The sequence below is a fragment of the Gracilinanus agilis genome, chromosome 2 (assembly GCF_016433145.1).
Source record: "Gracilinanus agilis isolate LMUSP501 chromosome 2, AgileGrace, whole genome shotgun sequence".
Classification (NCBI taxonomy): domain Eukaryota; kingdom Metazoa; phylum Chordata; class Mammalia; order Didelphimorphia; family Didelphidae; genus Gracilinanus; species Gracilinanus agilis.
Genome location: NC_058131.1, coordinates 131712957 through 131836996, shown reverse-complemented (window position 1 = coordinate 131836996; position 124040 = coordinate 131712957). Strand labels below are relative to the sequence as shown.

Here is a 124040-nt window from a genome sequence, read left to right as displayed (position 1 = left end):
TATATATATATATATATATATATATATATATATATATTAAAACAGAGGTCAGAGGAAGAATAGGTAGGATCTAATGGACTAAAATTCTGCAAAGGAAGGCAGCCCAGGATGAATGGGAAATTTAAGAATGAAAATCTGAGGACACAAAGGAAAATAATCTTAGTAAAAAGGAAAAACAAAAAACAGGAGTTATCTGATAAGATCCTAGTAGATACACAGAGAGGGAATTCAATAACTAACTTAAAATTTTAAAAGATAAGTACAGAAGAGAGGGTGAAAATGATTATGGCTCAGATATTGGCTAGCTGTGTAACCCTGGGTAAGTCATTTGACTCCTGCTTTGATTTTCTTATCTGTCAAATGAGCTAGAGAAGAAAATGGTAAACCGCTCCAGTATCTTTACAAAGAAAACCCCAAATGGGATTATGAAGAGTCAGTCACAACTGAAATGACTCAACAAAATATGATTCTCAAACCATCCTGTAAAAAGGTGTCGAGGGTACTAACATGCAAGATGAACTGAAGTTAAAGGGAAGCTAAGGAAAATAAAAAGGAGGGCTTGGGATTTTCTTTTTTAATTTTTAGCTCCATTTTGGGAAAGAGAAATCTCAATGAAGATATTTCACCCTTGCTTGAGCTGAGTAGGAGAATGATTACCAAGAGAGAAGAGCTATTATTTTCTCTGCCAAGAAGAATATTTGCACTGGAAATGACTGAACAAAAAATGGCTAATGGGAAGATGATAAGCAACTTTAATAAGAAGATAGTAATAGAATATCTATTGTCCTGTTTTAGGTAACTTGGAATTGAAAACTTTTTAGTATGGTGATTCCAAGTGAACTTTAAGACCTTAGAAACATATACTCTAAAAAATGTAAGCTCCTAAGCAGAAAAAACTGTCTCATTTTATGTGTGTATCCTTAGTACTTAGCACCTTACCAAGGCCCATACTCTTGATTTATTGATTAATTGATGAATTCAAGTTACCAGGCATGGCTGAACTATATATCCTTTGATACTGAAAGAACTGATGGATATGATAGCTGAGCTACCGGTTATGATCTTTGAAAAATCAAGACTGTGGAAAAGGACTGGAGAATGGGAAGTATCTTAACTTTCAAATAATAATAATAGCTAACATTTACATATGAATACTGCCTCATTTGGTCCTCACAATGATTTTTTTTGAGAGATTTTATAGTTGAGGAAACTGAGAGACAGAGGTTAAGTGACTTGTCCAGGGTGAGACAGCTAGTTATAGTGTTTAAGAAATGATTTGAACTCAGTTTCTGACTACTGGTCCAGTGTTCTATTCACTGTTAACACTTTAAAAATAAAAATGGAAGAGAACAGGGTCTGCAAACTAGAGCCAGTAAGACTAATTCAATTCCTGGAGAAATTCTAGAATGGATAATTAAAGAGATGGTTAATAAGAAAGAAATGTTTTGTATGTTAGTTTAAAATCTGGTACTATAAAACTTCCTTCCTTTACATCTTTTTCATTAACTTATTTTATTTTTTTTTACCTTTTGTTTTATTATTATTTTTCTAGTTCAGTGAAATTTTTTTGGTATTTTAATTGAGATGGCATAGAGTAAATAGATTAGTTTATGTGAGATTGTCATTTTAATTATATTAGCTCTGTCCACCCATGAACAGTTAGTATTTCTCCAAATAAGTGGCATATTATTATGATGTTTTGTAAGAAATGACAAACAGGTTAATTTTGGAAAAACATGGAAAGTTAGAATGAATTTATGAAGAATGAAATGAGAACCAAAAGAACATTATCTATAGAAAAAGAAATTTGAAGAATGATTTGTGTAAATCAACCTCCAGAGAAAGAACTGATAAACAGACATAATTAAGACATAGTTTTATACATAAATATATTTTTTGGTCAAATGATGCTTATCTAATGGGGTGAAGGGAAGGCAGGAAGGGAGTTAGCTGGATATTTTAATGTAATAAACAAAACAAATAAAAAATAAAAATTAGAAGTAGCAATTATAACAAACAGTTACCATGGCTTCAAAAATGTTTTATTTTTTATAAATATGCATATATATAGATATAGGTACTAAAATTGTTAGAATAAGAGAATCATTTAACTACAATTTACATAGATTGTAGAAAAGTATGAAATGATAAATAATATTATAATATTATTGTGGAAAAGGTAGGGAATTAATGGGTAGTAGTAGTAGTAATACAATGAGGATTCGAAAGTGGTTGTGAATAGTCAGATTCAAGAAGAAGCATAGCTATTAGGTGTGAGATGTCAACTTGGCCACAGATCTCTGGTGAGGGTCTTGGGGGTCTGTTCTTTAGGTCAACTAGCATTTTCATCAATGACTTGGATAACAGCATAAATGACACATCATCAAATCTGCAAATGACATAAAGCTTAGAGGGATGATTAAGATACTAAATGACAGAACCAGGATCTTTGAAGATCTTAATAGGGCAGTGCATTGGATTGAATATAATTAGAAGAAATTCAATAGAGATAAATATAAACGCTTACCCTTGGGTTCAAAATAAACAAATAAATAAATAAAAATAAAACATCAATAGACAGTATTTGTTCTGAAACCAGACAAGAGATTCTGGTGTCCTATATACTCAATATGAATCATCAGTATAACATGGCAGTCCAAAAAAATGAATACAAACTCAGCCTCCATCAAAAGAGTATAGCTTGTAAGAACAAAGTAATACAATCACTGTTGTCCATCCTGATGAGAATACACTCAGAGCAGCTAGGTGGCCCAAAGAACTCTTCCTGAATTTATATCTGGCTTCCAGGTTGACTTGTTTGTCTCAGTTTCCTCATCTGTCAAATAAAATGGAGAAGGAGATGGCAAATCGCGCCAGTATCTTTGCCAAGAAAACCCCAAATGGGGTCTTGAAGAGTTGGACATGACTAAAAACACAGCTGAATAACAACAACAAAATTCAATTTGGCAAATTACAAAGCTAGAAAGGATACCAAAAATGGCACCCAAGCTAATGAAGGGTCTTGAGCCCCTGTCATATTATCTTGGAAAAGAGAAAACTGATGGGCAGATTGTAGCTGTCTTCAATTGTTGAAGAGACTACCATGAGGAAGAGGGTTTCTGTTTATTCTCTTTGGATCCAAAGAGACCAGAAGTAATTATAAGTTTCAAAGAGACAAATTGAGAATTAAATTAAGGAAAACAAAACAAACAAAACTTTCCTAACATAGTAGAATGAACGGGCTGCCTTAACAGCTAGTGGGACCCTCATCATCAGCAATCTCAAAGAAGAATTTAGTTGATCATGTCAGATCAATTTTGTGGCTTTTCTTTCAGGGTATGGATTAGATTACATGGTTACTACTGATGTATCTTCCAAATATAAATTCTCTGATTCTGATCACATTAGTAACTAGTTCTTTCTTTCTCCTCCATCATGAGTCGATGTCTTCTGCTTCTATGTTATATCCTGCCTGTGCGATCCATATTGCTGAGAGGGGTTCAAGCTGCAAAGATGGGTACAAGCTGCAACACAGAATTCCATAGTGCCCCCGGACTCACATGCCTCCTGCCCTAAAATGTAAGCTACTTGAAGGATGAGACTTTTTTTTTCAGTTTGTCTTTGCTTCCCCAACCCCTGGCTCCAGTCCTTGCCCATAGTAAGTGCTTACTAAATGCTTTGTCCCATTGGATTTCCAAAGGAGAATTCATTGCTGTTTAATCCCTCTAAAATCACTAGTGTGTGTCATTTCTTTTAATGCAAATACCTCTTCTTTGTTAGCACAGAGTGTGACATGGTTCAGAGACTATTCTAGTACAGGGCCTGGCACATAATAAGTGTTTATCAATCCAATGATTAATCCTGCCTCTGTCCCAGAGTCATCATGCAAAATCTAAAGTTTCAAGATCTCCGCTATAAAATGGGCATGCTGAGCCCTGTCCTACCAAACTCACAGTGGCAAGTGAGGGTCTAGCAAGAGAGTGCCGCAAATGTGCCTTTAAAAGGACAAAGGCTAGAGGGGTGCAAAGGGCATGAGAGTCAATTAACTCTGCATACCCACAGTCTCAGCATCACAAATTCAGCTAGAAAATTGGAGCATCTGTATAGCTATCACCATAAAAACTGAGGAAGAAGGGGGGAAATCGTGTGTAGTTAACCACGCACGCACAAGCTTCAGATCTGACACCTTTCCCGATGATTAGCCTGGATCCTTGCAGAGCCAGACAACTCGCTGACTTCAGAGCTTCCTGTCTTAGTTAAAAAGATACAAATTGCTTCCCTAGTGCATCCTCTCAGGGGAGCAGCACAGGATAAATCAGCCAGATTTGCATGAGTTCGTCCTTCAGCATAAACCTCAGGAAGATCCTATTATTTTTTAATCTCGTTTCAATAGTCTTGCTTTTTAAAGGCAGCTACATGTTTGTGTTTGGGGCTGCTCAGTGTATTGTATTTGCTTCCTGGATGGCACTTATGACTGAAGAACATGAAGAAGGGGAGCGAAGAATGAGGGACCAAGTTAATGAGGATTTCTGCCGGAGTCGTTTGTCATCCCCGGGAGGCCTTTTCCTTTGGGTGGCATTCACAATTTCTGATGGCAATATGCCTTGAGGGAACGTAAGGTAGAGGAGAGAGGGCTATCCTTGGAGTTAGGAAGACTTGGCTTTTGGCTTTTTGGCCTCACCTAACTCAATTTTCCTGGGGCCCCAAGGCAACTCTCTTAAGATGGCAAGCTGTAGTGAGCTCACTGAGAACAGGGAAGGTCTTCTGCCATTGTTTTTTGTTTTTGTATCCTTTTTTTGCTTCAACCACTGTACATTAATGAAGACCTGACACATCCCAAATCAGACTCTGTCAGTAGTGGCAACGGGATTCTACAAATCTCTCGACTCTCAGTTTGACCCTCTTTTCTTCAGTGCCTTCGTTAAGTGACCCCCTGTAACCTCTGGTGCTAATATCTCTTCTTTGGGCATTTAATTTGTTGTGTTGCCACAAGATAAGACATTGGAAAGGGCCCTGAATAATAATTCATGGGATCAAGGTGCTTAGTCCTAATTTCTTTCCTCACTGTGGGATCTCCACTTCTCAGATCCTTTTCTATAAAGTGGACATACTAAAATCTCCCCTCCCTAAGGAATCACAGGGATTTAAGGTTAGCAAGGTCATCAGAGGTCATTCAGTCCAACATTTTAATTTTTCAGATGAGTAAACTGAGACCCAGGTAGAATAAATGACTTGTTCATAGATACTCAATTGGTCAGCATCAGTCATAGGTCTTCTGACTCCAGTATTAGTAAAGTTCTTGCCTTCTCAAAGAGGAGACTGCAGCAGTAACATTTATTTATGTAATGGACTTGCAAACTATAAATGAAAATGTTAAGAATTCCTTAGATTTCATACACAATATGAACAAATACTTAAATTGAGGATATCTTCAAAATTAAGATAATTTATTGCACAAAATAGGACATATTTTCATAGGCACCCAAAAAATGGTATGCCCCAATAAATGTGCATATGTCTTGATAGGCCTTCCAGAAAAGGCCTGCCACAACACATATATCAATGTAATGAAATCACTTGTTATCTCTGTTAGGAAACCTGGTCAAATTATTTTTAAATCTATTTTTAAAAATTCATGTTCTGTTCGGTTAAGTTTGGATTTGTAACAAGGAAAGCAGAATAATCCATTGTGTCACTGTGTATAATTCTGCTGGCTGTTTGGCAGTTGGGCCAGGAGGAAATTCTAGTCTAGTTCCGAGACTATGTATGGAGCATGACCAACAGAGAACAGCCAGCCTGATCTCACTTGGACTATTTGCCATCTGAATAAGAGTGAAGTTGTTGAAACAGGCATTTGGTTTGTCAAGGCATCTATGCCAGTTTCTCTGGGCAGACACGGGTCAGAGACATGAGGTGTATTCTGTGTTCAAAATAGTTGGAAAACACAGAAAAATAGAAAGGACAAGACAGAAAAGCATGGCCAGAACTTAGGCAAGAATTCCCCAAACAGAATGTGTCTAAAACGGGTTCAGCTTGTACACAAAATATGTTTTTCATTTTGACTTTATGTAGTGGATTTTTAAATCTTCTATCATAGATTTAGAACTGGAATAGACCATTGAAGCGGTCTACCCCAATTATTTCATTTTACAGGTAAATAATCTGGGGAATTTACAAAGAAAAAAACCCGACATGCCCAGAGTCATATACTAGTAAACAAGAGAGTAAAAATTCAAACCGAGGTCCTCTGACTCCCAAATGATGTAGTGGTTATTTGTTCCTCTGTGCCATTTTGTCTCATATATATATGTATATATACACACATGTACACATACATATGTGTATATGAATATAATTAATAACACCCAAACACAAAAAAAAAAACAAGAAAGAGGTATATAAAAGAAACTATAAACATACTGTATAAACTTTGTTTTCTAAGAAGTATTTATGGATAGATATAGTGTTTGTATTGTCTTCTTCACTTTTTTCTCCTGTGCATTAAAAATTGTTTTGGTGATGATCTCTTTTTTTGCATATCACTCATTATAACTAACCTACCACTTCCACTCTCCTTTAGTAGATCATCACCCCCATAAAAATATTTATAGCTTAGCAAAAATAATCAATACCTTGGTCTGAGAATACTTATATCATTCTGCATCTCAAATCTATCACCTAACAAGTAAGAGATTGTGTTTCATCCTGATCTCTGTGAAGTTACTATTGTTCATTACTTTGATCAAAGTTCTTAGGTCTTTGTACTTGTTTTTCTGAATATTTTGGTCTTATGACACATAAATTGTTTTTCTGGTCCTGTATACTTCATTCTGCAGCAAATTATATGTCTTTCCATATTTCTCTGGAACCACTGATATTCATCATTTCATATGGCACAATATTCCATTATATTCATATACTATGATTTGTCTGGCCATTCCCCTTTTCATGGGCACTTTTTTTTAAATAGGAGTGTTGCTATAAATATTCTTATACAGTTGAGTCATTAACTTCCATCATTAATTTCCTTGTGATATATAACCAGTAGTAGTACTATTTGGTTTAAAGACATGTATAAAATAAGAACTTCCTGGATATTATTTCAAATTGTTTCCCTTAATGCTTGAACCATCCACAGCTCCACCAGCAGAACATCAGTGAACCTTTTCTACTACAAACTCTTCAACAATTGTGACATTCCTCTTTTTATCATCTTTGACCATCTGTGCTGAAATCTCAGTTGTTTCAATTTGCATTTCTATATTACTGATTTGGAAAATATTAATATGGTTAACAGTTTATATTTCCTAATTTCAGAACTACCTATTATTATGGGGAAAACCAGGGGAGTTAACTTAAATATTATTTTTGGGTTCAGTGGGGTGGATAGGAGACAGGAAGGGACAATGGGTAAGACTTTACAAGCCAGGGAACCAGGTTTAACTATAAGGGGAATGACTGTTGACAGAAATGGCAGTTAAGCCTGACTAACTGTCACTCTGCCCCACCCAGCCTGGAATAACTTCAGAGTATTAAATACACACACAATGAGGAATTTAAATTACTAGAAAATTCACAGGGAAACAGTTTAATTATAATATGAGGGGACAGGAAAGGGGGTTAGGTGAAGCTATGACTAACTACCCAGGAATGGAGTCAAAGGGGTAAGTTCCTTAGCCAACCTGGCTTCTGCCAGGTTTTGACAGCTTGGCTAAGGACATGAGGAAGAGGACTTGAATTTGGGGTCTCACAACTGTTCCAGAGATGTTTTCAGGATGCCAGGGACCAACTCCTCCACAGCCGATGCCCCAAAGTAACCAGGCAGGGAGAGATGTCTGCAAACTGTCCACCAGATCACAGAGTTGTCTTGCAAGATTGATGCCTTCTGCCTTTTCAACCTTCATCACTCTCCAAGATCCCAGGGAATCAGGGACTGCAGATTGCACTTCTGCCCTGAACCCCTCACAGCACAGCAGTCTGTCAGTTGCCCAGCACTCTCCTCCCTACCCCTTGCATTCCATTCAGAATGTCCATGACTTCCAGCAAAGGCTTTTCCTAACATGCTTATACAAATCTACTTTTAAACTTTTAAAGCCTATAACTATTACACTATTTATGAGGGATGACACTTGTTCTTATATACTTTTATCAGTTCTTTATATATCTTGAATTAATTATAACATTAGCAGAGAAACTTGCTCTGAAGATTTCTTCCAATTATTTTCTTCTTCATTATTACTGCATGTATTGATTGTGTAAAAGTTTTTTTTTAATTTTATGTCATTTAAATTGTCCACTTAATTTTTCATGATTGCTCCTATCCATTGTTTAGGTTAAGAACTCATTCCTGTGCAGTTGTTAAAATAATTCTTTTTTCTTCTCTTTTGTACGATATAACCTTTTATGCTTAGGGCATGTGTCCAATTGGCATTTATCATTGTATATTGTGCTTCTTGTTAATGATCTTCAATACTTAATTTTAAGGCCTACCTCCTAGATAAGCTTCATTTATGAATGCCTCCACACCACTACTAGAATTTCCCAGAGAAAACAGCCATGTTTACAAAATGATGAGCACATGGTTGCAGAAAATGACACTATTATAAAATTCAAAAGAACAAAAGGTTAAATTTATTTTTCTAAAATAATTTTGCTTTATTTTCAGTTCTAAATTCTCTCCTTCCCTTCACTCTTCTCCTACCCACTGTGAAGGAAACATGATACCCATTATACATATGAATTCATACAAAACATATTTCCAAATTACTCAAGTTCTGAGAGGGGAAAAAAAACAAGAAAAATAAAGAATAAAAATAAATTCTTCAATCTTTGCTAATTCCATTAGTTCTCTGATTAGAGTTGTATAACACTTTTTTAAAATCATAATTCCTCTGGAGTTATGGTAGATCATTGCATTGGTCAGAGTTACTAAGTCTGTCACAATTGATTATCTTTGCAATATTGTTACTATATAGATTATTTTCATTCTGCTCACTTCACTTTGCCTCAGTTTATATGTCTTTCCAGCTTCAGGTTCTTCTGAAACCATCTCCTTCATCATTTCTTACAGCATAATAGTATTCCATCACATTCATGTACAAAAATATTATTCAACCATGTCCCCAATTAATGGGCATCTTCTTCATTTCTAAATCTTTGCCACCATTTGTACATACCAGTTCTTTAATTTTCCCCTTAATTTCTTTGGGGAATCACCACAGTAACATTATTGCTGAGTCAAAGGGTGTGCATAGTTTTATAGCCCTTTTTGCATAGTTCCAAGTTGTTCTCCAGAATGACTAGAGTAGTTCACACCTCTACTGAGAGTGCATTAGTTTCCGTATTTTCCCACATTCCTTTCAGCATTTACTTTTCACTTTTTTGTCATCTTTTAAAAAATATTTTTAAATTTTTTCCCTCAATTACATGTAAAAACAATTTCAAATATTTTAAAAAGAATTTTTAGTCCTGAATTCTCTCCCTCTCTCCCTCTCCACCTCCCAAAATGGTAAGCAATCTCCTATAGATTTCACAAGTACAATCATATAAAATATTTTTCCATATTAATCCTTTTGTGGAAGGAAACTTGAACAAAAAAAAATTAAGAAAGAAAATGAAAAAAGTTTGCTTTGCTCTGGATACATACCCTATCAGTTATTTGGAAGCAGATAGCATTTTTTTTTATCATGAGTCCTTTGGATTGTTTTGGATTATTGTATTGTTAAGAATAGCTAAATTATTCCCAGTGTGTGACTGTGAACAATGTTCTCCTGCTTCTGCTTATTTCATTCTGCTTCAGTTCCTGTAAGTCTTCCCAGGTTTTTCTGAGTTTCTCCTGCTGGTCATTTCTTATATGACAATAGTATACCATTACAATTATATACATATACTTACTCCACCATTCCCAAATTGAGGGATATTCCCTCACTTTCCAATTCTTTGCCCTTACAAAAAAGCTTCTTTAAATATTTTTGTACATAAAGGTCATTTGCCTTTTCACTTTTTATCTCTTTAGAATACAAACTAGTAATGGTATTGCTGGGTCAAAGGATATGTATTTTTATATTTTTAAAATTTTAATAACAAATTTATACAAAAGTTTCCCAGTTATATGATCCATATTATCTGGATGACACATGTATTATCATGCAAAACATATCTCCATGTTATTCATTTTTGTAAGCAGTCTTATAAAACCAAAACCCCAAAACATATGCCCAAATAAACAAGTGATAAATCGTATGTTTTCATATGCATTTCTACTCCAAAAGTTCTTTCTCTGGAGGTGGATAGTATTCTTTTTCATAAGTCGCTCAAAATTGTCCTGCATCATTGTATTGCTGAGAGTAGCAAAGTCTTATCTCAATTGATTGTTCCACAATATTGCAATTATTGTGCATAATGATTAGCTGGTTCTGCTTATTTCACTGCATCAGTTGACATAGATCTTTCCAGCTCTTTCTGAAATCATCCTGTTCATCATTCCTTACAGCACAATAGTATTCCTTTACCATCATATATTACAATTTGTTCAGCTATTCCTCAATTAAGGGACATCCCTTTAGTCTACAATTATCTGCCACCACAAAAAGAGCAACTATAAATATTTTTGTACAAACAAGTCCTTTCCCATCTCTTTTTATCTCTTTGGGATACAGGCCCAGTATTGGTATTACTGTATCAAAAAGTATGCATTCTTTTATATCTCTTTGGGCATAATTCCAAATTGCCCTACAGAATGGTTGGATCAGTTCATAGCTTCACTAGCAATGCATTAGGGTCCCAATTTTGCCAAGTTCCCTCCAACATTTATCATTTTCCTTTACTATCATATTAACCAATCCATTTAGTGTGAGGTGGTTCCTCAGAGGTGTTTTTAATCTGCATTTCTCTAATCAAGAGTTATTTAAAAGATTTTTTCATATGATTATTGATAGTTTTGATTTCTTCATCTGAAAACTACCTATTCATATCCTTTGACCATTTGTCAATTGAGGAATGACTTGGATTCTTAAAAATTTGACTTAGTTTTCATAGATTTGAGAAATGAGACCTTTATTGGAGAAATTTGTTATAAAATTTATATATTTATAAAAATTTTTTCCCAGTTTGTTGTTCCCCTTCCAATTTTGGTTGCATTGATTTTGTTTGTGTAAAACCTTTTTTAATTTAATATAACCAAAATTATTCATTTTGCATCTTGTAATGTTCTCCATCTCCTGTTTGATCATACATTTTTCCCTTCTCTGTAGATCTGACAGGTAAACTATTCTATGTTGCCCTAATATACCTATAATATCACTGTGTTTAAATCATATACTCATTTTGACCTTAACTTGGTTTAGGGTGTGAAATATTGATCTAGATCTAATTTTCCTATACTGTTTTCCAATTTCCCCAGCAGTTTTTTGTCAAATATTGAGTTCTTATCCCCAAAGCTGGGACCTTTGGGTTTATAAACCCTCAATTTCTAAGGTCATTTACCTCTAGTCTATTCGATTGATCTACCATTCTATTTCTTAGCCAATACCAGATTGTTTTGATAATTACTTCTCTTTAGTACAGTTTAAGACCTGGTACTACTAGACTACCATCCATCACATTTTTTTATTAGTTCCCCTGATATTCTTGACTTTTGTTCTTCTAGATGAACTTTATTATTTTTTTTCCTAGTTCCATAAGATAGTTTTTTGGTAGTTTGATTGGTATGGCACTGAATAAGCAAATTAATTTAGTTGGGTTGGCATTTTTATTATATTAGCTTGGCCTATCCATGAGCAATTAATGTTTTTTCCAATTGTTTAGATCTAATTTTGTGTGAAAAATGTTTTTGTAATTATGTTCATATAATTCCTATTTTGTCTTGGCAAATAGATTCCTAAGTATTTTATATAGTTTAGAGTTCATTTAAATGGAGTTTCTTTTTCTAACTCTTGTATGTACTGTTTAATAGCCCTTTGGGCATAGATCCAAATTGTTTTCCATAATGGTTGAATCAGTTTACAACTCCCCTAACAGTGCATTAATATCTCATTTTCCCACATCCCCTCCAAATTTTGTCATTTTCCTTTTCTGTCATAATAGTCAATCTTTTAGTTGTGGGGTAGTACCTCAGAGTTGTTTTAATTTACTTTTCTCTAACTGGTAGTGATTCAGAGAACTTTTTTATTATGACTATAGAAAGCTCTAATTGCTTTGTCAAAGAACTTCCTCATTCTGTTTAGTTTCTGACCTCTACCACTCCCAACTTGCCCTCTTTTCTATCAGCCTCATCCCCTTCTCTTATCCCCTTCCCCTCCTACTTTCCAGTAGGGTAAGATAGCTTTCTATACCCTATTGATTGCACATGTTCTTCTCTCATTAAGCCAATTTTTAAGAAAGTGAGGTTCACATCCTCCCATCTCTACCTCTCTTGTCTTCCCCTCCTTTGTAAAAGCCCTTTCATGTCTCTATTTTGTACAATAATTTACCCTAATCTATTTTCCCCTTCTCCCTTCTCCTGTCATACCTTAACTTTTCTTTAAGATATCATGCCAACATTTTCAATGCACACCTTGTCCTCTATGTATGCTCCTTCTAACTGTTCTATTAATGATATACTTCTTAGGAGTTACAAGAATCATCTTCCCATGTAGGTATATAAACAGTTTAACCTTATTTTATTTTTTTTTGGTTTGTCTTTCCTGTCCACCTTTTTATGCTGAGTTTTGCATTTGAGTCAGATTTTTCATTCATTTCTGGTCTTTTCATTGGGAATGTTACAATGTCCTCTGTTTCATTAAATACTTCTTTTTTTATCCCTATAATATTATGCTCAGTTTTGCTGGGTAAGCAATTCTTGGTTGAATTCTTAGCTCCTTTGCCCTCTGGAGTATCATATTACAGGCCCTCTCATCCTTTAATGTAGAAGCTATTGAATCTTGCATTACACTGACTATGACTCTACAATATTTGAATTGTTTCTTTTGTCTGCTTGTAATATTTTCTCCTTCATCTGGGAGTTCTGGAATGTGGCTATACTATTACAGGGAGTTATAACCTTTGGAGATCTCTTTCAGGAAGTGACCAATGGATTCTTTCATTTTCTATTTTACCCACTGGTTCTAAAATATCAGGGAAGTTTTCTGTGATAATTTCTTGAAAGATGATGTCTAAGCACTTTTTATAAACCATGGCTTTCAAGTAGTCCCATAATTCTTAGATTATCTCTCCTGGATTTATTTTCCAGGTCAGTTATTTTTCCAATGAGATATTTCACTTTTTCTTCTATTTTTTTCATTCTTTTTTTTTTAAACCCTTGTACTTCGGTGTATTGTCTCATAGGTGGAAGATTTGTAAGGGTGGGCAATGGGGGTCAAGTGACTTGCCCAGGGTCACACAGCTGGGAAGTGGCTGAGGCCGGGTTTGAACCTAGGACCTCCTGTCTCTAGGCCTGACTCTCAATCCACTGAACTACCCAGCTGCCCCTTTTTTCATTCTTTTGACTCTGTTTGATTGTTTCTTGATGTCTCATAGAGTCATTAACTTCCATTTGCCCAATTTTAATTTTTAGAACATGATTTTCCCAAGTGAACTTTTACACTTCTTTTTCCATTTAGCCAATTCTACTTTTTGCATCTTTTTCCATATGGTTAATTCTGACTTTTAATAAGTTCTTTGCTTTGGTGCATTTTTTAAATATTTTTTTTTACCTTTGGCAAATTCTGCTTTTCAAAAAGTTCTTCTCTTCAGTGGATTTTTGTGCCTCTTTTAGCAATTGTCCTATTTTGCTTTTTTTTTAAGACATTAATTTCTTCAATTTTTTTGTGCTACCTTTATCAAGCTGTTGACTCTTTTTTCATGATTTTCCTGTATAATCCTCATTTCTTTTCCCATTTTTCTTCTAGTTCTCTTATTTTATTTTAAAGATCCTTTTTGAGCTCCTCTATTATTTTGGGGGATTTCAGATCAATTCATATTTTTTCTTGGAAGTTTTGGATGCAGCATCATTAACTTTTGTTGTCTTCTTCTGAGTTTGTATTTTGTTCTTTCCTATCACCAAAATAACTTTCTATGTTGAGTTTTTGTTGTTGTGTTGTTGTTTATTCATTTCCCAGCCTTTTTGTTTTCTTTTAAATTTAAAAAAATGTTAAAGTTGGGCTCTGTAACTATTTTGAAGGGAATGCTGTTTCATGTTTCATTCAACTTTGTACAGCAGTCTTTAGAACTAGCTCTGAGGATCTATCTGCTCTTCTAGGGTGGCATAATGTAAGAAGAGGTGTATTTAATACTCTCTTGGACTGTGCTCTGGTCTGTGAGTAACCATGAGCACTCTTTCATGCCTTGGAACTGCTCCCCTGTACCTGCAAGTCCTGGTTTGTGCTAGTGTTCTTCCTCATCCTGTGATAGCAATCCAGGACTATGACTTGGATCTGAGCATGAGCAATGCAACTAGAACTTTACTCATAGCCAGCAAAGGATCCCCTGTAATCTTCTTCTGAGCAGTTGTCTGACTCCCACCCTCCCCTAATCATCTGTGGCAGAGAGCTCCAGAAGTCTTGGCTGCAGAGTCATCTTCAAGGTCTGTTGCTATGGCAGGGCCTGCCTTGGCATGTTCTTTATACTCCATTTCCATCCTGATTCAACTGATCTTTACTCTTGGCCTTCTAAGTTGTGTTGGGCTGAAAAAATATTTCACCCCTTTTTTTGTAGGTTATATGCTGTTTCAGAATTTTTTGAGGCATTATAGGTTTTTTGCAGGATAATTTGGTAGAGATCAGGTAAATCTGCATACCTTTTCTGCCATCTTGACAAAAGGTTTAATTTCAAAGGGAAAAGGCTAACTTCAAAAGAAAAGGACAAATTCTTTTCTGCATGTGAAAAAAATATTATTGGCCCTAGAGTCTGTAAATCAGGGTTTGATCAGGGTTTGATCTCTATTTCAAATACATACTAACGAGGTAAGCCACTTGAATATTTTTAAGTCTCAATGTCTTTGCCTATAAAATGAGGATAATGATAATAATTGCAAAAATAATAATTGTACCTATTGAACCTATATCACAGGGATTATAAGAGGAAAGCTTGGGGCATTATAGAAATGTAAGCAAGTACTAATTTGATTGAAAGGAAAGATAAATCTCAGTTTGATTTTAGTAAACATCACTTTAACACCACTCCCTTTTTATGCTATCACAAGACAATCATATGGAACATTTAACCCCAAAATAACTAGCTTAGTGTACTGGTATTGGTATACTGTGTGTGTGTGTGTGTGTGTGTGTTGTTTTTTTTGGTTTTGTTTTTGGATTAGCTTATGAGTGGCTTTGTTTCATTAGATTGAATATAAAGGCTTGGAGAGAAGCTACCTGCAAGAGCTTTTAATGAAAAGTTAGTCAGAAGTAGTAAAGTTATAAAAGTATAATCCAAGAAAAGTTTAACTAACAATTTAATTAAGAAGCAAGAAATTTAGGCTAAATTAAAAGAACTATTTTATTCACAACTGGAGAAAGTCAAGGTCAGAGTAAGCAATAAAAAGAACAGTTAAAATTAGTAAATGAGGTGGATAGTTTCAACTATCTACTTATATTGAAGAGGCTGAGGAAGACTTCTTTTTGTAGAAGATGGGATTTTAACTGAGACCTGAAGGAAATCAGAATAAATAAAAGGGTAAGAAGGGAGAGAATTCAATGTCCTGTATTCGGAAGGAGGCTAGTGTTTCTAGTAAAAGAGGACATGGAGGAGAGTAAAGCATGAGAAAACTAGAAGGAACGTCAAAAAGATTGTTTATATTTGATCCTATAGGTAATAAAATTTGTTTTGTTTTGTTTTGTTTTTAATAGAGGAGTGGGATGGTCAGACCTACACGGTGTATATATTTTTCTTGAAACTTAACTACAAAATATATAATATCCTGAAAATATCTCAAATCCAATATTTTCAATACCAATTTCATTATCTGTCCCCTAAAACTCTCCCTTCTTCCAGACTTCTGTTTCTGTCAAAGGCATTACCCTTCTTCCAAGTTTCCTGGTTTTGTAACTTTGATATTATCCTTGGCGATCACAAAGTCAACTTGTTGCTGGATCTTGTTGTTTATAGTCTCTCCCAATTGACCCCTTTTCTCTATTCACACAAACACCACTTTCCTTCAAGGCTACAACCCCTTTCACCTCCCTTACTGCAGGTCTCCAAGTTGACTCTGTAGTCAGTCCCCCCCACCCCCTTCCCACCAATCTAACTTTCATATAGACTCCAAAGTGAATTTCCTTACATTCTCTCTAGCCATGTGATTCTTCAAATCAATAAATGCACACACACACAAAAAAAAATGTCTTTTGTCTCTAGGATCAAATATAAACTCCTCTATTTAGCTTTTAAAGCCTGTCAGGACCTGCTTCCAGCCTCACTAAACATTTCTGTGTGTGTATGTTCTAGCCAATAAAACATTAGATTTCTTATCTGCATACCTGTCTGGAATGCACTCCCTCCTCTACAACACAGAAGGAATTCTCTTCCGGTTCTGGATAAACACTACTTTCTATTTGGAGATTTCTCCAATTCAGCTGCTAATGCAATTCCTCCCTAACTACTTTGCATCTCTGTACTTTGCATTTTGGGAGCAGCTAGGTGGAATGGTGGAGTCCTGGGCTTTTAATCAGGAAGATCCATCTTCATGAGTTCAAATCCGGAGGCCTCAAATTTTTTTACTGGCTGTGAGACTGTGGACAAGTCATTTAACCTGATTTGTCTCAGTATATAAAATGAGCTACAGAAGGAAGTACCAAATCTCTCCAGTATCTTTACCAAGAAAACCCCAAATAAGATCATAAGAGTCAGGCACAACTAAACATCACCACCTTATATGTTATTCTATGCATTCTCTGTTTGGCTTTCATTTTCATTTTTTCACTTTCACTTTGTAAATTTATTTTATTTTATTTTTTTATTGAAGGGCTGGAGTGGGAAGAGAGAGCACCTATATTTGGGGTCAGCAGGTATTTGTTTATTTCCACAGTTTCAGCCACCTCTGGTAGGTCTTACAACATATTCCCTGAAGACACCAGGGCTCTACTATATATACTTATATGTGGATACATTATCTCTTCCATTAGAATGTAAACTCCTTCAGGGTAAGGATTGTTTCAATCTTTGGATCTCTTGGACTTGGCACCAATGATAACTAATAAATGCCAGATTCTGATTCTCGTATATTTTAAATAAATAATTATGCTAAGCAAATTGTGACTTTAGATCTTTAAGGGCAGTTTTCTTTCCATGGTATCTGATCAGCAATTAGAACATACTGCCACTAGCTGAACAATGGTGCCATGACTATGACCGTGTAGTCTGAATAACTGGATTCCTATGCCAATCATGTGATTAACTAAGATGAGCATTTTAGCATTCTTTTCTACTAAATTATAACTTTTCCCAAAAGTAAGCATTTTATTTAAACAAGAAACATTGATATAAAGCATAATATTTAAAATACAAATTAATAATTTATAACAATATTCAAAATCATTGGTACTTACTTATTGTGAAGACCACATTCATCTGTATCAAAAGGCAGATTGTTTTCTGGGAATCTTGTGCCAACAATGAATGTAAAATAAATTATATTCTGCTTGGAACATGGCTTTTGTGTGTGTGTGTATGAACTAGTGGAGTGTGACAGTGAGACCAATGCTAAGAATTTAAAGAATAATTTTCCATGTCCAGACACTGCAAACCACCTCTAAACTATCTGTCCCCCTCATATAATATGTTGTTGTTTTATCTCATATTCTGTCAATTAAGCTACTTTTTTATTTAAAAAGGGAAATTTAAAGTACATGATTTCCTGTGTAAGAATGTTATCCTCTACCCCAAATAATGTTATCTAACAAGATGTTATAGTTTGTTATTTTTATCAGGTGAGAATACTTATTTGCATTACAGAATTGAAAAATATAAAATAGGTGTAAAAAATTGTTGATATCTCATTTCAATCAATAGATTAGTCAGAGGAATAAAATGAGAGCCAACAACCTAGTAACTTAAGTTGGAAACAAATGTTTCCAGCAATTGGATAAGATGAGAAGTCAAGATGGGTAAAATAGGATTAGTAGAAAGAATTAAAAATATCCTTGGGTCTACATGTATCAAAAAAGGAGATTCTGGTAAGAGTAAAGCCACTGCTTTAGGAATCAAGTTTTGGGAGTACTTTAAGACACATTTCGTGTCTGTACCATAAGCCAGGGAGAATGGGAAAGAGAAAAAGTGAGCCCAGAGGAAGGATCACACTCTTTCCCCATAACCTCTACCAACCATGTTATCGGAGAAACTAAACCAGTAAAGAGAGGACAAATTAAACACTCTGAGGAAGACAGCTCATGATTTCTTCATGGCGGAGACAAGGGCAGCTCCAGTACTCTACCAAAGCCCAGATATGACATCCCTCAAGGGGAAATTCATGAATACTCCAGGAGGAGAAAAAGAAAAAAAAGAAGAAGAAGCAGTGAATTACAAGCACAAGAGTTCTCTAATCTTGAGTTTGCTTACTTAGGAACTTGGTATTTATTTCCAAATGGGTCCAGAATTTTTGAAAGAATGTTTTCTCACAACTTATCTTGTTATACCATCTTATTAAATATCTCTAACTAAAAGCAAATTAATTCTAGTTGGCTAAGTCATATCCTCTAGAAAACTGTCAGGGAACACACTAGTAGGGGCTCATATACTATTAGAAACCTCAGCCCCATGGGATAACCTCTAGAATCTCAAGGGAGATATAGTTAGTCACTTTCTGGTGACCCAAACTTCTAGTCCATCCCAGGTTGGAAGAGTTATCCCAGAGGGGTCCTGCACTTGTATCATAGAATTGGGAAGCTATTCTATCATTTTAGTTTTGAAAACTGAATTGTGGACATTCTTATGTAAATACGTGGATTAATCTTAAATGATTGGTTTTTATGTTTTTTAATGTTTGGCTACTTTTCCTTCCTCATTATGTGCAAATATTTCCACTGTTAACTAAAAAATGAAAATATTTCCGTGAAGAAAATTGAAAAGATGACATTAGTTTAAGACAGCCATTTGGGGTTAGTACAAAATGACAGGACAGCAGGAAGTAGTTAAAAAGCCTCCCCTTGACAATCAAGGCCCAGCAATTTTGATGCCTCTTCCCAAACAAGCACTTGACTGACAAAGAACTTGTTTAGATAATGACCTCTGAAAGACTTTTCATTTTGGTCTACCAAGTAATTTGCTTTTTTAACCAGAGCATATCTACACAGGTTCAGAATGTGTCACCTGAACAATCATCAGTTGCCCAACAAATGGAAGATAAATTGGATTATTTGGATTTCAACTTAAGTTGAAAAAAAGAAATCTTTTCTCTCATCCTTTCAAAAACTCTGTGGCACTGCTCCCCTCCATTCATATTCATGCTGGAAGTTGTTGCTAAAATATTCCTGCAAAATATGGGACCCCAGATTTAAAGGCTTCCCCAAAATTTCATTTGGGTAACAGAATCGTGTTACATAAACCTCTTTTATGAATTTGCTTCAAAATTGTGGTCCAGCTTATTAAAAGTTCATTATTTCGTGTCCCACTCCAACATAAATACCTATAAGGGACCCAGGGAAGTAGACACAAGCTTAGAGAACATATAGGAATATAACTCCCAGCTCTGGATGGAATGGAAGTCCTTTTTCTCTTCTTGGTATCTTCAGGAATTTCCCCCTGGGTATGTTTACTTCTCAGCTAGACCTCAAAAGTCTGGGCCAGGTAAAGTCCCAAAGCCTTTTGTCTCTATCCTAAAGAAGTCATGCCCTCCAAAACTGTCTAATTTGTCCTGAATCAGGGGGTCTGGCCCTTTTGACGATAAGCACAGTAGGGATTCTGGGAGAAAGAGTGTGACTCTTACTCTGCCTCATAACCAGGGATCAATTTATGAGCCAAAGACTCAATTACAAACACTTTACATGAGAATACTGGGGCATTGGCAGGATGGAGCCTCATTATTTCCTATCTGAATTTTATCTTTTCAGGGAAAACAAAAAAAAAAATAAAGTAAGTTTAAAAAATAATTTAAAGTAGATTTGGAACCTAGTCTATTCTTTGATGGCTGATGTCACGAACACCCTAAGGTCAGGATTTGTCAGATGTTGCCTTAAGGAGATACTAACAAAATGTGTATTTAAAAATGTGCATCATTTGTTTTTTTAATCAATAAGTTGTCATTTTGAACATGGTGATGGTCATCCTAATTAATTAGCTTTTCTCTTTGGTTCATTCCAAATGCAATGTGAAAAGAAGCATGTGAAGATAAGGAGTCAGAACTCTTAATATGTTGTAGCTTGAAGAATGAATTGAAGTTGACCAGCACTCTAATACAGAACTGCTTTCTGTGTTACAAGATGGTAAATAACTACTTATTTGGAGAGCGGACAGGAAGAATTAGTCATTGTTATTTTAGCTATTAAGTCTTTGGCCAGAAAGCTCTTTTATTAGTGCCTAACAGTAACCTGTTAGAATGCAATAGGATGGGTTTCAATTCAACAAATATTTAAAAGCATATTATATTCAAAGAAGTACATCGAGTGCCAGAGACAGAAAAATGAAAAAACGCCAGGGTTCCTGCCCTCAAGGAGGTTAAAATTAAATTGGGGGAGGGACATAACATGTGTACAAATATATACCTGTAGTAGGATGGGATAGAGGCAAAGGAGGAATCCATATACATTGTTTGAGGAAAACTTAATGGTGAGATTATTTTTACACTGTGGGGAGGGGAAAGAGGTCTGGAAATGCTTCTGGGATATGGTGCCTAAATTGGCTTTAAAAAGGATAAGGATTTCAGTGGTCAAGAGTAGGAGGGTATGGGTTCTAGAATGAGGGGAGACCAGTTCTAAAATATGCAAACAGAAGAAAGATTGCAGGTGTAAAAATTAAAATTAATATATAACTTTAAAGATTATATTTTTATAAGATTTATTAATAATCACTAGAAGCAAAGGAACAAAAAGGTAACAAAATGAAACCACGTGCCAACCTAATCTACCTGTTCAAAAGTCCCACGTTCACAGCTGACCTCACTCCAAGAGAAGAGGCCTAGACAAGGAAACCCACCAAATTAATCTCTTGTCTATGTCAGCCCCTAAGGACAGGAAGTCGGTTGGCTCCTGGGTAATGTAGTTTTAAAGGTACAAGATTTCCAATTACACACAGGATGAGTGTGGTGAACAGTTTGCAGTTCCGTTTGGCTGGAAGAATTGTGTGAAATAAGGCTAGCTAAGTAAATTAGAGCCAAATTGGGCAGGGCCTTAAATGCCAGGCAAATGAATTTTAGGCAATGGGGGATGCTTCTAGGTTTTTGAGTGGAAGTAAAATGATCAGAGGTATCAGAGGTACGCATCTGGAAACACATTCACTCCAGGGAATGGGGAGAAATGAGGCAGCGATTCCGATAGTGCCATAGAAAGGTGAGAAGGGCAGCGCTCTGTTGGGGAGGATCTTCTCTAAGGGGATTTCAGAGAAAGCTCTATTCCTGGAAATAATGCTGTGATGTGGGCAGAGGGAGAGGGGTCCTGCAGGCAGAAGGGGTAGGCAGGGAGGGAACGTTTTTATCTGCTTCTGAGAAAGGGAGATACCTTAAGGGATTGGGGTGCGACTATGACAGACAGGGTTATTCTGGGGATCATAGAATACTTGCCTAAACAGAATCAACTGAATTTAGAGGTAGAAAGAGACCTCACAGGGCTATCTCGCTCGAGCCATGCACAAAAGGAATCTCCTCACTGGAACACATCGGAGAACACATAGTGCGTTATGGTCCAGGCGTTAAAACGCTCACCCGCCAGGGCCAGGGTTCCACTTTTGGGCGGCTGTTAGAGCGGTGGAAATTGCTCTGAAAACAGGCCCCCATGAAATCTGTCTCTGGGCCTGTGCAAAGGTAGAAACTCGAGAAACGTCTATTCTTTTCATTTGCAAAATGCGCCACGCCTCTCCAGAGTGGGGCTTCATCCCTCTGCACTCACGCACACACTGGGCTGGAGGAGTCCCTGCGCATTCTCAGAGACAAAGTATTCTAGGGGGTCAGCCACAGCTCGTCCACCCTGGAAAGAACCGCTCCCGGAGCTCACAGGAGAGATTCCATGGAAGCTGATGGAGAACCTTAAAACCTACTGAAGGAGGGGCTCCTCTTGGACAGGTGGGGCCAACGCCAAATGTGCTAAGACTCCCGGAACAAGTCACATCCTCTCCCATGTGGGCTGGCTCTCAGATTTGTGGTGGTTGAGTCATTTTTAGTTATGTCCGACTCTTCAGGCCCCGTTTGGGATTTTCTTGGCACGGATACAGGAACAGTTTGTCATTTCCTTCTCCAGATCATTTGACAGATGAAGAAACTGAGGCAAACAGGGTGAAGTGACTTGCCTGGGGCCCTACAGTAAGCGCTCCAGTCCAGATTTGAACTCAAGAAGAAGAGGAGGCTTTCTGACTTCAGGCTTGCCCCCACCAGGTGCTTCCTTGTATCTACTCTTATTTTTGCATTAAGTAAGAAAGAGAATCCCATAAATCACTCCGGGAGAATCCTCTTTTCACCTCATGAAAAGGGCAGAGGATTGAGACTGGAGTCAGGAAGACCCGAGTTCAACTAGACATTTGCTGGCACAATAGGACTCTGCAGAAGTGGCTTTGCTTCTTTTTACCTTAGGCTTCTCAGCTGTAAAATGGGAAAAATAAGAGCACCTACCCACCTCCCAGAGCGGCTGGCAAGATCAAATGAAAGGGACTGGCACTGTGCCTGGCACATATTGGGCTCTCTATAAATGCTAGCAGTAATAGATGTAGATGTAGTAGTAGTAGTAGTAATAGTAGTGGATATAGTAGTAGTCATAATAGTAGTAGTAGTAGAAGTAATAGCAGTAGTAGCAATAATAGTAGTTGTAGTGATAGTGGTGGTGGTGGTGGTGGTGGTGGTGGTGGTGGTGGTGGTGGTGGTGGTGGTGGTAGTAGTAGTAGTAGTATAGTAGTAACAATTTTTCTAATTTTACTTTGCCAAAAATGTCCTACCTGGTTTTTGCTTTAATCTATCACCTTAGGCTAACATCCAGGACAATTCTGAAGTACTTATGAGAAAGAACACTATCCACATCCAGAGAAAGAACTGAGGGTGCAGAAACACAAAAGAAAAACAACTGCTTCATCACATGGGTCAATGGGAATATGATTGGGGACTCTTAAGCAATCACCCTATTGCAATTATCAATATTATAGAAATAGGTCTTGATCCATGATACATGTAAAACCCAGTGGGATTGCTCATTGGCTATGGGAGGGGGCTGGAAGGAGGGGAGGGAAAGAACATAAATCATGAAACCATGGAAAAATATTCTAAATTCATTAATTAAATATTAACTTAATTAAAAAAATGTTAGGCTAGGGGCAGCTAGGTGGCTCAATGGATAGATTCAGGCCTGGAGGAAGGGGAACAGGAGAATGATTGGATAATCTAAAGTGGAAAAAGCCCTTAGAAACCAGATTGCCTACATCCTTCATTTGATAAATGAGGAAGCTTTGGCTCAGAGAAGTGTGCTGGCTTGCCTTGGGGAGTTGGGGGGCACAGCGGATGGAGTATCAGGCCTGAGGTCTGAAAGATTCATCTTCCTTAGTTCAACTCTAATCTCAGACATTTACTAGCTGTGTAACCCTAGGCCAGTGATGGTGAACCTTTTAGAGCCTTTTAGGTGCCATATGCCATGTCCCTTCCCCATCTCTGCCTTTCCCCAGACAGGGGTTGGAGAGGCCCAAGTGCTCTACTCAGGGGAGGGAGGAAGCACTTCCATTGGGTCTCTGGGCAGAGGGGCAGAGAGGCGTGCTAGGGAGAAGGAGGGGAGCAGCTCCGACCAAGTCCCTCTGCCTTTCTGGTAAGTAATTCTGGCAGGATCTACAGGCCCTCTTTGGCACATGTGCCCAAAGTTCACCATCATGGCCCTAAGCCATGTCACTGTTTCTTCTCAGTTTCCTCCTTTATAAAATGAGCTGTAGAAGGAAATGGCAGACCACTCCAGTATCCTTGCCAAGAAGACCCCAAAGCGGGGCATGAAGAGTCAAACACAACTGAAATGGCAACGAAAAGGCTTCAGAAGCAGCAGAAAGTAAAGGACCATCCGGGTAGGGTCATCTCTGTTCGGTGCTCCTTCCTCTCAACCTCACCTGTCTTCTGGTGTGGGATATGCATTGACTCGTAATCCAGCTATGAATTTCCCACACAGAAAGCTATTTTTCATTTCCTAAACATATACACTTTCTTGAAGTTGAAACACCATGTAGCTCTAAAATAAATGTGCTCAAATAAATGAAGCTATGTTGTTTCTTATTTTGTCTATACCGAGTCAAAGAAATTGGGAAAAGAAATTTAAACACTTGAAAACTTGATGTCCTTATCCAATAATCCTGTGTACTGGGCTTGTGTCGGTGTTTTATCCTCAACTGGATTATACACTCCACAAAGGCATGAATTGGAAGTCTTAACTAAATTATTTATCTTTCTCAGTACCTACCAGTGCTCTTCACATAAGAGATCCTTAAAAATGTTTGAGAAATAAATCAATCTCATTTCTCACAAAATAACAGAAAGCTATCTCTAGCATCCTCAAAAGAGATGGCATTTGTTAAGTCCTTAGTACAATGCCTGGCACACAGTAGGTGCTAAATAAATGCTTGTTCCCTTCCCTCTTTCTTCTCTAAAGAAAGTGGCATCCCAGATAGTAGTTTTTTTCAGACAGACTAGGGTTTATACTGTTAGCTACAATGAACATTAATATTAATACTTCAATAGCAAGTATCAAAATACCTTAATTTGGCAGCCCAAATATTTTCAGAACTTAATTTTTTTCTGAAAATGAGTAGCCTTCATCTATTATGCTTTTAAATACTACATTAATCAAGGCTCAAGGATAATACTAGTTTAAATGCCATTTGAAAGGGTATATAACTGACTTTTAGCTAAGGTAGTTGGTGAGAAGGGGATTGCCCAGTTCTCACCTACCAACTGAATTAAAAGCATGAAATTTGCTTAAGACCAATTAATGATCAAGAAATCTACTCAGAAACAATGGTGATTATTTCCATGATAGAATTGGACAGAATCTTATCCAGAAGCCCATGGTCCATAAGGCGACAAGCAAATCTAGCATCAGCAAAGGCAGCATATCCTGAAAGACCTACATGGCTTCAGAAAGCCTCACAGTTGTCAGAAATTGAGAGGGGGTTGGGGGAGAGTGAGGACTTCAGAAATCCAGGGGAGTAGCTCTGACCATTTTGTTAAGGTAGTGCTCAGACCAGAGTAGTTCAAGTGACCAGGAGCTCTAAGGTCCCTAGCACTAGGTCCTAAGAGGTGAAGTAATGTTGTAAAATTTAAATAGAAACTCTGTAGTGCCACATAATAACTTAGTTTTAAAATGCAATATTATCTCTTTTATTATATTTTTATTTTTGTGTTAAATATTTCTCAATTAAATTTTAGTCTGCTTTGGGCTATATTTTAACACCTTTGTTGGAGAGGCCCCTAAAGAACCAATGGTTTAAGGTTGAGAGCCCTCAGGGATACAGGTAACCTGGGATGAGAACAAATAGGGCAGATGACTCTACCTGCATGAGGTAGGTGGAGCCCTGCCCTGAACACAAGACCACAATTCAAGAACTAATAATAGAAAGGTAAGTAATACTTTCTCCACCCAAGACTGATCACTACAAAAAAAAAAAAAAAATTATAGATCTTGAAGTACTCAAAAGTCCAGTCAAATCTAAAGAAATTCCATAATGGCCATAAACAGACTCAAAGAAAAAAAAAGACTTCACAAAGAATACATGAATATTTAGAATAAATGGAGCATGAGATAAGCCAGGAAATAAAAGCTCTTGAGCAAAGAATTTAAAGAATAGTTTGAAAAAGAATAAGCTGTAAACCTTAGAGAACTTATAATGAATTTCCTGAAAATCAAACCAAAGAGAAATCAATGACTCCATGAGAAAGCAAGAACTATTAAATAAAATCAAGAGACTGAAAAAAAAATGGAAAACATCTGATATTAAAAGCATTTGACCTGGAAAACAGGCAAAATATAGATAATTTAAGTATCATTGGATTTGTTGAAAACCATTGTTTAAAAAAAAAGTTTCGGATACTACATTTCAAGATGTGTGTAAAGAAGGATTTGGGAACTAATTCCCAAGTGGAGTGGCACGGCCAGGCCTTGTTGTCAAGAGCAGGGCTGAGAAAACTTGCAGCTGGATAGTGTCAGTGAAAGATCCACTGACAACAGAGCTCAGCACGTGGTCTGTTCCTCCTTCACAGCAAACCAATAAGGAAGTAAAGGATCTTTCCTGTTGGTGGAGTAAAAACCTGTTTCTTTGGCTGTTATGATTATAGAAATTTAAAATGATGGAGATTATTCTTATCTGACTGATATGATAGTTATTAATATTGATACAAATGATAGAGAACTGATATTCACTCCAATATAGCTTCTTAGTAGAAGCAGGGCTTCGAAGGTCACCTTCTCCCTCAAAGAATCTTAGCAGCTATTCAGGTCAGTAACAGATCTCACTTTTGAAAACTCTTATCTTCAGTAGGTTTAGAAGATATTCACAGAAACTGCAAGGCTGGTTGTGGTCAGCCTTGGTCTGGCCACCAGGCCAAACTCAAGCTGCTAGATGGTTTAGCTATGGCTAAGTTGGCTTAGTTTTGTTGACTTAATCTTCAGTAATAATCTTCTTGATGGAATTGAGAAGCTAATAGATCAATGATGATATATTGATTGTAGATGCTAATATAACTGGATGCACCTGGATAACTGTCTCTACAAAGTGACAGCTAACGCTGGCCTATGAAATAGCTGAGACAAGTTGAAGAGCCTATGCCTTCACCTCCCACCTTACCTCACAACTGAGACCCTGAGGTTAGGATTCAGCTCCTATTTATAGGGGTGCCCCAACAGTCTTTTCAGTCTCATGCCAGCTCATGCCAACTCCTGAAATTCTAAAATCTGAGCTAACAAATGGCAACTCACAGCCCAAGATGCCTTCTTGCAAACATTACTTACATATGATAAAGGAAAATTGACTATATCTATTAGATTCAGAAGTCTCAGTGTAAGACTTCCAAAAAAGAAAAATCTCAGGAATGTCATAGTGAAAATCCAGAGCTCTCACATCAAATGAAAAATAATACAAGCAACCAGAAAAAAGCAGTTTACATAGCCAGGTACCAAAGTCTAGATCACACAAGACCTAGAAGCTTCTACTAAAAGCAAGACATCTTTGAATACAGATTCCAAAAGTCAAAGTAGTTAAGACTTAAAATCAAAAATAACACCCTCCAAAACTGATTATGATTCTATAAAGAGGAAAATGGATCTTTAATGGAATAAAGGACTTCCAAGAAATTCTGATTAAGGCCAGAATTGGGTAGGAAATTTGAAATACTAACATAAATCAAGAAAAATCTAGTTAAGTACATTTATTTGATCAACTGAAGGGGACTAGCATTAGCAATAATAATAGAAGAAATTGGCTCTTCAGACACTTAATGTCTTAAAAAGGGTATTGAGAGAGTTATATGAGGGGGGAAAAAGGAGCTGGGACTAGACTGATTCTGTTGTGAGGGTTCAAGACATGAGGACAAAAGAAATATACTAGTGTAGAAGGAAGAAGAGTTGGATTTTATTTCTCATAATTAGGGTTAATGAGAAGAGTAAATAAAGAGGGAGAATGAGTGGGAAAACAGGCAGCAAATGAACTTCATTCTTATCTGAACCAGATGGACATAAGCACACAGTTTGGTGGAGAAATATCTCAAATTCAACAGGGAAACAAGTGGGTGGTGGGTTTTGAGAAGGAGGATAACAGGAGGGAGACAATAGCACAAGTAAAATAAACTGATGGGTGATTAAAAGGAAAAAGAAAAAAGAAAACTAAAATATGAGATTTGTCTTTCATTTGGGAATGGCTGGGAAAATTGTGGTATATGAATGTAAAAGAATATTATATTGCCATAAGAAAATACAAATTCATGATAGAGAGAATTCATGATAGTATAGATTGATACAGAGTTAGTGAACAGAAACAGAATAGTTTATACAAGGATAACAATAATGTAAAGGAAAACAACTTTCAAAGACTTGGGAACTCTGAGCCATGTATGTCTCCAGGGGACCTATGATGAAACATATTACCTATCTCTTAATAAACAAGTGATGGACTCAAAAGTGCAAAGACATACATTTTGGGATATGGCTACTTTGTGCACTCATTTTTAAGTTCACTACAAGGGCTTTTCCTAGGAGGAAGAATGAGAAGAAGGTATTAGCAATTGTGATTAAAAAAAAAAAAGGACTTTTGAAAAATTTTGTAAACTTCAGCAAACAGAAGGAAAGAGTTTGAATGGTTTAAAGCAAGTTATATGAAATGGATATAACATTTTCATATAAAATTCTCTCTGTTTTTTGCTTTTAATACAAAAATGCCCATGAGGAAGGATATTCAAGTTCAAAAAATTTTTAATAATTTTAAAAGTAGTTATAGGGATGGTGAGTGGGATCATAAGGAAATAGATTAACATACTCCTTCCAGGAAAAATGGTAGAATTGATCATGGTCATAGAACTTAAGGGAGAAGGCAAGAATTGGTGTTTACACATAGTGGAGTAAGCAGAGTTATCATGTTTAAGAGAGAAATAGAATTCAAATTCATTTACACTGTTGTGGTGCATTTCAAACTATTATTTGATCAAACAATTTACAAAGTGCCTTGAAAACCTACGAGCATAAGATAATTGCTGTTATTGCTGTTGCTAAATTTAATATATTTGGGGAAAAGAGAGTATAATATAAATTGAAAACTTAGAATTAGTTGATACAAGCACCAATTTTTAAAATCTGATGGTACCAAACAAACATATGGAGGCAGCTAGGTTCAGAGAATAGAGTGTTAAACCTGACAGAAGATTTGAGTTCATAGCTGATCTCGATTTGCTACCTCCTAGATACCTCCTAGTTGTGTGACTTTGGGTAGGTGACTTACTCTGCCTCAGTTTCCTCAAATCTGTAAAATGGATTTAATAAACCTCCCAGGAGTTGTTGTGAGGATCAAATGAGATCATAATAAAAGAGTAAGCTCCTGAAACATCATAAACACTATATATAAGCTAATATTATTATTTTTATAGTCATTTCATCTCATTAGTAATAGTCTAACAAGTTCATTTTCAGGCATACTACCATTGGTATAGTAAGACTGGCACTCTCTGCTTTGTGCCTGTAAGATTACTTATAGCTAGCAATCACCTTTCGCTTCATTTAACAGTTTTTAAAATGAAAAATGCAAACTTCCTATCCATAACATAATCACTATGCTAAGAATTCAATTAATGGTAAAATAGTTTATGTTGATTTGTGAAATGTTTATTTTATATGCTAGTCATTTTAAAGATTTGTAATTACTGATATACTCTTAAAGTATATTTCCTTTCACATATACCATTATTAATACTTTAAGCAATAATTATGATATGAGAATAATAGATGGCACTTAAACTGGAAAATCATTAAAATTTTTGCTTCAATTTGGAAGTATAATGTTTATTGCTTTTGTTAAAGTGAATTTAGATAAAAACTTCATCATATCTTCTATAATATAGGCCCCCTAGAGAGATCTCAGTCTAGTTACTGTTAACAAAAAACATTAAGCCTATAAGGTATATATTGTCTAAGCTGTTAAAATGAAATTGTGAAATGGAGACTTTAGAGGACTGAAGTCAAGAGGCCTGGATTCCAGGAGCAGCTCTAACAATAAATATACTAATGAGGCAATGTGGCCTCAAGTGGAATGGAAACTGATTATCTCTATGGTCTCTTCCAATTCTGAAATTCTGTAAAGTCTATTATTAAATGGTAAAGTTAATGTTTAAACTTCAAGATAACCAGAGCAGATCAACATTTAAAACTTCATAACAGAATTCTTATATCAATATTTCAATATTCAAAATATCAGACCCTGACAAAATAAGGAATGGTTTTCTTTGCATTTTTCATTGTTTAAGATTTTTTTTTACTTAAGTATATCTTGTGTTAAACGGAATTATTACTAAAATGTAATAAATTAACTCACCACTACTATTTATCTTAAGTATCATGAAAAAAGGGGTGAGGAAGATAATTCAATTTGTCAAACATTGACAATTTACTAAGTGCTTACTATCTGTAGGAAATCAAGTTCTAGAAATCAAAAATGTGAAATCCAGCTGAAATTCCAGTGGGTCCAGAGTAGCATATGATGCTAAGGGTCAATGGCAGGGAGAAGATTACAAAAAATAGAAAACTGCAGCAAAGTGCTTCCAGATAATCCCAGAAGACAAAGAAGTGCTGGTTTACTATAATACCCAGTAGACCTACAGGGGTAAGTCATCATTTTAATCTCTTTCTCAACAAAAAAAAAAAAAATCTAGTCTAGACTATTAGAGTTTTTCCCACAAAAATATATTTTTGATCTTAAAGAAAGATTATCAAGTCTCATTTATATAACTGTGATCTACTGCCAGACTTTTTTATAATATATCTATTTCATAAGAGAACACGTAACAGTATATATAAAATAGGCTGCCAATAAATGTTAATTGACCAAAATGATAAAAAATTAATTAGAATTTTAAAGCATTGCCTCATTTTTAAGCTGCAAAAAATAATTTAATATTTTTCTAATAATTTAAAACAATACAACAAAAGTTCAAAGAAATTGTCTTTATAAACCATCTTCAGTGGTTCTTTCCTGAATATTTGGGCCTCCATTCCAACCAGTGCCCAGCAGTGTCCACTACAGTTAAGTGCTTATTATATATTAATTGATTGGGGGAATCCCTTCTTGACTCTATCATTATCAGTCTCAGCCTTATCTTTCTACATTTATCAGAAAAGAAAAGACAATTCTATTGTCTTTTATATATAATAACTAGTTGGTCCACCAATCACTACACACACACACCAATCCTCTTCACCCATCCCAGCCAAAAGGTAGACAAGTTTACTCCAACAGGCCTCAGCCAATAGTGATAAATGTACATATTTTAAAGAAGATGATGATGGAGGTAACCTCTAAGACATTCATAGATATAATGATTTCTTTCTCAATTCAAATTGTATCTGGGATTAAGATGAAGAAAGAAAACAGTTCTTTTTTCTCTGGATTATTTCCAAAAATCTTCTTTATAGCAGGTTTGTGACAGAAAAATGAATTCTGAATAGATGAACTGGGTCAGTGAATACAGAGGTTTCCATAATAAACTCTTTAGTTGAAAAGTAGAAGAAAGATGCATAGAAGTTATGATCTTAAATTTAAAAAGAACATAAAATGGAAAATTATTCAACTGATCTAGTAAAAATATTTAACTTTTTACTTCTTATATGATATTTGAATTTTGAAAAATTTCCTGGCTTGGTATAACATAGAACAGAAGCAAGTTCATATCTAATACTACCTTTCACTTGGCCTAAGCAAAATGAATTTATTTTTCTAGTTTGGCAAGATTTACAGAAAATTTCTAAAGCTATAGAATCAAAATGCCAGTCAGTAAAGAATGTTACAAAAGGAATACATATGCATTAATTCACTCCATCTCATTAGCTTAATAGTCAGCCTTTAAGTACGTAATTGATTAACATATTATTATTCCTGAATGGCTTTGTCTCAGATTTATTCTTTCTTTGATGATCAAAGATAATTTAAAATTGAATAAAACAAGGGATCCTTTAGATATAGTTATATAAATGAAAAGTGCTAAAAGTAGATACTGTTCCTGTTTATTTCAGAGGAACTTTTAAAAATACTAAAGAAAGCAACTCTACGAACCAGTTTTATGTTTATTTGCATTTAACATGATTATACACATTCATGTGTCTAACAAGATCTGCACTGTTACATTAAAGATACAGTACAATAAACATTCAACATGAGGTACTTCATATTTATATATTTGTCCTTCATAAATAATGCTATAAGCTTGCTAAATTCAAGCACCCTGAAGCACAATTGGCTGCTGTGATCTGAAATTAGCTCAGCTTAAGCACCTTAAAAAAATTCAGTGCAATAATTATATAGAAATTAAACCATTTACTTAAATACTATTTAAGATATAAAGAATGTTACATTAGAATGCTAGCCTAGTTTCCCTCTATCCCCAGAATTAACATTGAAATACAAAGACTGCCAGGTACATTTAAAAATAGCATCTACAGCATGTTCTGTTTGTTGAAGTTGTGTTTATATACCAAAGTTGCCTGGTTTGTTAGAAATAACAGTGTCTAGTTTTATAACCTATAACTACCAAGAATATACTCAGAAAAGCTAAAGCAAGCACATCAGTTTTCATTCCACTTTGTCTAAAATACTGAAGGGATAACAGATTTAAAATAAAGTTTTCCACTGTAAGTAAGATGTTCAACTTTAACTCAAGAATATCTGCCTAACCTCATCAAATGGTAGACCAGTACTTTAAAAAAGGAACGGAAGGTAAATTTAAAATGAGAATGAGTTTATTGGCAGACATAAAAAGGGGCATTATTCCATCTGGCTGTCATCAGGTTAATTCTTAAGCCAAGAAGTATATATAGCTATGGTCAATGACTCACTAAACTGAACACATTTCAAAATAAGGCCATCATGTCCACCTCAATTCCTTGGTGTAAAGCCATTTTCCTAGTTTCCAATACTTTGCTTTAAAAGAATGCATGATCCCTTATCAAGCTCATTTTTTGTACTTGTTTTGTGGCAGCAAAGAGTCAGATTTAACTATATTAAAAAATAATTTGCAATAGCTTCAGAGGGAATATTTTCCCTTATTCCATTAGGATTTTGGCTTTCTTCCCTATCCACAATCTTCATATCATATTATTGTTAAGTTCCTTAGAAAGCTGTCCTGGGGGTATTTTATAATTATCAATGACAGTCAACTCTTGATTGTATAGATGGGGACAGCAGCACAGAAGATTTTGAAATCTAAGAAAATTCACTGATGTCCTCCTCTATTAGATTAGGTGATGAAAGAGCTAGCCCAGTTTTAATAGATAGAGGCAAGAAAGTGGCCTAAGTAGCACACTAAAAAGGGTGAAGGAAAATTGCCTAGGACCATACTAGGGTAAACAGAAAAATAATTTCTGTTCTACAGCCTAGCTGGCAGCAAGGGAAAGAAGTAAATTCCTGAGTGTGCACACACACACACACACACACACCCCAATACTAACCCCTAGCTTCCAAAAGCCAGTCCAGGACTGTGCTGAGCAAGGGGAAGGAGGCAGCCAGAAGCCGCACTCTGGGTGGCGGGGGGGAAGCCATCTCAGGATCATACTGGGCAGGAAAACAACCCAGGAGTGCATGGATAATTCACATGCAAATATTCAGGAAGTCAATCATCTTGAATACTACCAATAACATAGGTACTAAACTGCCATAAGCCATCTTATAAGGGAGATTATTTTTTGTATGTTGTGCATGGAACATGAGAAAGTCTGATACAAAGCTGAAGTTTTGGATATTAAGAATAATCCAATTTTGTCTCTCTAGACTATATTCTGTTTTCTGTACCACTTAAAGGTAGTCAGAGGGCACTATTCTAGCCATCTAGGAATTTTAAGGAATTATCACTAATGGATATATTATCATATGTTCAAAGCATATATGAGGTAAAACAAATATGTAAAACACAATTATGCCAACATGGCATTTAATCAATCTAGACAATTGTTTAGGCCTCTTTTAACAGAGAATATGAAAACAGTATATAAAAAAGAATCTGGACAAACAACTATTTTATAGGTAGGGGAAAAAAGCTGTAGCTTTTTTTTTTTTTTTCCCAAGGTGTGAATTCTAACATGTGCTATCAATTTGGTAACTTTAAGATTCTTCTTCTTTCCAAGAAGTGACACAAGTCTGCAGCCCTTTTCTGCTATGAATGAAAACTATAATTTTGAGGTTCCTCCTGAAAGAAATTTGTGTGCTTCAAAATTCTGTTTTTCAATCTTAAAGAAAAATTTTAAGTTAATTGTTCTCAGAGTCCCTTTAAAAACATCCAGTCTTTCAATTTTTCATTGACACCTCCAAAGAAATTGTTGCCTTTAGCTTAACATGTACCTGTACAATTAATTCATGTAGCAAGTACAAAGCAAAAGCTGCAAAGCAGAGAAAAGGAATAAAAGAAAAGTGATTATTACCTACTTGTTATATATTTACCCAAACTCAAACTTGTAGGTAACAGAAGAACTTCCTTCAAACTAGTCTTTTTTCTTGAGTCTTAAAAATAAAATAACCCTTCACCCCTGTTTTATACTACATATTTACACTATGATCAAAATAAAAACCAAAGGGAAATTTAAGACAATTATAAGAAATGTCATTAATTTGACAAAACTAATAAAGAAAATATACACAAGTTTTCTTAGTATATAGACGCAACTTTTAAAATAACATAGCCTTAATCAGAATTTGGCTCTTTTGAGCATCTAGTTATGAATAGAAAGCTGCATTTTAGGCTAAAAAGTAATGAGAACTGCCCACAGCATTATTAATTACAAATTACCTGTACGGTTCACCTATCTGCAGATAAGCAAAGCATCAACATGTCTGAACCAGATACGTACTTCACAGCTCACATTTTATATTGGAAATAATTTTTTAAGCATAAAATATAAGTTCAGGAATTTGTCCTCCCTGTACACCAGTGCCATTAGTACTGTCTGAAGAACACTGAAATTGGACAGTCACCTTGCCACACTGAACCTCTGTCATTCCTTCCTGTCCAAAGTAACTCAATTCATTGCCATCCAAAATCACACTGGCTGTGTAAAAGGTGTCTGGCTCAATCTGCACCGGATACTCAAACCACACTGGGAAAGTGTTGCTAGATCCATCTGAGAAATACTTGCTTAAGTTCTGTCCTAGAATGACGCCCTGGCGTTTGAGTTCAATCTTGGCACTGTATTCTGCTGAGCCACAGCTGGAGCCATAGAGGCCAAAGCCAGCAATGAAAACCCTTTTGTCCACAGCAAACTGAATGCTGTCACACCGACCCCGGTATCGCCACTGGTTGCTTCGATAGGCACATGACTGGAAGCGGTGGCAGCGCTGTGGAACAAGGCCCTTACGGGCATTGCTCACAAACTCTAGCTCAGGCTTTTTGGCTGCTGTGTACCAAAGAAAGATGTCGTTGGTTTCATTCAGAGTCAAAACTCCAGACTGGGCAGCGCCATTTGCAAAGTCATCAAGGGCCATGGTGGGAATTCGGATCAAGTATAGCGCCTTTCCAAGGACCTTCCGTTTGTTTTCAATGCTCAGTGACAGATCCTGGCGCTGACACTCAACTTCGGCCCAATTGAGAGCAGCCTCGAAAACAACAATTTCTTTGGCATTTAGAGTCTCCCTGCGGAGTATACTCTCTAATGTTTGGAAATCAATATCACAGAATCCCTCAGACTTAAGCGCTAGCTCAGCTTGGGCATCGATCACCTCCCAGCAACGCTGGGTCAGGTCAGGTTCTTCAAAGAGGCAGCTCTGGGAGAGCAGCACACAAGCATTCTTTGCACTCAGACTGGTCTCCAGGAAGTTGACGCAGGCACGGGCAAGGTGAGGGACGATGTACTTTTTGGCAGCATAGAGGGTGGCCAGCACTGTGTCAGCAGCCAAGTCAATTTCATCGCAATAGATGTATCTAAAATAAAACACACATGTGTAAATGGGACTTCAGAAACCCAACTAGCACCAGAAAATGCTACAATATGCAAAGTGTGTGACTAACATATCAATCACATAGATTTAGGCAATGTATACACCTAGGTATGTTAGTTTATTCTTACTGATGTAGATGAATATAGAACCCAAAAAACCCTAGAGCATGTGTTAAATATCTAAGGTTTCTTTCAATCTTGGACCATCTTTCAGAAAGTAAGGTTACTTTCAGTGATAGATGGCAGGAGACAAGCAGAAAAATTAATAATAAAATGCCAATGTTCAACTGGTAACCAAAAAAAAGTAAAAGAAAAATTCAAATGTAAAAAAAAAAAAGAAATCCCATAAACATGAATGAAAACAAAGCATAAATATTCTGAGTATTGTCCTAGTGTAAGGAAAACTTCATTTCCATGGAAGGACTACCCAAAATTGGCTAGCATAATAGAAATATTTTTTTAAAAATTATTTTGGATAACAAGCACTGATTTTAACAAAAAGGGATCTCTTTATAACATTAATATATATTGTAAATAAGGAGAGCTTATTAAACAGGAGACTCTACAAAATGGAAATGAGCCATTCAGTAGTAACTAAAATTTAAGAAAATGATAATTGGATAAAAAGGTAAAATAAACAATTTGCCTTAAAAAGATGCTTTTAATGGGCCTGTCAGGTCTTTTGAATCACCCTCTATCAAAGAATTAGTCTAATATGATTCAGAGACCAAACAGACATCATGAATAAATGGTTGCTGAAATATGAGAAAGGTAATAATTCTGTGTTTATTGAACACATTTGTTTCCTTCAGAATCTTCTCATTTTACAAAAAAGGCTTGTATACAACATATTTTATGATGGATGAAGAGAAAAGTTCTTAGAATTATTTTAGGGAGAAATCTTTGACTACAAAATCATGAGAAATTTCTTAATTACTACATAAGGTTTTTCTAAGTGGCTATCAGCATCAGAGATAAAATAATACCATGTTGGAAATGGCAGAGAGACAAAAATGAACAATCTCTGTGCTTGGTAGAATGAGTACTCTACTAGGTATGTTGCATCTGGTGTACTACAGTTAGTGTGGAGATACCTAGTTTGGGAGAAGATATTGATAAGGGTGACTACATCGAAAAAAATAAGGGAAAGATGCCCAGGAGAGAGAATTTTGACATTATGCAGTATAAGAATCAGCTAAATAAAGTTGGTTTAGAAAAAAGTTGGAATACAGATTGCTGTATTCCAAGGATGGACAAGATGGTTATATTCCAAGTATTATACAGGAAAAAATGTGAAAAAAAGGCCTTACAATAGTACTGCTTACCCAAGAGGATAGAAACAAGAATAATTAATGGAAAGTCCTGAGACGAATTTAGGATCACATGGAAAAATGTTTTAAAAATTACAAAACAGAAATCCATTCAACATAGTAGAATGAATTACTTTAGGAAGTAGAGGGCTGTCTCTTAATGGAAGATGTCCAGCCAAGGCTGAAAGGCCATTTGTGGAATATATCATATTTCACATGGGATTTTTGATCAAATACAGAATTATCCAGATGATCTCTGAGATTTCTTCCATTTGACATCCTATAATTCTCATATGTAACATATCTTTGCCCTACTTACCTTGAAAAAATAGGGTTTATGATAAAAATTAGATAATACATATAAAGTATTTTGTATGCTATATAAAGTACTTTCTTTATATGCTCATATGTTATACAAAGGTGAACATTTACTATATTTTATCAGAGAATTTTGGTTGTTTTATTATGTGTGTGTGAAAATGTTTCATTATAAATGAGTGTTTTGTATACTTAATTAAAAGTGAAAGGAAACAAATTTTTCCCATTTAGAAGGAGGCATATCTATGTACACATTCTAATTTTAAAAAAACAAAAACTTAGATTTTTCCAAAAAGCTGTGATTTTTATACAGAAACCCATTTGGATAGCTGCAGGACCAGTGAATGATGAAAAATAATCTTTATTCAACCAAAACTGGCACTTATCCAAAGATATCAATTTGGATGAAGTTTCCTTAAGTTGCTAGAATAATTACATAAGTACATTTATGTAAATATATTCTTTCCAACATTAAAAATGTTTATTATTTTATGATTTACAAACTTTATGTTTTTAATTATGATAATTGGAAAAAGTGAAGATAAGCAAATTTAAGTTTTGCACATATTTCTATGATACTGTGAAGCTTCTATTGCCATTTCTAGAAACAAGCCCCTTCAAGAGCTTAGGATCATAGTTTCAGGATCGCAGAATCATAGATATAGACCTGGAAGGTACATGAGAGGCAGAATGGAAATCAACCATGAAGTCCAACCCCCTTATTTTACAAGTCTGGAAACTGAGGGATAGGGGAAGTTAAGTAACTTGTCCAAGATCACACAGGTAGCAAGCAGCAAAGGCAGTTCCTCTGAGTCCAGAACCAGAGAGTGACCTAAAGAATACTTTAGAAATAATATATCAGACTTAGAACCTATTATGGGCCTCTTATATTTAATATAACAGAACATTCAACAAATTATTTCCAAAAACTGCTGACTGCTGTGCTTACTTAATTCTCTTCTACTGTTCAGGGCACTGTTTCTCACTTTCAAAACAAAATATCATACTAAGTAATAGACATTACATTTTTCAGTCTCTCCCTTTTAGTTTGCCTGGAGTTCTTAAGTCATTCGGAAATGTATATGGCTACAAAGCTACACTGATAAATCAAGATACTCAAATAAACTGGTTCAATTATTAGGAGATAATTTAGCTGCCTGCTTTGGGAACCTCTTAGCTGAAAGCAGTGCATTTATGGAAGTTTTCTTTGGTTTTATTATTATTCAATCTTGTAAAAAATTATAACTCAAGAAGTAATTAGATCCACTCTCAATGAGACAGTACAAAGAAACAGGAATGGTAGTTAAGTGAAGTTACAAAATCAAAAACATAATACTGATCATTTATTATCAGAGATTGAGTCTTTAGACTAACTTGTCCAATAAACAACATTTGCTATACATGACAAATAGAAAACTGACCATTAAGTTACTGATGGTTCAATATCAAGTGAAGGTAGCTAGGTGGTACAGTGGATAGAGCACTGAGCCTAGAATGAGGATGACTTGAGTGCAAATCCAATTTCTTACCATTTTAGTTATATGACCCTAGGCAAGTCACTTAAACTGTTTCTTCAACTATGAAAAAGGGATAATAATAGCACCTACCTCGTAAGGTTGTTGTGAGGATCAACTGAGATATTTGTAAAGCAAATTTATGGAACATAGTAGGCACTTATAGATGCCTATTCTTTCCCCTCTTTCCCTTTCAATAGAAAGATGAGGAAATGCTGATATCCTCATAATGTACAACAGTCAGTACCTACTAATACCTCCTTGGTAGCACCACCAAGCCTCCCAATCTGATAACAGCTATGATATCCAACTGACTACAAAGTTAGAGAATAGCAATTATCTTCTGGTCTCCATTTCCCTTGACTTTAACAGAATGCTTATCAACCCTACTAGTATAGTAGTATAGAGCATAAGCCCATAGTTTACAATTTGATGGAAAACTGCATATGCTCATTAAAAAACTATAAATAAAAACTCCCTTAAGTGTTAAAATACTTATAAGAAACTTAATCTTGAATCACAAATGATTACTAGGACTTTTTAAAGAAAAAGCAAAATTTGTGATTTTATATACAATTTTGAGTTACATAAGTCATATTCAAAATATTCCCTTTGTCTTTGGTTTTCCACATCATATTTCCTAAGTGCTGAAGATATATACTGATTCAAATGCGTTACTTAACTCTGCAGTTAAGTCATAATGCTGAATTAATGACATACTATTATTTTCTTCAGTAATAAAAGCCAATGTCAAACATAAGAGACTGGAACTTCACTGCAGAAAAAATCTGAAGGTGAAATTCTCCCCCCCGCCCCACACACACACGTGAGCCACCCATCTACAGAGACTACAAAGGGAATAAAGAGATGGCTGCTTTATTATATTTTGAAGTTATATATTCTCCTATGTGTCTAATATCACTGTACACTAATGTTAAAGTTAAATTCAGCAGCACTGATCAACTTCCAAAATTTAGCAGGATTTCAAACCATAGCTGAAATGAAGAACTATATACTTTTAAGCACAAATTTTAAGATATCAAAAATACTTTTTCAGTAGATAGCATATAAAATGTAACATTTATTTTTGGCCATTCATGGAATTATTATGGAATGTGGTGGGTTAGTTGTATAATAAATCAGAGAATAGTTGTTCAAATGTATGCTTTGTATATATACTTTTGATTCCAGTGAACTGAAATCCCTGCAGCAGTATTTTATCTTTAGCTGTTTACTATATCATGGCATGCTAAAGGTTAAGAAAAGATATTTGACAAGTATTATTTAGGATGACTAATGGATTAAAAGGCAGTAATTGAGAACTATAGCATTATATTATATAGCATTAGTATCATGCTGCATAGGCTGATTATTTTTAACTGTTTAATGTTCACATAATTCTGGATACTAGTGCTCATTACAAGGCAAATGACTTTAATAAACAAGGGGAGGAAAGCTTCATTTCTATATCATAATTTCCACATTTTGAAAATACCTGATCTTTCTTGGAACCTCAGAGTCAGAAAGACCTAGGTTCAACTCTAGCCTCTGACATATATTAAATATGTAACTACTGTCATGTCATTAAGCCCAAGACTATGAGTTACAGATAAGCTGCTGATATTCATTGGTGGAGGGAATTACTATTCCAGAAGTTCTCCATACTGCTGAAAGAATAGGATGGAATAAAAGCAACAATAATATAAAATGAATTTTCAATGTATTTCAAAAGGTAGTTCAAGTTCTAGATCTTAAGGGGTATGATCAAACTCTAATTCTTAATAAACAATGAAATTTCTTATACTCTCTCCTAAGGAAGTGAGTTTAAAATACAAGCATAGTTTTAAAAATAATCATGCATTATGTATGGGCACTAGTCTTTTAGAATCATTGAGAATAAGGTGGTTAAAAAGCAGTCAGCATATGAAAGATGGAAATGATGATAAATAATGTTGTAGCTTTCAGTTACTGCTTTAAATTCATTAAATATCTTAAGTAATGCCTGTTTAAAAAACTTTTCGTACTATCTTTAAAAAATCATTTAATTTTAGAATCCTCAAAAATCACCCTTTTCAAACTTCTCATTTTACAGCTGGAGACAAAAAGGTCCAGAAAGATTGAATGATTTACTCAAAAATCATATATTAATTAGTAACACTTGCAGGACCAGAACTCAGATCTTTCTCACTTTTAGTTCAGTATTCCTTCCATTAAAGAAAAAAAATTATAAATTAATGCTTAAGTTAGTCAGATCTATTCCTTTATGGATACTGAGTTAAAAATCAAATCAAAGCCACATGTCCAAAATCCACATGACAAAATTTTCAATTAAATAGTTTGTACTGTACCATATGCTTTTAAATGTAATTGTGTGCAGTCCTTTGGGGTTTTAATAAATGTAAAGGTCAAAAAACAAATTCTTATTTTATTTATGCTTCTGTTAATGTTAAAATCTAACTCACATTTTAAGTGTGTCACTAGAAGAGTAACCATACAGCATGAATAATTCTTTTCCAACACATAAATGATGCTTACTTCAGCATAGCGAGAAAAGCAGCAGGTTCGACATCTGGTATACGGATTTCATCTTTGTCCTCAGCAAGTTCTCCATAAAACATTGCATGGAATACAGAGCTCCCAACAGCTAAAACATACTGTGGAGAAAGGGAAATCTTATTTCATGCTTTAAATTGAAGGCACTTTTAACAAAAAAAGCTACCCAGGAGAGATACTATGAACAATCAGTTTTAAAGGCTACATAGCACCAACACCAGTTCATCTGAAAAAGCAAAAACATTAAAATCTTACAGTAGTAATCTAATTCCTACATGTAAAAATAGCCTGTAAGTTACTAGTTGCCCAAATGTTTTAAAATGACTGCTAATCTGGCACCCACAAAAAAAAAAACTTATCTAACAAACCAACTCTCAGAGTGGTAAACACACACTACTTTGCCAGCCTGTCATAGCAACTTCCAGTCACAACAGATTTTATCATGACTGGAACTTCAAGAGTGTGTGTATATCTGTGAGGGTTATAGAAATGGATGAATGAGGGCAAATAAAAATGTATAAACAGCCAAAATACCTCCTAGAAGTAGTTCCCTCCCTGATATGCTACTTCCCAGTCCTCTAATAAATAAGCCTAAGACACAACCAACCATGCAGTGCCTGTCAAAGGCAATCTGTTCATCTTAAGTTCCAGTCTAATAGTTAAAAGTTTCTTCTTTGTTATTCCCAAGTCTAAACTGATAATGCAGCTGTTGCTTACTTTGTGTCCTGGCAACCGCTGTGTCCCACCTGGTGGCCCAACCACAAAATGAACATCTGCCATCAAATCATTGTTGAACATCACCGCATTTCTACAAACAGAGGCAGTTCATTAATTCACAGCATCCAGCATTTTTTACACACCCGGTCCACACTCCCACTGGCCACAGATATTAAAAAACCAAGTAATATTTCAGTTACTTCAAGGTAAAAACCAATCAACAAAGATTCTAAAATATATAACCATGCTTGTAATCACTAAGAACATTTGTGAACTAAAGCAAAAAACTCATCCAAGCTTTTTATAATGAGTTCCCATTATCTAAGAATTTAACTATGCATGTCTCATGGGCACAACTACACAAGTTAAATATTACAGCTTGCAAAAACATTTTTATCTTGGAGGAAAACAGCTGTACTATTTGGAAAAGATATGAGACACTTTTCCATTACCAACAAAGCTTCTGAGTAAGATGGGAAATACACATTTGAGTTAAAAACAAGTTGCAGGATGTGCAAAAGTGAAAACTTCAAATGAATATAAACTTCTAAAGTAAATAGAACAGTCTGTGTACTTACCTTTCTCTGATTGTGGGATAAAGCCCCTGCCAATTAGGGGCTGGGATAGTATTATTGTTATTGAGATTCTGCTGGTGGTACTGCTGGACAGTGGTTGTACTGGAGTTGGCTGGCTTCTTACGGGGAAAAATATCAGCAGCCATCTTCTTCTTTTTTTTGGTCTTCAAAGTAATGATTTCATAGCAAACTGGTGGCAACTTGCTGCTGTTGCTGGTATTTGCCTTCTTGGAGCTTTTCTTGGACCTGTTCTTGACAGTCTCTGGAAGCATCAAAAAAAAGGTGAGACATTTCATGTTCTTTCCCTTGTCATCTACCATGAGGACAGTATATCTGTCTGTGTAGCCAGAGAGCCTACATAAGTAAGATCGTTAAGAAAAACAGAATGGATGCCAAGAATTTAAAAGAAACCAACAAAGCTGATATTTTGCTTCTCTTCCAGTGAGGCAAGGTGACCTTTTCACTATGATGAATAAGAAACTGGCTTTAAGTTTGATCCAGTACTTGATTTGTTAAATATATCTCCATTATGATTCTTGATTCTTTTATTTGCTTCTAAGAGCCTTTCTCAGTTTCCCAGATCACCTGAAAATGTTACACTGTGCAAAGACGATATACATAGAGCTGTAGCACTTGTTTTCTGAATTAGGTTAGCAAAATGTGCTTGCTGTAGCAGTGCGAGTCTGTTCAGCTGGCTGAAGTTGTGTGTTGAATGGATCGGAGGAGAGTAGGTATTACAGCCCTGCAGATGGAGTCAGACAGTCAGTGCTTTAAGCCAATAGCTGAAGTCACCGACAATGATTGGACCAAGAAACACAGTGACACCTATTGTAATGTGCATAGCTCCTATATTAAAGGGACAGCAGTTCCTTTTTCTTGCTCACTGTGCATTCAAAAAAGAAACTACATACAGAGCATATTTAAAATGCAAGAAGTGAGTTTATGCCTTTATAGTATGTTTTTTTTTCCCCTCCCTCTATAAGCAGACAATTTTTTCAGGGAAAAACAAATAGTACCAATTAACAAAGGACATTTTCTCCTTTTACTTCTACCAGAATAATCTTCCAGGCAGCATTTAATTCTGATTATTTCAACAGAATCCTCAAGCCTAAAAGCTTAAAAGGATTAATAGCAAAACCATATTAAACACATTTATTGCAAGAACATCTTTTAATAGTCTCTTTTGATGTAAGTTATATTATAGTACAAAACAAGAGATGAGATCATACATTTAGTTTTAACTTACTGTGTTTCTAGCTACAATAATGATTGTTGATAGGAATCTCAAATCTCAACACATTTAATTAGATATACTTATAGAGACCTGGTTTTACTACATCCAAAAAAAAAAATCAAACTAAATCCAATAACAAACAAAACCTTTTAGATGTGCCAATAATTCATGAGACAGATTACATTGAAGTTAAAAAACAACCACAAAAAAACAACAACAAAAACAACTTCTAGATGTACAAACAAGGCTCATATGAAGCAGTTTACACTGGTGTTTAAAAGCTGTAATTCACTAAAGATACACAAGTTGGCATTATTTACTGGGTTCAGAAATGTGAAATTTAACAGAGCTGATAGTCTCATTTAGCTTTGTCTAAGTTTAAAGCAAATTAACCAGAAGCTTTTAATATCAAACTGATATGAAGCCCATTTAAAGCATTGTGTTCTGCTGATTGTTTTTAATGACACAAGCAAGTTTTCCCTGCTTTAAGTCATAGAAATAGGAGCGACTGAGTGACATATAAGTTCAACATTTATTTCTGGTCACAGCAAGAACAAAAAAAAGAGTACAGAGTATTACAGTCAAAGCACCTGTTCTATATTCTTAACATGCTAATTTATAAAGAGGAGCTGATGAGGAGGGTAATTTAATCTTATCCTCATATTTATTTTGATTGCTTCCTCACTGGCTTATTCAAAGCATAAGCCATTTTCTATCTCCATGTATCTCATTGTCATACTTCTCTACTCCCTTGTTCCTTCTTATACCATACTTATAAATAACCTAATAGAGAACATACAAAAAAAAGAGACTTTATACACCATAAATTCCTTCAATTCCCTTAAATTCACACTAAAACCTATCTATATCTTTATTCATCCTCTTCGTTTTCCTTCTTCTTCCAAAGAATTAGATGGGTTCTCTTCCTTCACAAAACCAATCATCTATTTGTACCCTCGATTCTGTAACTTGCCATTTCTTTCAAAACGTCAATCCATTAATCATTCTCTTTCATCTTCACAATTTTTCTTGTGACTTGCCCAAATAGTTCTGAAGTTCCTTCTGCACACACACACACACACACACACACACACACACACACACATCCCCTCCCTTTCTGATTCTGGAATCCATTCCTATGTCTTATATCTCTCATTTACTGTCAGATTTCCAGAAACAGAAGTCTAACTAATGTCATCTCTTCCTTCCATTCCATCAACATTCACTTGCTTAATCCTGCAATGCTTTAGAAACCACTATTTCTAAACTCCTAACTTTTAACATATCTATTGACTTCAATTATTTAATCTGATCAGGACTCCTATTCACAATCTCTACCATCTGGATAGTTTCTTTTCTTTTGGCTTCTGTGATATGTTTTTTTCCTGGTTCTCTTCCTACTTATCTGACCATTCCTTAATCATTTTTGCTAGTTCACTTCCTTTTTCCCTATACTCTGTTCACAATCCTCAAAAGCCCATTAGGAGTTCATCAGGTAAATTCAATTAAACAACAGGTGGCCAGAATTAAAAAATGCTAGTGACTCTTCTGCCTCTAAACGTGACAAGCTTAGCTCATATTCTTTGATTAACCTGATCCCTCTGGATACTAAGCAATGAATTTCTTCAGCTTTAGGCTGGTAAAACCTTCAGTTTTGTCTCTTGCCAGATGTTCTTCTGGCATCTTGCTGAGAGTTTGTGGTTTTAATCGTATTCCTATTTCTGATATTGCTTTCAATTTCTTCTTCCTTTCAGCTACTTGGTCTGTTCATCTAATTCCAGGTTTGGTTTCTGAGCCATGTTGCCTACTTTCATATAAGCAGGAACATTCTTGTGATCAATCCATCCAACTCTACCAAGAAGCCAGGTTTCATGGACCAAATATAATCTCTAAATGTATGTTTTCAATCATCTTCTCTTTGTATTTTTTCCTAGATTATATCATCTACTTCCATGGTTTCAAAAATTACTTTTACCTAGATGACTATCAAATTAATAAATACAACCTTGTCCCACATTTTTAGCTGCTACTTATTGGACACTGATTAGATGTTCCATTACCCTGGCCAAAATCTGAATTTATTATTTTCCTTCTAAAATCTGACTCTCTCGTCAAATTCTCTATTTCTGTTGGTGGCATCAATTCTCAATTACTTGTTTCAAAATTTTAGGGTTGTTTGTTGGCTTTTAGCCTTTTGTTGAATCTACCTCCACAAATGTTTCTCAAATTGGTCTTCTATGCTTATTATACTACCTTATTTTAGGCCATTATTACTTCTCACCTGATCTACTGTAATAACCTTACAGGTATTCCTATTGCTAGTAGTCTCTTTTCCAATTTATCCTTCCCAAAGCTGACAAAATAATATCACTTACCCACTCTAACATTATGATTATGTATAGAATAAAATATTAACCTCTTACCTTAATATTTAAAGCCCTCTACATTCTGCTTCCAATCTTCCTATTCCTGTGCAGCCTTATTTTAGCCTTATTTCACTCAACTCTTGTCATGTACTCCACATTCCAACGAAGGCTAAATTTGACCTGTTCACTCATATCCCTGTGTAGTCACTCAGGTGACTTCCTACATGACTAGGATGCACTCCCTTCCTCATTTTTGCCTTATGAAATCCAACTCTTTCTTGAAAGTCCAGGTAAGGTAATATCCACACTATTTCTCAAACTAGAATATGGTGCTCCTCCTCATATTTCTTAAGAGTATGTGGTTTAGACTTCTCTTTTCCCCACATCACAATGTATCTCATACCATACTTACTTGTTTTATGTCTCATCCCTACATATGAATCATCTTTGTGACTCTAGTACCTAGAACTATGCCTTAAACCCCTATGGACTTAAATGTCAAGTTTAATTGAAATTTTCCTAGATGTTAGAGTGTCCTGTTTTCACCACCATCACTGCTACAGTAGTTTGTCAGAGCTACCAGAAGAAATATTATTAGTAGAAAGGTTTTCTGTCTTTTTTGGTCCACTGACTCATGGATAAAATCACAACCTTTGACAAGAACTTGTATACTGCTATTTGAAAGAGACTGAATCCTGCAGTTTATTTATTGGATTAAGACAAGCATTCAAGGTAGTCATATAAATGAAACCATAGTTTCAGATGAAGCCTTCAAATAAAAACCCACATTAAGTATCAAATAACTTAAAGCTACTCCTCTGAAAGTATGTATAAGCACCAGCATCTAAGAAATTTTGGGGAGTAAAGCAAAATATGTGAATCCTTAACTTAAGCTGGCATAAAAAAAACTTACAGAGTAAGGTTTCTTACATATGGTAGCTTCATATTGCAAATTATTTGAATCAAATTAGACCAATTCAAAAAACACAAAATACATCTAAAAAGACAGAAAGAAGCTAAAAAAAAAAGGTTTTTAAGATCTCCAAACACTAGTATATTATGTTCATATTAGAAATCCTCAGACCTTTCCTTGCTCATTTCTTACAAGCTCAAAGGTTCCATCTAGATGGGATCTCAGAAGTCAAATCAGCCATTTTATAAGTGAGGTAATGGAGGCCCAGAGAAGTTCAATGACTTGCCCAATGAAACTCCTTGGGGGGTAAATGGCAAAGACATAAGCTGAATACAGTTCTTCAGCTTCCAAGTCCAGATCTCCCTTCCAGTGCACCAATTTTAACAAGGTTATTTTGTTTGCCAGCCCATATTAGACTAGAAGAAACATGGTATAGTGGAAAAGAAAACCAGTTTTGTAGTTAACTCAATGAATTCATTGTTTGCTTTTTGCCACTTGCTGTGTATACCATGTCAAATCCCTTAAACTTCTTGAGCCTTTCTTCATCTGTACAAGGGTAATTAATGGCTATACAAGTGTCTCTATAGAGTTTGTGCATAAGCATGTACATGTAAAACACTACAAATGCACAATGATTTAGGCCTGAATTATACGAGTCGACAGATACTTTTTAACTGAATAAGGCACTGTGCTAAGTGCTGAGAATACTTTTTTAAAAAAAAGGCAAAACAAAACAAAACAAAACAAAACTCTGACAAAGATATAATTACTCAAATATATAAGGAGCTAAATCAATTGTACAAAAAAATCAAGTCATTCCCCAATAGATAAATGGGCAAAGGACATGAATAGGCAATTCTCAGATAAAGAAATCAAAACTATCAACAAAACATGAAAAAGTGTTCTAAATCTCTTATAATTAGAGAAATGTAAATCAAAACATCTCTGAGGTACCACCTCACACCTAGCAGATTAGCTAACATGACAGCAAAGGAAAGTAATGAATGTTGGAGGGGATATGACAAAATTGGGACATTAATGCATTGCTGGTGAAGTTGTGAATTGATCCAACCATTCTGGATGGCAATCTGGAACTATGTCCAAAGAGCACTAAAAGACTAACTGGCCTTTGATCCAGTCATACCACTGCTGGGTTATACCCTAAAGAGATCACAGGGAAAAAGACTTGTACAAAAATATTTATAGCCGTGCTCTTTGGGGTGGCAAAAAACTGGAAAATGAGGGTATACCCTTCAATTGGGGATCTGTTGGTGATGGAATACTATTGTGCTCAAAGGAATAATGAACTGGAGGAATTCCATGTGAAGTGGAATGACCTCCAGGAATTGAAGCAGAGTGAAAGGAGCAGAACCAGGAGAGAACATTATACACAGAGACCTATACACTGTGGCACAATCGAATGTAATGGACTTCTGTACTAGCAGCAATGCAATGACCCAGGACAATTCTGAGGGATTTACAAGAAAGAATGCTATCCACATTTAGAAAAAGAACTCTAGGAGTAGAAACACAGAAGAAAAACAACTGCCTGATCACATGGGCTGATGGGGAAATGATTGGGGATATAGACTCTAAACGATCACCCTAGTGCAAATATCAATTAGATGGAAATAGGTTTTGTTCAATGACACATGTAAAACCCAGCGGAACTGAGCGTTAGCTATGAGAGGAGGTTGTGGGGGAGGGAGGGAAAGAACATGAATCTTGTAACCATGGGAAAATATTCTAAATTAATTAATTAAGTGAAATTTTCCAAATTTAAAAAAAAGAAATTACTAGGAACTGGTCAAGTCTCCTGATATCTCTCAGTTTCTGTATCTGAAAATAAAGATTATAATAGTTTAAAAAAAAAAGAGGCAAAAAACCTGTCCCTCAGTCTCAAGAATACTGTCTAAGAAGGGGAGACAATATGCAAATAACTAAGTACAAACAAGATACAAATAGGATAAATTGGAGATAGTCTCAGAAGGAAGGCAGGAACATTAATAGGGTATCAGGAAAGGCTTTTTAGTGGAAGGTGGGACTTGAGCTGAGACTTAAAGGAAGCCAGGGAAGCTGGGAGACAGAAATAAGGAAAAAGGATTCTAGGCTTGGAGAAAAAAGTCAAATAAAATGTCAAGATTTAAGAGATGGAATGTCATGTGTGAGCAACAGGAAGGAAGACAGTATTACTAGCTCAATTAATATGTGAGAGAGAAAACATGAAAAGATTCTTGATTCTTGAAGACTATTTCATCAAAGAACAAACCTCTCTCAAATCCTACCAAGATGTAATAGAATATCATGGATTTGGTGACATATATCTAAAGCACAGCCTATATTCAGGGAGGCTTGGCTTATCCCCAAGTTATCTACTAAGTAATGAATTTTTCACCATAGCATATTCTCAAGGACCATTACTAACTTGCAAGATGTTAATAAAAGGCATCAATGGAGTATGGACTCAAATTCACCAAAATCAGACAGTATCAAAAATGAATTAAATAGTTTTTCTAGGAGTGCCTAAAAAAAAAACAAATAATTACCACATCTGGAATGAAGGAAAAATGGTAGTAAGCAACATGGGGATGGAAAAGCATGCTATTCATTACTATCATAAAGTAAAACATTGAAATATACAGAATTAGGCATACAGGTAAAGCCAAAATATTTTTTCAAGTATTTCTAATCAAACTTTATCTTAGAGATAAGAAAAATAAGGCCAAGAGAGACCAAGTACCCTCATTTCTGAACAGTTTCCTGAGAAGCATACTACTTCTCAAATAACTTTAAAAGAAAAACAGTATCAAAAATAGAACTGGAACTAGCTAAATGGCTGGATTGAAAGAATGGTCATTACTAGTTCACTGTCAACTTGTAATGAAGTATACAATGAAATGTCCCTGAGATATTTGCTAAACTTAAACTAACATTTTTTGACAATGGCTTTGATAAAATTAGATGATGCATTTCTCAAACATGAAAGGCACAAAATTAGGAGGAGCAGAGTTGGGATCCAAAATGATCTTGACAATCTAGAACAGTTAATCGAATCTAGTAAGATGAAATTAAATACAGATAAATGGCAAACCATAAATGTGGGTACAAAAAAATTCAACATCACAAATATAATGTGAGAGGCATTATTAGATAGCAATTTGTCTGAAGAACATATGCAGGAGTAGTAGATAGCATGCTCAATGAACAAGCAGTGCAGCCAAAAAGTCAATGTAAAATTACATAAAGAGAAGCATAACTTCCAAGGGTAAAAATGAGAAAGTACATCTGTTCTCTACCCTAGTGAGTTCACACTTTGAGTACTATTTGGTTTATGAACGACACATTTTTAGGAAGGACATGGAAAATCTGGAAAATTTCTAAAATGGTGAAGAATTTTAAGTCCATATCTAAGTATCAGCTGAAGAAACCAAAGGTATTTAGCCTAGAAAAGAGACGATTAAATGGGAACCTGACAATTATCTTTAAGCAATGGAAGGAGCCTTTATGTTAAATAGTCTTAAACTAGTTACGTTGGTTTCCTGAGAGTAGAAGTAGAAGAAAGGGGTAAAAGTGTAAAAGGGCTCATCTAAGCTTGATGTCAGTAAAAAAAAAAAAACAAACCTCAACATATCCATGTCAAGCTACACAAAAGGGAAATGGGAGATTCTTTGGTGAAAGTGAGAGAGAAAGAGATAGGAAGCACAAGCAAAGATTAAATGACCACTTATCAGATGTATTTCAGGGGGATTCTTTTATGAGGGCTGAGTGAAGTTTTGAGATTTTGTTAAGGGCTATTTACATGGAAAGCTATATGAAAATATAAATCAACAAGACACCAGAAGCTGTAAAAGATGTTAAGCATATACAAACAAAAAATGGATAACTATTTACTTTCATTCACAAAATCTTTATGACCTTAAGAATATATGAAAAGTACTTTGACCAACTTTAAAATGTCAAAACACATACAAGATGATAACAATTTTTAGAAACTTAGTTATATGTCCCTCTAGATCTAATATTTCACACTTTTTCTACATATCAAAATTGGGTTTAATAAGACAAGAAAGGAAGCCTGTAAGCTAAAGTAAATTGAACTTACTGTTATCTATATTATATCTAGATTTTAAGAGTTTTGTGGATAATCATTATATTATATTTCTTCCACTTGCTCACATTGCTAGGGGTACTGATTTTCATGGGTATTTTAATAAGGGTATGTTTTTAAGAGCTAATGAAATGACTTCCCAAAGGAATTTAGATTTTCATGAGTATGAATTTCTATACTAGAAAGAATATTTAAAAATCATAGGAAAATTGTTCAAAAAACTGAATATTTGTTTGCATACTGACTATTTCTATTTTGACAAAAACACTGGGAAATAGAAATGAATATGGAATCAATTTTGGTTGTTTCTCAACTCTCAACTTCCAGGGCAAATGGAGAAATCTGGAAGACAGGTTTAAAAAAAATCCAAACTAATTGTTTATACTTTTGAAAAAAATCAGACACAGAACATGCTATAATGACTTAACAACAACCTGGGACACAACTTTATAGGTCTTAATTATAACTATATAATATTCACAATGACAAATTTAAGACATATCTTCAAAGATAGAAGATGCTCTATATGAAAGGCAGTGCAATGTGGGAGAAAAATAATAACCTTGGAAATATAAGATAGTTATTAATTCAAGGACCTCAGTTTCCTCATCTGAAAGATGCCTTAGTGAAACAGGTGACCATTAAAATACCTTTTCAGATAGAGGAAGTTAGGTAGCACAGTGGATAGTGCACTTAATTCAAATGTAGCCTCACACATTGACTAGCTCTATGGCCCTGGGCAAGTCACTTGTTTGTCTCAGTTTCCTCATCTGTAAATTTAGGATAAGAATAGTATCTACCTTATAGGGTTGTTTTGAGGGACAAATGAAATAACATTAGTTAAGCACTTAGCACAGTGCCTTGTACATAGTAGGTGTTTGTTATTTATTTCCTTCCTCCTTTTCAGGTCTAAATCTTTCACTAAGATCTGATTCTATTACTTAACCTGTGTCTGAATAAGTTGTTCATTTCTTTGAATTTCAGTTTCATCTGTAAAAAAAGAAACAATACCTACACAACTTAACTGCCACATAGGGTTGTTTTAAGAATCAACTGAGATGATACTGGCATAGAAAAGTACTTTGTAACAAAGTACTATAACAAATTTTATAGTAATAATTGTTCTTTTAAAAACTCACTAAAAATCTAGGTGATTTGGATGAATATTTACAAAAATATAAATTGCCTAGATCAACAGAAGAAGAAATAGAATGCTTAAATAATGCCATCTAAGAAAAAGAAATGAATAAGCTATCAAAGAACTCCCTAAGAAAAATCCCCAGGGCCAGATGGATTCACAAGTGAATTCTATCAAACATTCAAAGAACAACTAATCCCAATACTATACAAACTATTTGACATAATAAGCAAAGAAGGAGTTCTACCAAATTCCTTTTATGACACAAATATGGTACTGATCCCAAAGCCAAGTAGATCAAAACCAGAGAAAGAAAACCACAGACCAATCTCCTTAATGAACATAGATACAAAAATCTTAAACAGAATACTAGCAAAAAGACTCCAGCAAGTAATCACAAGGGTTATTCATTATGATCGGGTGGGATTTATACCAGGAATGCAAGGATGGTTCAACATAAGGAAAACCATTCACATAATTGACCATATCAACAAGCAAACCAACAAAAACCACATGATTATCTCAATAGATGCAGAAAAGGCCTTCAAGAAAATATAACACTCATTCCTATTGAAAATACTAGAAAGTACAGGAATAGAAGGACCTTTCCTAAAAATAATAAACAGTATATATCTAAAACCATCAACAAGCATCATCTGCAATGGGGATAAATTAGAAGCCTTCCCAATAAAATCAGGAGTGAAACAAGGAAGCCCATTATCACTTCTATTATTTACCATTATATTAGAAACACTAGCAGTAGCAATTAAAGAAGAAAAAGAAATCGAAGGTATTAAAATAGGCAATGAGGAGACTAAGCTATCACTCTTTGCAGATGATATGATGGTCTACTTAAAGAATCCTAGAGAATCAACTAAAAAGCTAGTGGAAATAATCAACAATTTAGCAAAGTTGCAGGATACAAAATAAACACACATAAATCATTAGAGTTTCTACATATATTCCAACACATCTCAGCAGTAAGTGTTAGAAAGAGAAATTCCATTTAAAATCACCCTAGACCAGGGATGGGCAAACTTTTTAAAAAGGGGCCCAAAGGAAAGGAAATGCTCATCTTTCAGTCTGTTTCTAAGGTAACTCTTTTGAAGTTTCATTGTATTGTAGTAACCTACTCATTGTATTCGTCAAATTAAGGAATCATTCCTGCAGCCAGATAGAACATTTCAGCCCCCCCCCCATCTGGCCCACAGGCCATAGTTTGCCCACCACTGCCCTAGACAATATAAAATATTTAGGAATATATCTGCCAGGACAAACACAGGAATTATACGAACACAACTACAAAACACTTTCCACACAATTAAAACTAGATCTAAACAATTGGAAAAACATTAATTGCTCATGGGTAGGATGAGCAAACATAATAAAAATGACCATCCTACCTAAATTAATTTATTTATTTAGTACCATACCTATCAAGCCATCAAGAAACTTTCTTACTGAATTAGAAAAAACTATAACAAAACTTATTTGGAAGAACAAAAGATCAAGAATATCAAGGGAAATAATGAATAAAAATTCACTAAAATAAAAGGAAACAAAATCCTAAATTAGTATCAATTTTTTCATCCCTCCTTTTTTTAAACAAATCTCAATCGAGATTATTGTTATTTACTATACCTTCCTCACAGCTTGTCATCCTCAAAGCTCACTCTCTCTCACCTACCATAATCCAATCTATGGCACTGTGAAAGGGAATTCTTTATTCTTTTTGTCTATTTTGAGTTAATCAATCAAGAATTTAAAGTGTCCCTACTTAACACTAAGTAAGTGAGTTCACAAGTCATTTAGAATAAAAAGTTCATACCTCCAGAGGCAGTGCTAGGTAAATTGAGAAACTGTGATTGGTTCCCCTGAAGTGGGGATTAACAGGAAGTGACATGGAAAAAGGGTTATAAAAGGCAAGACTGAAAAGAAGATTCCTTGGCTCTTGCAGCAAGGAGACTCTTCTGGAGGAGGATTCTGAAGGATTCTGCACAGGAGAGGCTTGCTGGGTGAGTGACTGGAGATGAAGGAAGAGGCTTGCGTTAGTGGAACTCTTGCTGAAGACACCACCAGGACTCCTGGTTTAAGAGACTCCACAACTCCACGTGGAGATCCAGACTTGAGGGAGCCGTTGCTGGGTGGTAGCTGGACTTCTTCGGACAGAAATTATAGGGTGTCTAGCTAGGCAATACTTTTTACTTCCTTTCTACATTTCTCTCTTTTACTATATATCTATTAAACTAATTTGTTAAGAGCAGTTAACAGACTCATGACTTAAGAGTTAATTTTTATAAACAGTGACCACAATCTTTTATTTTTTAACTCTTATATTTAGTCAAACCAATTTTAATTTTTACAGCACCCAGATCTGACAATTTGACCCTTTTAATACCTCTCATATGCATCTCCATCTCTCCACTGACACTACCACCATCCTAGAGCAGACTTTCGTTACTTTATGCCTGGACCACTGCAATAGGCTGCTACTGGGTTTCTTGACACAAATCTCTATCCCCATCAATTTTCCATGCAGGTGTCAAAATGATGTTCCTCAAATTCACCTCTGAACACATCACCCCTATACACAATAAACTCCAATGACTCCCTATCTTAATAAGGCCTAACAATAAATTAACATTTATATGTTGCTCATACATGCCCATATTAACAGTGCATTAAGAGTTTTACAATTACCATCTCACTTGACCTTCACAATAACCTTATAAAGTAAATGCATTTTACATATGAGGAAACTGAGGCAAACAGAAGTTAAATGTTTTGCCTCAATTTGCTTCTCTAGACATGTCCACAAATGACAAGTAAACTAAATGGCTACAATATGATGAGATACAACTAAGTTAAAAAGGCCTATTAGAAGAAATATTGTAAGAACATGCTAAAACACACAATTTAATTGTTTGAAGCAAGACAATCTAATATACAATAATCAGTACCAACATAATTCTTTCTAAACAAAATAAAAAAACATATATTTAAGTCACATAGCTAGTAAGACTGTGAGACAGGATTTAAATTCAGGTCTTCCTGAATCCAGGACTGATATTCTTTCAACTACAACAAGTAGTTGTCTTAGAAGCCCTTCAAAACCTGCTCCATCAGCACCACAACGCACATCTTTTCTGTCTTCTTATACCATACACTCTCCCTATATAGTCTTCAATCCTGTAGCCCTGGCTTCCTTGTTGTTGTTACTGGAGTAAGACACTATCTCCAAACTCCTGACATTTTCTCTGGCTGTTCCCCATGCATGGAATCCTAGCCTTCCTTATTTCTCTCTTCCATATGTCCAAAATAAAATCCTACCTTGTACAGAATCCTTTATATTCCCTTTAATTCTATAATGTCTTTCCTCTACTGATTACTGCTAATTTATTCTCTAAGTAGCTTGTTTATATGAAATAAGTTGCATATTGTCTTCTACATTAAACTGTGGGCTCTTTAAGCAGAGGTTGTCTTTTCACCCTTCTTTATGTCTTTAGGGCTAAACACAGAGTAAATGTTCAATAAATGTTTACTTTTTTAAAAAACTGTTTTAAAACAGTAAGTTTTTATTTGTTTGATTCTGTTAATTCTGTTCTCTGAAAGAAGAGGTTAAAAATGGAACACTGGTGACATCATCAATAGTCAAATAATGAAGTTATTTGGGGTAGGCTCAGAAAAAGTAAAATTTTCAATTGTCCTTACTTGCCATTCTCTATAAGTACATGGCCTAAAGACAAAAAAAACATGATTTTTAATAAAAAATTTTAATAATAAAAATGAAGGACCCCATCTAACAAAAAATAACTACCTGAATAGGAGAGAATAAGAGAGATCTCCCAAGGTTTATGTTTACCCTTAGAATTTTTCTTCCTCTAGTAGCTTAGCCATCATTTCAAATGAATTCCTGAATTTGGAGCTTAAAGAAATCTTTGGTCCATCCTAAGGAGTTAATGTAATTAGAAGAGCTAAAATAATCTTTCAGTGTCTATAGCAATGTATTATCATGGCACTAGGCTTAAAATTTAACCTATTATGTGTTTGCCATTATTTCTACTTCACATAAAAACAAAGTTTAAAAAAAATAAAAAACTGCCCATGAAGTCCTAAAACAGTCTACTAACACCACAATTTGTAGGCCATTTTTAAAAAACCCTTGCCTTCTGATTTAGTATCAATTCTAAGACAGAAGAGAGACAAGGGCTAGGTAACTGAGGTTAAAGGACTTGCCCAGGGTTAAACAACTAGGAACTCTCTGAGGCCAAATTTGAACCCAGGTCCTCCTGACCTCATGCATGGCAAGCCATCTGCCAGGCTACCTTGCTTCCCCTTATAGGGCTTTCAGTCATCTTAGTTCTGCATTTAGCACCTGACTATAATTCACAGATCAGATAATTTTAGAGGTGAAAGGTACTTTGACTCCTCCATTTCTTACCCAGTACCACAAATGAAACCTAAATAATTTGACTAACGTCATACAACTAGCTTGAATATAAATTCAATAAATATTTAAGAAGTGTCTACTATGTGTAAAGCATTACACTGGGTACCCTTTGATGGCATGAGAATCAGAACAAGGGTCTCTTGATTTCCAGGTCAGTGTTTCTTCAACTATATAACTGTATTGAACCCTTGGACTTCATCCCCCAGAAGTCCTTCAGTATTTCCCAGAATTCCTTTTAATCTCTCCATCATGTTGTGTGGTCACGTCTTATATATAGTTGGCTATAACTCCACCTCTTGCTCTCTTCTCTCAAGACAGGGGCTGGATTAGCTAGCTTTTACTTTAGTTATTATTAATAAACTTTATAAAATATAATACTTAGTTATTATATATTAATTTTAATCTTTACACAATGTTTCTTATTATCTTTATTTTTCCAAACCTTTTCATAGACTGCCTTGCTTTATAGTGCAAAAATAGGGAATTCCTTAAAACTTACATTTGCAAAGGTCAGCAAGACATCTATTCTGCAATCCTGTGTAGTCTGCATATTATCCATTCAATAAGAAAATCAACTTTAGCTAAAGAGGGATTATAACTGATAAGAAGGTACATAAAAGCAAAAAAGGAAGACATTCTACAGTAATGATGAAAGTTGGAAAATAGATCTATATCATACTAAGAAGAGAACTCAATGGAAAATTAATTGCAACTCAACTTTGCTCCTCTGGACATGTTTGTAGATGACAAACTAAAATAGCTACAATATGTTGAGCTGAATTTAGGTTAGAATGGCTTACTTAATGAAAATAAATGTCAAGAATACGCTAAAATACAATATTTAAGGTCTAAGGAATAGTAGAGAGTAGCAAATGGATATACCACAATCAACGGCAAAGTTCTTCTATTCTGAACAAGACAAAAGAAATTAAGTGACTGTTCAGAGCAAAGAAGGTAAAAAAGTGGCCTATATTATTTTCATAAATTTGAAATCACAATCAGAGGAAAAAATTCTACTGTGGGAATCAGAACCTGGTATAAACTGAGTACTAAATAAATGTTTAAGAATTGTAGAACTGAAATCTAACCCTAATTCTGCCATGAACCATCTGAAGGATTTTATTTAAGGCATTTAATTTATGTATGCCTCAATTTCCTCATCTGTTAAGTAGGAAAAATTTGCGCAACCAAATAGAATTATTTTAAGGATCTAAAAGAAAAAATATATACAAGATCATTTTGGAAAAGTAAGAAGCTTTTATGTAAAGCTTCCACTTTACAAAATATGTTATCATTATTCATCCCACTATAGCAGAAACAACAATAATGCTACCTTTATTACAAAAGACAGTGGCTATATAAACAGGATATAATGAGACAGTAAATATAGTCACCCTGCAATAAGGTCTACAAATGGTGGAACTTGCTAGAGGCTTATTTTCCCAATGAATCATCTCTTCCTCCCACTGCAAAAAAAAAAAAAAAGTCCTAGAAAATATGGTTGTGGAATCCTAGTTTTTTCATTTGGAAAAATGTCTTAATACTGTATATTGAGTACTCATAATTCTATGAAAACTCATGAAAGGCAGAGATATGACTTTAAGCAATTATTATTGTCTGTTGTTCAGCCTTTTCAGTTATATCCAATTCTCTTTGACCTCATTTAGGTTTTCTTGAGTAAAGATCCTGGAGTGGTTTGCAATTTCCTTTTCCAGTTCATTTTAAAGGAAATAAGGCAAACAGGGTTAAGTGACTTACTCCAGGTCACACTGCTGAGCCCAAATTTGAACTCAAGAAGATGAGTCTTCCTGACTCCAGGCCCTGTACTCTATCCACCGCACCACCTACCTGCCCCAGGCTACAAAGAATCTAATGTCAAGCCATTGCCACTAGTTACTAAACTACTTAATGGTCTTCAATACTCTGAATGCAGTTTTCTTGAATACTAAAGCATATTTAAAACACTAACTTCAATTCAATAAAAATTAAGTTACTCAATAACTGCCATGGAATCATTTAAGTTAGATCATATAACTGTATCTACCTTGAAGCAAAAGAAGTGCTTCTGAAAAATTTTTGTAACTGATTATACTTGATTTTCAGTCACAAATTTCTTCATATACATTATGTTCAGTTCTTGATTCCCTATTTCAGGAAAGAAATTGACATGCTGGAGAATATTTAGAATAGACCAATCAGGATGTTGAGTTCAAGGTATATGAAGATCAGCTTAAGGAAACACCGAAGACAGGAGAATATGAGAAATAATTGTCAACAATTATTAGAAAGACTGTGGTGTGGTATTAGACTTCTAATATCTCTTGCAGAAAGCAGAATCACAAGCAATGGGGAACATCTGAAAATGCCCGAGGTAAGGCTAAAGTTTTTTTAACAATTAGAGCTATCCACAATTGAAATGGTATGCCTCAAGAGCTGGTAGGTTTTTCCTCAATGGATATCTTCAAGAAAATTCTATAATAATGACTTTGCTTAGGTTGTGGAAAAGATGATTCTTCTTCTGGAAGAAGATGGGACTAGATGGCCACTAAGATCCCTTCCAGGTCTTAAATTCTCTAAGTCTGTTGTTATTTCATGAATTCTTCACAATTAAGGATGTGAAGTAAGTACTACTGTTATCCTCATTTTACAGATAAAAAATCTGAGATTCAGCAGTTAAAATAATTTGCGTCAGGGTCACACAAGTAATTGTGTCTAAGGGAAGATTCCTGACTACATACAAAAAATATTCTATCCACTATACCATGCTACTTTTATGCAATTTGTATAAGCTAAATATTCTAAATAAATTGGGATTTTAATTTAGAGGAACTTTATAGTGAATAATTTTTTTAAAGGGAATGGTAGTCTTCTGTAAAAGGAAATATTCAAGCCCTTATTACTTTATATAATTTTAGAGCTTTATATATTAAATTATACAAATTGAGGTATCTCTTACATTCTAATTACATTCTAATTTGATGATATAATATATTGCTTATTAGTGAGTGCAAAATAAGATATCATTAAGTGTTTTATTAAAGCAAGAGTAAGGAGTATCTTCTTTATAACCTGGTCATCAACCACTCCTTGAGAATACAGAATTCTGACTGAAATAGATTAGCATAATTGAACTTTTATAATTCAGTTGAATGAGAGATATATAATCACAATTCTCACCTGGGGCTACTACTATGACAACTGTTGGTATGGGTAAAATTCTAGGTTTGTAGGCCAAAATAGGAATTTTCACTGACTAAATTTATAAAGGCTTGCTGTCACCCTCTTATTTCTAAACACAAAAAAGAATAGCCATATTTCAATGTAAGCGAGTCAAAAATATTCCATCAATCAATCAAAGACTGATAAATGCACCAAATCTTTATAAACTAAATACAGTGACAAATGATTACTGTGATTTCTTGTTTTCAAATAAATAATGCCCACATAAAATGTTAGGCTAAGAACAGATACAGGCCTCATCCTTATATAACACTGATCACATATTATACTTTGTTTATATACTTGTCTATATATGATTCAAAGATATAGATTTAAAAAAAAAAACATCACCACACAATCCTTGCCCTCCTTTAAACTTTCAAAGATGATTGAAAGGTAGGCTGCACTGGTGATATAAAGGTTATAAACTTGGTTTAAATCCTATCAAAGATTCTGGAAGGATAATCTCTATTCTATCTTCCCTTCAGAAACACACTCAGAAATGTCTGAAGCTTTAGCTGATGAGTGGACATTAGAATTTCTGATCATTCCAAAGCAAAAAGTTATTTGCTTCACAGATGTTTCTGGCTTTGGGTAATGAATGTGGGACTGCTTCTGTCACCACACAGTAATATACAATAATCTCATTTTAATAGTAAAAACTAATGAATTTTCATTAAGAAAAACTAAGCAGGAGTCAGCTTCTTATCTAGGAGATATAGATTCCTTCTTTCTACAAGTTTTCTCCATAGAGGACATGAGTAAATGGTTATGAAAAGCACATGTTAATGTTCTCAGTTGTACAGCTGGGTGCCTGGAAAGAAATGCTACTTTGGGCTTCAGATTCTTCACTTATAAAATAAGTGATAGATTAAATGACCTCTAAAGTAATTTCTAGTTTTAGATTTATGATATTATGATATCTTTCTCAAATCCTAATTTCAATGCATGGTTCATGGAGCCACATACAGTCCTTATGTAAAAGGGATTGTGGGAATGAAATGAGCTTGCAAAATATTTTTGCAAATCTTAAAGTTCTAAACAAATGCCAACTACTATTATCAAAATTTTACATTTTGACTCAAATAAACCTGGATTTTGTTATCTCCTCCATCGAGCCATTGGTGATACTTATCCCATGGCTGAAATGATAGCCCATTTCTTCTGAACTCTCATTAGAATTTCACGTGTGGTACTATACACTTAACATATTCTACCTTGTACTACATAGTTATTTGTAAATCTTTTATCTTGCTTACTATACTATAAATCAATAACACATACAGGTGTTTCTTTTTCATCTATCCCCTCAGCACCTAGGACAGTACCTTGAACATAACTTCAATACAATTTTTATACTCTAAGGTGCAAGTTGTAATCTATCCAGTGGAAATTTTTTTAAAACCCATGTTAGAATCCATAGTGTATATTGGTTCCAAGGCAGAAGAGTGGTAAGAGCTGCCTAGGCAATGGGGGTTAAATGACTTGCACAAGGTCACACAGCTAGGAAGTGTCTGAGGTCACATTTGAACCTATGACCTAGCTCTCAATCCACTGAACCACCCAGCTGCCTCCCAGTGGAAATTCTTATCTCTATCTTCCCATAAACCCACCATAGAGATTATCTACCCCAAATTCTGGATTTTTCCCCCCTACCTTTAGACTTCAACATTATGTGAACATCAATGAAGCATACTAGCCGTGCTACACTATCAGTCTACATCCTTATACATATCAAGCACTTATATGATTTTTAAATGAAGATGCTTTGGACATAAAAATGTTAACAGGAAAGATTTGGGGCAAGCAAAATCATAATTTATTTTCAAGTAATTTTTTTTACCTACCTAAAATGAGTTTTTAAAAACTATATTAAAAAAAAGCAGTAACTAATATCAGACTTTGAACAAATCTAATCAAGATCTATGAGCTAGATGAATTTATTAAACCAAATTTTTGCCAGGTGTGGTGACAGACATCTGTAATCCCTACTTTTGAGGGAGGCTGAGGCTGGTGAATCATTTGAGCTCAGGATTTTCTAAACCAAAGAAAAACAAATTAGACAATTGGATGTTTACACTAAGTTTGGCACCAATACAGTTGTGACAATTGTAGACTTTACATTGCTTGATGTTCTAGTTATAATAATAGGATTACAATATGGACTCACTTAGGTTTAAGTGCCCAGAAAGCACACAGGCAAAAACAAAGTCTGTACTTGTTCACTGTTTTAATTTATGTTAATTCTATGTCAGGCAGATAATGATCAAAGCTTTTGACCAGATGAAACTGCTGACCAGCTTGAGAGGTCTTGAGGCATCCTCCTCCTGTGGCCTTACATAGCTAACATATATCATCCCCTAGTTTCAGGACCAATAAGGAAGCTCCTGATATTCAAACCTCACCTGGACCTAGCACCAGTAAGTGGCCCTAAAACTTTTCCATCATATCTAGGTCAGATTAGGAATGTCCTTCCAATATCTGGTAGTGATTACCTGTTTTCAAACAAGTCCATTCTTGGGGTATAGACTTTTGTCACATGAACTACAATTTTTATTAGCATATTTCTTTCCCAGTACATCTTCCCTCTAGCTCTAGGTGAGTTTCTTGCATCGCAGGGGACAAACCTCTGACTGTTTATTTTGTCATAAGGTATGTATAAGCTTTTATTTGCCAGCTTGCTATACCAAATAAAAGTTGTTGTTGCTTTTCCAAATCTTGCCTTTAACTTGATTAGCGAAGCCAAATATTTATGCTGAGCCCAAAGAGAATAGACTACTGAATTACCTAAAGCACCTAATAAAGGTTTAGTGATTGAATGAAGGAACCTAGTTAATAAACAGTTGGTCAAAGCTCCTATATGATCAGCAACAGGATAGGCTCATAAGTGGCTACTCTACCTCCATCCTAATTATGATAGGACAATCCAGTTTTTAAGTCAGCATTGGCAAAAATGTGGCACACTTGCAGAGCCGGCACTCAAAAAGCTGCTCTGTTCTCCCTCTTCCTATCCCCTGAGGACATTTTTTGCATGCCCCATCCCTCTGTCCAGCTGCCCAAAGCAAGGACTTCCTCTCTCAACTCTCTCAGGTAATGGGGGGAGGGGTTCACAGATAGATGGGCACTCAAACTCCAGGAAAAAGTTCACCAAGGAAGCAAGTGAATGAATCCAAATTAAATAGGCCTTTCAAATGACCAAACATGTTTCTCTAGTCCCCCACTTTTCTCCCCACCTAAGCAAATAGTACAGAAGACTTCTGGGCTATATTACCAGACAGCAAAACCATTTAAGATTCATTCTCTTCTCAATCCACAAGAAAAAGCCAGAAAACTCCAAAGAGGAGACTGTCTCTATGGAAGGAGTCAACTTTTTTTTGGTATGTCATGGATGATACTTGGGAATTCTGGTGAAGTCTATAATCCTCTTTTCAGGGTAATGTGTAAGTATATAAAATTCCTAAGATTACAAAGGAAAACAACTATACTAAAAAACAATTATTCAAATATATATTTTTTTAAAGTTCACAGGCCTCAGGTTAAGAATTTCTGCTCTAGAGGATTTACTTCTCTTGAGGATGCAGATACAGTGAGAAGAGGAAAATTTGGGGGACAAGGGATAAGGGTTACTACCCAAAAAAATGGTGTTGAGAGCCAGCTGAACATTGGAACTTCATAGAAGAGATCTTCTGTTCCTACTATAAGTGAAATTTCTGTGAGTTGAAGGAGTTAGAATAGAGCTCCATTCTACACAAGATAAGGTATGATTTTAGCAGGGGTCAATTTTATTTCTGTCATAGCACAACACTGCTTATTGTGAAGAATCACAGCAGATTGTGGTGGTTTAAGTTGGTATCAGAGGAGTTCTCATGCATTTGGCCCTTAATACTCATTACCCAGGCCTTGGAAATCCTCATCCATTCTCCCCATCCTCTTATCATTTTCTTTATTTCTCAAGATTCAAAAAGCAAATAGCAAAATGTATTTTATTTTGTTTGGATTCTGATAGGTTATAAAATTAATTGTAAATTCAAGAGGAACTGACAGTGATCAAAAAGGGTAGTTTATAATTCATAAAGTTTTAAATGGATATGTAGAAAGGAAAATTTCATATGCCATGGAATACCCTTTGAAAGCCAAAGGAATAAGAGGTTCATGATACAATTCTGACACAAACATTTATATTTCTTAACCAGTCCACAATTTTCTTACCTGTCTTAGAGCTAACAGATTCCAGAGACCTCAGAACCCTATGGGGCCACCTTAGCTATATGGTTCATATCTCTGATTCAGGAGGACCCAGAAACAAGAAATAGCACTCTAGGAACCTTGAAATATATTTAAACTCAAACCCCAAGAGAAACTACAGCCACACTTTTAAGACTGAAATAAGCTTTATTACCAGAATTCACACATATATTCATGTGTTTTGATCACATAATTTTAAAATACTAGGCACCACGATGAAATTTCTAGATGCCAAACCAAACTGATGCTTGGCATTTAAGAACCAGAAAAGCTCCACTTACCACCCACCCTCCTTTCATCTTCTCAATGTAGTTAACTAAAACTAAGTTTATTGATGTTAGGCAAACTCAGAAGAAAAATGAAAAATACAAGGACTACACTAGGTGTAAATTAACAAATTCTCTGACAGAAAATAAATCATGAGGGAATTTCACACTCAATTCCTAAAATAACAACTTGTACATTTTATACTAGATGGGGGAAAAACAAAACCCTAAACTTCCAAACTAAGACACTGTAAAATTTCATTCCCTAACAAATTTTTAAAGTAGAGTTAAAAGTCTATGAAAAACAGAGGGTTATTATGGAAATCAGCTTCTGGCTAAAATTCAAAAAGCCAAATCTGTTCTGATTTTAGGTCCAAATTAAAAAAAGCATGTTTTATACTACTTTTAATTAGCTTTATATTACAAAATTTCCTAAATCTGTTGTGAAGGATGCTATATAAAGGCACATTGTACTATAAATGTTGGCATAACCTTAACTACACTGGTGCCATTTTAGTTACACTATTTACAGGTTTACTTCAACTGGATTTGAGAAATAAATAATTTGGCACTGGTTAAATTATTTCCTATGTTTAATTTCACATCCTGTTGTAATAAGAATAATTTTAGTTCAGCCCACATTTACCTTAGCCTCATGTTATATTCTTAAAAGGAAATGGAAGCAAAATTACAGATTAAAAATATTTCTAGTAGGATTTTATCTGTCAAAAAGCCAAGTCCTCATACAATTTAACATAATGAAATTTCTCATAGGATCTGATAAGTATCAACCCAATAAAAAAAATAAGCTCTTTCAGGACAGAGGCTATTCATTCTTTTCTCTGTAATTCCCATGTCTAGGTTACAGAAGATTTGGGTTTAAATTCTAGTTCTGCTACTTAAGAATTACATAACATTACAAGTCACTTCATAGATATATGTCTCAATTTTCTCATCTTGATACTGGGAAAAACAATAACTTCATAGAAAACTATATAAATGTTACTGTAATACTATTTCTTGGACCTACTCTAATATTACAATAGAGTTCTGGTATCATCCATGTGAATATTCCCTCCAATGCATGTGATGGATAAAAGGGAGGATACTAAAGTCGGGGGTGCTCTCCTTCCCTTGCTGAGTGATGGAGGGGTAAAGGGTGATTGGGGTAATAGGAGAGGAATGAAAGGGATGGCTGAGTTTAGGGGAATGGACAAGGCAGTATTAGGATGGTAAGGGTGAGGTGTTCAGGAGAGGCAGCTAACACAGACTAGACACCCAAGCTAGACACAGAGGACACTGAGGGGTAATAGGCTGAACCCTTCCAGGCAGGAAAGGTACTTCTACAGACACAAGGAATAGGGCCAGTCAGAAGTGGTTTGAATCTGACTTGAGGGCTTTCTTGTCAGTTTCTCAAGTCCTCAAAGGAGGAATCACAAGGCTCCTCCCTATCAATGAAACTGAAGGGATTCAGGAGGAAGTGTTGGGCAACTACTTCCTCCCAAGATGGATGCCTCAAGTTTCCCTCAGAAAATAAAGAAAATAATTCCTTCCCCTTCAACCCTTGCCTAATTCTTCAGCACAATGAATCTCCAGAGGGTTTGATTAGGTAACAAAGGAATTTATTAATGTTCAGGATTGATCGGGAAGGAGAGAGGGGTATGGGGTTTCTGACAGCCACTAGGGAAAAACTCAAGATGGAGGGGGGAGGGGAGGGTCACAGGAATGGGTTAGACTGAGAGAGGACTTACTTCTCTCAGCCAAGGAAGATTTGGCTGCTTTTAAAGTAGAGGGTATACTAAAGGGATAGTTTGAATTCAAGGATATCCTACTTGCCTATTGGGGAAAACTAAACCAACAAAGTCTATTCACTAAAAACTCAAAAGCCACCCTGCCTCCCAGAGCCCCAGGAAAACAGGGAAATAATATGGAGAAGGTCAGGGAGAGGTCCAGAGAAATTAGCTAGGTTCAAATTGTCCAGAGACAAAGCACAGGCCCAAAACAAAACCAAAAGCCAAGCAGAGCTCTAGATAGTCCTTCCATTCTGTTCAAGCCTCAGGGACCATCTGACTTCTCACAGAATTCTAAGGTTTCTAACTGCCAGAAGTTTTCAGTTGGCCCCCTGCAACAGCAAAAAGCCTATCTTGCATCTTTTGCATTATAATACCACTCAGCAAGGGAAGGAGAGCACTCCCCAACTTTAGTGCCCCTTTTAATCCATTCACATTTATTGGCAAGCAAAGTTAGGGAACAACCTTAAATCTTCTGACATAACCAAAATGAAGCTGGCTAGAATAACATTCTATGTTACTATAATACTATTTCTTGAACCTACTCTAATATTACAATAGATTTATGGTATCATTAATGTGAATATTCCCTCCAATGCAACAGATTTTAACCCACCCATGCCTACTCACAGTGACTCTTGCTAACGTTCTCAAAAACCTGTCACACTGGGTCCACCCAAAGTGCTTGGAGAGTTCTTCAAATTCTTCTGAGATTACAAGGTCATTATTACTAAAATAAAGGCATAATACCTGAACCATAGGAGGAGGAAACAATTGCTGCTAAATGTCCTAGAGAAGTCACTAGTCTCTCCCAACACTGGGGAAGTTAATTATGAATATATACAATTTGGGGAGATAAAGGGATTCCTTGATGGTGTTCATAGGCTATGTGATCATACTACTATGATTAAGTCATTTTAGATACAAACTTGAATGTGCATTTTGTATCTCCGTTGGTGAATATATGTTATGAGAAATTAAAGTTGTTTAGGACCTTGGACACTGAGAATATTTAAAGATGTGGTAATAATGTTGTTATGATTAAAAATGACAGGGGCAGCTGGGTAGCTCAGTGGAGTGAGAGTCAGGCCTAGAGACAGGAGGTCCTAGGTTCAAACCCAACCTCAGCCACTTCCCAGCTGTGTGACCCTGGGCAAGTCACTTGACCCCCATTGCCCACCCTTACCACTCTTCCACCTATGAGACAATACACCGAAGTACAAGGGTTTAAAAAAAAATGACAAAGACTGATAAAATAAGAGAAATTAATGTTTTAATAGCCATGGCCTTGTTGGTAAAATATGTATGACCACGCTTGACTATCTTTTAAATTTACCACTAGTGCTCATCCTAACTCTCTCATATGCCAGCCAGCCCATCCAGGTAACCAAGAGGCTTTCTCTAGGCCCTCCTCTGAATTTAAACTGCCCTATACGTGGGGACGTGTGCCGTCCCCACGCCCAAAACCGGAAACCAGAAACCCATTGGAATCACTGGAAATGTAGTCTAATAGTCCCCCACGTGTCCACAGGAAGTCTGCAAGACACTTCCATATAGCACCTCCCTGAATTCAAAACAAACAATGCATATGTCACAAAGTGAACAGCAGCATTTTTGATACCCTCTTATATCCTCATTTCTTCTTTTCTCATATATCTCTAAGTCAATTGCCATGGAATCCTGACAGGTCAATTATTTGTATAGAAAATACTTTTTTGCATTTGAACTTTTGCTCATACTCTATAATTAGAACATGGTTGAGGAACAGTATTCATGCCACTTGTTAACAACAAGGAATCAATTTTAAAAATATCAAATCTCAAAATGTACATTATACAATATAACAATCATTTCACCACTGAGTTAAATAGCTAAGCACAATGGTATAAGGGCCTTAGCAAGCATTGTGATTAGAACCAGTCCAAAAATGACTAGTTAGTCACATAAAATAGTAAACAAAATTTATATATCTGAACATAGGTCTGAACATAGGTCTCATTCTTGGCAGACTTGACTAGCCACTGTACCATAATTATAAAGAGTATTGGTATAGGAAACTAAGTTAATACTATGATCTTCTAAGGTATTTCCATAAACCTGAAACTGTAGCCCAAAAAGGAAACGTATGGAGGTACTAATAAATTGGTTTAATGCCATTTTTTGCAACAAATTCAGATTGAACACAAATTTAAAATAAAATGTAATTGTTTACTTATCAGGTTTTCCATTCCTTTCTTCCATCTCTTACACAAGTATTAGGGTAATCTGCTATTGCACAAATAAGCTAGGCTGATTCTCAGATGGTACAGGGTCTATACTGAAAATTAATCATACCTCCAAAAAAAGCTAGAATGGCAGGTAGCTATTTATTCTGGTGTTAATTTTATACACACACACACACACACGTGTGTGTGAGTGNAAAGAGTATTGGTATAGGAAACTAAGTTAATACTATGATCTTCTAAGGTATTTCCATAAACCTGAAACTGTAGCCCAAAAAGGAAACGTATGGAGGTACTAATAAATTGGTTTAATGCCATTTTTTGCAACAAATTCAGATTGAACACAAATTTAAAATAAAATGTAATTGTTTACTTATCAGGTTTTCCATTCCTTTCTTCCATCTCTTACACAAGTATTAGGGTAATCTGCTATTGCACAAATAAGCTAGGCTGATTCTCAGATGGTACAGGGTCTATACTGAAAATTAATCATACCTCCAAAAAAAGCTAGAATGGCAGGTAGCTATTTATTCTGGTGTTAATTTTATACACACACACACACACACACGTGTGTGTGAGTGTATGTATATATATATATATATATATATATATATATATAGAGAGAGAGAGAGAGAGAGAGAGAGAGAGAGAGAGAGAGAGAGAGAGAGACACTATTTTTACACAGTAACATGATTCATGATTTTTCCCACCTCCCTTCCCTTCCTGCTCCCAGAGCTGACAAGCAATTCCACTGGGTTATACATGTATCATTGTTCAAAACCTATTTCCATGTTATTCATATTTGTAATAAAGTAATCTCTTAACATCAAAACCCTAATCATATCCCCACTGAACCACATGATCAATCCTATGTTTTTCTTCTGCATTTCTGCTCCCACAGTTCTTTCTCTGGATGTGGATAGTGTTTTTTCCCATAAGTTCCTCTGGCTTGTCCTGGGTCATTGCATTTCTGCTAGGAGAGAAGTCCATTACATTCGATTGTGCCATAGTGTATGTACTATGTTCCCCTGTTTCTGCTCCTTTCACTCTGCATCAATTCCTGGAAGTCTTTCCAATTCACATGGAATTCCTCTAGTTCATCATTCCTTTCAGACAATAGTATTCCATCACCATCAGATACTACAACTAGTTCAGCCATTCCCCAATCAATGGATATCTGGTGTTAATTTCTATTTACTAATATAAAGCAAAATATCACTTATAGTTGACATAGAAATTTTTATTTTATGGATTCAAGATCAAATTATTGTGTATTCTTGAGGAATAAAAATGCGAATTTTTTTAATTGAGGCATTTAAAAGTCCATATACCTCATCAGTACAAAGTAAACATTAATAAGTTAATTGACCAAGGCACTGAAGACACCAATAATATGCCAATAAAACAACAAATAATGGTTCTACCATCTAGTGGAAACATTTTGATCTAAAAACAGAATGACCAATGATTTAATTTTCAATAACTGTTGGCATCTTATAAGGAAATTTACTGTAAGAAAAAACAAACAGCAAAAGCAAAAACCTCCCTAAAATATATCCTCCGACATATACAAAAATATCCTTTAAAAAAACTCTTCTGAAGTTCATGGCTAATAATTTCTTTATGGTCATATTCTCATGTACTGTAATAAAAGTGAGAATTTATCATGAATTCTGAATAGCACATTATGATATATATAACATGTGTATGTATATTATACATCTTACTTTACCAAATAAAATGTTGACATTATTCTTTTATTTCTTTTTAAATCTATACTTTGAGGCAAAACCCATATTTTACACTTTAGTATATATGATAGACTAAATATGATCTATGTGGTCATTTCTATAGTCAGAAGCAGGCCCTTGGTTTATGTATGTTATTCCCCCTCCTTCCTTTATGAATTCAATATCTGGTTTACAATTTTTCTTTTCTCACTAACTCCTACTCTCCTTTTAGAGGACCTCAGTATACATAGACTCTCCCTCAAATACTCTAGCCACTCAGTTTCTCAATCTACTCTCCTCTGGTCATGTACTCTTCTATCCCACCTCACATACATAGTCATCCTCGACCTTGCCATCATCCACAAATGTACAATATGCATGTACCAAATTCTGAAACCCCCTCATCCAAGCATAATCTATTGACTTTTAACCTCTCTCTCTGCTTTCCCTTACATAGGCCTTCTCTTCATCCTGTCACTTCCAATCCCTTGACCCTTCAATTCTCTTCCCAGGCTGTCTCCCCTCCACAAGAAGCCCTCTTCTCTTCTCAGATTACACTCCACCTTGGCTCACTCCCACCATTTGTCATCTTTTCTCCCACATACCTAATGCTGAACAAAGATAGAGAAAATCAAGCCACTTTTCTGAATGAATCAATTTGCTACCAATTTATATAACACGGCCTCACCTGGGCCTTTATTGCTTCTATGCAATCTAATTCTACTTCCTTTATCAATTCACTAAACCATTCTATACATTGGCTCTTCCAAACCTTTTCATCCTTTCTCAAGCCACCCATGGTTTGCCATCTCCCCACTTTCTGATGAGAACTTCACTTCATATTTTACAAAAAAAAATGGAGGCCATTCACCATTACTTCCCTCTCTCTTCTCTTTTGCCACATGTCTCTTATCAGCTCCCTGGCTATTCAGAGAACAAGACCCTCCATTTTTTAGCTGTGAACATCTTCTTTGGCTTTCCTCCATTCCTGGAACTCTCCTTTCTATACTCTGACTTCCTTTAAGTTTCATCTACTTCTTACAGGAAGCATTCGTCAACATCTCTTAATTCCAATGCCTTCTCTCTCTCAATCATTTCCTACTTATCCTGTACATAGTTTGTGCGCTCTCTCTCTCTCTCTCTCTCTCTCTCTCTCTCTCTCTCTCCATATAAATATATATATATATATATATGTCTTGCCCATTATATTGTAAGCTCCTTGAGGACAGCAGCTGCTTTCACCTTTTTTTTTTTATCCCCAGTGCATAGTATAAAGCCTGTCAAATAGTAGGTACTTAATAAATGGTCACTAAACTGATTTGAATCATGTTTTTATAGAATAGAGACTCTCATGGCATTTTTTCCAGAAAGGTAACTCATCATAAATGGCTTAATGAGGATGCCTAAGGCCAAATAAGCAATGTATGATGATGAAAGAACATTGCTAGACTATTATCCTCATTCAACCTGTGAGAAGTCTCATGAGCTCTATGAGCTTCAGCTGCTTCATCTGTAAAAATGAAGAAGGCTAAGGGCTAGACAAAATTATTTCCTTCCCTATCTAAGATCTGCTGTTCTAAAAGTGACACTTCAATTCTATTAGCATATTACAAAGTTCCAAATGCCATGAAAATAGAATCATGGAATTCTGAAGGCAGAAGAGAAATTTCTATAGTATGATAGGAAAAGGAAGGAATCACAAGCAAGCTAATTAGCAATGACAATTCCAAAAATACAGCATGAAAAAGATAAATGATAGATCAGAGATTACAACTTTTAGGAGGCATTATTAGTCCTTTTAAATTAGCCAATAAGACATGGGGCTGGTTGCCATTTTTATCCCTTCTTTTCTTTTTTCTAATTTAAATTTATTTGCTATATTAAAATGTTAAATATTAAAATAGAATATTTAACAAGCATTTATTAAGTGCTTCTGTGACAAATACTAGGCTAAGAACTGGGGATAAAGAGAAAAGTAAAAACAATACTTGCCTTCAGCAAGCTCAAATTCTAATATAGAAGATAACACATCAACTACTATGTATATACAAGATATAGAAATGATTCATTGCAATTCGGAGGAATGGGAAATCATTTGTGGGAGATAAAATATGAACTGAGTTTTGAATCTGGAGAAGCCAGAAGTTGGAAGTGAGGAGCAAGAGCACTGTAGGCATAGAAGACAGTTTGTCCACAAGTCACAGATTCAGGTGATGAAATGTCAAGAATGTCAAGAAGGAAGAAAAGTCAGTCTACTTGAATTGTAGACTGTGTGGAAGGGAATAAAATGTTACAATTGGAAATGGAGAAAGATGCCAGTAGTACAGTGGCTTTTATACTTAATCCTGGAATAGGCAGCCACTGAAATTTATTGAGGAGAATGACATGATTAGACCCAGGGTTGAAAAGAAAATCATCTTGGCACATCAATGGAAGACAGACAAAAGTAGGAAAAGACTTCAGGAAGGCAATAACCTAGGAGTGAGGTAATAAGGGACTGTACAATATCTTGTGCAAGAAACTGAAGTAGTGTTTTCCTCACTGTTGTTCATCAAAGGCATCTCATCTAGTTTTAACTATCTAGAGAAGTATTCTGCTCCTTAGTCAGAAGGGTCAAAAGTTAATTTTATGATGTAACAGGAAAACAGTTTTAGGGAACTCTTCCACAGCCAACTTTGCTATATCTATTGCAATTATTACATAAATTGAAAGATAACCATGAAGGCAATCGTAATGGTATCAAACACATAAAAACACATAAAAGATGACTAAAGCTTCATATCTGTCATATCCCTAACTTTAAATTAAAACTATCCAGAGGAATTTTGATCATTACTTATATGACAGTCTAAAAGACTTGAAAAATTCACCAACCATTTTAAAAACTAAAATCCTAATACTTATAAACAATGACCCACAGATACAGCAAGGATACTTGACTAATTTGTCTAAAAAGGAGATTTAGTTTAATATTGAGTTTCTTTTTTAAGGAGGTGAAAATTTATAGTTAAGTTTGTAGCTAAATGTTCTTTTCCTCTGTTATTTTAAACTATCACCACTCTGTAATTACCTTAACATAAAAAAGTGGGAGTTTTCAAAAATCACCTAGGAATAGCTTAGTTTTGGTTGTTTAAATTTATCTTTCACAGAAAGTATTCAAATTTGTGAATGTTTTTTACCAAAGTCTTTTAGCAGCATAGCTTACACTTCTTTTTATCTTAAGTATTTTATTGATATTGAAGTTTGGAGTAAAAAATGCTAAATAATACAATTCTTATGTTTAGTATGTACAGAAAAAAGTGATGAAAGTCTAAAGCAGATAGACATTGTTTTATTTTGGGACTATTGAGCTTTTTTCCCATATTTTGAAACTTTCAAAGATATGTACAAAGATCAAAGGTCTTCAAAATCTGGATAAAGCTTCCATAAACACTTGGTCATGAATAACACAGAAGATTCACATTACTATTTTGTAGAATTCTGCAGTAGGCAAACAGAAAAAGCAAAAAATATCTTTTCCTTAAGAAACAATAATGAACGAATCAAAGAAAAAAAATCATAGAAACAATCAATAATTTCATTAAAGAAAATGACAATTAGGAAACAACATACCAAAATTTATGGGATGCAATCAAAGCTATACTTCAGGGAAATTTACACATCCAAATGCTTACATAGATAAAACAGAAAAAGAGCATATCAATTAGTTGGGAACAAAACTAAAAAAAAAAAAAATATAAAAAGAACAAATTTTAAATGCCCAATTAAATACTCAGTTGGAAATTCTGAAAATTAAAAGATAAACAAAGTCAAAAGTAAAAAGACAACTGAACTAATAAATAAGGCAAGGAGCTGGTTTTATGAAACATAAATAAAACAGATAAACCATTGGTTAGTGTTATTTAAAAAAGAAAAGAAGAAAACCAAATTACCAGCATCAAAAATGAGAAAGCTGAAATCACAAACATTGAAGAAGAAATCAAATCAATTATTGGGAGTTAATTTTGCCCAACTATACGTCAATTAATTTGACAATCTAAGTGAAATAGATAAATTGAATTGCCTAGATTAACAAAGGAGGAAAAAGAATAGTTAAATAATCCCATTACAGAAAAAGAAATTGAACAAATCACCAAAAAAAAAAAAAGAAAAAAAAGAAAAAAAGAAAAAAAGAAAAAATATCTCAGGGCCAGAGGGATTCATAAGTGAATTCAAACCAAAATATTAACATTCAAAGAACAATTAACTCCCATACTACATAAACTATTTGGAAAAATAAAGGAAGAAGGAATTCTTCCAAATTTCTTTTCTGACACAAAAATGGTGCTGAAACCAGGAAGAGCTAAAATAGAGAAAGAAGACTATAAACCAATCTCCCTAATGAATATTGACACAAAAATTTTAAGTAAAATACCAGCAAGGAGATTACAGCATACCACAAGGATCATATACCACGATCAGGTAGGTTTTATACCAGGATTGTGAGGATGAGTCAATATTAGGAAAAGTATCAGCATAATTGACCACATCAATAACACAATCAACAGAAACCTTATAATTATCTCAATAGATGCAGAAAAAGCCTTTGACAAAATACAGCACCCATTCTTCATAAGAAACACTAGAAAGCATTGGAATAAAGGAACTTTCTTTAAAGCGATAAAGACATCTTATCTAAAACCATCAGCAAGCATTAACTATAATGGAGAATAAACTACAACCTTTCCCAATAAGATCAGGGATGAAGCAAGGATGCCCATTATCACTGGTGCTATTTAATATCATACTAGAAATATTAGCTATGGCACTAAAAGCAAAAAAAGAAAATGAAGGAATTGGAATAGGCAATGAGGAAACAAAACTATCACTCTTTGTAGATGATATGATGGTATACATAGAGAAGCCCATATAATGAACCAAAAAACTAATAGAAACAATTAACAACTTTAGTAAAGTTTCAGTATACAAAATAAACCAACACAAATCATAAGAATTTCTATTTACCACAACAAAGTTCAAAAACAAGAGACAGAAAAAGAAATTCCACTTAAAATAACTGTAGACAATAGAAAATACCTAGGAGTATATCCACCAAGACAAACCCAGGAATTATATAAGCACAGTTACAAAACAAATAAAGTCTCACAAATAAAGTCAGACCTAACAATTGGGAAAATATTGATTGCTCATGGATAGGTCAAGCCAATATACTAAAAATGACAATCCAACTTAAATTAGCTTATCTCTTCAATGTTATATCAAACTACCTAAAAATAATTTCTTATAACTAGAAAAAAATAACAAAATTCATCTGGAAGAACAAAATGCCAAGAATAGCAAGGGGATTAGTGAAAAAAAATATATAAAGAAAGGAGGCCTAACCACGGCAGATCTCAAATTACACTTTGCAGTGGTGATCATCAAAACAATATGGTACTGGCTAAGAAATATGGTAATAAATCAATGGAATAGGTTAGGAAATCAACATAGTTAATGACTAGAATAATCAAGTGTTACATAATAGTTGATGACTAGAATAACAGAGTGTTAGATAAATCCAAAGATCTAAATTATGCGGGAAGAACTATTTGAAAAAAATCTGCTGGAAAAACTGGAAAACAATATGGCAGAAAGTAGGCAGACACCAACATCTCACATCACACACCAAAGTCAAAATGAATACTTGATCTAGAAATAAAGGAGGATCACATAAACAAATTAGGAGCATAAAGAAAAGTTTACTTTTCTGACTTATAAATAAGAAAAGAATTTATGACCAAAGAGAATATTACAAAAATGAAATGGATAATTTTGAGCACATTAATTTTAAAAAATTCTATATGAACAAAACTAATGCAACCCAGATTAGAAAAGTAACAAATTAGGGGGGAAATTTTTAAAGGCAGTATCTCTCTTTTCTCATTTTCTCATTCTCAAAGGTCTCATTTCTCAAATACATAGAGAACTGAGCCAAATTTATAAGAATGCAAAGCATTCCACAATTGATAAATGGGATATCAAAGGATATGAATAGGCAGTTCTCAGATGAGGATATTAAACCTATCTATAGTCATATGAGGAAATGCTACAAGTCACTTTTGATTAAAGAATTGCAAATTAAAACAACTTTCAGAGCTGTTAATACGATCAATAAGAAAAATAACAAATTTTAGAGGGGATATGGGGAAATTAGGACACTAATGCACTATTGGTGAAACAGTGAACTGATACAATCATTCTGGAGAGCAAAATGGAACTATGCCAAAAGGTTCATACACATATGCATTTGATCTAGCAATACCACTACTGGGTCTGTAACAAAAAGGTCAGAGATGGGAGAAAAGGACCTACCTACTTGTAGAAAAATATTTTTAGCAGCTCTTTTTATAGTGGCAAAGAAATGGAAATTTGGAGAATGGCTGAATAAATCATGATATATGGTTGTAATAGGAAACTATTGCACATTAAGAAATGAACAAGATGAGTTCCAAAAAACTTGGAGAAGCATATATGTACTGATGAAAAGTGAAATGAGTAGAAGCAAGAGAACATTGTAGACAGTAACAGAAATATTATACATGATCAACTATGAAGGACAAAACTATCATCAGCAAAACGAGATATTCCCCAGACTCATGATAAAGAAAAAAAATGCTATCTAAAACCAAAGAAGAAATTGTTGGAACCTGATTGCAGATCAAAGCATGCCATCCTTTATTTCCTTCATTACTTTATTGTATGTGTGAAATGTGAACTTCATTCATGACATGAGGAATATTATAGTATATAAGCACTGGTTTAACAATACTAATTAGTGGGAATGTCAAGGAAGTGCAAATGTCAGTCCTATTCTCAAGGAGTTTGCAATTTAACACTAGAAACAAGATACAGAAAAAAGATAGACAAATATGACACATAGGCATGTATGTGTCCTTATAGACATGTCATACATATGTGCACATGCCTACACACATGTATTCCTATAGACCTATAGACACATGCATGAATATATATGTACACCTAGGCAGGTGTGTGCATACATATCATGTGTACCTATGCAAACCTACAAAGTACACAAACATTCATGTTATGTATATTTAACTTTGTACATGCACAAATATATATATATATATATATATATATCTTTGGAACAGTTAGGTGGTATAATAAAATATAGAGCACACATATATGTCTCTGCAATATACAAATATACAGAGCACAAAGTATAATTAAGTACATATATATATATACATACACAGCCCTGGAGATGATCAACATTGAGAAGGCATTAGCATTAAGAAGGATAAGGAAAGGCTTCCCGTAGAAGGTGGGATTTAAGCTGGGAATTGAAGGAAGCCTGGAGGCGGGATGAAGAGGGAGGGAGTGCATTCCAGGCATGGGGGAACAGGATGAATTACCAAGACCAAGCTCTAGAACGACTATTATTAACCACCTCTTCTCCGTCGCACTCGGGATTATAATCATAAAAGCACAGAAAAGCAAGCTCCCACAGTCTCCTCAAACTCTTGAGACCCCCCACAATGAACAAGGGAACTTGAGCTCTGGCTGTTCTCCTCTTAGGCACGAGCCTGATGACTCCGGGACACTGGGACGCAGTTTGGACCCCACTTAACGCAAAGTTTGCTCCCGCTCTCATCTCACGGGGTGGGGGCGGCCAACCTTACTGGAGTGCGCCCCTTGAAGGTCGTACCTCTTAGGCACCCCCAACCCTGGCGCCCCACCAGCATCCAGGAAGCCCTACCCCTACCTCCTCCTTTTCCTACTCTTCCTCCCCACTCCTTTTCTCCACCTCTTCCTCCTCTCTGCCCCAAGGCCTTCGAGATGCTGGGCCGCCTCAGCCCCTTGGCTGCTGCTCTCGCTATCCCCGCCTGGGGCCCGCACCCCACAGCCGCTGGTCTCCAACAGACCACAAGGGCGGGCGGGCCGCTGCCGTCCTGCCCTACCCACTCGCGAGGAACGCCTCTCTCCGCCACGCCCCCCCACCCCTCCCGCGGCTTCCCACGCCACTGCCCACTCGGCGCCACTCACCGTACGTCGAGTCCGGGGGCCCTCTGGCAACGAGGGCCAGGGCAGTTAAGGAGAAAGCACCCAGCGGGGGTCCGCGAGTACCCGCACGCAGGGCACGCTCCGGCGAGGGCGCGCGGCGAGGCGCGAGGCCGAGACGGAGCTAGCGCCGGAGCTTCCGAGAGAGAGAAGTCTCGGAGCGTGCGCAGTCCGGGCTCGGGCCGTCACCCTGCGCTTGCCTTTGTTGGGTTACGTCCTGGTCTTAGTTTGGGCTTGAGGGAAGAGAGGAAGAGAGAAGGAGAATGGTGCTGGTGCTGGTCCTGGTGCAGGGCCCCGAGTGGAGTTTGAACCCGAGACGGCGGAGACAGAGAAGAGTAGGAAAGCAAGCAGTGGACTGAGCATCCCCAGCCTGGGTCAAACAGTGGGTACCTTTGTACCAAAGGCCCGTTGTTCATTCATTCATTCACCCTTCACTCCACAGACAGTTATTGAGCCGCCTCTACACCAGGCATCGTGTTTGTTAGTTTCTGGGGAAAACAAAGATGCCTAAGACTAGTTTGCAGGACTTGGAGCAGGAAGGTATCCTGCACTCTTCTACTTCAACCTTCTTTGACAGAGAAGTAAACTGAGGCGCAGAGGCATACAATGTAGTTGTAGATTACCGAAGTAGTAATTGGTAAAGTCTACAATCAGTAACAACAGCAACCAACAAACATGTATAAAGCTTGGCTCAGCCTCCTCTGTGACTAGGTGAGTCATTTCATATCTTTAGGCAGTGGCATTTTTATCTAAAAAAATGGAAGTTAGATGAAAACGAAGGGATTGCAAAGAGACAGAACTAGACCTGATGTCAGGTTCAAAACAAAACAAAACAAAACAAAAAGATACAACTTTCTAACAATGAGAGCTTCTTCATAAGTGGAGTGGGCTGTTTTAGGCAAGTTTCCCCCATGGAAGTCTTCAAAGAACCACTTGGGTATTATTGTAACTGTAATAAATCCCTGAATTATGGCAGTGACAAGTAGATTTGAAAGGTAAAGACAGATGTGAGAGACATTGACTTCCCTTCAATAAGTGCATACTATGTGCAGTGTTGTTGGGAAGCATTGAAGCAAGATTCCATTGGATTTAATAATGGATTGGTTTAGAGCAGAAGTCTATTAAGACTGCATCAAAAAAGAGTTCTGAACATGCTGACTTGTTTCATTTTACCACTATCTTTAATAGTTTTTATGTAAGGGATTGTGTTCTGAACATTACCAATTTGGTTTTAAAATACATAGATTGTCTTGTAAAACGTGTGAAAGGCTTCACATGTCATCAGACAGTACTTTAGTCTGTCGGGTTTTGCTCAAATTTTTCTTCATCAGAGAAGACAGGGGTGTATATTAGAAAATTATGTAAAACAACATATATATTAATTTGAAAATGTATTTAAAAAATAATACAAAAACTCATACATCAAATGATAGAGCCAGAAATAAAATAACTAATAGATTAAAAAGAATTAGCATCTGCTTTGCAGATAAAAAAAACTATTATTTTATACAAATAGGACCTGTTCTAAAGCAGAATGGGCTGCCTCAAATGGTAGTCGGTTCCTCCTTATTAGAGGTCTTTAAAGAAAAATTGATATGTCAGGTATGTGACAGATGATTTGGGGGGTGGGGGAGGCTATGGATTAAACTAGATGGACTCTGCACCAACTCTAAGATTCTGCAAAAAAAAAAAAAAAAAAAAAAAAACCAACTCAATTATTTCCCTGAAGTATCTGTTTTTTCCCCATAAAAAACAGCTCTTTTCAGCTTCTTTCAGAAGCATGTTCCTGAAGCTCGTTCATTACTCAATAAACTCTTGAGAACTGAAACACAAACAAACCCTGCCTATTTTGATACCCTATAGGCAAGTATGGTCACTCCATAATGGATAATTTTATCAGTATAGATTCACAATAAAGAGTTATAATATCATCATTATGCTTAATGTCAATGATGTTGTTCTAGCTGTAATGTGTGTTTTGAATTGATGTGCTCTCTCTGTTTTTGTTTTGCTTTTTAATTCACAGAGATATTGAGCAGATTCTGCCAATACCTAATATGTGCCTTCCTGGACAATCTTCCTGGTAAAGGATCATTAGCGTGTTATTTCTTTTCTTTCAATATATTTAGGGTTAAGAGAGAAATTTAGGGTTAAGACCAGAGAAAAGACATTTTATGGGGCACAAATTCAGGAAGCTTCTACAGAAATGACCCTGGATTCTTGAAGACATTGTCAGGGAAGTAGAAGACCTGGAAGATCATACTTTTCTAGCTAGAAATTATTTGAGAACAGAGGCAGTGACAGACTAGATGTCTCTCACCTGAAGAAGAATCTAGCTAAGGCCAAAAAAAATATCATCTGGTTAGTTGTACGGTGATTTTTGTATTTCATAGCAACTCCTAGAGACCATCAACTAACTAACCAACCAATGAGCATTTATCAGATTCTAAATATGTGCCAGGCAGCAAAGATACAAAACAAACAATGAAACACTCTATGCCAACAAAGAGCTCACATTCAAGTCAGGGTAAACAACTACATTCATATAAGTAAATTCAAAGCAAACAAAGGATTTTTTTATTTTATCTTGTGGAGAGAAGTGATAGTTGAGGAAAGGTTTTGTATAAGATAGGACGTGTTACTTGAACTGAGCTTTGAAGAAAGCTAGGGATTCTAGAAGGTATAGGTGAAGGAGTGAATTTCAATTATCACAGAAGGACTACGCAAAGGCAAAGATTATAGTCTATAGCAGTGGAAGGAGTATTCCTACCACCAAAATGTGATAGATGAAGGGTTAAAAATCATTTATCAAAAGTCATTGTCACATGAAATGCCTCTAATAATTAGGAATGATATGGTTCCTTTCAAAACCTCTATTTAATAAAATATTACAGCTATTTAGATATTGTGTCTACAACTGCAACAGCATCTTGGTGTGGGGTTATGTAGATCTGAAAAATGAACAGTTCCTTAGATATCTGCATATATTTAAAAATTCTAAGTGCCATTTTCTACTTCAACCATAAAAATCATAGAATCATAGATTTAAAGTTGAAAGGGATATTACAGGCCATTTAGTCCAACTCCCTCATTTTACAGATGAGGAAAGTGAAGCTCGTAGAAGGGATCTGCCCATGGACACACAGGGAAGTAAGTGGCAAAGATGGAGATAAAACAAGATTTTTCTGACTCTAAACTCAGTGCTTTTCCCCACTGTGCCATACATGCTCCCTAAAAGAACTAAGATAAACCAATAATTCTCACCTCTTCTACCTGAAAGACAGCTTTAGCCATAGAATTCACATCTCAAAGGCACCCTGTATCCTAGTAACCTCTCCCTTTGATTAGATGGTTCATCCCCAGGATTTCCATTTTAAGGAGGGTCCTCAGATGAGACATCAATTCATTTCTCACCAGCCTATACTCCATACTCCTCCATTATAACCCAAAATGGGTACCTTCCTCTCCCCAGTAACCCCTTTGAAGCTTCCTTTCATATGTTCTCTTGCCCCTTTAGAATGCAAGCTTCTTGAAATGCAAGGACTATCTTTTATATTGTATTTGTAATCTCCAGCACTTGGCACAGTCCCTGATACACAAAAAGTGTTTAATAAATGCTTGTTGACTGACAAAAGATAATACAAAGCAGAAAAAAACTGTTAGTTTTACTAGTTTAATTGGGACAGAGCACACTACAAGTGTTCTGAGGATGGGGCTCCCAGGAGTTACAACTGATAACAGAAAAAAGTAAAATTCAATGTACAGTCTTCATGTAATTCCTTTCCAACTTGATGGTACTTCCTATATAATGTATGCTCTGCTAACAATGTCTTTGAGGTACTTACATGCCAAGGAGACCCTCAGTAGAAGTTAAGGATTGTACTTCAAAAAATAAACATTTGCCCAAAAAAAAGAGATGCATAACCAGCTAAATTTTCTTGAGTAGCCCACTGCAATAACAGCACAACAAAACTCTGCATTTTGCTGATCCCAGCTGTTACAATACTTCATTTCCTGAAAGATGAATTCTTGAAAAAAAAATCCATCTTCCCTACTAGATGTAAACACATTCTTCATCAGACATGTTTTTTTTTCCTTAATCATATAAATATTCAAACCTTCCTTTCTATATTCTGCATTCTATTTCAGTAAGGCAGTAAAGGCTCTTTATTTTCCCTTGAAGGTACACTGAAACTACAAATATCATGGAGTCAGTGACCTGAATCAATTTTTTTTTTGCACACTTGAAACCAATAGCTCTTTAAAACATTCTAGTAATTTAATATATTCTTAAAAGCAGCCATCAAAGTAAAATGCATTTTATTTTATCGATAAGGCATATGACTAAGCTGTGTTTTAAGAAAATAAAACAGGCATAATTCTTGCTCTGAGATTACTTATTTGGCATCCTTGAAGCCTCAGAATCCTAAAATCCATTTCTTTATTTTACACAGGCACAATGAATTATTTGCTTTTAGATTATATCCCTAAAAGAATAAATTGCCATTCAAAGAGTTCTGAATTGCCACCTAGTATTTAGTGCCAATGTGAGAAGATGGAAAAAAATAGACTAAGAAAACAACACCTGTGTATGTTATGATGTTTGCCCTTTTAAAGGGGTTACTTCTATTTAAATCTTCACAAGGAAGGAAAAGCCAAATGTCACAGCTGGAGAAGGCATTTTAACAGATGAGAAATGAACTTGGAGGGAGTCTCTTGAATACTTGCCTGCCAGAGCTCACCTTATAGTCCTTGGGGAACAAGGACAAAGGGTGTCATGGAAACATCTAACTCCTGCTGGCCCAATTCTTGGTCCCACCCATCTCAATGATGCAAAGGGTCCCTTGGCTGGGAGTTTCCCTCCATTTCTTGCCCTGCCCACTCTGTTCCTCTCATAAGTCAATCACATACAATAGAGGGAAGCAAGTAAACAGAAAGATATACATATCAGTCAGGCATTCACTCTGGTAGGGGAAATGCAAAGAATACAAACTGTACCAAATCACTAGGTTATTTTTAATCCCTCTAAAGGACAGCTCATAGCTGTTATTTGTGAGATATTGTTGCTTAGCACTGCTTAACCCAGTGCTTGACACATTGTAGATGCTTAATAAATATGGATTGATGTCTGCATCACTGGAAACATGTTCATAATTTGGGTGATTGGTAAAAGAAAAAAATAACCGAGGTTAAAAAAAAAGAAAAAAAAGAAAAAAGAAAAAATAACCAGAGAATTTACTTCTTTTTCATCAACTACAAAGCTATAAAACAGATACAGGAAATAGGATCACAAGATTTAGAGTTAGTCCTACTCCTTTAAAAATAACTCCCTTATATGATCCTTTAATATTTACATAATGCTGTCCTCACAACATCTCTGTAAAGTCTGTAGCAAATATGAATGAATGAAAAAGTATTACCATGTACCAAGTACCTTGCTAAGCACCATGAATACAAAAATGGGATAGTCTCTATTCTACAGAAGCTTTTGTGCATTTTGACCAGAGAAACAACACATATAGGTGAGTGTCCCGGAAGGAACGAATATCTTGTTCTCGAAAATCACAAGGGTGATGAATGGAATCTTAGAGAGAAATACATTGGCACACTATTCTCAGTAGCAATGGCAAAGTTAATTTGATTTTGGTCCTAGGACTGCAACAAGGCAGGGAGAGACTATGTCTGGGACATAAAGTAAAGATGTGATGTCAAAGGTAATTAGAAACCATATGAATCCTTGCTGACTGCAAGATGACTTAGAAAACTATATATGAATATTCTTTATACTGTATTTTCATTTATTTTGTTAAGTTAATTTAATGTCTTTTGATCTGGTTTGGACAGTATTTAGGGGTGTTGTGTGATGCATGTGGCCAATTGTGTTATTGGAAATTTTGGGGTCCTTGAACTACCTTTCCCATGAGCACACTAGCTTTCTATCATTACGTGATGATGTAGAGAGTTACATGATGACATGGACAGGAGGATAAAATTGAGTGGCTGGCATGCTACTTTTTTGCTTCAATCCAGCAGCATGTTAGTGGCAGATAAGAGTGCACTTTTTAAACTGACTAAGCCAGAATGGTAAATGACTTCATTTTCTAATGGCTACTAATAAATCTATAAAACCCATAATATTTTAAAGTTATTCTTTTTATACTAATTTTATTTCTTACTTTTGGCAACCACCTGAAGTTGGAGAACAAACTTTCAATTTTTTTAAGATAGTCTAGTAAAAGCCATGCTGTTGCTGATTAGCTCCAGCTGCCTATTTTTGCCTGATCTTCCTGATCCTTCAACCACCTGCTTCCTGTTCCCTGTTGCTCTTGCTGTTTCCACTGTTCCCAATCCAAATTGGTGCCTAGAGCTGCTGCCGCTACTGCTTGGAACCAATCTCCTGAGGCTTGGGAAGTATAACTCCCCTTCTTTTTCATTGTGCACAGCTGAGAGTTTCCTCGCTGCCTGCCTTGGAAGCCTGGGTGTTTCCTCTTAGACAATAATTACCCTCCTAAAGAGGCTTTTACCTGAAGAGAGCTTCTAACTCCAATTCACCCCCACCCCCATGTGCATTTTCAAGACTTCGTTTTTTCCAGTCCCTGTCCCTGTTAGGTCTCCATGCTCTGCCTATGGGGAAGAAGACCAAGATAGCACATGGGTTCTGGCATTTTACCCCATTAGGGAAGGGGAAAGAAAGGGCACTCTTCAAACAGGACATAGAATGGTAAGCATGACCCACATTGCCTATTTCAAACAGATCCCAGTTGTGGGATGTTTTTTCTTCCTACCATTCCTTATGATGATCCTGCCTGAGACTCAGGGGAGAGATTCATCCCCCTATGCACCCTGGCCATTTGGGCCTGCCAAACCTCTGAACCACATCCATTATGAGGATCATCCACACTATGCACAGTGCAAAATTATCCTTCACTATGGGAGATCCTGGAGCTCAGATAAAAGGAACTCAAATGGATAGAGAAAAAAACTTTAAAAGTCTAGAGGTAAAACTAGCAAGCCTCCTCAGACTCCACTGTTTTTTGAAAGTCTCTGTATATTATTGTACTTGATTTTGTTGTTTTAAGTTCATATGTTAATCTGATCAATATATTTCTGTTATACTGAATCATTTTAAGCTACTGTGTTTTGGGCTATAACATAAATTCTGTTCATGATTTTATTGGACCTCCTTAATAGTAAACAAGTGTATTCTGATTGGTAAAAAGGTTTTTGACTCCACTGCTTGTAACTTGTCATTTGCTTATATTATTGTATTTGCTAATTTTTAAAGTTTATCTGCATTAAGCTAATAAATATCTATTCTCTGATATGATTCTTTATCTGTACTGTTTCCCCATGATTTTACTGAACAACAATATCATTGTACAAAGCTCATGAACATCTTACACAATTTTTTTTAAGTTGTAAAAAGCCCATAAGTCTTATGTATCCTGGATTTGTCATCTTAACTATTAAGGTCACATGTTGCTTATACAAGTCTTTTCTCTTACTTTGCCTTTGTTAATTGTCACATATTATGATGGATGGACTCCATCGAAACTGGTTACAATTGTATACAACCTTGAAGAATATGATGACTTAAGAATTTAAATTGTAATTTTATAAGGGGTCTTTTAAAATGACTTTAAGATAACTAGTACCTTCTGAATGGATGATAGGTTTGTATATATTACACATATATATATATTATAAAGAATGTATATAATTGGATTTTGGGAGATGCCATTTAAAAGTATATATATATATTTTTTTTTCTATGGACACATGGGGACTATCAAACAACATTTCCCGTGGTTCAACAGGTTTCTGGTTTCCAGTTCTTTGGGTGTGGGGACGCCTGCGTCCCCACACATAGGACAGTTTAAATGGGAGGAGATCCGAAAGTAAGGTCTCTTGGTCTTCCTGAAGAGCTGACTGGCGAGAGGGAGAGAGAATGGTCTCAGGCAGTAAATATAAAAGATAGGCACGGTCTTATATATATTTTACCAGCATGGCCATGGCTTTAATTAAACTACTAATTTCTATATTTATATCAGTCTTTATCATTTTTAATCATAACAAATGATGTATTAAAAGGTAGAGAACCAAATAGAAATTCCTACCCAAACTTTTTATATATGAAGCAGGAAGCCAAAAAGAACTCCTGCATGCATGATATTTTAACTCTTTATTTTAATTTACTTTCCCACCAGAAGGACCTAAAATTCTTGGTGATATTTTAGACCCAAAAAGTTTTTTATCAGCTTTGTGTTTTTTTTTTCTAGGCTCTGCCCCACATTTGGATGGAGGCAGTAATAGATTTTGTTAAAAATATCTCAGCCAAGTTTAAATGATTTGCTATACCTGTAGAACTTGTAACAAGTATACATTTTTAAAATATCACACAAGTGACTACATAGAAACTCATATGAATCCTATATGATAGTGGGTTTGTTTGCTATTGTCATTAAATGTGTTATTGTAATTTTGGGGAATTTTTGTACTTTATTTGAATGTGCATTATCTGCTCTACTAATGGTTTATTTTTATAAATCTGCTATTTTATAAAAGCCATTTGCACTCACAGTAGTTCATGGCAAAGTTTAAAAGGAAATGGATCTCATTTTGGGGTGAGAAACCTTCTTCTGATTCTAAGCTATATATTTTTTATTTTTAAAACATTCTTTTATTATTTTTCCCTTGTATGTGCAATACAGTATTTGAGTTTCTATTTTCTCTCATTTTTTGTACTTGAACACATTATCAATATTAATCTGTTTTGATTTTACAGTAATATAAGTTTAATATAAACTTATATATTTGCTATAATATTGATGCATACCCCAAAGCTTTAGACTATGGGAACCTGCCATGGATTGATAAATCTTATGGGGCTATGATTAATGATTCTTTCTGATTCCAGGAGAAGGGAACAAAAGAGCCACTATATACTGCCAAGAAGCACAAGGTCAAGGAAACCAACCAATCCCAATGGGATTGATGAAAAACTGCACAGTGCCTAGGAGAACAAGGTAAAAAAAGACCATACCAATGCAGGTAGGATTGATGAACTTTCTAAGTCAATACTGTTATGGTGATTCTGGGGACTGAGTTAATTCGGAGTACTGAGTCCCAATGGGACACCAAGATGTGGTAGTCAACCCAAAAGGTCAAATCCCAATGCAGCTGATGTTAAAGGAGAATGTGAAGAACCTGCTTATTCTAATCCCCAGATGGATAACAGTATCCCAGGGCTAACAGCCAAAGGTAGGAATCGGCTGGTGATAGAACTCAGCTAATCCTTGTCCAACTGAAGCCCTATGAGATTGATCTTGATGACTATATCCCTTACTTAGTTCACTATAGATCTGAATACCTGATCTATAAAGATTAATTAATTAGTTTGATTTGTCTGACTGCAGATTTATTCTTGAGAAGTTAATTAAATGACTATCAAAGTAAACCCCTTTCCTAAGTTGACATAGGACACAGTCAACTGAAGCCCACTAAATCTTGAGATTCTCAGCTAAGTGATTTCTTTAAGACAATTTAATAATTGATGAGTTTAGGGAAAGGGAAACTGGATAATTGATGGAAAGTGGGATTGGAAATCCTAATAAATCTAGATGAATAGATTGATGATGACTCTTTACTTGAATCTTGTTGATCAAGGATCTTTGATGGCTGACAGCCAGCTGAGGCCTGACAGGTCTCAGCCATGAGTCAAAGTTGACCCTGCTAAATGATAATTGTTTTTTGCAGATCTTCTTGATGTTTATAAATCAGGAACAGAGATTGATAGAACATAGTTGTATCAGTAAGATAACTAAAGCTGGTTGCTGAGTAAAAGGAATATAAACTATTATCTAAACCCTATCCACCCTTACCCAAAATATCTCCAACTGAGACCAAGCTGAGTTCAGATCAGTTCCTTTTATACACAAGCCTAATTGCTTTGGCTCATGCCAGGCTCATGCCAAACTCAATTCATTCTGCATTCTAAGCAGGTAACTGTTCATCATCCTTGACTCAATATGACTGCCAAATATTTTCTTACAACACTGAAGGATTTGAACCTAGTGTTTGGGGTTCGAGATTGAGGCTGTTCTAACATATGTTAGAGGTCAGCCTTCTCTGAGACACATCCTAGTCAAGTACCGAAGCTTGGCCATCATCCTGGCTCTCCCTATCCCTGAGAGTAAAGGCAAATCAGACCAGGGAAAGGCATTTCCCTTTCACACAAAAATCTGGTCCTTTCTTCTCTAAGTGTGGCAACATTCTGTAGTCATGTCTACTGAATGGGTAATTGCATAATTACATAAATCACTTTAATTGTGCCTTGATTAAAGGACCTGCTATAAGTTTATTTTTCCTTTACTTACATTTTTACACATAAGACTTTGACATTTTATATTTTATCCAAAAGTAATTTTTTCTCCTTCATTTGAATTTTTTGATGTTTTTGGATCTTTTGATAATTGATTCATATACCCCCATAACTCAGCCAGGTATCCTTAGCTGATCTGGGTGTTGGTCAATACCCTCTTCAGGGGGGAATATATTATAATTCTCCTGGGGGGGTATGTATACATTATAATCTATAATTTAAAGTTTAAATTCTTTTGAGAGTAATTTCAGGATAAGAAACTTGCTACCTCCCCAGAACCCAGACAGCAAACCTGTTTGGAGAAGGCACCATGAAGATGCCTGCAGAGACCCTACATTGCATCAAGAAGATCCACAATGAACTTTGGGGTGCAGTTGATTGAACTGTGGGGGGTTGAATGCATTTGTTTTATATATATTTACTTTTATGCCAAAGGGGACTGCTTCCTAATTGGTTTTTGTCAATGCACTTAGCAATCATTGGATCATTGATTTTGTCTTTTTTTCTTTTTATTCCCAAATTACTGTAATTTATAAGTTAGTTATGCTTTCATGATCCTTTTGGGGAGATTGGTCTCCCAAGTAGGATCACAGTGGGAAATGTGTTATTGGAAATTTTGGGGTCCTTGAACTACATTTCCCATGAGCCCACTGGCTTCCTGTCATTACGTGATGACATAGAGAGTTACGTGATGATGTAGACAGGAGAATAAAATTAAATAGTTAGCGTGCTACTTCCTCTTTTGCTTCCAATGCAGCAGCATGGTGGCAGCAGGTAGCAGTGCACTTTTTAAACTGACTAAGGCAGAATGGCATGTGACTTCATTTTCTAATAGCTACTAATAAATCTATAAAACCCATAATATTTTAAAGTTATCCTTTTTATATTAATTTTATTTCTTATACAATGGTCCTGTATATGACACCTCTGAAGTAAAGCATACCTGAGACCACTTAAATAAATATAGTGGGCTACATGAAGCACTCATTATTTAGAACAGTGGAGCACCAGGATAAGAGTTCTAGAGCTGAAAGTATTTTGCAATATCAACCCCATTTTACTAATATGGAAATTGAGAGGAAAAGTTTTAAAACCATATAACTATCAATTCTTAGAATTGGAAGTCAAATCTTGGTTTCCTAACTTTATCTAGGTCCAGCACATTATTTTCAGCAATATTTTTTTTTGAGTGGAACCCAAAGGTATTTCTACGTGTGGAAGAGAAATACATGAACAAGGGATTCACTTTATTTTGAAAATGTAAAAGGATCTGACAAATGTGCAGAGTGCTGCTTATATGACTACTGATGGAGAAGAGTCTGCTTTAGAGAGAGATGAAGTGTAATAGAAGTATCCTAAAAGAGACTTGAGTATGTCTACAATTTTCCATAAGAGGTTCCAGACTACAACTGACATAGTTAGGAGAAACCTTTTCTATTTGTTGGATAACTAGGACTGTAAATGCCTTCAAAAAACACTGGGGACCAGAGCCTTAGAAATTTTTTTTTTCTTTTTCTCTTGACTGCTATGCCTTTAATTTGACTCCTTTGCTGAAAGTGTCTTGTGAGAGACATTGATATATGAAGAGAAGCCTTGGACCTTATGCACTGAATTTGACATGTGACCTCATAAAATAGCCTTGACTTCTACATTTGTTCTTTTAAGTTTTAGATGCAGAAATTGGATATGGCCACATTTTTGAATTTTGAAAGGTCAAGAGAGCAAACCACTAGCAGACTTGAATCTCACTATCTGGGATTTGGAACACTGATGCACCAAGGATCTGGACATGAACTTGGAGGGAGCAATGCCATGAGAGAACTGAACTAAGCTTTAGTCTAATCTTCCTAGAGACCAAAATGAGTCAGGGGAGATTGTACTGCCAAAGTTTGAGGAAGGGGAAATTTCTCTACTTTTGCCATTACTGTATCTTCAAATTCCTTTTGTGAAAGTTAATTGATGTTAAATGGTTTAATGGAACTGGAGTGCTAGTCAGTTACTAGCAGCTAACAGATTGAAAGAGAAGAGGGAGACAATACCACCAATGGGTTGTGGGGGGGGAGGTCAAGCCAATGTCTTTAGAGAAGAAACAACTCCCAAGACCCTAAGGGTACTCTTGGAACTCTTAAGGGAAGATGTCACCAGCCTGGTTCTAAGGTAGTGAGTCAGAGCAAAGTAGACACACACAATTTTAAGGAACCTAAAGTGAAGAGAAAGGCTATTATTTGACCTTTAAGGTGTTTCTAGTTAATGAAGATTAGCACAAAATCCTAAATTCAAAGAACCAATGATTACTGATGAGTAAAACCATGGTAAAAAGGCCAGCTCCTTTTGATATATCATGTTAAGTATGCAAGGTACTGACACTCAGTGATTAATTTCTGGAAATTTGGTTGAATGAATCAAATTATGTATTATTTGATGCCATTAAATCTGATTCCCTGCATTACATGGGGACCTTTAGCTTTTCAAGCTTTCTCAGACTATGAAATTGAACATGTCATTTATAAGCTATCATGTAATTTTCTGTTTTCAAAAACAAAAACAACAATTTGGGTATACATGAGATTATGGTATAATTGACAAACCTGCTTTTGAAACTTGATCCCAAATCCATACAATTACAACTATATGTCAAAAAGAATGACACATTAATAGTTAAAATAATTTTAAAATAAGAACTACTAGAAAAAAGTGTTTTCATTCTAGAATATCTTTTTTCAGTTTAATTAAATTTGAAAATATACCATTTTTGTGAAATCTGAATGTATTTAGAATCAGTAGTGTGTAAAATATTTCCATATTGCCCCATTGTTATAACTCACAGCCATCCTGGAAAGAACATCTCTAGTTAGGGAGGAAAGTTCAAATCCTTCAACCCAATTCAAACTTTCATTCAATACTTAGGAGGTATAGGACATAATAGTAGTACTGGAAACACAAAAATGAAATAAAGCACAATTTAAGAGAGGAAAAATCATGAAATTGAAAGAACCCCAATCTTATTCCACTCACATTTCTATTTTTTACCAGCTATATGACTATGAGCAAATGATAAAACTTAGTCTTAGTTTTCTTATCTGCAAGAGAGGAATATTAGTTATTACTATAATGGCTTATATGTCACTTGGAGTTTTACAAAGTACTTTCCTCACAACAGCCCTATAATGTATTTATTGACAGATATTCTCCCATTTTTACAGATGGAAAAACCAAGATTCAAATGTTAAGGGATTCATCTGAGGGCATGCAACTAGCAAGTACTAGAGGTGAGATCTATTCTAGCTTTGAGTTTGGTGCTTTTTCTAGTACATTGCTTCTCATAATATAATATTTTCCTTTCATTTGAGAGAAATTATTGTGTTATGAAGTATTGAGACTATTATAGATGTTTCTGAGAAGGATACTGTGGTAAAATACTTTGCTGATGTTCACAAAAGTATCTTTCAGCTCTCCTCTCAGAAGGAAAGCCAGAAGTGACTTCCCTTCACCAGGCCAGTATGTAATTTGATTGAAGACTATATATTTATATAAAAATCTATTTATTTATATTTAACAGATATGAGTATAAGGATTAGTAACAAGGAAACCTTAACACTAAAGAGAACTATATATCTTCCCACTTTCCTACGTTTGCCTCATGGCAGACTCTTCAGTTTCTTCAAGCTACTTTGAACTATTTAGCACTTACTGAAAAATCCCAAAACGCTATCTGACTAAAACCTAACTATAATCCTTATAAAAATAGCTTAATATTGTTAACAGTGTCTCCAAGTAAATATAGAGTAAGTTGGCCCAAATTTTCTACAGCTAACTACCCAGAAGGTAACTCTGAGATGGCTCCCAAAGTTCAGGCAAAACAGGTTTTTGGACTTTCTCCTCCAAAATGACTCTCCAACACAGCAGATACGATAGCTTCTTCTCCAAGATGATTTCTCATGGTCAGGCAAGTAGAAACCTTGTGAAATGGGTTTGATTTCTCTCTCTCCTATAACCACCAAAGAAAAAGACTGAATTGCCTCCACCAAAAGCTAGAGACCTACTCAGAGCTTACTGACCAACTGTCAAAACTTTATCTGCTTCTCTCCTTCCAAGTTCTCATCTCACACACATAATAATGTCTTGCCTTCAGTCTCAGAGACACCTTCTTACAATTCCTTATTTTAATCAATACCTAATCAATATATTTCTAATTTTCTTACTACAGTTATTGTAAGGGAAGTGTTATAGAAACATAGTTTATTATTTGCTACAAATAGTGATAAAGGAGATAATCCAGGTAAATACACAACATCAAGATAATGTGATCCATGCAAAATAAGCACAGACAAAGCTCTACGAAGAATTGAAGAAGAGATCACTTTCAACTGGGTGACATGGTAGGTTAGGAATCAAGGAAGATTTCATGGAGCAGAGGATCCCCAAATTGACCTTAAAAGAAAAAAACTATCTCAATAGGTATAGATATGTATATGTTAAGGGACAGGAGGAAATGGAGAGAGTTCATTCCAAGCACAGGAAGGAATTTGAAAAAAGTGTTCAGGAATGAGAAGGAGCAGGGTCAAAATATAGGATGGTAAGTAGTTCAGTTTGGCTAGAAATTTAAATACATTAAATAGTGCAAGATGAATGAATAAATGATTGAACAAATGAAGAAAGCATTTAATAGTCATCATACTTTGTTCAAAGTGTGATACTTTGATTATAGTTATATGTAGTTAATATATAGCTATATATTACATAATATATACTTAATATATAGATATTAATCATAATATGATTATGATAATATGATATGATTAGTAGAAAAACAAGACAGTCTTGGCTTTTAAGGAACTTATATTCAAATGGGTAAAACATCCTATATTAAGAAAGTCCATTCTAGGAGTAGATAGAAAACCCTGATTTCCTGGTTTGGGGATTTGGATGGGACAGAATTTTACAGAATGAACAGGAATAGATCAGGTTGTAGCAGATCATAGATCTTGTCATATTATCATTTTCCCCCAAAATTCTTTTTCTAAACTTCCCCATTATTTAATAGTATACTATATTTTTCCACAGTTAGATTCACAACTTCTTTGTCATCTCTGACAACTCATTTAGACTCACCTCACATATCCAATAAGCTGCTAAATGTTTCCTACTCTATATCCACATCTCTCCAATCTGTCCTGCTCTCTCTGTTCAACCATCACCCTAGTTCAGATCCTCTTTACCTCTCACCCTGACCTTTACAGAAGCCTCCTAACGGGCTCCTTTAGTTCAAGTATTTCTGCTAGCTAATTTATTTTCTATACAATTTATCAGTGATTTTCTATACAATTTATCAGATAAGATATAGGCCTGATTTTGCTCATTTAGATTCTGATGGCTCCCAATGTACTCTAAAATTAAACATTATTTCATCTTTAACTCATCCTTTATTAATTTCTATTTTGTATAAGTTTTATAATATAAATACTTTTAGTAAAGTAGCATATATATTTATTTAATCTATAAATAATTATATATATGCATATGTATACATATAGTTAATATTCAACTATTTTTCTGATAAGGGCACAGCTAAAACATTTTTTTTGAGATTATGAACCTGGATTATGATTACTGAGAGAGATGCTCATATTTTTTTAGTACCAAAAAAATCACCATTATAGACAGGGATAAATTATTCACTGTCTCTCAGATGGTATTAGCCCTAATAATTATTTGTCATGTTTACATGATTCTTTAGAATTATAGAGCACTTTCTATATAGTAAATTTTCTTATATGAGTCCTACAAAAACACTGTCAAGTAGACATTTCAAGTATTTTTAATGGAATCCTTGAATTGCAGAATACAGTTTATCTAGTTCAATCTCTGCTCAAAACATGATTCCCATGTAAGATATCCCTGTCACATGGATAGCTGGCCTGCACCAGAAGAGTTCCAGTTACAGAAAACTCATTCCTTTTTCAAGGAAAATTATTCCAAAAGTTGTTTACAGTAACCCCTGAATTTTCTACACATTGTTCCCAATTCTTCTAATCTAGTCTCAGAAAGACACCATGAATAACAACTCACAATCTACTTACTCATCTTTAAGGTAGATGATGCAAGGATCTAAGATAACTCCAAGGAATTTATGATGAAAAAGAATATCCATCACCATAGAATAAACTAATCTAGTCTGAATACAGAATGAAATATATCATTCTTCATTTTATTTCCTCCATGAATTTTTCTCTAATATAACCAATATATGCCTTATTTCACAACATGATGAGCATAGAAATATATATTATATGAAAATATATGTACAATATATATTACCTGCCTTCTTGGGGAGGAAAAAGGAGTGGGAGGAAGGGAAAGAATATTGATTAAACTTTCAGAAAACAAATATTAAAAATTGTACCAACATGTAATCTGGAAATTTAAAAAAAATTATTTAAAGAAATCCATTTTGTTTCTTTGTCTTCTTTATGCTAAATATTTCTAGATTCTTCAAGTGAACCTTTATTAGTTCTTTAACTGATTCTAGTTCCACAGACCAGGCCTGAGATTCAAAGCTATAATGGGTTTGTCCATAATATTTTCTATATATCTATAAATAAGTAAAAAGGTTTCTACACCAAATAGACTATAAGTTCTTAGAAGCTAAGGGACTCTGTCATATACTTCTTTTTCCCCAATATTTTTTTTCCAGATTACATGTTAATACAACTTTCAACAATAACTTTCTGACATTTCGCAATCCATATTTTCTCCTTCTTTAAGACAACAGATATTATTACATATGTCATACATGTATAATCATGCAATACATATTTCCACATTCATCATGTTGTCAAAGAAGACACTTCACTTTCCATCACTTCATATAAGTTTTTCTAGGTTGTTTTTTTTTATCCTTTTATTCCTCATTTTTCAGGCACAATAGTATTTCATTACAATCATATACCACAAGTTGTTCAACCATTCCCCAATTGATGGACATCTCTTCCATTTTCAGTTCTTTGCCACCATAAAAATAACTGCTATAAAAAAGTTTGTACAATTAAGTCCTTTCCCCATATATTTTTATCTTTTTGGGATATAGATCTAGTGGTGGTATTGTTGGGTAGAAATTGGAATACAGTATCTTCTTTCTTCAGTTGTTATTGATCAGGCAGTTGCCTAACAATTTATGGCTAATGAGGTTCAGTGTAGCTGGTTTGGGCCTAGTCAGATATGGCTGAAAGTAAAGCTGCTTGGAGACAGACTGTAAACCCCCCACCCCAAACTCTTATTTAATAAGCATTGAAAAGGTTTAAGGAAGGGTAAGGAAGGGTAAGGAAAGGTTTGAGGATTAAGAATAATTCCCTAATATAAAAGGGGATCTAAACTTTTACCCACTCCCTCTCAATTGTGAAAACTTGCTTCTTGCTTGGGTTTCCCTTGAGTCTCCTTTTCACTTCTTAGTCTATGCTAATTCCCAGGGTCTAGTCTAAATACACTATGCTTAAATTATAATCCTCTTAGTTATAATAAATTTTACTGTCCCTGTAATTCTCTTCTAGCTTTGAAGTCAGTTTGGTAGTTCTCTCTCTTTCTGCCAACTGTCAGCTCCTCAGGCCTAGTCAGGCTTCTGGGCCCAAGATAGGCCTCAAAATGGCCTGCCTCTGTTTACAGCCACAATATGAAAAAATATAGCTCTCCTTCACTTTCTGTTGTTCTTCTCCACAACCTTATTCCTGACACTCCAACCTACTTTCTCCTTCAACTGTCACTCAGTTTTCTAGTTCTCCCAGAGAGCTGATCCACTAGGTTTCTCCTCAGGTAAAACACTTTCAGGAGTGAGTTAGCAGTTAGATTCCAATAGACTTCAAGTTTCTCAGAGTTCCTTACCAGGAACTCTGCCCAAGATTCTAACTGGCCTTAAAGGTAATCTCTCAGTATCTTATCCCTGTTCTTAGCTGCTAAAACCTAAATTAACCCAAATGTTCCTAATTAGTTCTTATGCTTAATGAAACTTAATATTTTAGGTCAAACAGTACTCACAACTTGATGGCCCTTTGGGAATGGTTCCATGTCATATACTTCTTTTGTCTTCTCCTCACTGTACCTGGCAGCCCTCTGGGCATATAGCAGAAACTTCATGAACAATAATCAGACTCCTTCCTATTGTACTGGAAAATGCATAACTCTCCACATTGGGAATGATCTATTCAACTTCTTTCAAGCCCTCTTAATGCCTAATATTCTGATGTTAACCTTACCGAACCTTATCTAAAATTACTTTAAAATGAAGTCCAGTGGACCAACTAGATTATCTCAGTCTACTAAAAACTTTTATTTCTGAAAAAAAAATTGCTTAAAACACAAAGGAGGTAAGAGGAAAAGCATGAGCTTTATAATCAGAGATGCTGAGGTAAATCCTGGATATAGTTAACATTTTTATGACCTTAGTCAAATCTTTTTACTTCTCTAGAACTCAATTTCCTCATTTTCAAAATGAGAGAGTGGGACTGGGTTGTCTCTTAGGACCTTTACAATTCTAATTTTTAAAAAATTTATAGTTATAATCTTCTCATTATCCATATTGTTAGTGTAATATGATTTAACCTGGGCTTTCTTTTTATTAGCTTTTGTGGCCCCATTATTTTCTTTCATAGTTAAATGTTTTACCCACTAAAATAATTTGCTGTCGCAAATGTCACAAAACAGTTTTTGACAGAAAGCAAACAGACCATAGATAGCTTCAAGGCATTAGACATTGTAAGCATTAAATATGAAAGTTGGCTCCCCACAAAAAAAGCTTTTGGGTTTAAGAGCAAAAAAGTTACACCAGGTTTAGTCTTTAAGTTCTGTTTCTCTGGAATGATATGACTTCTTCAATCATAATCTCTCCAACATTCCTTTATATTCCATTTCCTATACTATACTTAGAGATAATAATATCTGATATTCTATATATTGCTTTAATTTTAATAGAGCATTCTTTCTTTAGGACTAGTGTTTTTTCCATTATACTATTGCTGTCTTTTGATATTGTCTCATAGTATTTTCTATTATTTTACTTGAGTTAGTCTTGTTTCCCCAAGTAGATTTTGTAAATTTATCTTCAGCCTCTTCAACTTCTTGCACTACTCTCAAGGTATCTAGAACCTCCAACTACAACAGCACCACTTTCTACTACTATCCTATCCTATCCTTTCCCATCCCATCCCACCCCAATCAATATCTAGCTATAAAGTGTCCAGTTCTTACTGTTTTCTGAAGGCTTAGCATTTTTTTTAAGGTAAAGGCAAACTGATCTTTAATCTCTCTCAATTATTTACTGGAAACCATGGATTAATGTGTTATTCATTTGGGGTAACATGCATTTTAACAGTGGGCCTTTTAGAAACCTCCCTCAGGGTAGGAATAGTTTGTGGTATTGTCCTTGTATCCCCAAAACTTAGCACATAGTTGGAACTCAGTTAATATTGAAGTGAAATACTGAATAGCCAAACAAATTAATTATAATGGAAGGCATTTCAGACACTCTGGTGAAAGTTGTCAAAACTCTCTGGCTGATGCTTGTTATCAGTGAAGAATACTAGAAACTAATTTATCTTACCACTACTATATATATTTGGAATCAGTGTGTATAGTCCAGAAAAAAAAGGAGCAAAAAAAGAAAGATTAGTTCTAGGAGGGCATAGAAGCAGATTGGGAGTTACAAGGTATAAGTATTCTCTATATGCAACCTCAGCCACATTCTACTTTGTAAACCATAGAATTTCTGTATCAAAATTAAGTGGCACTTAGCCATCTCATAGCAGAATGCAGACGTAAGATTGCCGCAGAGAACACAATGAAAACAACACTTATTTTAGGGAACAGGGAGAGATTGTTTGGTATACACTATGCCCACCTCCCCTGAATGCTACCATCTGCCTCTCAGCATTTTGCCCAGCAATTTTATTGGATGAAAGTGAATATATGGTACTAGCTCTATTAGAAAAGAAAGAGTAATAATGATTTGTCTCTGCCTTACAAGACAATTTGTTCATTTGCCTTGTAATGATAGCCTCTGTTGACTTAAAATTCAAAAGATGACTTCAGCCAGAAACAAAGAAATTTCCACAGAACATACACAACTCTGCAAGTAAATGCACTAGTTGGGGTGGAATATTTTGATAATGATGCACCTGCTGTTGCAGTTAGTTCATGGATCACAGATTTGCATCCAGAAGGTATCTCAGAAGCCAGTTCCCTCAATTTTTAGAAGATGAAAATGAATCCAAAGGAGAAGAGATTTGCCTAAGGACTGAGAGGTAGGAAAGAATGCGAACCTTCAGCCTTTTGACTTCAACACCAGTGTTCTTTCCCCTCTACCATGTTTGAAAGTACTTCTTAAGCAATCCAGATAAATATATTTACCTGAAATTGGATGCTTGAGGAAAGGGATTGACTCATTTCCACTGTTGTGTGGAGATGGGAAGCATGGAATCCCTGCAAAGATATAGGGACTGCCTCATCCAGGACCCCCCTGGAGAACTTTGGGTGAGGCTGTCCCTGTATCTTTGCAGGGATTCCATGCTTCCCATCTCCACACAACACTACTTATTGCTGTCATATGTATATAAAAGGGATAGAACACAAGGAGCTGTGACTTCACGGATATGAATACTGATTCCAGGCCACTTAAGAGGTTGTTGAAATGAATTAGAGAGCTTCCTGAGGCTCAGAAAGGTTCAATAACTTGCCCATGCTCTCCCAACTCAACCATTCTCCATTCAGCTGCTAAACTCTTTTTTTCTAAAGTTCAGGTTTAACCACATCATTCCCCCTACTTAATAAATCCCTATAGCTCTTTATTACCTCCTGGATCAAATGCAAAATCCTCTGTTTGGCATTCAAAGCCTTTTATAACTTACCCACACACACGTACACATATACCTTCCATGCTTCTCACATCTTACTCCTGACTAGGTACTTATATGTGATGATACTGCTCTTCTGGCTGTTCCATAAATAAGACACTTTATCTCTCACTGCACTTTTTTTTATTGGTAATTCCCATGCCCAGACTGTTCTCCCTCCTCATCTCCATTTTCTGGCTCTCCCAGCTTTCAAGTTCTAGTTAAATCCAGCTGGAAACTTTTCTGCACCTCTCTTAACTCTACTACCTTTCCTCTGTTGACTATTTCCTAGTTAACTTGGATATATTTTGCTTTTATGTATGTGTGTGCATTTTATTTCCCTTACTAGATTATGAGCTTCTCATCCTTTGCTTTTCCTTGTACCCCAAGCCCTTACCACAGGACCTGCCACATGGAAGGTGCTTAATAAATACTTGCCAATAGATTGACTAATTGGTCATACAGCTAGTAAATATCAAGAGGTGGAATGTGAATAAAGATCTTCTTGACCTGAAGTCTAATACTCTATCTATTGCACCACACCACCTTAACTGAAAGGCAATTATTCTCATAGCAATATTATAGTGAGTTTAGAGTGTCCTGTTGTTTATAATTTATATATATATATATATTATATACATATAAGTGCTATGATTAAAATTATTTTGAGAAACTGGTTTCAGGTATAAAAATAAATGTATTGATTAGGATAGCATTATAACCAATAAAATGATAGGATAGCAGCCTTTTCAAATGATTATATCAGATGTATACTGACTGCTGATACTCAGATATAGTGGCTTCTTATGAGGGAAATTCTCATATGTGTTCAGTAGCTAGGAGTTGTCCATGATTGAAGGTTATTCCAATGAATAAGGAGGATAGGGATAACATTATAATTTTGCAACTGAGAAGAAAAAAGTTACATTTACTTCACTGAGCAGGACAAATTGTATATGAACTTTGTGCTCAAGCTCAGACTTCCTTAGACTCTTTGCCTTACCTTGGAGTCTGTTTTCTACTTCTCTTTTAGCTTTCATTTGATCTGCCCTCGGTAACCAACTGCTCCAGTCCTAAGACACTTCTCTTGCCCCTATTTGCTTTGTTTTTCATTCTACTATTCTGGCAACCTACCCTCCTCCTTCATACCTCTTGCTTCTCATAATCCAACATGAAGGTGTAGCAGTGACACAGGGAGCTCTCTAGTTGATGGAATTTGGACAAACACATGGCTGCCTGGGCTTAAAAGGTTCATGTGTTTTCCCATCTGGCCTTTCTTTGTCTAGTGTAGATCCTTGCTTATTGACTGATTGCCAACCTTTGCAGTGTAAAACTCAGACATTATATCTTGCCAATTCCACTCTTGACTTGCTGTAAATCCCTGCCTTTGATCCTCCTCTCTGTCCTTTCTTCCCACCCATTCAACTCATTGATCTTTCTGCCTGCCTTCTCATACTGACTTGGCCCAAATTCCTGACTTATTTGTATTTAAACTTCTCTCTTCCTCACTCCCCAAGGATGGATAGTTCATCCAGAGCCATGCCCTTGAGGATTCTGTGGGACCATAGTCCTCACTGGACCCCAGTGTTTACATTCTCAATAAGTCCACCAAGATAGAAGGCAACTGACAGCCCTATGGCCACTTTCTATCATTTGCTATTAAGGTTGAAAATATCCATAGCAGTTTGGAGAAAACAGTGTTCACACAGCTATGTGCAGTAGTTAATTATCTCCCAGGTCCTAAGTGATTGTCAAGATATTGTCTTCATATGGGTAATTAAGGGTTTAGGTATGGTTGGAAACCAGTATCAACTTGGGTGGTTAGGATAATGTGGAATATGAAGTATGCAGAGAACAGACTGTGGGTGGAATCCCATTAGGCTTGGAGTGATTTCTATTTTGAGTTAGGGAGAGAGTAATTAATTAATGAAGTATATGCAAAGTAAGAGAATGTGAGTGAGTGTATGGCGGGTTGGCAAGTATCTTGTACCTCTTCTTTGGCTATTTTAAGAAGTGTTTTAGTCTTCTGGTGCAGATTCTCCAGAGTTTTGGGGTATCCCATAGAGTAGGAATTCAACTTTTTTTGTGTCATGGAACCCTTTGACAGTTTGGTGAAGCCTATTTATTCCTCAGAATAATATTTCTAAAAGCATAAGATATATAATATTACAAAGGAAATAAATTCTATTAAATATAAGTAACATATTATTAAAAATCGAGTTAAGAGATGCTAGGTTTAAAAACCTTGTCCTGTAGTAAACTCCCATGAGGGGATTTTTACCAATATACTCTCTTACAGCCTAGAGAAATTAATCATTGTGGCCAGCTTTGCAAATGTTGCCTCTTCCCTCCTGGGCTATCTGCTTCCCCCAGGGTTCTCACCTTTAAAAGCAGCTTTCAGAATGCCAAACCCAGAACTCTAGTCTGTAACACCACTGAGAATGCAACACTTAGGATCACACACTGTAGAAAGAAAATACTTGACTGAAGTGAGGGACATGTCTCCCATCCAAAGAAGAGAACAACTTGGTGAGTATTCCCAGGAATGATCAAGACCCGGGTCATCTGAAGTTTGTTGCCCAAATGAAGGTTTTCTCTGACTTTTCTAAGCCTTGGGTTTCTGCTCTGAGGATGATCTCATGCCTTTAAAAAATATTCTAATAGTAACAGGGCCAGCAACCCACTGGGTCACATTCTAACCTGACAGATGACTATTCTCTGGCAACAAAGCTTGGAGTGATTTCTCCAGGAGGTTTCTGATGACTAATTTCATGCAAAAGCCAAAAACCAATGAATCTCCTAGCAAAGGAGGGGATCTAATTGAACAAACTACCTCTAATGAGTTAATAGAAGATGTTGAAGACCTAGCCTAGGATGAACTAGTGGCCTATTTCTTGGTCCCCCCTGCCCTTGGCTTATAGACAGTATAACCCAAATCAAGACCTACCTCAACACTTAGCCAAATCACTGGCAGTGTGTACCCTCTACCATTAACTGCTTCCCCTTCACCATTTGTCAGTCTCAAAGAACCAGTATATCCCTTGACAGCCTGCGAAAATTGACACCACCTAGAAGTAGCTTTCATATTTTGATTTATCTAGCCAAGGATCCAAAGGGTCAGAGAAATATTAGCATACTGTGGTGATTAGGCCATTTAGAAGCAAATTCTCTACACACAGAATATCCTTCCACACACAAAAAAGTCAGCCCACTTGTTGAGGACCTCTTACAACCTCTTATACATAAAACTGACCCAGAGGAAGATGGAAGCACTACAACCCCAAATGAATCAGGTAGTAAGAACCGCTGAAAGCTGGCTTTTGTGACCTGAACCAGTGACTCCAGAAACTATGGCTTCATGCAAGGGGTATCTTATCCTAGATGCCATGTGACTTCTCCCATGTTTCAAGGGTTCTTGGGGTTTGAGTGGATGGCTTGGAAATAAGTGTGTATTTCTTGGGAGCACAGTGACCATTAAGTTCTGCTCTTTCTATTGCCAAAAGAAGTACATGGAAATTAGGTGAAGGTATATATGCCAGGCTGTCTCTCTAGAAGCAAAGAACACACTGTCTCCCCACAATTGACTATAGTATTAAATCTTCTGAGACAGCACTGCAGAGATGCTACCTTTTCAATTACTAACCAAAGGATCCAGAGGTTTATTTTGCCCAAGGCGATGTCATCCACTTATATCACCCTAATTACCTGATTAGGTCCAAACCCTATAACAGAGACCATGCCTTAGAAAGATCTAACCCTTTAATGATAGCATATATAGCATTTTAATATATGCTATCTCATTTATATCATTTTGTATGTGTTATCTCATTTGATGATGAATTTTGAACATATTAGGGTCCCATTGGCTTAATGTGAATTCTTTGTGTAACCCAACATACTACCAGCTGCCCTGGGAAGCTTCCTTTCTCCACCCCTCAATTTCCAGTTCTGTAATTATCATCAAATTGGAAAGGATATGCCACTCATCTGCCCCATGGATCCAATCACCATCTCAGTGACTTTGAGTTCAAAGTATAAGTTCCTTGAGGGCAATGCCTGCCTTTGCATCCTTAGGGCTTAGTTCAGTGATTTGTGTATACTAACTGCTTAATAAATGTTTTTTATGATATTTTTCATTCAAGAAGGAAGTGTGCCAGGAATACTTGTAGAATTCCAGTAGAAAAATAAAAGGAGTTTATCCCTCTAGTTCTCTAAATATATTGTTATGTTACAAAATCGTAAGAACTTAGGTTCTTCCATAGCTATCTGGTCTCAATAACTTCATGGCCTATTGCTATCCTTTCTTGATGACCTTCTGTGCATTAGATGATTCTATTCACTAAATTAAATCTTCAGTAGGTATATGAATATAACCTCATTCAGATTCCAGAGGGAGATAAATGAAAAACAACTTTTTGCTTCATTTGGAATGTGAAATTTCCTTTTTGTTTTTCAATTCTTTCAGGACAGGACCTGTTAATCAGAAATGAGGGAGATAAGTAGTTCTTTACTTCATCACTTGCCCCAGCACCAAAAGGCTACCCATACAATAATAATGACAACTAACTTTCACATAAAACCCTAAAGCATTTTGTCTCGTTTCACTCTCACAATAATCCCTCTGTGCAGTAAATACAGCCAAAAAGAGAGGTGCAATGACTTTCTCAAAGTCTCACATGGTTATCTGATATTACAGACTGAATATGATTGAACTGTTTCTCAGAATGGTCTGCTTGTACAGCTTCAGACATACAAGTATGAGTGAGAAATCTAGAATTTATGGACTGGACATTAAGCCTTTTAGAGAGTAGGAATCCCCAAAGGTAGAAACATTGCTAGGCTGGGGGTAACCAGGACAACAAAGAACTTTCAATGCCTACTGCTTCCCATTTGTTTCTAACTTCACTGCAGTCCTCACAAATCTCTTCAAGCACCCAAGACTTTGTTGGACCTCTGCCTCTGAACAGGCTTTTTAGGGAATTAAAAAGATTGTTCTCCAGGCCCTGATGGTAACATAACCAGACCTGTGAAATCCTTTTGTCGTGGAAAAAGATGCTTCTCACTTGGCAGTGGGGCCTGAGCTGGCCCTTTCCCAAGGAACTACACATATTTCATGGAAGTTTTCAATAGCAAAAAAAAAAAAAAAAGACAAAACCTCCCAAAAAATTATCAAGAAACGACATCATCCTTAAGCTGATATTATTTGGGAGAAAAAGATCTTTTAATCACATAGACCACACTTGAGGCTAGGAGTGAGAGGGGGATCCAGTGTCTAATGGCAATAAGACTGCAAAAATCTCGAACATTTCCAGTAGACCTGAAAGCTCAACCATTGACAGGTCAAGTGAATCTTTTTTTTTACCTGGTTTAATTTCTCCATGATGCCCATCTGATGGGCAGCGAGGTGGAACAGTGGTCAATGTCAAACTTGGAATCAAGAAAACCTGTGTTTGAATCTTTATCTCAGAAACTTACCAGCTAGGTGATTCAAGGCAACTCACTTAACCTCTGCCTCATTTTCTTTGTATGTGAAATGGAGATAACTGCATCTACCTTCCAGGGCTGTTGTAAAGATAAAATGAGTTAGTATTAATTAAGTCAAAACCTTGCATAAATGTTTAACTGCTACTGCTATAATACCACCAACATTACCAATAATAGCAATGTTTCAGGCCACTATAATCAGCCAAACCAATAGAAATTGGGATGTTCCATATTTATTCATCTGAATGCTATCATATCAGGAAAGTTTTGTAGTCTTGTAACCTTACCTAGAATTTATTGAATTGATTCAACAAAGATAGGAATCAGATTCCTACTCTAAAGTCTAGTTGTTTGCCATCTAATGAGGGGACTCCCTATTCCACTGAGGTTTACAACATTATGTGTGGCTGGGCACAGAGGGGCACAGTGAGGACCCCCCTACCCGCACTGACAAAGCAGGATAGTTCTATCTGTGGTTAAGGATTGATGACCTCCTGAGAATACTTGACCAGTGGAACTGAAGTTACAATAGTATGGTTACAGGGCATAGAAGAACTATTTATAGGAAGAGCTGGAAAGAAACTCTGAATGAATAAATCAGTGGAAAAGCATTTCTTAAGTACTTACAAAGTTCAAAGCACTTGCAATACATAAGCAAAAGTAGTCTCTTCCATTAAGGAGTTTATGTCCTTGTCATGAGAGACAACCCCTAAAGGAACAGTGGCTAGGGAGGGGCAGTTTTGCTTTGGAAAGTTGTAGAGATGGTGAGTTGAGCCATAGGGGCTCTATTGTTCACAGGAGAAATAACAGTTGACTTGGTTATTGATTCACAGAAATGGGAAGGGGAAAAGGGATGGAGAGCACAGCATGCAGATAGCCACAACGTTATTGGCAAGAAGATAACTGATTGGAATTAGGTAAAAGATTAGGAGATTTTAAGTTTTAATTCCTCATTTTACAGATGAGGAAATTGAGCCCTGGGGAGAATAAGTGTCCAAGGTCCCATGGGTAGTAAGACCTTCCAAGTGAAAGTGCTGGTGTCCTTATTTTAACTACCATGCTGACCACCTTGTTCTCTTTAGTGGAGTGTGTCAAGAGAAAGAACCCCCAAGTTTGGGCATCAGATATGATGGACTTGTCCCTGAGCTGTCACACTTTCCAAGGTGTGATGCTTTACCACTGATAGTGGCTTTAATCACCTTCCTGAAAATAGCCTACTTTATCTCCTATACAAGCTCCCCTCATAGTATCCAAGATAACTAAGCCATTCTTTGAGGAAAATTGTCTGAATGGCCCACCTTCAGCTTCACATCAGAGAGGACAGCTAGATGACATAGTGGATAAGAATGCTGGACTTGGCATCAAGAAAATCTTGTTTTTGCTCTGTGATCCTTGACATGTTAATCTCTCCGAGTCTGTTTTCTCATCTTTAAAATGTTGTACTTAATAGGCTTCTAAGACCCAGCTCTAAGTCAATGACGTTATAAAATCTTCTATATATGTAGCAAAGTTTTGGACTGTCTTCTTCATTGGCCTCCAGGTTAAATATAATTTCTACATTTCTAATTATCTTTAATCTGAAAACCAGTCAAAGGCAGTCATTAGCACACTAGAGCTATAATCCCATATTTAGAACATCTATCACTTTTGCTTGAAATAAAAAACTCTTCTATTCCAGCTCAGCCTGTTCCTTCCAATGGAATATCCCACATTGGAACAACTATGGTTGTTCCCTTTTTACTCATTTCTATGCTTACCCCTTGCACTGAAGTTCCATGGATAGATGATTTACATGGTTAGCTGAGGAAAGCACAAAATTACTTAGAGAAATGCTTTTGGTGACCAAAGAAGTTAGTGGATACAACATTAGGGGAATCTTTTGCAAATCAGGGAACAAATATGACTATAAACATGAAATTTCTGCAAATGAGAAAAAGCCCTCAAAGTATCTGGTAGATTGAGACGAGCCTTCCCTCACTATTCAAAATATAACTCAGTGATAGCCTATTTTAGGTCTCTCTATCTGTCCATGGGCATTTGTCTTGAATTCTATTACTCTCTGCTTCATCATACATGTTGACCTAAAGCTACCTACAGAAGTGAGAGAATCTAGATTTGATTAATCACAATGAGCTGCCTTTGCGGGCAGCTAGGGTTATTCAATGAAATAGAGACCTTTCAAACATTTCTGATGAAAAGACCAGAGCTTCATGGAAAATTTGACCCTCAAATACAAGATTCAAGAGACTCATAAAAATGTAAACAAGAAAGAGAACTCAAAAGACATTCCAAGGGGGCAGCTAGGTGGCTCATTGAATTGAGAGCCAGGCCTAAAGATGGGAGGACCTGGGTTTAAATCTGAACTCACACACTTCCTAGCTGTGTGACCTTGGGTAAGTCACTTAACCCCTATTGCCTAGCCCTTCCACGCTTCTGCCTTGGAACCAATACACAGTATTGACTCTAAGAAAGAATGTCTTAGAGAATGGTCTCTTATACCATATACTACAATAAATCCCAAACTGATAAACAATATAGAAATAAAAATTATAATGTAAAAATTTAAATATATATAGTTTTTTATTATTTTTTTAAAAAATGAATAGTAATTGGTGGGGTAAGAATGTTATAGACCTGAGGTAAGTTGACTCATCACCTTTATACCCCAGTATGAGTAAAATCCTTCTAACAATAATATTATGCCAAGCCCAGGCCAAAGGGCGTGGAAGTTATGGCGTCTATGAAGTCTCATAAAGTTTAATGAGAGTATGGAGAATTTTCCATCTGGCAGAGGATTGGTTAAACCTATTGCCTTGTGAATTAGATGAAGGCCCATGAAAATAATGATGGCATAAGGAATTATCTACTTGCTGGCAGTCTGAGCATGGACTTTCTAGAACTGGCTAGAAGCCACAGTTAGCCAGTAAATGGCTAAGGTTTAAACTTGTACAGTTTGCCAAAAATGGCTCTCAAAAGTGATAAATTGAAACAACTTTTTGTCTATTACTTGGTATCTAACCTTTGTACTCTGCCTCCCACTAGCCTTTCTTTTGAAACTTGTTGAAGATTTTTGCCTTCAACATTGCTTCCGTTTCTGAAATTGCTTCCTGCCTCTGGCCCATTCAAATTCACTGACATTTTTTTGTCTAGCTCCCTGAAATCTGATTGCACTATTATGTTTCTGGCCTTCATCAACCCTGAGATTTCTTTCCTATCCTTTAGAAAGGATATGAAGTATAGGAAGACATGGACAATAATCTCACAGGTTAAGAAAATAAGAATGTGTATTAATATGCAAAATTGAAGGGATTATCCACATACACAAAGTTCTAGATCACTCAAAGTAAATATTTCACTTCTTTTGTTATTTTAACAGTCTCTTCTAAGTGCTCTTCCATTTTCATAACTCAGATAAACTGGAACATATACAGGATGCAATGTGTCAAATTATATTATCATGTACCCTAAACAGGAAACTCATTCCTTTTTTTTAATTTTAATTTTTTTCCTTTTTATCCCAGTAAAGTTAAGCAAAACTCTATTTCTGACATTTATCTCTAATGAGATTCTTTCCAACCCTCTTCCAATTCCCCCCCAAAAGGGAGTAGATTAATAGGTACTATGGACCAGGCATAGCTTTGGCTTTTTCCTGACTTTAGCTGAGACCTCACCCAGTCATGGTACCAAAAGGAAGAATCCATTCAAAAATATATTTTATTTTGCGAACTTTTCTGCACTGACTATTTCTGGGACTTTGAGTATCAAAGAGAGCCCTTGGCCATAAACCTTGGCCGTCGCCAAACCTGCTTTGTTCTCCAAGATGTCCAAATTTCAGAAATTAAGGTATTTCCTACTTCACAGTAGGTATGTATCTTTAAGGACATATTGTGTCTTTTCCCAGAGAGATCTTCATTTTGAAATTCTGCAAGGTCTAGTAAGGAATCTAAAATTGACTTTGCTAAGAAAGAACACAGTAAAAGGGTAAAGAAAAAAATGTTCCACAGAAGCTCATGACATAAGTGAAATTCCTCTACCAGTCTTTTTCTAAGAGGATAGAACTGTTAGTCCTATGATAACCAGCTATTTCTATTAATTGCATGTTAGCCTTTAACATCAACATTCTTCCAGTGATGTTATGAATCATGAGATACCACCATCTTTGAAAAATCAAAATTTCACATTCTCTGGTAGTCAGTGGAATTATGTGATAAGCATAAGAAGACTCCACGATATAGTAAAAATCATTGGATTAGGATCAAAAGGATCTGGGCTTAAATTTGGATTGCCATTTCTCAGCTGTGTGTCCTTTTTCCTTATCTGCAAAATACTGATTATATTTATATAATTTTGTATTTCTCTGAAGATCAAATGAGATAATGTATGTGAAGGAATTTGTAAACCATGAACCTATACATACACATGTATATCACATGCACACATATACATATGCCTGTGAACTACTATTGACTCACCTCTTTCTACTTGATCATACTTCCTGTCTCTATTGATCTCCAGGGACCATTATCTATTCATCTTTATGCTATCCCAGCACATTATCCAAAGGAGGCACTTTATGAGAGTTGATTGAATGAACATTGAATATTGAACAAATAAATAATGACCCTCAGCAACAAATCAGCACATTGGAGTGTCTACAATATGTAGGATATTCTCATGGCTCTGGATGATCCATGGCTTATTTCTCCAAGAAATTTAAAGGAACAAATTATAAAGAAATCAATAAAATCATTTTTTTTTTATTTTTGTAGATGATAGGAGAGAATAGAACAAATCATGATGAATTTAGAAGTCTCATGCTTTGGAATACTCTTGTGTTGCTAATGTTTGGTTGTGTGTGGAAAATGACTAACTAGTGCATTAAAAAACAGAAGTTCAAATGCTTATACAAGGTGGCTCAGTGGATAGAGACCCAGGCCTAGAGATGAGAAATCCTGAGTTAAATATGAACTTAGATATTCTCTAACTGTTTTACTCTGGTCAAATTACTTAACTCCCACTGCTTAGCCCTTACTGCTCTTCTGCCTTGGAACCAATACTTCATATTGATTCCAAGACCAAAGGTAAGAGTTTTTAAATAATGCATGTATAACCACCTGGTAACTTCCCCTTCTTCCCCAGAATCCTCTAGAATCAAAGCCTAGCTCATTGACTTATAGTTTGTAGACTCTATCTATTCTCTTCCATTTTTGAAAATTGGGATGACATTTGCCTTTTTATGTCCCAGATGCCCTTTTTTCCTTTTCCCTATAATCTATCATATATTAATGACATTGGATCAGAAATCATATCTGTCAGCTTTTATAGCATCCTTGGAATCTAGTTCATCCGGATCTGATAGCTTTAACTCATTATTGGAAGGTCAGTGCCCTCTTGATCTCTCCCTACTTATCTTGGGTTTGAACTTACAGAATATGAAATTTGGAGGGGAACTGAACAGCTATCTATTACAAACTGTATTTGAAAAGAATTCCCATGATAACATGCCAAGTAAGTAGTTATCTAGACTCTGTTTGAGGACTTTCAATAAGGGGAAACCCACCACCTTCTGAGTTAGCCCATTCCAATTTTGGAAAACTCTAGTTGTGAGGAAGTTTAACTTGGTATCTAGCCTAAATTTTGTTCTACATAATTTACAGTTGGGATTTTAAAAAGATTTTGACAAGATAGAACACTGGGTTTAATTAATTGAGATGAAATTTTGTAGAGAAAAAATTTAAGTTCTTCAAATGGATGAAAAATAATCAATTAGAAAAACCAGCAAATTAGTGAATCCAAACTAAGCACAAAAGAAGAGACATTGAAAATTAATGGAAAAATAGTTAAAATAGAAAACAGTAAGCCCATCACAATGTTTAACCCAGGTAATAAAATGAAGAGGCAGGATTTGAATTCAGATCCTCTGACTCCAGATTCTAGTTTTTCTAATACTCCATGTTATCTCTAACACAGAAATGTTGTGATTCAGTTATTTTAAAAAGTACATGAGAACAAAGGGTTCAAAGAAAAGATAAAACCTTTGTTTGATTATAAGATAAAAGCAACTGGACTCTTATTTGGCTTCTGTTTTCTATACCAAGGAGAAGGATTTTCAGACTAATGATAGAATGAGGATGTTTAACAGGAAAGTAAAACTTAAAATAGGATGAATGTTCTTACCACCTAAGGAGATGGTGAGGATACTTAACTACATTTAATGAACTAAAATCACTAGGCTAAGAATTTCTATATTCAATGGTACATCAAGAACTAGCAGACATGATGACTAAATGATCTTTGTAAATTCATAGAGGATGGAGACATATTAAATGGATAAAATTGGACAAATCTATTCATGTTCAAAATGGATATTGACAGTTGTTATTTAAATTATAAATAAGTGAGCCTGACTTCAAATCTTGGCTACATTCTAGATCTCATTATTGAAGGGATAATAAATGAGGACTTAGAAAAGAAAGTAATAATCAGATGTATAATCTCTGGATGGAACAAAGAGTGTTATTTGATTTAATCTATGCCCTCTAGATATAACTCTGGGTTCCACATGCCATAGGAATATCTCAAGTTGAAAGCTATACAAAATGTAATTAATATATTATTTTACTGATTTTTTTTATCAGATCATGAAGTCATAGAGTTTTATAGTTAGCTTTTTAAAACCACATGAAATGGAGAGTAGTAGCACATTTGGTAATGCTGAAAATAAGATTAGTGCCTTAGACTACACCCAATATAAATCAGTTTTTGAAAAGAAATAAATTAGATTGAAACAAAGTCTGTATATCCTACTCTGATAATATTGTGAGGTGCTTCTTAATGGATAGCATGTGAGAACACTAGAAGGTAGTTTGGTAGAAAATAAGTTTGGAATGGTCTCTTATACCATATACTACAATAAATCCCAAACTGATAAACAATATAGAAATAAAAATTATAATGTAAAAACTTTAAATATATAGTTTTATTACTTTTTCTATTGTAGCTAAGACCAGAATTTATAACTAGATATGGGATAAATGATATTATAGTCTAAAAAAGGACAAATTTAATTACGCAAAAAATTTTTAAGGTTTTAGATAAATAAAATAAATACAGCTAGAATCAAAAGAAAAGACATGGAGAGGAGAGACTATGAATCAAATATTTTTGACAAAATTGAAATGCACAGGGAATTAAAACTCCTTCAAGGGACTTAGAAATTAACAAGAGAAGTCCTCCAGCTAGATATGAAACATTTTCTGACTGGCCCAATTCCTCTTGTACCGTAGAGATACCTTCCCTGCTTGAAGGGTTCAGCCTATCTCCCCAATATCCTCTGTCTCTAGCCTCGGTGAATAAGCCTGTTTAAGCTGCCCTCCTATATATTCCCTGTCATTCCCATACCTTCCTATATACCACCTCATTCATCCCTTCCCTACACTCAGCTATCTCCTTCATTCCTCCTCCAATCACCTATATCCCTTTTATCCCTCCTCACTACCCAAATTGCCTGAGACCTGCCAGATTACCCACTTCTTTATAACAAAACACATTTTAAAAACTAAGTGTCGGGGCACAGCTGGGTAGCTCAGTGGATTAGGAGTCAGACCTAGAGACGGGAGGTCCTAGGTTCAAATCTGACCTCAGACACTTCCCAGCTGTGTGACCCTGGGCAAGGCATTTGACCCCCATTGCCCACCCTTACCACTCTTCCACCTATAAGCCAAAGCACAGAAGTTAAGGGTTTAAAAAGAACAACTGTCATTCCCTAAAAGATACTTAAACAAAAGATATTAACACATTTCAAAAGAAGATATGTAAACTAACAATAGTCTTATAAAAGAGTATTATATATAGCTAATAGTAATATAAATGCAACTTAAAATAGCTCTGAGATTTCATTATATATTTATAAAATTCTTAAATATAATAAAAGATGGGGAAAGTAAATATTCCTGGGGTTGTAGGAAGATAGACACACTAATTCACTGATGGTGGAATTGTGAATTTGTTTAATCATTTTGGGAAATAAATTAGAATAGCAAGAAGAAATTTAATTAGTTGATACAACAGTCCCATAACCATAACCATTTTGCATTTAGTGACGTAAAGATTTTTACATGAACCAAACTATTCACAGCACTACTGTGTATAATAGCAAGAAGCTTGAGACAAATTATGTACCCAACAATTAGAGGATGCCTGAACAAGTTATGCCATTTAAATATAGTGGAAAATAGCACCATAAGGAACAACGAATGTCAAGAATTTCAGAGGAAAATGAAGATACTTACATGAACGGATATTGGCTAAAGAAATTACATCCGAAAGAACAAAATGCACAATGACTAAATGAAGATAACAATTTAAAGTAAGATAACAAAGCTCAGGTCAATTATAATGGATAATGTTTCCAAAATAATACATAAAATGTATCAAAAGTAGTGGATAAGATGAATCTGATTCTGCATAACTAGTGAGTTAAGGAAAATAAAAGAATATCCTTCTGTTAGAGATTATAACAAATTGTGTTATATAAATGGAATGGAATGTTATTGTATCATAAGACATGGGTGTGCTGGAGCCAGCTTGAACCTGTTCAAGAGAGCCTATTATTAATTTTCAGTGTGAGCATTTATATTTCCAAAATCAGCAAATGCTGCAAGTCTGGCTTCATATTTTTTATTGATTGTCTAGACTTAAGAACATGATGGAGAAAATGATAATGATGCAGATTAAGCTTAAAAGTATGTTGTGCATACTTTCTTTTACATAAAACTAGTTGTTAAACATATGCCAGCACTTTCCTACATAAGGAATGATGAAATTAACAGTTTCTAGGAAACTGGGAAGACTTCTATGAGCTGATACAGAGTATTGTGTATAGAAATAGGAAAAAATATGCAAAGATGAGATTATAGAGAAAGAAAAATCTATGAAAGGCTGTAATTTTGATCAATACATTGGGAAATCACCATTTCAAGAAAAAATGTATAGGAAGGGGTATAGGGGGAAGAATAAACACTATAGAACATCTACTATGTGTATACTATGCTAAGTGCTTTATAAATATTATCTCATTTGATCTGCACCAAAACCCTATGAGGTAGATGTTGTTATTATCCTTACTTTGCACTTTAGAAAACTGAATCTAACAAGTTATGTGATTTGTCCAGGGTCAAGCATCTTATAAGTATCTGAGTTTAGATTTGAACTCATTTTCCTGACACTAAACCCAATGCTTTATTCACCCGGTCACCAGCTGCCTTCATGAAACATCACTTACTTCCTGACTGAGAAGTGATAATCTTAAAATATAGAAGTTCACCTTTTTGGAAAGGGTCAAGATTGAAATTAATCTTGCCAGATGATGCAGATATGAATGGAGGTAGCTTTATTTTGGGGGTTTGCTTTTTAAAACTTGTCACTAGTGGTGGTGAGGAAATAGTGGAAGGGAGAATAATAAAAGGGAAAAAGCCAAAGACATTAACGATATGATATGCCACATTTACTTTAATTTACAAGTGTGTGGTGGGGGTGTTCTGAAGTAAAACTCAGACATAGAACTATACTGCCACAGGGGAATAGTGAACATATACTCTATCATCCTGCTACTAAAAATAAGTATTGTAACATTCTGCCTTAATGTAGTTGGACTGTTATTTATTGTTATTTAGAATGAAAGTTGAGTATTTTTTTTTTAATTAAACCCTTACCTTCCATCTTGAAGTCAATACTGTGTATTGGCTCCAAGGCAGAAGAGTGGTAAGGGTAGGCAATGGGGGTCAAGTGACTTGCCCAGGGTCACACAGCTGGGAAGTGATTGAGGCCAGATTTGAACCTAGGACCTCCCGTCTCTAGGCCTGGCTCTCAATCCACTGAGCTACCCAGCTGCCCCCAAAGATGAGTATTTTTGAAAAAAAAAAAAAAGCTGTGAAGTTCACAAGGTCTAAATTGGACACCATTTATAGTTTTAAATCTTCACATTGCTAAAACAGCTATTTTGTTATTGTTTAGGCATATTTTCAGTTGTAGCTGATACTTCATGACCCTATTTGGGGTTTTCCTGGTAAAGATTCTGAAGTGGTTTGTCATTTCCTTCTGCAGCTCACTTTGTAGACTACGAAACTAGGCAAACAGGGTTAAGTGACTTGTCCAGGGTTACATAACTAGTAAGTGTCTGAGGCCAGACTTGGACTCAAGAAGATGAATCTTCCTGACTCCAGGCCCAACACTCACCACTGAGTTACCTAGCTTCCCTAAGACATCTATGCTGAGTAATAAAACAAAATAAAAATGTTAAAGAGATACATATACACAAGGTTACATGGGTGAATGGTTAAAGAAAAAGGAATGGTATTCAGAAAGAGTAACCAACTAGAAATATCTGATTTTGAAGGTCTTTTTTTCAAGTTTAATTGCAATTATAAATATAATCGATTGTTATTGCTTAACATATATATAAACCCTTTCCTGGAAAAAAAGAAATGAGTTCTCCATCACTGTATCTGTTCAAGTAGACAGTGTATGATCATCTTTCAGGGCTCTATCAAAAGGGATTCTTGCAGTGAGGGGAAACTTGGAAGAGATGACCTAAAAACAACCTTCCAGCTTTAAAATTCTGTGATTTTATTTGAACTTAGCTTTCTCTACCCGTCATAAATGAACAATCTGTGTTACCCTATTTCAAATTCTACCAAATTGCCATAAGCCTCTTTGTATATTCTTCTAATATGCTTCCCAAAATACCCTCCTATTTGGTTCAGTACCTATAAAAGAGAATCAAAGTAGTTCTAAGGTCAAAGTACAGCCACTGTCTACTGGATAGATAAAGTATTTATTAATCACTTCCCATGCACCAAGCACTGGGGATATAGATACAAGCAAGCAAGAACAGCAGGTGCTCTAGCTTTAGTGAGAGAGACTGGCTGTACAACTCCTCCTCTGGGTTCCCAGGGTGCCCCTGAAGGATTGAGCCCCCATTCCAGTATAGTCTCCATCAATTGTTAGCCACTAGTGACTAACATCCAAAATACATTTAAAGAATTAACTTTTAACAAAGACATAACAAGAGGAGAAATACAAACATTTCCTTCTAACATCTTGAAGGAATATTCTCCCCAGTATCACCTTAGTCCCTGGAAAGATGGAGCTCAGACTTAATGAAGTTTTTACAAAGCACTAATCTGACAAAGTTCACACCCAAATCCATTGTTACTGCCAAATGAGTCCCTCTCTCAGTGATGGCTGTGTTAGCTCTCTCTCTTCTCTGGGCTTCAGAGCATCTGATTGCTGCAAAGCTGATCATGGACTCTGTTTCTGGATCTGCTGGTGGCTAGCCCTCCTGGGCTTTCCAAGCTCACAGGTTTGTAGTCATCTCCTTATTCTAAAACAAACAAATAAAAATCAAAGCAAACAATCTGAATTCCAGGGCTATATGTTGCTCTGGGTGGGAAAAGCCAGAAGTTTCTCCCTCACAAAATGTCACTAAATTGAAGAAAGTCAAAATAAGAGAGGGAATGAGGCTAATTAATACCTGATGCATGTCTCCATTGGCCTAGTTCTTACCACATGATCAAGACCTATCAAAGAGATTCTATTTATCTCATAATTGCTAAATTGAAACCAGTTATAGAACATCTGTGCATATTCCAAATGTCTAAGGGTCTTCCATTATATATCACCATGAATCTTCCAGAAGTGAGCTCTCAAGTCTGTTCTACCTAAAGAAATGTGTTAGTAGCACTCTACACATACTCATAAGGACTGTGCCTCCAGTGGTCAGACCCTTGTTCCACATGACATTTCCTGACCTCAAAGAATTTGCATTCAGATGGCCATGAGACCATCTATGAAGGGGTGCTGAGCAGTCAGAAAGGAAGGATGTGGACTCTGGAGAAAGTCTGGGCAAGAGCTAAGTGAAGCAAGGCTTCCTTCATGGTTGTCCTGGGGAAGGAGTAGCCAAATAGAAGAGAAGGTTGATGTTTCCCAGGAAGGTAATAGGTCAGATGAGCAGACACCCTATTTAGTACAGTGCCTGGCACATAGTAGGCATTATGTTTGTTCTTTCCTCTTCTCATTTGATCTTGCCCCATCTTAAGCCATAATGCCACTTCCAGGTCATCTCCCTGCCAGGCTGCCTGAAGCTCCAAGCCTCCCCCTCCATCCAGAAATGAAAACCCCACCCATATGATTCTGGGTTCTGTTTGGTGAGCATTTACATTCCCTCCCTGCAGTTCTCTTAACTTGGACTCTCTTAGGTGAGCTTTCATCCTGTCTTCCCAAGAATCAGGCCTCCCTAGTCTACATCCTGGGCATTGCCACATAATGCTTTCTCTTTTTTTTTGCATGCCCTACTACCAATGCCATTAGCCCACATTTGGGTGCTGTTTTACCTAATTAGAATCACTCCTTGAAGGCAGGGACTATTTGATTTGCTTTTATTTACATCCTCAAATTTATCACACTCTTTGGCACACTTAGTCATTTGGCAGAGTACATAAAATGTTGACCCCGGAGTCAGGAAGACCTGAGTTTTCATATTGCCTCAGCACTAACAATCTATGGGACCCTGGTTAAATCACTTAAGTTCTCACAGACTTAATTTTCTCTTCTGTAATGAGGATAATGATAGTAACTAACTTGCAAGGTTGTTGTGAAGAAGATCAAATAAGATATCATATGAAAAGGTCTATTCAAATCTTAAAATACTATATAATTGCTATTATTACTATTATCTAAGTAGTTTATTGATCTATTTTGGTCAATATCTGACTTTTTGATAACTATTGTTTTATAATATAGTTTGAATTCCTGAAGTACAACTTTATATTCCTTCTTACTTTTAGATTATTTTCCTTAAGATACAGGAATTTTTGTTACACTAAATCAGTTTTATTGTTATTTTGTCTACCTTGAAAAAGCAATTCTTTTAGTTGATAATTACACAGGTCCCTTTTCAAGGTTGGCCTTGCTCAACCTCTTCTGGTGGAAGAGGGGGCTAGATACTGGGTCACTGCCCAGAATTAACTTAAAGTGGAGAGGAGAGGACATGCCTTGGATAGTTTCCCAGTTTCCTTCCACTCTGGCAATAGAATATTTCCTCTATTTTGACTTTGAGCTCCATTTTCCTGCTCCCTTCTTCATCATGTCCACCCAACTGCTGGTTTCTTCCCTTAGAGTAATTGGGCAGAATCAGTGATTGTTTCCTACCTTTCGTGGAATGGAAAAGTAATATTTGTAGGCTTAATCACTACCACTACAGGGTTTATATGAATGTAAGTAGGAATACCCAAGGGCATCCACATTTAGGCATAGCACAAGCCTGAATTCATTTTCACTGATCCCCCAGTTTGAGGAGTGGGGAGAAAATCAAAGTCTTTAAATTCTTTTATATTATTTTATAAGGTTTTCACTTTGCATGATGTTTATTTTCTTGTCCAGAATTTTCAGTTTGAGTTACTCTATAGCTGGAAAGTAATTCCTTGTTCTAAAATTTAAGGGCTGAAATTTGAAGAAAATAACTTCTCTTTCATCTTACTGATGAAGTGAAAATAATTATTGAATTCTTAACAGCCAAGATAATATTACGATGCAAGATGGAAGTTAGAAGGGAAATGATTAGTATTTTTTACTTCAAACCTTGAGGCAGAGAAAGCAGTAGAATAAAAATTGTTTAAGGAAATTAAATCACTAGCAAGGAATGGCACTGTTAATGACAACCAACTTAATTATAATAATTTATAATAGTTTCACTGTGTGATGATTTCTAAGTATCATTCGATAGATCACAACAAGGCTGACCCAGTATGTCTCATCTAAGCCCTTTCTTAGTAACTAATATTAATTTTCAGAACCTCCAAGAATAGGATGTATAATCTGTTATTAGCCAATAAAAATTAGTAAATAATTTTGAATAAGAGAGCATCTGGCTGTCACCAAGTAGAGCATTATTAGATATTATAGCGAGACTAGAATAAATGGTACAATTGGGAATAAAAACTCCTAAATAAATTTTTCATCAAAAAGGTATAGATTTTTAATTTTGTGTACAAACTGATATTTAAAACCTAGCTTTTTTTCCATTTTATTTTTTGCTGTTGAACACTCCCAGGTCTGTGACATTGGCTCCTTCTTTCTACCATGCTCCAAACCACCAGTCTTGCCTTCATAGCTAGAGTCCAATAACAAACCTAGTTGAAGCAAACTGGCAATTGCTTTCTCAGCAGCCTCAGCTACCAAAGATCCAGAAAAAGAAATTCTCCATCAATGACTTCGGTGCTATCAAATGGTCCAGCATCAGAAATGAATACTTTTCTTAAAAAATAGAAATAACATTAAATAAAGTTCATTACAGTCTCCTCTGACATTGTACTCTGGGGACCACTGGACTTCCATCTTATTTGCAGGCGAAACCTCATACACATATTGTCTCTTCCTGTTGAAATATGAGTTCCTTGACACCACAGCCTATCTTAAATTTCTATTGGTATCCCCAGAACTAAGCCCTGTGATTTACACATAGTAAGTACTTTTAAAAATGTATTTTATTCACTTATTCTTTTATTTATTCTGGAGTATTTTTTCTTGAAGAAATGTGTAGTATTTATTAGATGCCCTTTTAATTCAAAATCCTCTGTATTCATAAATTAATGAATTTCTATATAAGGTTTTCTAGTAATTTGACTTAGTAAAAAGTGTGCTGTCAATAGAGCCAAAATTGTGGGTTCAGTCCTGTATGGGCCAGTTAGTATCATTTTGTTTTTGGCCTCCTACTGCACCCTTAATTTCAGCCATCCCCAAAGCATGACTTTGAATGTATATTGTTGATCCTGGATAGATTGGTGGAAATCCATCACCAGTAATGTAAAACTAACTTGAAATTCAAACAATATTGATGATGACTCAGTAACCCCCTTATGTACAAAAGAGATCTACATTTTTTTTCTTTTTTCACAAGAGGAAAAAATTAATTTAGCATTTAAAAGAACAGACTATTTAGAAGTCAAATTTCATTAAAGTCTTCCTACAATTCTTCATCATGGCATTTAGATGATATTGGCTTCTTGAATGGAATACAAACTTTGGAAGATGTTAGCACCTAGAAAGGCTGGAGTTTCTTGTTTATGGAGCAGTAAGGAGGTGGGTGTGACTGGATCAAAGGGAGTAAAGGTGTAAGAAAAGTGGAAATGTGTGTCTATGGGGGATATTAGGGGCCATGTGTACACAGGTTATAAAAGGCTTTGAAGGACAAACAGAGGATTTTATATTTGATCATAAAGGCAATAAGAAGCCACTGGAATTTATTGATTGGGGATGAGGATGCAGGGTGTATGACCTAATCTGACCTGTACTTTTGGGCTTTGTAAAGGAGGATGATTGGAGTGGAGAGAGTCTTAAGGCAGATGGATTGATTCACTTGCAGGCAATTTCAATAGTCCATGCTTGAGGTGATAAAGGCATGATCCAGAGTGGTAGGAATATCAGAGGAGAAAAGGTGGTGTATTCAAGAGATGTTGCAAAGATAAAATCATCAGTCTATGGCAATACATCAGATATTGGGAGGGGAGGGGAGAAATAATGAGGAATCATGGAGGACACATAGTGCAACCTGGGGGACTGGAAGAATGGTGTTGCCTTTAATAGAAATACTATAGCTAGGAAAGGAGGAGATATTAGGAGAAAAGATCATGAGTTCAGTTTTAGACATATTGAGCTTATGTCCACTGGATATTCAGTTTGAGATATTTGACAGACATTTGGAGATGTGAAATTAGAGATTAGCAGAAAAGTTAGGGTAGAATAGTTAGATCTGAGTTATCAGCTAGAGATGGAAAATAAATCCATGGAAGCTGAGGAGATCACCAAGTGAAGTATAGAGGAAGAAGAAAAGAGGACCCAGGACAGAATTCTCCATGTGCCTGTGCTTAGAGAGTACAATTTAGATGAAGTTCCAGCAAAAGAGACTGAGGAGTGATCAGATAGCTAGAAAGAAACCAGGTGATAATTGTGTTCTGAAAACCTAAAGAGAAAAAATTATAAAGGAGGAGAGGATAATGAACAGTGTCAAATGCTACAGAGGGGTAGAGAAGAATGAGGACTGAGAAAATTATAGTGGATTTGGAAATTAAGAGATCATTGTTTAACTTGGAGAGAGCAGTTTTGGTAGAATGTTGAGATAGGAAATCATGGAGTAAATGTTTAAAAAGTAAGAAAGTAGGTTCCGGGTTAAGATGGCGGCAGAGTAAGAAGCAGCTCTTAACCTCTCCTGACCGAAACACACAGAACTCCTCAAGGGGACATAAAAACAAGTCCAGACGAATGGAGGAACCCCACAACAGGGCACAGTGTGGAAGGTACGTGGAATCGAGGCATTTCCATGCTATAAAGGGGTGAAACAGCCCTCACGAAATCGCGGGCTGAGCAACCGCCCCACCCCCACCCCCTCCACACACAACATCTATAGCTCCGAAGCCAGCTAAAAAGAAATAGAGCAAGTTTGGGGCACCCATCGAGTCATTGGCAGCTCCGGGACCTGTTCCTGAGAGCAGCAAGACTTAGGACCCCATTAAGCCAAAAAACGCAGGCGAAATCTGAGCGCCGGAGCAGGACGCAGGGCGCAGAACACAGGCTGAGCAGAGCACAGGCACTGCGGAGGCTTGGGTGGAGGCAGACACAGCCAGGAACTAAAGCCTAAGTGGGGAACCAGTGCAGACGGGTATACAACTGTGGAAGCAGTGCCCTGAGACTTGTAAAGAAACCTCCTGCAGAGGATCAAGCAAGGGGGCCCACCAGGGGGCTTGACCTTGGAAAAAACCAGAACTCAGACCTCAGGAGCCAATAGATCGCGGACAGACACTGAGCGCGAGGATAAATCTGAGAAGCTGCTGGGCTAACGCTGGCTACTCAGTCTCAGGAAGTTCAGAAGAGAAAGAATAACAACAAGAAAAAGAAGTCTTTAACACTCGACAGCTTTTACACAGAGAAAATCCAGACAACCGAGCAAACAGAGGAGGAGAACAAACAAGCATCCGGACCCTCCTCAAATAAGGAAAACTCCTCACAAGCTATGGAAGAGTTCAAAACTGAGATTTTGAGGAAAATGGAAGAGATCTGGCAAGAAAATAACTGTTTAAAAGGTAGAATCATGCAATTGGAAAGTGAGGCTCAGAAATTGAACACCAGAAATGACCAGATTGAAAAGGAATACCAGAAGATTATGTCCGAAAACCAGAAGATTATGGCCGAAAACCAAAAGATTATAGCTGAAAATCAATCCCTAAAGGCTAGAATTGAGCAAGTAGAAACTAATGATCTCTCAAGACAACAAGAACAAATAAAACAAAGCCAAAAGACTGAAAAAATAGAAGGAAACATGAAATATCTCAATGAGAGAGTGACAGACCAAGAAAACCGGTCTAGAAGAGACAATTTGAGAATAATTGGTCTTCCAGAAAAACCAGAAATTAATAGAAACCTGGACTCCATACTAACAGAAATAATTCAGCAAAATTGCCCTGAAGTCCTACAACAAGAGGGCAATATAGACATTGAAAGGATTCATAGAACACCTGCGACATTCGATCAAGAAAGGAAAACACCAAGAAATATCATTGCAAAATTCAAGAGTTTCCAAGCAAAAGAAAAAATCTTACAAGAAGCCAGAAAGAAACAATTCAAATATCAAGGAGCACCAATCAGGATCACACAGGATCTGGCAACCTCAATGCTAAAAGACCGCAAGGCATGGAATACAATATTCAAAAAGGCAAGAGAGCTGGGCCTGCAACCACGGATCAACTACCCATCAAAATTGACTATATATTTCCAGGGGAAAGTATGGGCATTCAACAAAATTGAAGAATTCCAGGTATTTGCACAGAAAAGACCAGGGCTAAATGGAAAGTTTGATACCCAACAACAAAAATCGAGAGAAACCTGAAAAGGTAAATAAGATACAGAGGGGAAAGAAAGAAAACTTATAATTTTTAAATTTGCCTATTTAAGGGCCTCAGTGAGACCTAATTATCTGTATTCCTATGCAGAGAAATGTTATGTTTAATTCTCTGTAGTGAACTCTATTCACTATTATAATATTCACTATTATAGTAATCAGAAGAATAATTAACAGGGTGAGGGTGGAACACTAAATAATCTAAGATGGCATGGGGGATGGGAAAGAGGGGGTGAATAGCAGGGGACACCAAGAGAAACTTGAGTGAATAAGAAAATAGAATATTCTATTACACACAAAGAGGGCATGGGAGGGAGAGGGGACAAATACTATTATAAGAAGGAGAGGAAGAGAGCATAAAGAGGTAATAATCAAACCTTACTCTCAGTGTAATCAACCCGGAGAGGGAAGAGTAGCTATACTATCCATTGGGAAATAAAACTTTTATCTAACCCTTCTGAGAAAGTTAGAAGGGATAAACCAAGGGGAGCAAGGGAGTGGGGAGGACAAAAAAAGGGAGGGGAGAAGGGGAAGGGAATTCATAAGGCCTTTAAAACCAAAAAGGGGGGGGGGAATAAGGTAGGGTGTAGAAAGGGAAGTCAATCAAAGGAGGGGATAAGGGATAGGGTCTTAATAGCAAACCACTGGTTTTAAAGGAAATAGCTTAAGGAGAAGGGGTAGGAATGGGGGAGGATTTGAAAATGTCAGCAAATGCACAACTGATGATTATGACTCTGAATGTGAATGGGATGAACTTGCTCATAAAACGGAAGCAAATAGCAGAGTGGATTAGAAACCAAAATCCCACCATATGTTGTCTACAAGAAACACATATGAGGTGGGTGGACATACACAAGTTTAAGGTTCAGGGTTTGAGC

The 124040-nt window shown here is 35.7% G+C and overlaps 1 protein-coding gene across 2 annotated transcripts; it reads right to left on the bottom strand.

The window, feature by feature from the left end:
• Positions 1-34689: 34689 nt before the first annotated feature.
• On the bottom strand, positions 34690-78516 carry BTBD3 (BTB domain containing 3). 2 transcript variants are annotated; one of them, XM_044660719.1, is made up of 5 exons: positions 78456-78516; positions 42729-42987; positions 42151-42241; positions 41416-41534; positions 34690-35722 (listed from the first exon to the last, which is right to left on the bottom strand). In XM_044660719.1, the coding sequence occupies exons 2-5, from the start codon at positions 42869-42871 to the stop codon at positions 34690-34692; spliced, it is 1386 nt and encodes a 461-aa protein (XP_044516654.1). In that variant the 5' UTR covers positions 42872-42987; positions 78456-78516. The 2 variants fall into 2 exon arrangements, with proteins under 2 accessions (XP_044516654.1, XP_044516653.1); XM_044660718.1 differs by lacking the exon at positions 78456-78516 and having other exon boundaries at positions 42729-43045.
• Positions 78517-124040: the final 45524 nt, after the last annotated feature.

Coding starts and splice junctions, on each gene's coding strand:
- BTBD3 (XM_044660718.1), bottom strand. CDS start 43,045: ATGGTAGATGACAAGGGAAAGAACATGAAATGTCTCACCTTTTTTTTG. Junction 42,242..42,728: donor TATCCCACAATCAGAGAAAG/GTAAGTACACAG, acceptor CTCTGTTTGTAG/AAATGCGGTGATGTTCAACA. Junction 41,535..42,150: donor AGCGGTTGCCAGGACACAAA/GTAAGCAACAGC, acceptor CTTTCTCCACAG/TATGTTTTAGCTGTTGGGAG.